Source organism: Lycium ferocissimum, unplaced genomic scaffold, assembly GCF_029784015.1.
Source record: "Lycium ferocissimum isolate CSIRO_LF1 unplaced genomic scaffold, AGI_CSIRO_Lferr_CH_V1 ctg2187, whole genome shotgun sequence".
NCBI classification, from domain to species: domain Eukaryota; kingdom Viridiplantae; phylum Streptophyta; class Magnoliopsida; order Solanales; family Solanaceae; genus Lycium; species Lycium ferocissimum.
Window position 1 is genome coordinate 98269 of NW_026719979.1, and position 144179 is coordinate 242447.

At 34.6% G+C, this 144179-nt stretch overlaps 5 protein-coding genes, 2 long non-coding RNA genes and 1 other non-coding gene across 8 annotated transcripts; 7 read left to right on the forward strand and 1 right to left on the reverse strand.

Annotated features, from left to right (window-relative positions):
* Positions 1-17593: 17593 nt before the first annotated feature.
* Positions 17594-19286, reverse strand: LOC132043186 (protein PYRICULARIA ORYZAE RESISTANCE 21-like). The gene is made up of 3 exons (XM_059433670.1): positions 19177-19286; positions 18099-18180; positions 17594-17985 (listed from the first exon to the last, which is right to left on the reverse strand). The coding sequence occupies exons 1-3, from the start codon at positions 19198-19200 to the stop codon at positions 17594-17596; spliced, it is 498 nt and encodes a 165-aa protein (XP_059289653.1). The 5' UTR covers positions 19201-19286.
* Positions 19287-34268: 14982 nt separating this feature from the next.
* Positions 34269-56869, forward strand: LOC132043196 (uncharacterized). Its single transcript, XR_009411723.1, has 2 exons — positions 34269-34381; positions 56554-56869. It is a non-coding gene; the product is annotated as an uncharacterized LOC132043196 (long non-coding RNA).
* LOC132043195 (defensin-like protein) lies at positions 44428-45398 on the forward strand. Its single transcript, XM_059433678.1, has 2 exons — positions 44428-44530; positions 45047-45398. The coding sequence occupies exons 1-2, from the start codon at positions 44467-44469 to the stop codon at positions 45217-45219; spliced, it is 237 nt and encodes a 78-aa protein (XP_059289661.1). The 5' UTR covers positions 44428-44466; the 3' UTR covers positions 45220-45398.
* Positions 56870-62805: 5936 nt separating the features above from the next.
* On the forward strand, positions 62806-64333 carry LOC132043193 (uncharacterized). Its single transcript, XR_009411722.1, has 2 exons — positions 62806-63162; positions 63960-64333. It is a non-coding gene; the product is annotated as an uncharacterized LOC132043193 (long non-coding RNA).
* A 3010-nt stretch (positions 64334-67343) lies between these two features.
* On the forward strand, positions 67344-68592 carry LOC132043190 (defensin-like protein). Its single transcript, XM_059433674.1, has 2 exons — positions 67344-67502; positions 68306-68592. Exons 1-2 carry the CDS (start codon positions 67439-67441, stop codon positions 68476-68478), a joined length of 237 nt encoding a protein of 78 aa, XP_059289657.1. The 5' UTR covers positions 67344-67438; the 3' UTR covers positions 68479-68592.
* Positions 68593-83458: 14866 nt separating this feature from the next.
* On the forward strand, positions 83459-83561 carry LOC132043198 (small nucleolar RNA R71). Its single transcript, XR_009411724.1, has one exon. It is a non-coding gene; the product is annotated as a small nucleolar RNA R71 (small nucleolar RNA).
* A 6345-nt stretch (positions 83562-89906) lies between these two features.
* On the forward strand, positions 89907-91162 carry LOC132043194 (defensin-like protein). Its single transcript, XM_059433677.1, has 2 exons — positions 89907-90077; positions 90842-91162. The coding sequence occupies exons 1-2, from the start codon at positions 90014-90016 to the stop codon at positions 91012-91014; spliced, it is 237 nt and encodes a 78-aa protein (XP_059289660.1). The 5' UTR covers positions 89907-90013; the 3' UTR covers positions 91015-91162.
* Positions 91163-100063: 8901 nt separating this feature from the next.
* Positions 100064-101506, forward strand: LOC132043188 (defensin-like protein). Its single transcript, XM_059433673.1, has 2 exons — positions 100064-100218; positions 101169-101506. The coding sequence occupies exons 1-2, from the start codon at positions 100155-100157 to the stop codon at positions 101342-101344; spliced, it is 240 nt and encodes a 79-aa protein (XP_059289656.1). The 5' UTR covers positions 100064-100154; the 3' UTR covers positions 101345-101506.
* The last annotated feature ends 42673 nt before the right edge of the window (positions 101507-144179 follow it).

The following is a 144179-nucleotide window of genomic DNA, read 5'->3' on the forward strand; positions in this document are numbered from 1 at the left end:
CTGCCTCCCTTTCAAATTAGAAAAACGTACGTTCTTGTTTTGGAAAGCTCCTTCTATTGTTGTTTTATGACGATAGTGTTCGGGTCATTCCGTATGTACTTCGATTAGATATATGCTATCTATCACTTATCTAAGTATGATGTAATTCTGTCCACCAAGACTCGAGTGTATAGAAAAACATCATTTGCTGCTTTTTAATTTTATTAAGATTTGACCTTGAAACCTCATAATATATTTACCCCATCTCCATTTTAGTTCCCATTGGAAGACCCAAACTTTTAAAGAAAAGGGTTCTTTCTTAGTCTTTTATCGCTCATTATTATTCTAGATTATGGTAGTAGAAGAGATTGAAATTTTGAGGAACAGCTAATGAGTTCCCTTTCCTTTTCCTTCAAACACGTCTGGAGGCAGCAATTACCATATATTCTGGACCACTTCATCATATATGCTAAAAATATATGGGTACATCATACTATTGAAATAGTGGCAGATCCAAATTAGAGCTTACGATTTACGAGAATTCAGTGGCTTTCACCCAAATTGTCCGTATGTATTAAAAGTTCTATTATATATTTATAAATATTTGATTTTAAACCTATTTATTATTGTATAAAAATTTATAAACTTTAAATCTTGAAATCTGCCGCACTATGCTGAAACAAAAACATTGCTAACTACATGTTGACATTATGTCCAATTAATGTGGACATAATGCAAGTATAATTTCTAGCTACAATTCTACTACTCTCTCGTTCAAAATTAGTAGTCATGTTTCACTGTTTTAGAGTCAAATTGACCAACATTTTAAATTTAATTTTTTTCACGAACTTGACATGAAAAACATTGCAACTTATAGTACTGTTTATATAAATTTTTGAATGTCTAAGTTTTAATTATAAAATATTGAATTGATCTAATCAAGTTTTGACCTGCTTTATTATTGCTTTATTTTGAACCGAGAGTTTATCAGATGCAACCTCTCTATCTCCCAATATAGGGGTTAGGTCTGCGTACACTCGATCCTCCCTAGACCCCACTTTGTGGGACTACATTGGATATGTTGTTGATCTACTCCGAAGATAAGTATAATTAACTTTTGAGAATCGAAACATAACAACTAATTCCAGATAAAAAAAGTGTCCACTTAGCCTTTTTTTCTTGGGTCAAAAAAAGTGTCCACTTATCAAATCAAGAAAGAATTAACCGTATTTTTCCAGATTTGCTAATTGTTATATGATCAAATCCCGATGCTTATTTAATTAGGTGTGGTTTAGTCAAATTATCTATTTTTGTTTTGGAGTTAGTATTTTTTTAAGGAGTGTACAAATATAAGTAAAAGTGGACTCTTTTTTTTTATCCGGAGGGAGTAGCAATCTATCAGTAAATCCAATATATACATTACTGTGATGTCTAGGAGTTTGAAACAAAAAACTAAAGCGTCAAAACTGTTGTGTCATTTTCTATCACAAGACTACAAGGAGTTTCTTCCAAAAACTTTCCACGTCCAGCTGTTATCGAATTCATGAACTTTCCTAATCTTTTAGTACTTAGAAATTACGGAAAAGGGCCAAATATACTCCTATACTATTTAAAAAGGGTCAAATATATCCTTCGTCATACTTTGAGTCTAAATATACTTCTATCGTTATATTATTAGTTCAAATATACCCTTCCTCCGTTAAGTTTGTCCAAGGTGGACATCCAATCATACGTGGCACAGCCATATGATGAGGTGGATGCCACGTGGCATGCCACTTCAGCGCCCCTAACCCATTTTACCCCTCCTCCTCTATTTATTCTTCCACCACTAAAATTTCCTTCTCCTCCATCACCATTGCCACCGTTTTCGCTACCAATAATGAATTGGGTCCTCCTGTCTGCATATATCAAAAATGTAAAATTAAAATTAGTCAGTATTAACTAATTCTTTCAATAATGAATTGGTTTTCAATTTCAAGATTGATTAGTTACTCCAACAATGTGTTTGATTGAAATATTGCGAGCTTATGCCAGTCATGGCGGATAATTTTTGAAGAAACTCGGCTGTTGAATCCAGCAATCATAAATTTAATTTCTTTTTTAAGCAATTTATCGACGAAATCTTCAGTAACTTCTCCAATAGTTGCTTCTTCCATTTCTTGTTCATTGTCAATTTCTAGAAGGCCATTAAAAATATCACCCCAATCTTCTTCCATCTTTAGCTTCTTCTTTTCTCTTCTTTGATTCGTGTAGTCAGTTATTTCTATATGTTGCCACCAATTTTTAGGCGAGTTCTTGTCTTTTTATCTCGAAGGGAAACGGTAAAACCAAGAAAGTTAAAGACAGAAAAATGGGTATGGACGCATATTACTCGCTACGAACAGTTTTTTTTTATTTTTTATATCATAGCAGGTTAATTAACACGTTGAAAAGCAGATTTAGAATGAATTTAGGTGTTTGTACGTGAATTGAACGGTTATGGTGGTGGAAGGGAAGAAAATTTTAGTGGTGGAAGAAGAAATAGAGGAGAGGGGTAAAATGGGTTAGAGGCGCTGAGTTGGCATGCCACGTGGCATCCACCTCATCATATGATAGTGTCACGTATGATTGGATGTCCACCTTGGACAAATTTAACGGAGGAGGGGTATATTTGAATCAATATTATAACGGTAGGAATATATTTGGACCCAATGTATAACGAAGGGTATATTTGGCTTTTTCCCAATAGCACAAGGGTATATTTGGCCCTTATCCGTAGAAATTATGATTATGATACAATCTATTAATTGTTGCTATGTACGGATCTGCTACAAGCATGAGATCAAAATTGAAGAATAGGCTTAATATTACAATAAAAGATCAAAACTATGCTCTCTTCTCAAAAAAAAAAAAAAAGGAGAAAAAAGAAGTATTATCGACAACTTAATTAATAACAATGTAACATACATGACAACAAGACAAATTAACTCCTTGCTCTTCATTGCCCCATTTGGTACGTCAACGTGACAATAGAAGAGAATTTTATTAAGTGAAGAAAAGAGAAGGACGTGAGATGAAACGTGAAAGTGATCGACAAAACTGGTACATCAATGGTATGGATAATATAAAGATAATTGTACATATTTATAGATATACAGGATCTGGACAGAAAATAATGGATTCATATAAACCCGCAAGCAATCTGCCCCTAAATTCATCCGTATATTATATACTCATATTTTTAGGAGCGGTTCAATAGAATTAGTGGCCTAAAGTCAAATTTTAATAAGAGGTCTCAAGCATATTTAATAAAACTAGTTTCGGCGCACGCGCTTTGCGCGTGATCATAGCGCGTACCTCATTTGACAATGAACACTATAAGAAAAGGAAAGTTGGACTTAGATATGAACTTGCTAACCCGTCCCTAAATTGGATTAGCGACAAACTTTTCTCTTTCCGTCGATAATTCTTATTTATTTTAAAAGTGGAATAACTTAATGTGTAAAAGAATATTGAGAATAGAAATCGATTATTTATCAACATTCTAGGAAATAAAAATGTAAAATCATACTTGACTTTAAAACTCTAAATGTTATTTATATTTTTAAAAATATTTAAATTTTCTATTATATATAGTTTTGTTTTGGGTGACCGACTTATAGTGCCAAGTGCCGACATCACTTGTCTTTTAGTTTGTTTGCTCTCTATCTATTGGGTAATTAAGAATTCAATGATCTAATCATATGGACTTGCCTTTGAAATTTGATATGAAAAGTATCAAATTTAATTGAAATGCCAAGCGCCAACATCACTTGTCTTTTAGTTTGTTTGCTCTCTATCTATTGGGTAATTAAGAATTCAATGATCTAATCATATGGACTTGCCTTTGAAATTTGCTCTCTTATTCTTCTTCTAGTTGTCTTCATATAAATTTGAATTTTAACTACATAATTTAAATAATAAAAGTTTTAATAATCAAAATTTTAGTTGATTTGATTTTGAAAACATTAGCAAATAATTAAATTGCAATTTTATCTAATGCAAAAAAAAAAAAGTTAAATAAATTATATAAGGACCTGATTTATATAAGGTAAAATTTTAGTCAATCCTAATTGGATTCATGACAAAAGTCTTATTCAAAATTAAATTTTAGGTTGCTCCGTCATTTAGTATAGTTCAATATGTTAATGTGTTTTTTACTTGAACTCCACAAAAAATAAATAAATATATATATATATATATATATATATATATATATGTAGGGATTTGTTTGAGTCTCCCGACGAAGCAAATTGGGTAGGTTATTGTTATTAGCTATAATGTCAATTTAATGTTTGTTTTTTACTTAGATTACACAAAAAAATAAAAAAAAAATACAGCGACCGATTACTTCAAGTGTTTCCGTGGAGAAACTTACCTAAAACAATGGCTAATGATGCCCTCTTGTAAGTCAAGTACGTAATTTGTAAGGAAGGATTTGTACAAGGTAAGCTATTAATATTAGTCCTATTTTTTAATCACTTTTGTAATAAAAATAAAGAAGACATAAATAATTTTATAATTGAATTAATATAACTTAAGTATTATACCGTTCTTATTTTTTTCATTCACCGTTCTACAAAATGCATGCTTTAGATTTGATGTGACGTTTTAAATTGGACTCCACAAATTTTCATTCTAAACCAAAACTAAACTAATATAAAATGAATCATAAATAACTATACACGTAAGAAACTAACCTAAATAAATTACGAAGCAATTAATTGTGAACCAAAAAATTAGGAAAAAAATTGTTTTAGTAAAAATCTTCCTCGATTATGAATTTCTAAATATTAAGAATTCTTGCTTAGTTGAAATAATAAAACATTTAATAATAAAAAATTTAGTTGATTTTAAAGTCTTAATATTGGGGTCATAATTAAAGATGAACATGATAACTCACCTCCTTGATACTTTAACAATTAAGGAGCAAAATCAAATGCAACAAACAAAATTTAGACTATCAGAAGTCAAAATTATATTGATACACAAAGATACAAGGAAAACGAACTACATTATATATGAACATAATAATTTAACACAAGCACTTGCTACAAATTAACAATAACAGGAAGAATATTGTAGGGTAGAAGATGACAACCTAAAATTTTCGATGGGAGAAATTGATAGTTTTGCCATCAACAACACCACAAGTATTTGATTAAGGCCAACATCCATCAGTAGAAGGCGATGATTCCAGTGTACACCTGAAACAAAATTCATAAAAAATAAGTCAATACTCCAACTTATTAAGGTTGACGCAGATGTCAATCAAACAGTTGCAATAAGCATTCCGGACATCTGTAGATTGTAAATTCTCAGCTACTTTCACTAATGAAGCATACCTGAAATCATAAGATTTTCGTTTCAGTTCTGAAGCTCTTGGGCTTTTGGGGTTGACCCAAAGCTTGCTTTTTGTAGAAGAAACATTTTTTATGTGGGGTTGTTCTTAAAGTGAAACTTGGGGGGTGAATATGGATTTAAAGTGAAGTTTGAGGGGGAAAAGTGAATTTGCAAAAGAAGTTGGAGTTTTCATAAAGAGGAGATAGAGTAGAGCTCGGAGTAGAAGCCATTTTCAGTGCTGCCTTATCAACTCTGAAGAGAAATGGGAAAGAGGTGAATTGCTGTATTTGATCAAGAGGATGATGTACATATTGCACCTTCAAAGTTTAGGATTTTGAACATTTTACCCCTAAACTTTTGGAGTATGTATTCCACTTGTTTATTCATTCAAAAGTAAAGAAAAAGAGTCACAAGGTTCATTTATAAGTTAGTGAGAAATTGTTGATCCTAAGAAGTCTCATGTACTACTAAAGTTCTTGAAAAACTAGGTAGAAGGTGACTACACCTATTTTTATTCTGAAAATGAACTACATTGAGGTTGTCTCTACCAATATATTCATGTATGTTTTTTCGCAAAATAGTAATTTGGAAATAATTTCAAGCAAATGCGCATTTCCCATTTTTTCTCGGCAAATTTAGTTCATTTAATATCAATGCCAACTCTTTTGCATATGATAGGGTATGAAATTTTCGACATTCTTTACGAACCGCAATCTGTAATGCATTTCCAATTGTCATAGTTTCAGGAATGATTAACTTCCTAACTGGCTTGATGATAGCCAAAGGTAGGGGTGTTCATGGGCCAATTTGGATCGGTTTTGGCTTAAAATCAAAATCAAACCAATCTACCTGGTTTTTAAAATTATTAATACCAAACCAAATGAAATATAATACATATCCATCGGTTTGGGTCGTTATTTCGGTTTTTAAGAAAATTAACGGTATTTCTCTCTTTCATGTTTTTTTCCTACAATTAGGAGAGAATTTTCTATCTTTTTCCAACTTGTAATCCGTTATTACCTTTTTATTGTGGTAGCTAAAGTTTCTTGCATTATGGATAAAATATCTTAGGATTTAGGATTTTAATTAAGTGAACAAAGTTTATAAGAAATACAAAAAATAAATCTAAGTAAATCTCATATAGTTGTTTATTTAAGTACTAGTTACATAAGGCCCGTGCTTAGCACAGGCCCAAACTCAAGATATAAAAATTGTAATATTTTAATTAAACATATTATTTGTATCATATTTTCTATCTGTATATTTAATATAGTTCACTGACACGTTAAACATGCATTGTTGGTAAGTTTTCATAATTATTAAATAATTTTAAACAAAAAATTATTTATGAGAAAAAGATTTGCAGGAGAATTAGCAAATACCAAATGGACATGTTACACCTCGCACTTTTCAAGGTATGAGCACGCCACGTATTTCACCGTATTAATGGAGTATCGGAGACGTCCTGTGAAGTTTTGAAAGGTACAAGCCATGAAAAGTACGTAACAGTGAAGTAAAGGATGAATTACGACCTCGTAAGTCGTAACCGGGAAGATCAAAATTGGAACCAAAGGACATGACCCTTATCAAGTATAGTTAATGATAAATATCATGTATGGAAAGTTTCGGAAGATTCCGGGATCAAGCAAATCAAAGAAAATAAGTTTGTCGAAAATTTGAAAAAAAATTGACAGAATTTTGGACAGAATTTTGGATCAACTTCAGATAGGTATATCTCCTGGTATATCAGGAGTTTTGAGGTGTTTGAGCCGAAAATGAAGTTCGTCGAGTGTAGTTGCAAACGCAACAAACCGTTCGTTAACACAACACCGGAGTTAGGAGTTATGGGCAAATCAAAACGGACTGCCAGAAGCCCGCGAACGTACGCGGAAATTCTAGAAGCCACTTAAAAAGGCCCACCAATTTCGGCCCATCAGCCCAAACCGAATTGGACTACTATATATACCCTCTTAAGTCATCTAAATCACCTTATTTTTCACCATTTCTCATCTCCACACTTCTGTAGAAGCTCCCACAACATTCATCCAACATTTTTACACCAAGATATAGCAAATTTAGGAATTCCTACATCAAATTAAGCTCGGGTTTGTAAGATTAACAATGAATCTCGACAAATCAAAGAAAGGCCACGACTTTGGGGCTCATATTTTCACAAAAACCGAACCTTCTAGACCCTATGAGCTCTCTCCAACACTCCAAACCATTCCAAATCAAATCAAGAGAAGATCAAGCCATAAAATCCTTAACTAGTTCATCGAAGGCCCTTGTTCGTACTTCTAATTGAAGTTGTGGTGGATAAGCTTTAGGGTGAATGGTGTGAGGTGAAGATCTTCAAGTTATAAGGTATGTTTTTCATCTTGAGTTTGATATTAAGTCGTTTCTTTTGAGGATTTTAATGGTTTAAAGTAAGGGAAAACATGGTATAAAAGTCGTAGATAGATATGTTGATGTTGTTGGCTTATGGATTGATTTTCGAAGGAAGTTTCGGACGGATTTGTATACGTTTGTCATGTAGTATCTTGATTACGTTATGGTTGATATTGTTAATGATGTTTGGGAGTTGTTTTGGAATTTAGAGGAAGTAAATAATACAGGGGAGATGCTGCCCGAATTTTGGCAAATTCTAAGAGGATTTAATTTGAAGGTTTAAGACAAGCATGTGACGATAAGCCTAATAATAGTATGAATTCTTTTGAATGTAGATTTACGAGCTTGGGAGGATAAGCGTTAAGTAGTTAAAGTTAAGGCGACTGAAAAGGTATGTTAAGATTGTTCCTTCTTTTCTTGGCATGATTCCATAAATGGTAGGAGCATAAAGAACCTTATGACTAGATATTTGTCAAAGTAGAGCTTGTCATATTGTGGCATAGTTTCCGAGTGTTATGTTGTTATTTTTTAGGGGCCATATCCGCACCCTATGTCCTTGAGTTTATAGAGAGACAGAAGAAACATGTTACAGTATCAGTGTTTTTCCGCATATGCATGATATACTGCATGATGTACATATATATAATTTTTTAGCCTAGCCACTTGGTCAGTGAGATATTTTCTTTAGCCTGATCACTTGGTCAGTGAGACAGATATACCTAGCCTACAGGTCAGTGAGACAGATATGCCTGGCCTATGGGTCAGTGAGACAGATATGCCTGGCCTACAGGTCAGTGAGACAAAATGCCTGGCCTACGGGTCAGTGAGACATAATGCCCGGCCAATGGGTAAGTGAGACAGATTGCCTGGCCGATGGGTCAGTGAGAATTTTCAGTTTCCTGGCCACTTGGTCAGTGAGATATATAATAGCATTATATTGCATTTCATATGAGACAGGTCAGGTGAGATTTTCAGGAAATTCTTTGGCCTCCAAATTGTACTATTTTCAGTTCAGTTTCAGTTATTCCATTGCCTTACTTACTCAGTACATTGTTTCGTACTGACGTCCTTTTTCGGGGGGCGCCGCGTTCACGTCCGCGAGTTCGGTGTAGCCGCATGTGTGATCCGGCTCGCAGGTCTTCCACTCGGTAGGCCGGTCGGGGGCGCTCCACTTAGTTCCGAGTCGTTAGCCCTTTTGGTATTCTATTTTGACATATATAGATATATATGGGTATGACGGGGCCTTGTCCTGTCTTTTTTACAGCTCGTGTTCCCTAGAGGTCTGTAGACAGTTGTATGTAGTTGGGATGTTATGTAGCCTTGTCGGCTCTCATTTTTGTTGTACAGCATACATAGCAGCCTCGTCATTTTGCTCAATTGTGTTTATATATTTTCGGTGTGTGTGTGGCCAGTTCAGAAGAGATAGTCAGCTTGTTGGTATTTTCTGTGTGTAGGTAGACCTTATCAGAGTTTCAGATTTAAAGTGGTTCGTTCGGGCCTAGTTTGACACCGAGTGCCGGTCATGCCGCTTCAAATTTGGGGCGGGAAAAACTTGGTATCGAGCCGATTCATCCTAGGGTTGTCTACGCGTATCGTGTCCGAGGTCTTGTTTATGGGTGTGAAGCGCGCCACACACACTTATAAACGAGGGACAGTGCAGGCATTTAGGATGGTTTCCTTCTTTGTATTCTGTGATCGTGCCATAGAGCAGAGTCATAGGGTGTAAATCTTCAACCCTGATTTATGTTGTTTTATTATTTGACGACGACTCCTTGTAAAGGACTACGGTGATTCGAAGATTGCAATGATGATCAGGGAAAAGAAAATGAGTAATATTAAAGAAGAAACTAGAGTGAAATCTGTGGTTAGACGATGGGTTAAAATCGTGAATATGTCAATAGCAATATGTTGTGGTAATAAGGCAAAGGTATGATTAATCAGGAAGAGCATATGTGGGGAATATAGTTCGATGAAAAGACTATATCAACAGAATTACGAATAATTGTAACGACCCGTTTGGTCGTTTAGCACCTGTGAACTCGTTTTCGCTAAAATACCCTTTTCGTAGTTTTAAAGGGCATTCTTGACTTGCGGGAATTGGCGGCACGGTGATTTAATTGGCGGGTATTTTTTTTTTAGAAATAGATTTATTTAATATGTGTGAATAGTTTGTTTATAGGAATATGAGTTTTACACATATAAGGTATAAGTTGGTAAATATAGTGGTTGACGCAGTGGTTAATTTTTTTAAATAAAATAAAGCGGTTAATTGAATAAGTGAATTAGGGAGGCTATTCCAGTAAAGAAGTGGGCCAAGCCCACTGCCTATTGTGGCTAAAACCACGTTAGAGTGGTTGTAGAAATAAAATATCTAGGTAATTGGTTTCTTTAATTTGTGAAAGAAAGAAGCAGTTAGTAGAAAACCTCTTTTGGGCATAACAATAGACAGAAAACGAGCGAAGGGAATATATTCTCTTGGATCAATTTTTAGGGGTACATCAGCGTGGGCATCAGGTATGAAAATAATTGATTTAAGTTTTATTTGTTTACTAAAAGAAGGTAGAAGAATCATTGTATAAGGACGAGTAATAATGACAGAAAGAATGGGGATTTGCTAGGAATTGGAAAAAATAATAGAGTGAATGTTGTTTTTGTACAATTTTGCTTCTATTGTTTAGACTTTACGGAGGGAGTAATAAATTTGTTAGGTAGGTAGTAATGATGAGGATAAAGAAAAGTCATAGGTTAAAGTTGGGCTACAATACTATTGTCACTGTTTTGTTCCATTCTTTCTTTCTTTTATCCGGATGTTGACTCAATTTATCATTAAAATTATGGTAGTCATGGCAATTTTTGTACTAAGGATTTGGTCTATGGAGGAGTAAATCACGTGCAGCAGTACACTGCTAACAACAGTGGCTAAAGGACGAGCAGGTGGGAATAATGGCAGCCCACTTTCGCCCTTCTTCCTCTATTCTAAATGAAATCTATGACTTTCTTTATATATATATATATATATATATATATATGAAAATTTCACACGTTTTCCTCCCTACCTTGACTGCACAGTACGTCCTTTTTTTCTTCCTTATAATGAATAGGACAAGTAGGGGACAACTAGTACAATTGGGTGACAACAAAAGGACAAATTGGGTGGGGAAAATATTTCACACTTTCTCTTACTCTTCCTTTGTATGCACTGTGCGTTCTTTTCAATTTGTAGGCACTGTACATTCTTCCAATTTCAAAGTGTCCTTTTATGTTATCTTGCCAATATTTAAATCCTTACATATTAAGTCTTATGTTTAATTCTGTTCGTGTTCTTTTGTTGAAGGTCCTCCGGTTTCATTATTTCACTTCCATTTTTGAATTTTGTCTTTATGTTATTAGTTGCCACTTTAATTTTTAATACATTGGGTGTTGTCTAATTAAATATTATGGTATCTTATTATATGAACACCTTCAAATTCATGGTATTTGAGTGGTGAAAAGTGAGATGTTAATCATACGTGAAGATTTTGGGGTAATTAAAGGTTTTGAGCTCTAGTCTTAAAAGATGAGAATTTATAATTTGAGAGTCCATTTGTGAATGCAATTGACTAATTTTCTAGATATATGACCCTTAGGTTATGGGTAGATTGATATTTAAATAAAATTCCAATCTTGCCCTTGTGGGCCCAAGGCCACTTTTTGGGGTGCGTTTTTGGGTTTCAAATATAAATATAGCAATATGGGTGTCCTTAGATTCGTATTCTAACGTAGATCGCATATTTTATAGATTTTGATCGTTCAGAGGCTCTACGCAAAGAGAAGACATTAGTTTGATTGTTCGTGGCACCGCTCGGCGTTGAGGTAGGTTACGGTCTACTTTAGTTAGACTCTGATTAGAGAATCGTATGTAGTTGTGGAAAGTGACAGGGATAGCATATAGGCCTTCGGGCATGAAGTGGAGGTGGATTCCAATTAGGTTGGCTCTGTCAGTTGTTATGTGGGCTTATCGCCATATGTGTTATTTTCTGTGGTTATCACCTGCTTGTATCTCTGTCATATACTAGCTCCCTCATTATATGAAAAGGAATGATAACATTAATATGACTTGTATTTGTTGATTGTATATTGGTGATATTGATGAGACTGATATCATGTATGACATGCCTTCCATATTATTCTTGTGATGATGGTGGTGAGTGATTGAGAGACTCGAGGTTTTTGCGGAGATTGAGAGTGAGAGAGACTCCGAGGTCCTTGCCCGAGATTGAGAGTGATTGAAAGCCTCCGAGGTTTCACGGAGAGCACGAGTGGTACATGGACTTCGCGGGTCCCCCATGGGTCATGGCTTTGAGGCATTGCCCTTAGCATGTGTGTACGAGAGTGGAGTGAGAGAGGTGACTGTTGCATTGCATTGCATTCATTCACTCATACATTTGACTGATCATTTGGTAAATTATATCTGTCTTGGTTGATTTCATGATTCCTTTACACTTTACGTGTATATATTATATGTGACCATATCTGTTTGCTCTATGTGCTACTTGTTGGATTCCACTTCTTCATGCGTTATCTAATCATTGTCGGCCTATGATGCTTACCGGTACTAGTGTTGTACTGATACTACTCTTGCTGCACTTTTGTTGAGTGCAGAGTACGATCCAGGCTCCAGTTCTACACCCCGTGGCTGATACGCGAGGGTGACGTCGTCTAGTAATTCAGGGTGAGCTACTTGGTCATCCGTGGCCCCTGAAGGACCTCCTCTATTTATTTCTGTTTTTGTATTCGACAGACAATATGTAGCCTTCGGGTATTTTCAGACTTATATTCCGTACTATGTTAGTGCTCTTGTACCCTTTGACCAGATTTTGGGGTTGTCGTGACATTTCTAGTTATGATAACTATTTAAGACTGGATAACTTATTCTTATTAAATTTTCCGCTATTTAACTTGTTTTCAATAATGTGGTTCTCCTACTAGGAGGGATAGTGTAGGTGCCACCACGACTCGCGAATTGGGTCGTGACAATAATGGGCATCAAGAGGAATTCGTAAGATCCGAATAACTTGTAAATAAGAGGAGATAGTACAGTATGAGGAGATGAGTGATAACGCCAGGAACATTTATTGTGGTAACATTACTTATACACCCTTGGGATGGTATTGATATATCACCTGCGATTTTGTTAAGATAATTTCATTAAATGAATCTCAAGAATCAGCTTAGTTTTTATATATGGTTTATACTTAAAAATATTCTCAGTTAAAATTACAATGTACAATACTTTTTGCATACCTTTTAAGTTTTTACATTTTAATTTTAAAATATTAAGTTGATCTAATTTAATATAGCTTTAAAGTTTAGTCAAATTAACTATGAAAACTGAAAAGTGGCACATAAATTAAATAGAGGAGAGTAATTAGTAAGATCTAAAAAATGTTCTATTGGAAACAAAAATGTGCTCCAAAGTTGCCTAAATTTTAGCAAAATGTATAATAACATATAATGTAAAGAGTAATCTAAGACTCCGTCCAATTCATATTATATGGCATTTTTAGCTTGGGCACACCCCTTAAGAAACTACCGACTCCTAGAATGTAAATAATATAATTTTTTTTTATTAGTACGTAAAAATTCACTTATCTCAATAAGGATAAATTTGAAGAAAGAACTATTAATAGCTTCTTAATTATGTAGAAAACTATTTATTTTAAACTAAATGTAATAATTAAAAAAAATCATACTTATAGAATAAATCAGCGAGAGTAATGACACGAAATTGTTAAAATACTCACTCTATCTCAAATTATTCGTCGTGTTTTTGTTTTACACGCCCTTTAAGAAATATTAATTAGCAAGGGCATTTGACTACTTTACCCTTATAGATGTCTAAGTTATAATCTCTCTCTATTAAATGTTTACTTTATCATATATCATACCTATCAATGAAAAAATTATATTAAGGATAACATGGAAAAAATATAATTAATTGTGTCTTGAACTTCTAAAACGATAAATAATTTAAGATAATTATTTTTAATAATCATGATAAATACTTTGAGACGGAGGGAGTATCAATATCCACCAATTATAGAGGTCTACAAAGAAATGGACTTTGAAAAAGAATGGATATCAAAACAAAATTAGGCAAAGAAAAGGGAAGCCACGTGTAGCATCAAAAAATTATAGGCAAAAAAAAAAAAAGGCAGCCACGTGTAGCATTAGGATGGTATTTCATTGCTCCGTGAGGACGACAAATTTTAGAGATCGTGGTTGATATATAGTACTAAAATGAGTTTTAATTCATGAAATTTCTTTTTTAAAAAAAAAAAAATCGGCTTAAGGTATAAAGTTCATTAGCCTATTAGAGATAAATGGAATTTTCATTAAAAAGTATATAAATTATTTAAAAGTATTTATAAAAATTATTATATTGTATATGTATAATTATAAAAATTATGTATAAAATTTGTCGATTTGGTTCGGTTTTTTCTTCGGCTTGCTTTTAGTAAAACCAACACCAAACCAAATATTATCAGTTTTTAAAAAATTTAAACCAAACCAAACATAACCCAAGTAAATATCAGTTTATTTAATCGGATTGATTTTTATTTTTGATTTGGATCGATTTTTAACCAAACCGTGGACACCCCTAGCAAAAGGCGTGAAGCACCAAACCACAAGTTTACTTACAAAATTGTAATTATAATTGTTTTTAATCTATATTATATTAAAAGAGCGAAGGGCCTTAGAAATATTGATTGAACTTTTTGCCCTTCATTAAAAGGCTTTACAATAAACAAAATTGTCATTTACTATTTTTATCGAATTATTATTTAATTTTTTTGTAATATTTCACATAGTTTATTTTTAGATAGAAAAGTAAAAAGCCCACCGTTATTTTTGGAGTTCTTTTTGTCTTTGACAAATATTTTTTGAAAAAGTAAAAACTCACTGTATTTTTGTCAAAATAATAACTGCCATCCAATTTTACCCTTTCTTACGTAGTTTAAAATAAAAAAATGTCTTAGAACTATATTTTGTACAATTTTGTCCTTACTTGAATTAAATAGCATTATAAAAATATCCGTATAACGTGAAATCTTTTCCCTGCAAAAATGGTTCCTTTCTTACAATTTTTCCGAAGTTACTCATGGGAAAAAGCCCTTATATTCTTGACCTTTCCCACGGCTTTTCTTTGTATTTGGACTTCAATCAGACAATTCTCTTTTTAGTCTTATTATTATTATGCTTTTGACTTCTTCCTGCAAATTAATTTTACTTGGTATTTATTTTATGTCAAATAAATTATTATTGTTTTTCTTCAATTCTAATTATGTTTGTTTTACCTTGCAGCCTTACAACATGGAGACAAAGATAAGTAGAATTAATAGTTTTTTTTTTTTTTTGATCTGCGGTAGATAATTCAAATATTAAGTCTTCTGTCGCTTTCTCTTTATTCTTTTCCTAGTTATATAGTCTCTCTCCACTCTTGATTGTGTAGGTTAGTATCCTTATGTAGTTTCTTAGCACTACCAATTGTTTATAGATTTTGCACCTTTATCAGACAACTGGTTCTTTTTTCCTCCCATATTTAATATTGAATGTAAAATTTATAGATATACATATTAATTCAGCATAATTGTATAAATTCTATACAATTTCGATACCAATCAATCTTTCAATTAAAGTTTTAGATACCTTCAAATTCGTGCACCACATTACACACAAAATATCATGTATCTACGGATAATACAACATCCTTTCATTACATGAATTGTCTATCAAAGATTAATTCTATTTATTGTTGGGTAACAACTGTAATTGTGTTTCATGACTTGAGTCTGAAATCTGTGGTTAAGGGTGAAGAGATTCTATCTACCCACTACTCTCTAGGTATGTTATGTCGCATTTATTCTCACCACTTTAAATATTGCATTTATTTTAACGTTAATTACTATTTGTTAATAACTTATTCTTCTTTTATATATTTTTTATTAATTGATGCGATATATACGTGCAACACGTAAGGGCCTTAGAAATGTTGATTGAGCTTTTTGCCCTTCAATAAAAGACTTTACAATAGATAAAATTATCATTTATTATTTCTCACAAATTATTATTTAAATTTTATATATTAAATTTTATGTAGCCACGTTTCCACTTTGAGGTCATTTTAGGTTTAGGAGTCTTCAAGTTAATTCCATTTAAAGAGTATCTATTTGAATGGGAATCAATTTTATATTTTGAACTAATATTTGTACGTTAAATGGAACTAAGAATTATGCAACACGTAATTTGTGATTATACTATTCCTAATCATGTTCAAGAAGTGCAACCTAAAATATAGTAAGCTACAAAAATTTTCTCACTACCTTTGTCCGTCACAATACTATTTTGGGTAAGATTTCAAGTTTTTTATAATTTATTCGAAGTAAGTTGTAATTTGTAAAGTAAGACGTTGCTTTCATGGCTATTTATCTTTCTTTCTGTTCAACTTTGCCGTACAAGACAATATTAGTTGTTTAAGTAAAGAAGTAGCTCATCAAAGTACTTGCTATTTGATTTTCTTGCTTTACCGTTTAAAAGATAAATTACTTCTTCAAAAACTAATTCAATATGGATAGAACGGTATATTTAAAATGTTATGTAACACGAATTTGCAACGCATTCTAATCTTAGTTAAATGCCAACATTTTTGCTATTTGAGAGATTATTAGCCTGTTTGGCCAAGCTTCTAAGATCAGTTTATTTTAAAAAGTGATTTTCAAAAAGTACTTTTTTTTTTTTTGGGAGAAGCGATTTGTATTTGACCAATTAATTTAAACAATTATTTTCTCTCAAAAGCTTGGGCTTACAAAATAAAATAGTTATTGAATTATATAGGGGAGATTTACCAATTGAATACTTAATATCTCTTATAAAAAGATAATGAATATTGGCTAAATGAACTTGTATAGACCTTTACTTCCAAATTCAATTCGAATTCCAATGATTTGTCTTGGAATAATAATTTTTTTTTACATAATATAAGAGTAAATAATTTGTAAAATAAAATAATATTAGTGGTTAAAGAAATTAGAAATAAAGAAAAATTGATTATAGTATAGTCTTAAATGTCAAATTAGTAAAATGCAAATATAAAGTAAAAAGGATAAAATAGTAGAAAATAAAATATATTCTAAATGATTTTTTTGTTACATTCTTCCAACAGAAAACTCTCAATATTCTTTTATATATTAAGTTATTTGACAATTAAATAAACATAAATTATCAACGGAAAGTTAAACAATTTGCATCGGACTAATGAAGAATTATTAAAAAAAAAATTAGCTAAGAGCAATTTAGCCACGGATTAACGACGAAGTTCATAGTTAAGTTCAACATGTTCTACTTTAGTGTTACTTATCAAATGATGTATGCAGTACGGTCATGCGCAAAGCGCGTACGCCGAAACTTGTTTTTTCTAAATATTGAAGACTTACTCTAATTCTAGAACTGTTGGGCTTAATTAGTACAAATTTTGTTTGCTCCAACAAAAGTAACACTTTTATTATCCGGAGACTTAAGTATTTTAATTGACTGATACACAAATTGGAACTAGAAGGATTTTCAGTCGAACTAGTCGAAAATTTTGAGAAATTAGACCTCTAGTAATGTCGAAAAATGGCATTTATTAATCAAAGGTTTACCAACAATATGGTTAACACCTTTTATTCTAGTTGACAACAGAAAAAGCAAAGAAGAAAAAAAGCTACTATACATTGATTTTCACCTATGAAGAAAAAGACAAACCACATTAAGAGGAGCCCAATCAAAAGATGCATTAATAAGCCCAGATAATGACCCATAACAATCAAGCTGCCATTGGGCCGCCTTACATAATTGAGCATCCTGTGGCATTTTCTTCAATGAAGTACCAATCACATGTGCTCACACGACAACCCCTTCCGCAGCCATACGAATGATAACATGGGCACCTTCCGTAGCATTGCCCACAACAACAACAATATCCTGGTGGCGGTGGTGGGTACTTTAATGCCAATTCAACATTGACTTGAATTGGTTCAACATTGACTTGAAGTGGTGGCGGTGGCGGCGGCTGCGGTTTTTTTGGCGGTTGGTCTTTGGGAGGTTCTTTGATTTTAATGCACTTAATCACTCCACATCCTTTACTATACAATTTGTCACGAATTTTCTCAGGATTGCAACATGCCACAGTGATTGTGACTGTATTGGCCTTCTCATCATATACCTGGTCTCTAATTTCTCCAAATTTCAAAAATTTTACATCATAAAAAACGAAAAAAAATCAAATTAATTCCTCTCCATAATAATAGAATTCTTGATCTTGTACTTTCCTTCATGAAATAAAGACTTACGAGGGATTTTACAGAGAATATTTTTAACCTTCTTGTAGCAGCTGCAACATTGAAGATCAACCTCGAACACCATAGTGGTGGTCTGTTATATTAAACAATAAATTAAAGTAAAGTAAGGTTATTAATTAGTACTGATCAAGTAATTATAAGCACACCATAATGAATCAAAGCTCTTATAGAAAGATTTCCTCAACAATGTTGTGCAAGAATGATCTAGTTTTTTGTGTGTAAGTGAAAAGACATAGGAGGGAAAAAAATTGTATATGAAGTTAAGAACTTAAGAAACATGCAGGCACGACTATATGATCAATCATATATGCAATTTGTTGTGTTTTTAGCATTTTAATATTACAAATAGTTATATTAAAGTGATGCTGTCAAGATTCCTGGTTGTGCATTTAGTTTCCCACGTCCATATTTGGATGAATGTGGCCATAAATTGCTTTGTAACTTTTCTCTCTATTATCATAACTAACTTACCCACATTCTTCTTGTAACTCATATAACGCCTAAGTAATAATTCTCTCATTATTTACTCATATTATTATCCTACTACTCATCTAATTCACTCCAAGGATGAACTTCTAACCTATAAATAGAAATCATCCTTAAATTTTGGTGACAGAAAAAATATGAAAGAAAAATATTGGAGAGTTCTTGAAAAAGTGTGAACAAAAGAGAGTAATTTTATGTTAAAGGAAGGTGTTCTTATGGTGGGGCTTTGGATTCTTCAATTAGTCCGGAGTTATTTGAGTCACATTACGTTGACGAGTACGTTTTATCCTGGAGGAGACAAGTTAGAGTTGTACTGCTGGACCGGTGAAAATTATGCCGCAGTGGGCTTGAATCTCCTTAAAAAGAGCGAGATATCCGCGCCTCAGCCTGAAGAATATTCATTTACTTTGTTCTTCATTTTTCATTTTATTTTTCAACCGTAATTTATTGGTATATTCACCAACACAATTTTTTTATCAACTGTCATCTATTTATGATATCTCTATTGAAATCTTTTTCAAATATTTAGTATGTTCTCACGAATTAGACTAGAGAGTTGTATATGAAAGAATCAAGAGCATACCTTCTCAGTCTTCTCACAACCCATGGTTGATGCTCTTGCAGAAAAATGAATTCTATGTGGAGAGAAGAGAGGAGGAAAAGAGAATGGTTTAGTTGATAGTATGAAGAAAAAACATTGTTAAATGGAGGGATTAAATAGGAAGACGTATCAGATGGAAGTTGAAATTAATGATACTCGCTCTGGATCAAAAAAAGAGTCCACTTAGTAAATTCATCCTAACCATAAGATCCCTCCACCCTAGCTAACCATATGTCTCGAGGTCGAATCCTGGAATAAAAGGAATCCCGATAAAGATCACTTCACCCTTAATAGGCCTTACGCAGCGTGAAGTCGAATAGTCGGACAGTGAATTTCAGATACCAAATGATTATTAAAAAAAAAGAGTTATTTTTCAATATTTGATACCAAACACTAAAAAGAGAAATGATTTCTTCGTGAGAGATTTTCTTTTGCTTTGAAGAAGGTAACTACCATCGTACCATTCATGGGCTAAATAATAAGCCGACACAAAAGGACGGTGTAAGGATATATATTTTTTTTTTTTTTACTAGTAGTACTGTTTTGCAGTGACTAATAGCAGTGTATCATTTTCTTTATCAAGTACTCGGGTAACATAATTGTGTTTGTCCCCATCTAAAATTTGTGATTAGGTTTATCTATAACCTTCTCTGAGTTTTATCCTAAATGCCCAAAAAGGCGGCTTCCAATTATATTACTATACTATATTCTTTGGGCTTGGATTGGGCTCCTCTCCATTTTTCTTCTCTTCATTTTTCTCAAGTTCTACCTTAAATTAGAGATACATGGCATGGGTTGAAATTAATGGCTAAGATTTAATTGACTAAAACAAGGCCCTAATCATAGTTTATATAATTAATAACTTATCCATAAATATATTAAAATACTTTCTCTCTCTTCCTATTTTAATATTCCATCTTTTTCAATCATGATAACTCTTTAATAGTGATATTTTTCAGAATATAAACAATTCTCTCAGAAATATACAATCACTAATTAAATAATGGGTCTATTAGGAAAAAAAAATTAAGTAGCAAAAACTAATGGGTAAATCAGAAAGGATTAGGAAAATTAAATAGGAAGAGAGAGAAAGCCTTCTAATATATTTATGAATAAGTTATTAATTATTTAAATTATGGTTAGAGCCTTATTTTATTCAATTAAATCTTAGTCATTAATTTTAACCCCCGTCTCAAATTATTTAACGATTTATTGTTTTACCCGCCTTTTAAAAATACTCCATCCGAATTTAAAAAAAAAAAGTCCACTTAACTTTTTTTTTAATCAAAAAAATGGTCCATTTAGCAAATTAAAAAATAATTAACCTTATTTTTTCATATTTGCCCCTATTAAGTGTTATATATTCAAATCCCAATACCTATTTAATTAGGGGCAGTTTAGTCAAATTACCTATTTTTATCTAGGACTTAGTACTTTCTTAAGGGATGTGCAAATGGCTAAGTGGACTCTTTTTTTGATCCGTAGGGAGTATTATTTGACTAATTTTATCCGTATTTATATTTAAGTTATAATCTTTTCTCATTAAATGCTTACTCTATTTATGCGTAACCTCCATTAATGATATAATTCTATTAAGCATAAAATGAGAAAAAATAATTAATTGTGCCTTGAGCTTCTAAAACGTCAAATAATTAGAGATACCTGATATTAATAACTACGATAAATAATTTGAGACGGAAGGAGTATATATTTGTAAGTAAAACCATCTTTACATTATAATTATAACTATATATAAGAGAAAATCAAAGATTTTTATAGTCCTCATATTGAACTTTGATCCTATGAAGCTTCTATGCGTGGCTTTGGTTGTTTTTTTGTGTTCTCAGTTTTGCCCTCATTTATTTTCTAAGACAATCCACTAGGCCCTTAATAATTGGTGTTGCTATTTTTTTTCCTTATATATTCTCACTTTTACCATCATTCTTTGTTTCACTTGGGCCTTTGTAATTGGTTAATGTTATAGTAGCTTTTTGTGAATTTTTTTGGCTTCTTACTATATTATCTTTTATTCCTTTATCTCAAAATATTTGTTACGGAAAATATATTGTGTGTCTCTGCTTATATGAACAGTTGTTATGTCCTACCAAAAAGAAATGATTGTGATTGTTAAAGCAACTATTCGTGATAGAAAAATTAAGTTGGCAAAGTATTGACGCAACTCTTCGTGAAAGCACCGATTATGGCAGTAAGTTTTTTAGTAGGATATTGTAAGTTATTTTGGAGGATATTTTGGTAATTAAGCCTTCTTAGTATTCAAGTAATCTAACTTTCGAGTAATAGATGGACTTTAATGACATGGCATGTCAACTAAAAGAGAATGAGACTTTTAAGATGTTTAGTATATTTTGAGGAAAATAGTGATAGTTGAGTGATTTTATTGTCCTAAAAAAAACAAAGATAATATTTGAAGGCGATTTCCCAAATTTAAGTGATCATCTAAGAAATTAACTCGTCTCTAATATGTCAGGCAATTAAAAGGGGAAAGAACATTAACCCCCATTACTTTGACGTCACCTAGAAATGCCCCATTTGCTTTCTACCGGCTGCAGTCATGATGATGACGTCATCATGCGCGTGTCAGCTTTTTTGTCTTGTTGTGTTTTGTGCCTTTTTATTTTATTTTGGGAATACTTCCGTGCTTGCTTTCACCTCTTTTTTTTTTTTGGTCTTGTTCTTTTTCTTCTTGTCTCTTTACGTTTCTGTTTTAAAAATTAAAAAAATATCAAAATAAATATAATATGTAACTATTTTTAGATTAATAAAACACAAAAAAAATAAACTATAAAAATAAGTAATTAGGAAAAATGCTAAAATCACTACTTATTTATTAAGAACCTAAATTAATAAAGAAATATTTTATAATTTTTTTATTTTTTTTGCAAATAAAATAATTTATATCTAAAAGATATTTTTATTTTTTTCTTTCTATATGAATTAAAAGATAACTGATATAATACATTTTTTAAATTTTTCTATATCAATTATCAAAAAACAAACTTATTCTTGCATAAAGTATACCAACTCAGTAGCAGTTGAAGTCTACTTTTGCAATTTACTATGACACTCACATAATATATATCATATACTAACAGGGTATCATAGAAGATTGGTTCATTCCTTAAAAATATGGGAAAAGATCACGTATACCCCCCTCAAACCAAAATAATTACCCGCCCATACCCCCAGAAAAAATTAAAAATATATACCCGAGATGCCCCCAGATATGATACTAACATGGTATATAAATATACTGAGATAGTATCATGTGAGATGCTTCAGTCCTTCTCTTAGTCCTTCGTGATACCATCATGGTATATTTATATACCATGATGATATCATGGAAGATGATTCAGTCCTTCTCTTTGTCCTTCATGATACTATCATTGTATATAAATATACTGAGATGGTATTATGGATGATTATGTTCATTTATTCAAAGGGACACACTTTTCAAGAAAAAAAACTATATGATGCCATCGACTTATAAACATATACCCTGATGGTGTCATGAAGGACTGCTTCAGTCCTTCAATGAGACATTTCTCAAGACCTTGGTATCATCATGGTATATAAATATACTGAGATTGTATCATGGAGGACTGTTTCAATCCTTCTCTTAATCCTGCATGATACCATCGTGATATATAAATATACTGCGATGGTATCACCGAGGAAGGGGTTTGGCCAAGGGCTATATCGGGTAAATATTTCCAGTCGGCGGGGTTAGAAGCGAAAATAGTTTGGGAGGGGGCATGTGCGGGTAAATATTTTATATTTTAGGGGTATTCAGTGATGTTAACTCATTCCTCGGGCTATGATACCCACATAGTATATCATATACTGAGAGGGTATCATAGAGGACTAGCAGTTCATTCCTTCAAGGAAAACACTGATCAGTCCTCTATGATACCAATCCGGTATATATCATATATTCATAGGGTATCATAGAGGAATGATAGTTCATTCTTTCAAGAAAAATACTCAGTCCTCTATGACACCAACGTGATATATATCATATATACTGACGAGGTATCATAAATAGCTTGTTCGTTCCTTCAAAAGAAAACACTTCTCGGTTCTATGTGATACTAACATGGTATATTTCACTAATAAAGTATCATAAAGGATTTATTCATTCCTTTCAAGAAAAACACAACTCATTTTCTAAAAAAAAAAAAAAAAAAAAAAAGATACTTCTCGGTCCTTTATAATACCCACATGGTATATATTATATACTGATAAGGTATCATAAAGAACTGGTTCATTTCTTCTAAAAAAATCTCCTCGCTCCTTTACGATACTCACATAGTATATAATATACTGACAGGATATCATAAATGACTTGTTCATTTCTTCAAAAGAAAACATTCATCAATCCTCTGTGATACTCACATGGTATATTCATATACTGACAGAGTATCATAGAGGGCTGGTTCATTCCTTCAAGATAAACTCAGCTCATTTCTTCAAAATTAATAATAATAATTAAAAAAAAAAACACTTCTCAGTCCTCTGATACCCACAGGTATATATATACTGACAGAGTATCAACTAGTCATTCCTCTAAAAAACCTCCTCAATCCTTTATGATACTCATAGTATATATCATATACTGACAAAGTATCACAAATGACTCGTTCATTCCTTTAAAAGAAAACACTCCTCAATACTCTATGATACTCACATGACATATTTCATATACTGACAGAGTATCATAGAAGACTGGCTCATTCCTTCGAGAAAAATACAACTCATTTCTTAAAGTAAAAAAATATATTTCTCAGTCCTCTACGACACTCACATAGTATATACATATACTGACAGAGTATTATAGAGGACTTGTTCATTCCTTCAAAAAAGAGCTTAGCCTCTATGATATCAACATGATATATATTATATACTGATAGGGTATCATAGAGGACTGGTTCATTTTGATATTTTAATTTCTATATCATTTTTAGGAAGTTTTACTTGTGAAAAAATTACAAAAAATAGAGTCATAATTTAGATATAACTTTTTTTTTTTGCATATGCATTTTTTTTTTGTAAAATATGTTTATATTAACTTAAATTTTAATAAATAAGCCAGTGACTTTAGTATTTTTTTAATTACTTTTTGATGTAGTTAGATATTTAATTTTTTATATTTTTATTAGTCTAAAAGTAATTAACTAGTAATTTTATTTTAAAAAGAAAAACAACAAGAGAAAAGGACAAAAAATAAATTAAAAAAAGACAAAGTAACCAAAAAAAAAAAAGGAAAAAGAAATTAAGAGAAAAAAAGAAAGAAAACAAAACAAACAAAACGTGATTGCTATAATTTGAGCTTTTCCTTGCATTGCCCTCATTAATTTCTTAAGAGCAGCCCCGCATAGACCTTGGTAATTGGGTGCCACGTCTAATTCAACCTTTGCAGGTCATTTATTGCCCTTGCTTTCCGTCTTATTGTTTCGATTGTCTTGTACTCCCCATCTCAAATTATTTGACGCATTATTATTTTACACGCTCCTTAAAAAATATTATTTAAAAGGAGTATTTAATTAATTTTATTTATATTTATATTTAAATTATAATCTCTTCTCATTAAATGTTTACTCTATTTATGCATAACCTCCATTAATGATATAATTCTATTAAGGATAAAATGAGAAAAAATAATTAATTGTACCTTGGACTTCGAAAACGTCAAATAATTAGAGATATTTGTTATTAATAACCACAATAAATAATTTGAGACGAAGGAGTATATCTTTGTAAGTAAGACCATCTTTACATTATAATTATAACTATATATAAGAGGAAATCAAATAATTTTGTAATCCTCACATTGAACTTTGATCCTATGAAGTTTCTACACGTGGCTTTGGTTCTTTTTTCGTGTTCTCATTTTTGCTCTCATTTATTTTCTAAGACAATCCACAAGGCCCTTAATAATTGGTGTTGCTATTATTTTTCCCTACATATTCTCACTTTTATCGTCATTCTTTGTTCCACTTGGCCTTTGTAATTGGTTAATACTATAGTAGCTTTTTGTGAATTTTTTTTGCTCCTTACTATATTATTTTTTACTCCTTTATCTCAAAATATTTGTTACGTTTCACTTCTCGGGGGTCAAATTACATAAACTTTAACAAATAATTTAAGAATCTTTTCACTATATTGATAGGAGAAATTTATAGTATTTTTCGTGTATTTTCTAATGTCTAGATTTTAATTTTAAAATATTGAAATAATCTAACTTAATTTAGCTCCGAAAGTAGTCAAATTGCCTTCATATTTTGGGACAGAGAGAATATATTATTTGTCCTTATACGTTTTGGTAAAATTAGGGTAGCTTTGGAGCCAAATTTTCTCTTACAATTGAAGCATTTATTAAGTGTTACAATATCTTTTATCCTTAAAACGTCTAATATTTTGCTTCTTTAGTAATCTCATATAATCTTATTATCCAAAAATTATTATCAAATATAGTTTTAAAATATTTTACTTTATTAATGTACTTTAATTATTATTTACTAATATTCTTGTACTATCATTAGGTTAATTTGTGTTCTAAATTAACGTTATATTTATTGCAGTATAGATTTGAAGTTATTGTAATTCTTTTTGTTGTGTTAGATGATTCTAGAAGATGAAAAAATGGTTTTTGTCAATACATGTGAAATTAAAATGCATTATTAAAATCTTAAATGAGTTTAGGAGCCTGTTTGGCCTAGCGGTTTTCAGGCCAAAAGCGCTTTTTTGGATATTTGAGGTGTTTGATCAATTAATAAAACTGCTTTTAAGTAGAAACAGAACCAGTTTTTCTGCGGTTAGGGAGAAACAGAAAATTTATGCTTCTTGAAAAAAGCAGAAGCAGAAAATTATTTTTATCAAGACAAAAATATTCCTACCATAAATACATATTACCAAGTATAACCCTCATTAATCCATTACTTTTTAATTAATAATTTTCTTATTTTACATAGTTAGATTTCACGTATGTAATAGACTTTTATAATTTGTCGAATGATCTCGTATTTTATTTTGGTTGTAGATTTTAAGTATATTTAAATCATCGTGTTGATATTATATCAATATTTAATATTTTTTATTTATGTATTATATTAATTGAAAATTTTAATATGTACTTTTAAATTTTAATTAAATAAAAGTAAAAAATTAATTAAAATCTATTATAATAAATATTTAAAATAATTTCTCTGTGTAAAATAATCTTGATAGTAAACGTTCATTGACAATTGTCCTTTTTCGTAATTTGACAATAAAAAGCGCTTTTTTAAGAAGATTAGCCAAACACAATCTGTTTATTAAAACCAGTCAATAGCACTTTTCAAATGAATTAGCCAAACACAAACTGTTTCTCATCAAAAGACGTGTTTTTCTAAAAATCACTTTAAAAAAAAACACTTCTCAAAATAAGCAGTTTTTAGTTGCTAAGCCAAACAGGCTCTAAGTTTAGCGCACAATGAGTTAGCAGTAGGGCAGAGCTAGAGTATCGGCGATAGTTTCGATCAAATATGGTAGCTTAGGTTCACAAACTTTGTATTTGTCCATAGATTATTAATTTAATATCGAATAACTTAAAAAATTAGAATTCAGAACTCATAAACTCAAAATCCCAACTCTACATCTGAATTGAAGTAAATAATTTCATTAACAAATAAAAGTTAAACTGTTAAGAGTTTGGGCCCGGGCTTAGCACGGGCCTCGCGAAACTAGTATAATAAATAAGGGAGAATTCCCATTTTTGTAGTCCTCACATGAATTTTTTTATCCCTTTTTACCCCTACTTGAAATATTTATGACTTATAAATTGTCATACATTTTGGTAAATTTTAAGAACTTTTAGTGCTTTTTTTATGCCACTAAAGATGATAATGTCATGGAAAACGTTATAATGGCCCCACAAAGCATACTCATACATATTTGAGTTTTTTTTGTGGAAATCTTATTAAACTTGTTTTAAATTGTATTTTTCCTTAAGAAGTTATTGTAGAGACGACAATAATTGTCTGTCATGCAAATTCAACTTAATATCGGCTTAATTATTATTGTTATGGTATTATTTATTATTTATTGATGTTATATTAAATTTATTCTCCTATAAATTTTTGTCGTACGTGCTGACAAACATAGTAATCAACAAAGATTTCACTTAGAAGAATAAACACAAATAGCTTATATCATTGATAAATATTTTTAAAATGTATCAAAAATGTAAATTATAGTCCTTCCGTCTCAAACAAAAAATGAATTCCGAGGTACGGTAGTTAATTAATCAAATTTTTGCGTGCACACACTTTTAACATAAAATTATCTAATAAATTACTATATTAAAAGAGGAATTATTATATATATATTATAAAAAAAATTGAAAAACATTGTATTTAAAGAAATATAATTTGATCTCGATACATTGCAAAAAATATATTTTCTTACTATTAAAATATTTTGTAAAATACCGGATAATATATTTTATATAGTTTAGGAGTAATAACTTTTTCATGTTGAACTTAACTATTTTGTCCTAAATTATATGAAATATTAATTATCCAGTATTTGGCAAAATATTTTTTGGTGAAAGATTAAGTTAGCCAATATGAGTTCAATTCAAAGAACTCAAATGAAATTAATTTAACATATGAAAAGCTCAAATTGGAGCATCGGGGACTTTAATCTCAAAAAATTTCATTAAATTAGAAGAATTATCAATTATTGATTTTTTTCGAAAAAAAATCTAATATACAAACTAAGAAAAATATTTTCTTTTTAACATACGTTTTTGTACTTTAATATTTTAGAAGTCTTTCGAAAAGGTCAAAGTGATGTTACAAGAATAAAGAACCCAGAGCAGAAAAAATTTAAAAATATCTACAAATTGAATTTTTAACGTCGGTTTGGGCCCGGGCTTACCACGAGCCAAATGACACTAGTTGGTTTCTAGAAGGGACACAGCAATCCCAAACTCTAAATCCATACATCCAATAGTTTGAGTATTTATCTGATAATAATACAAGTTTCGTTTCAATCTTAAAAAGGTTTAACTTATATAAATTGATAGTATAAGTTTCATTTATACTAGGCCAAATACATAAACAGGTCCTTGAAGTTGTCACAAATTTCTATTTAGATACTTTAGCTCAACTTTTTTCCTATTGAGCACTCAAACTATTGGTAAAGTATACCTATTGAACACAAATTTCAACCACCTTCCTCTGGTTTGCCTCATCACCTCCACAACCGGCCACCTCTGCCAACCCTCCCTGCTTCCCTCTTCCACTATTATAACATGATATACCAACAATTACTGTATAAAAAATAATCACAACCTCCTTTTGAAATTTGAACTGAAATTTTTAATAAAGACAATATACCACTCTCAATTGCACTCATTACAAAGAACAAAAAAATCAATCACTAAATTGGTGTTTAGTCCTTAGTTAGAGTTTTGGTTACATTACAACTAAAGGTTGCCAACTAAAGGTTGCCTCTTCCAAATTTAACCCTATATTTGTCTTATATTATTTCATCTATTATATGGTGTTTTAAAAATATCTAGGCACTTTAAAAAAAAAAAAAAATAAGAATAATACAAAACTCTCTAGACTAACTTTTTTTTAAGGTGATGTTAACATGTACTAACTTCTTGATATATTTTATTTTACTCCTACTTTATTTCTTAATTACTTGAGGTGCCACACCTAATTTTGATAAATTTAGAAACTTTTAAAGTCCTCTTAAAACGGTTAAGAAATTGTGAATTGTCATGAAGTCAATTAAAAAGAAACACGTCACTGTGCATAATTTGAATGAGAGAATATACCACACTTGCAATTACCTTAATTAAAACATGCTCTGCACACAAAAATTGAAATTTCTCTAATTAATAGCTCTTTAATTGTTCAGTGTGAAACTGATAAAATTGCTCTTCATTTGGATTAGATATTGTTACCTAAAATATTTATTTTTATCTAATCATTTGTTAACAATATTGAAATTTGAATCTTTTCATTGGCATGTTGTGTTGTGTTGGTTTGATGTTGATTAGCCATATCGGTCATGTTTAACAAAATTAGCTTTCTTTTTTGGATATTATTTGGTGTATTATAATATTTTATTTTTAACATTTTATCATACTTAATAATATTTTCTATGCATAACGAACAATGTAAGTTGTAGTTTATACTCCATCCGTCTTAAAAAAAATAATGCAAGACGTACCACACGGTCAGTTAGTTCAATTTTTGGTATAAATTCATAAATACATTTTTTAATATATTGACACTTAAAAGTACATAAAAAGAAATTATAATCTGAACTTGATGACGTAATTTAAATGTTGAGAACATTTTTGAGAAATATGTAGTTAATGAAACATTTTTTTAGTTTTCCGGGCAGTAATAATGTCAAACAACTTGTGACAAAAGGGAGTAAACTTTTTATGTTTTTTGTGTATCTTTTTTTTTTTTTTTTTTTTTTGGGAGGTAAAAAATGTTAGGCAGTGTTTGTTAGCATAGGGAAACATGATTAAATGAATCATGAAGCATTGATTCTTCATTTGTGTTTAAGAAAATAATTAAAATATACATTAAAAAAAAAACCAGTTAAACTAACAAAAGGAAAAAAATGTATTTTCTCATTCGTAGATTTTTAGAAAGTAAAAGAAAAGTCTAATTATATTAAGGAACGTAATTAATTTTCTTCATCTTTTCGATATACTTTGTATAATTTAATTAATTTTCATCTACAAAGATTAGTAAAGTGTAAAATTTTAGTTTTATTTATTTGAAAGTTATCTTTGTTTATAAGTAACCTCATTAAAATCTCAACGAAAGAATAAATATAGCATATATAATTGATGCCTCTAGAACCATACTACAACAACAACAACAACATGCCCAGTAGAATCCCACAATGTAGTGCAGGAAAGGAAGGGTAGAGTGTCGCAGTACCTTACCCCACCTTAAACGGTAGGGGCATTTCCGAAAGACCCTCGCCTCAAGAGAGAAAACAAGGCAAAAAGTCAGATAAGGACAAGCATATCAAAAACAATATGAAAACGAGGAGCATTAGCTACCAAAGATAAATAAGATAATCAAAGTACAAGGCCCAACAAATATAAGCAGAAATTACGGACCATACTATACTATTTTTCTTATCTCTAGAACCATACTATTTTTCTTATTTTTGGAAGAAAACGTTGTAGTTCATATTAGATGATGTTAGAAATTATGGACTTTATGTCACGTAGTTCTTTGAAGGTAAAAAAATAAATAAAAAATAAAAAAATAAAGGATCTAAAGTAAGGACAAAAAAGAATTTTGTTCAATTTTTAAATATTTTTATGCAATCTAAATATATGGGAAGTCTTTAGTTTTTAAGAGTTTGCAGAAAATCTCGAACTAATCTTTCAATAACTTAATATCATAAAAAGCGGGAAAAAATAAGAAAGAATTACAAATTTAACTTTTAATCTTAGTTTTGGGCCCGTGCTAGAGTTTGCCGAAACTATCAAACTAATCTTTCTATAACTTAATGTCACAAAGAGCAGGGAAAAATAAAAATTAATTATAAATTTAACTTTTTATCTTAGGTTTGGGCCCGGGCTTTTTTATGGCACTAAAAATGATGATGTCATAGAAAATGTTATAGTGGCCCCACAAAGCGTACTCATACATATTTGAGTCTTTTATGTGAAAATATTATTAAATTTATTTCAAATTATATTTTCCTTAAGAATTTATTATAGATATGCAAATAATTATTATCATGTCATTCAAATTCTATCTTAATGTAGGCTTATTTATTGAATTAAAATATTATTCTTATAATCATTTTATTGTCGTACGTGCTAACAAACATAAGTAATTAACGAAGATTTCACTAAAAAGATAAACACAAATAAATTTATATCATCGTTAAATACTTTTAAATTATATCAAAAATGTAAATTATAGTCCTTCCGTCTTAATCAAAAAATGAATTCCAAAGTATGGTAGTTAATTAATCAAATTTTACATGCATGCACTTTTAACACTAAATTACCATATTAAAAAAAAAGGAACTATATGATATTATTTTTATATATATTCTAAAAATGTTTGAAAAACATTATATTTAAAGAAATATAATTTGATCTCGATACAGTAATAATACTAGACAATTGCAAAAAGTTTATATATTTTTTTACTATTAAAATATTTTGTAAAAAACCGGATAATATATTTTATATAATTTAGGGGTAATAATTTTTTTCATGTTGAACTTATATTTTGTCCTAAATTATATACAATATTAATTATCCGGTATTTTGCAAAAAATAAATTTGGTAAAAAATAAATTAGCCAATATGAGTTCAATTCAAAGAACTCAAATGAAATTAATTTAACATATGAAAAGCTCATTTTGAATCATCGGGAACTTTAATCTCCAAAAAATTCATTAAACTAGAAGAGCTTTCAATTATTGATATTTTTCTAAAAAATCTAATATACAAACTAAGAAAAATGTTTTCCTTTAACATGCATTTTATACTTGATAGACTATGTAAATATTGTAAATATTCCCTTCCTTATGTAAATATTCCCTTCCTTATGTATTGTAATTAGGTCCTATAATTTAGCCTAGTATCATTATACCTACTTTGTATATAAGGACTTTCATACATCAATAGTTACGGATTGATTTTAATGGTATCGGACTAGGTTTCCTTCCAAAACCCTAGCCGTCCACCTCTCTCTCTCTCTCTTTAACCCCTAACCTAGCCGTCCCCTTTCCTCCTTCCTCTTCTCCTTCCATGGCCGACAACAAAAACTCACGAATGTGAAATCCTTAATCCCTATCACTCTAGACATGGAAACCGGCCATTATCTTCGCCGGGCGAGTCACGGGCGGAACGGCGGTGGGAGGGGGCTCGGTCCGTGGCCACCGGAGCCGGCGGGTGGGGGGTGGACCGAGGGAACGGGAGGAGTAGGTGGAGACGAAGAAAATGCAAGGTATACGGGGGAAATTCCATGGTCCAAAAATTCATAGGAAGATATATTTGGAGAAGGGAAATTGAGTTTCGTAGGACATGCGTGAGATGATGATTTTGTTGGTAGACAAATCATAACACTTATATCCTCATGATTCAACGGATAGCCCAAAAAAACACACGGGGTGGATCTCGCTTGTAACTTATGAATAGTCGTAGACGGGAGAAAGAGGATAGCATAGACACCCGAAAACCAGGAGATGGGAATAAGAGGGGGGGTTCGTTGATAAAGAACTTGCGTCGGTGATTTTTGCCTAAGGAAAGTATATTGAGGTATGTGGCCATTTGGAGAGTACATGATGCCAAAAAGAGGGGGGACGGAGGAGTGGACAAGAAGAGTGCGCACTATGTTGTTAATGGATTTAATTTTTCGTTCCGCTTTGCCATTTTGAAATGTATGGGGGCAAGAAAAGAAAATTTATACCATTTGCGCAAAAAGATTGAAAATGCCCATTTGCGAATTCCCTCCCATTGTATTGAATGTTTTTAATGTCTCTTTCGAATTATATTAACGCCTTAAAAGATAGAAAAGTGGAATACACTTGAGACTTGTTAGAGATAGGAAAAGTCAAAGAAAATTACTATAATCATCGAAAGAAAACTTATGCCCATTAGAACTTAAAATAGGAGATGTCCATAAATCACTATGAATGATGTCAAACGGCATATAGTACAATCATAAAATGGCAATTTAACATGTTTCCCCGAAAGGACAAGAGGTGCAAAAAGACGGGCCCTATTACATTCAATTAAGGCATTACTACGAAGAGAACTAAGGATAGCTTTCTGGATGGCGGCGGGAAACAAGCTAGGTGATGCGGCGAGGAAGGTGGATGGTATATTGAGAGGATACAATTCCCGGTGCTCTCACATCTCGTTAGGCGGCTCCCGTCGGTAAATCCTTCGGAAAACCCAAGAGGATCAAACTGAAACATTATTATCCTTAGTGAATTTACGTACGGAAACAAGGTTTTTGATGAGTTTTGGAGCATGCAAGACATTTCGGAGACGTAATTGAGCATTAGGTGGGGGAAGGAAGTATGACCATAACCTCGAATTGGAATAGTGCTTTACCAACAATAAAAAATATTCTCAATTAAAATAAGACGTGAGTAGAGCTTTCATGTGTAGTCGCCCGGTGTCCATGTTCTAATTGTCATCGGTTGATGCATGGATTGTGCAAAAAATGTATCCGAGGTAGGAGGAACTAAATGCGGCGCGAGGGCCGCGGCGTGGCGGGTCGCTGCGCCGCTTGTCTCGTCGGATAAAGTAATCCCGTCGGCCAGCGGCCGCTCTTTGGGCGTCCGGCTACCCGCCGGCCTTGCCTCCGCGGTTGGCGTTGTTGTTGTTATTTTTGCCCTTGTTCCGGTTTCGATTATTATCACGACGGTTGGCGGAATTATTACCGCCATGGTCATTTATCAAGTAGAGCGCGGGGTTGGAATCGGAACGTTCCCAGGCACCGCATCTTCGAGCTTGAGTCCGGAGCACTTCGGAGAAAGAAGGCAAAACATCTTTGTTGAATGGTGGTGACAAAGTGTGCATACGTCTCATTAAAGCGGCGAGAAGTCAAGACCAAACGTTGATCGGACACGGCGACCGACGTTGGCAAGCGATCCGTGAGAGACTTGAGCCTATTGTAATAGGCCATAACTGAGCCGAAGTCGGCCATTTTTTTGGTGGTGAATTCAGTTTCAAGGTACGCCGCCCGTGTAAATATTCCCTTCCTTATGTATTGTAATTAGGTCCTATAATTTAGCCTAGTATCATTATACCTACTTTGTATATAAGGACTTTCATACATCAATACAGATTACGGATTGATTTCCTACAATACTTTAATATTTTAGAAGTCTTTCGAAAATGTCAAACTGATGTTATAAGAATAAAGAACCAAGAGCCGATTTTTTTTAAAAATATCTACAAATTGAATTCTTAACATCAATTTGGGCCCCGGCTTAGCAAGGGCCAAATGTATTAGTATATATAAGAGAACTTGTTACTTCCTTCATTCATTTATCTCATTATCAAAAATCCCATCAGAAGATTAACAAAAAAAGAAGATGGAACACTCTTTGCATTCGTTTAAAGTTCTTTTTCTCCTTGTGTTGTTTTCCATGGGCAATGCAGGTATATTATTTTTCCTACTAAACTTCTCATAATAATCAAAAATGAAAAGAGAAAAAAAACATTTTTTGTTAAAAAATGTCATGACGAGTTCGAATTCAGTAACCTTCTACACACTATCTTCATTTAGTTTATAATTTCTTTGTCTCTCTCTAGTCGATCAATGAATCAACTCGATTAAAAAATAGTTGATACCAATTATGAGTCCTCTATATCTATTCTGCTCTAATCGGTTCCATGCGCTACTTAGATGATTCTTCATGCTACGACCTTATTTACCGAGCCATCAATTTATTGCTACTATCTATCTTTATTCGTATCTTCTTCAGATATATGAATTTTACGTATTTTTGTCAGCTATATGAATTTCACATTAAGCAAAGTTTTACAAAGAAAAAGAAATAAACGGAAGTATGTCTCATCTTTGTTTTGATGTTATTTACTTTATTTTATTTTTTATAACAGAGGCAAAGGATTGTTATGAATGGAGCAAAACATGCAAGGGGATGTGTATTTATGACGAAAAGTGTGCTTCGGCCTGCAAAAATGAGGGTTTCACAGACGGAAAGTGCACTTATACTCAACATTATCGACTATGCAAATGCTCGAAGCCATGTCCTTTCAATGATCATCTCCCATAATCAATATTTTTATTTCTTATTTTTCTTCAAAAAGTTATGTGTTTAAGAGGCTTAACTTAAAAAAATAGTTAATTAGTCATTAATCCTATGTATCCTTTGATGGAGTACTACATTCTACCTTTTTTTATCTCTTGGATAATTTTTCTTTTAAGGAAAAAAAATGTATCTTAATGACGGCCTCAATCCTTCGATCTCCGGATTTGAATAAGGAGTTTCATGACTTTTATACAAGAATATTACTCGGTAACAATTTATTCATGCTTTTAAAGTACGTTATAGAACTTATTTGAAAACTAAGGTGAGTCAACTTTGGCAATCAATTCGGATCATGGTACCGACCTTCCCACTATTCCATGCTCGCATTCTTCATAACACCGAAGGACATATATATTGGATGATACCTTTTGGCAACCAATAATATCTGGATGAGGAGTAATAATGTGTGTATACACGTGTATATTAGTGTAGACAACAAATTTTGAGTCGAGAAAAATAATAATCAAGACAGGAAAATTGAGCAACAAAATGTATTATTTGATTTCAAATATGTTGAGTAACACAAAATGTTTTATTTGATTTCAAATATGTTGAGTGTTACAATCTCTATATAATCCTTTGATTCTCCAATAATAATAAAAACTACTCCCTCCGTCCCAAAAAAATTATCCTCTTTTGACTTGGCATAAAGTTTAAGAAATAAAGGAAGACTTTTGAAATGTGTGGTCCAAAAGAAGCCTTAGATATTTGTGTGATTGTAAATCATCTCATAAAGTTAAATTATTTCTAAATATAAAAAGAAAACAATTTTTTTGGGACAGACTAAAAAAGAAAGGAGGACAATCTTTTTGGGACAGAGGGAGTATATTGAACTTGAATTAGATTTAAGAGCCTTAGTAGCTTGATCTTGAATCTTCGTCTTTGAATTTGAATTTGGATTATTTTCCACGAATAAGTAACTTGATCTTGAACGCCTTGATATTTGTCTTCATTCTTAATCTTCAGCTTGAACTTGGACTTGAACTTGATTGCTTGAACTTGTAGCTTATAGAGAAATATGTGATATTTGATCCACTAGCTCTCTTCTTGCTTCTTGTTCTTAATTCCTGCTTCATTGTGAGTTATGGGGACCCCTATTTATACTTTTAGGGATGGAGTAGCTCTGTGATTTGATTGGTCGGTTTGAACTGATCAATCACATTCATCCGGTGACAAGCTTCAATTTGACTAGCCAGAGCATGTCATCCACACACTTGGGCATGATTTCATTGGCTCATTAATTTGACTTGGATTGCCACCTCATTTGAACGTGGCATTGGCCTGGATTTTAAGATGGACTTGGACTTTGGGCTATTAAAGTGGGCTCATTATTTGGAGCCCAATTAAATGGACTAGCCCAGTGCGTTTAAAACTAGATTAACCACATTACTTAGACTATTTTCTTGAATTTAATATAGTCCAATTACTTTATGGATTTAAATCCAATAAAATTTAGATGTTTACAATTAGTACCAAAGTAGCGAGTCATACACAATAACGCCGAATAATAATCACATAAGAAGTGATAAAATTTCACACATTTTCGTTAGGTTACTCAAGAGATCATGCCAAGGTGTCAGACTAGGGGTGCCAAATTCTCAAGCTCATTTGAACATTAAATCAGCCCAGGTTTTAATGGGCTGGACATGAAATACACTATGATGGGCTAAATATACATACAACCCAACTAAACCCGTTCATTTTCAATAGTCCAAATCATCTAAAAAATTTCGCCCAAAATGACCTGCTAATAGCCAAATCAGATCTTCGTTCGCGACTTTTGAACGAGTTCTCAAGGGTTTCTTCACGACTGTGTCTCCATTGGTTTCTAGGTTAAGAAATTTTTTTTTTCCGCTCTATTTGATTCTCAAATCTCTAAACTGTAATGCTCTTCATAAATGTCGAGAAATTTTATGAAGTTACTTAAAAACCATTTTGTGAATTGAACAAGTGTTCTATTTTTTTTAATTTTTTTTTTTGGTAACTAATTTGACCAAGATATTATATATAATTGAGAAAGAATTTTCTATTGTATGTTAATAAGCAATGAAATAATTAAAGATCTGATGCTTCTTGCTTATACGCAGTTAAAGCTTATAAATTAAATTAAAAGGCATGCAATGCACTTTTGATTGTAAAAACTTTCTTTCAATTGAAGTAATTATTTCAAAATAAATACTGAAATGAATTACGACGTGACCACCGTTCATATTTAAAAGCGACTATTCCAAAATGTATCACAATAAGTGTAACCCTGTTTAATCTGACGAATACATAAGACAAAATTAATACAACTTAACAAGCTTATGTCTTTCTTAATTGATCCAATTTTGTAGTGAAGTGAGTAAAGTTTTGTTTATTTTATCTGAAATAGTATCCACAATCTTGTCACTTCCACTTTCATTGACCCTCATTACTTTTTAAGCTTAATTATTTGATGTCCACAATCTACTATCTCGAGGCGGAACGAATTTGTAATACGTTCAAAAGTTTAATTGAGGTAGCAACATATGCATGTTTTTGTAACTATTTAAAATTTAATTTTAATCCATATTTAGCATTTCTTATCAAATATGATTTTGAGAAAAACTACTAGGTTTGATTGAACCAATAAATAATTTTCTAGCTCCTTCCCTATACTGTCCTACTAATTTGGATTAATTGCCCTGTAGAAAGTCTACTAGGGCTGATTGTTTGGTTGACCTCTCTCTTTTCCGGCTCACGCCTTATTAAACTATAGGGAACTCTCAAATCCCAATCCTCACCAATGTAGTGGATTACCCATATCTTCATGTATTGAAATTGGTAGTATATGTAAAATGGAAAAGAAGAGTAATTATTGTACACATAAAAAGGTAAAATGGAGGATATCTTTTTCCTTTTCTTTTCTTTCTAACTTCTTTCTTCACGTATCTAAATAAAGGGGTAAAATCTTCATTAAATAATAAATATGAATCTATATATAACAGACCCCAGTACTTTGTTTATCCATCTCATTATCAGAAATTTCTATACAAGATTAAAAAAGAAGATGAAACATTTGTTTAAAGCTCTGCTTCTAGAGAGTTTGACGTGCATTTGTTAGGATAAACTAGCCCACAAATATTATTGTGTAGTTTAATTCTCTCTGTTCCAGATATATGTGTGTATGATTTTTTCCAAAGACACTATTAAAAGCGTCTCTATAATTTATAAGTAACATCTTTTTCTTATTAACTTTCAATATAGAATTTTGTTTGAAAACCTGCCAATTTTCTTCTTAAACTAAATATCATACGGTCCATTACCGAGATTCATGAACACGGTAAAATACGAATAAGATGTTTTAGAGTGATGGATCAGTATGACTATGAAACTCCTTATTTTAATTCAGGAGTCGAATAATTAGGAATGAGAGAGACATACACACACCTTTTTTTCGTTCGAGCACTTCAAAAGATTCTTCATACTGCAACTTACATTTTTCATAAATCAAATTTGAGACGCTTCATGAAGTCCACAAACAAAGTTTATTAAAAAAAAAAAAAAAAAAAGGAAGTAGGAATTCCTTTTTCTTTTGAGTTATTTGTTTTATTTATTTCTTGGGTATGTAAGATGCATGGAATTCTGTATAGCCAATAAGAATTGTGGTAGAGTGGTACGTACTTCATTCTTAACTAGATGTTTCGAGTTCGAACCCTGGGTATAAATGCCTTTGTTAGGGAGCGTTTCACCCCACAAATGAGATTTTCCCATGCGAATTTGAGTTTCTTTGGGCCTCAATACAATTATTGGGTACTAATTAAATGAAAAACGGCAAAAAAATCTGTATAAATAGGGAAAAAAAATGCCTGTATAAATAGGGCTTCACAGATGGAAGCAATCATTTGTATCATGTCCTTCCAATGATCATCTCCCACATAATTAATCATATTATCTTAAATCCCAAGAGGGATGTTGTTGAATAGACAGATTCTTGACCTTCGGCTTCTTCAGAGGGGGAAGGTCGAAGAACAATCTAATGTTTGTCTTTCTAAAGAATGATTTTTCTTGTCGTAGTTCATATTCATATTTAGAAAAAAAATCTTTTTTTCTTCTTATAGTGGAAACGGAGGGAAGGCAAAGGTCTGTAGAAAGACAACTTCTTCTTTTTTTCATTTTTATTTCTTACATTATTATTATCTTCATGAGTTTTTGCAAAATATATAGATCTAAAGCTTCGAAACTTATGTGTTCTTTGATGGTCAGTTATAGAATACTTATTTGGCATTTTTGATACTATATTCTAAAAACACCATTAATCAAGACTAATAACTTAGTGGTATGGTATCAATAGGACTCTTCTCCATCACATGTGGGCTCGCCTCTCACGATTAATATCTATCTTTCGCTTTCGGGTAATTAAGGTTCATATTCATTCGGGGGGAATTGACACGCTATACCCACTTCCACAAACAATTGGCATTTCTTTGACCCATTTTTTATTTAGCTAAAGCAAGCCTGATAATATTGGCATTAGGTAGCCAAATATGTATTAACCTAGCGCAAGAATAGGCATTCAAATAGTTTTTTTTTCCTTTTTCTTGTTTCGTACAATAATGTATTTTCCTTGTTTACCTCCCGGAGTTACATGCAAACTTTGATTTTTTCTTCCATTTAATAAGCAAAGTTTCATGATAGAGTTTTATATTACTTTACGTTTTTCTTATTAAGTAAAACTTATAACTTCTAAGCAGCCGTAAATGAGTTTGTTATTAAAGAGTATTCAAATAAAAATGATTTGAAAACATTTATTCACAAAATATTTTTCTTCCACGTTGAATTTTGGAATATATACTTGATGGTTATAGTTTTGCAAATTTAATGCATAGTTGATATTTTTATCCTTTTTTATACAAAATAAATATACACATTGTCTAATAGTATAATAATTAGAATGTATACATGGTATTTCACATTATATATCAGAATGTATACATGGTACTTCACAATACATATCGGAATGTATACATGGTATTTCACACTATATATAAGAATGTATACATGATACTTCACAATATATACCAGAATGTATACATGGTACTCTTCTTCTCTATCGAATTCACAAAATGTACACATGATACTCTTCTTCTCTATCGAATTCTTAGAATGTATGCATGGTACTCTTCTTCTCTATCGGATTCCCGTAATGAATACATTACCATGTATACATGGTACTTGATCTTCTTCTATATCGAATTTCCAAAATATCTACATGGTAATGAATACATGGTACTTTACAATATACATCAAAATGTATACATGTTACTTCACAATATATACCAAAATGTATACACGATACCCTTCTTCTATATCGAAATCCCAGAATGTATATATGGTAATGTATACATGGTACTCGATCTTCTTCTATACTAATAAAACAAATGTATATACCAATTTATTAGATGAATAGAGACCAATATATACAAATACATTAGATGAATACAAACCAATGTACACAATTTATTATTCTAGTTATACATCAAACCAGTATGTATACTAATAATATGTATACATATTATCCCAGCCATACATACTAGTATTATCTCATATATTTTTTAAAACTATGTATACTAATTATTGCAAAATATGAAATGTATTTTGATAGAATATCTGTTTTAATTAGAAATATATTAAAACAGAGAGAAACATGGCTACCGATCGATGAAGAACTCGAAAAACATTTATGAAAAAAAGCAAATAGAAAATAAGAAATCCTAGTGGAGGCATCACGAAAGTTTCTATTCTAAAAACTATTGAAGAAAATAGAAAAGAAGACGTGTTCTTTTTTTCCCATAAAAAGTTGAGTTAAAAAGTTAAATATATAGAGTAGATAGGGAAGAACAAGGAGAGAGAATAAATGTATTGAAAAGTATGGAGAAGATTACGAAACAATTTTAGGAGAATATATAATGAAAGAGGGGGAAAATGGTAGGAGAGAGAATTGTATGTTTAGCTATTTTCAAGGGCTGATTTATGGATAATGGGATACAAATTATAATGACCCAAAACGTGTGAAAATGGCTATTCATTACCAACTTCTTAAACCACAGCTATTTTATGCCAAATATTTGTGGAAGTGGGCATGCCGTGTCAATTCCCCCATTCGGCCATCTACGTTATCATATATGGCTCAATTACTCCTTTATTACCATTTAGTCAGGTTTTTGCAAATCCTTAGTCCCAGGCTATATTCCCTTCTATTTATTCTCAATTGTTGTTGTCAGCGCAGACTATCGATCACTTCACCATCATTTGCCGCCTTATCTCTGCTGGCCGGAAATTGCATGCCGCCACTAGCCAGCAACCTTTGTTCACCTTCAAGTTACACCAATCTAATCGTCTCCTTTTCTTCTACCAAGATCCATAACCCAAAATCTTCAAAATTCACTCTACCTCCACAAATTTCAAAATATCATCCCTTTGTTTTCCCGTCTTTAGTCACAAATATAACATAAAGATAAAATAGAACTCTAGAAATCTTGCTAAAAGATTCCACATTGCGGAAGCTAAAAGTAGCCTGAAACAAACTCAATAATTAGACCAGCTCAAATCAAACCCAAATAAGAGATAGATATATTTTATTAACTTATAAATTGGAGTTGCAAAAAAATAACGAACATAGGAAGGGAAAGAACACATAGAAGAATAGGATGAGAAGCAGAACTCAAAAAAAGGGATGACGGAACTTAGACACTTCATAACAATTAGCACAAACCTCTTCTCTTTAACCCCTAGTCCTTTTAAACAATTTTCTCATTGAGCACAAATTTCAAATAAAACTCTCCAACATTTTAGTCGACCCAATAATTTCAGTTGAATCAGTTTCGTCACAGTGAAGTGCACATATATCTGATTTTTAATTTGGGCTGCCATTTAAATTGTACCTGAAGTTTGTTCTTTGAAATGAAACCACTTCAGACATACGAGACTAAATATGTAAAAATTAGTGTCTAAAGTTTGGCAAACTTAGGATATTTTTTGCCTGAAGTTTGGCTTGGCTTGCCAGGGCCAACTTCAATTTTTTTTTCTAAGGTTATGCCTTTGGCAAAACCTAACTTGATACATAAAATGACTTGCCAAGGCCAACTTTATACATTTATTGACTAAAGTTGTGGCCTTGGCAAGCCCTAACTTTAGATATATTTTAATGAAGTTGTGTCATTCACAAGACAAACTTTAGACATTTTGGCATGAGGTCAGGTATATATATGGTTGCATCCAGATATTTCGGCATGAAGTTCATGCTAATAATTTTTTGTATAGAACGAGCAACTCATTCTTCGAATTTCAACAATTTAACACACGAGTTTACATCCAAATCTACCTTAAATGAGCTCAAATTTGAAACATATATAAGTTCCATAATATCATAAAAACAAACTTCAATCATCAATTTGCAAAACAACATATCTAATTAACAAATCCATTTTCCAATAATGGTGATTTGCCATAATTTTCAAGCTTTTTCAACAACACACATTAATTTTAAATTTTATTTTGATATAGGAAATTCAAAATCATTTCTTCAAAATATTATACTTCATTGCTATAAATTTGAAAAATAATGTTGTATTAACAACTAAGGAGGAGAAGGAGGAGGAAGAAGAAAAGTAGAGCAGAAACAATTTAGTCTGAAATAATTACTTGTAATATGGGTACCGTACCGGTTAAATTTTTTGAAAAAATGATCAATACATATTTAATGAGAGTGGTCAAATAAACTACCCTGTGAAATTCTTAACTCATTCACCACTTCCACAGATCTTTACATAATCAGCTTGGTTCACAACACAACCATCGTACAAATATCTTGGGCAAGAAGTGCAAATGTCGTTCTTATTTTGAGGGAAGAAAATTGTGCTTTGGCAAAATGAGTGTTAATTTTATGCACTGACAATCTTATCAAGGTATATTAACCTACAACAAAAAATAACTATTGGGAATGAAGTCTTATAAAAAAATATGATAAACGGACAATAATTAATTAATTACACTGATAACTCAACTAATAACTATTCGGAATAAATTCTTATAAAAAAGATGAATAACCGGCTATAATTAATTAAATTACATTGATAACTTAAAAATTCTTTAATTGCGGCCAATGTTATGCGATGGGCAACTATATACATTACCAGATTCATCCATACTTTAATTAAGTTAAGAGCTGGACAATTATACATTCCTAACTCCAGAATTGGGCAAGACAACTCAAAGCTTTTACATGGACTTTGACTTATAACAATTTTTACAACTTTATAAAGGAAGGGACTCCTCTCAATTCTTCTTTTTGTTAGGCATGACATGTGTAATAGTGTGTGGCAAAGGAGTCGCCTTTCCTTATTCTCACGCTCTAAAAACATATCACTCTCCAGCATTATTCATGGCTGCCATCATATTTGGTGTCCTTAGATTATGAATAATCAGAAAAATAGATTACTAAATTTATGCGATCCGTTGAATGTGGTAAAATATAGTTAACTAGAACGTGAGGTATGTTAAGACTGTGACGTCTAGAAAATGAAAAGGAATTTTAAAAAGTATTTTCCTATTTCCATGGTGCCAAGTCAGCATGTATATAAGCTTAAAATGTGTCCAAATATAACATGGCAGAGAGTTAGCTTCTAAGGGGTCGTTTGGTATGAGGACTAAATTATCCCGGGATTATAATCCTGGGACTAATTTATCCCATATGAGAGGTCGGATAAAATAATCCCAAGGTTAATGGGATAAGGTGGGATATCCCGCCAGTAAGTTTGGACTTCCTTTTTATACTATGTTTGGTAGAAGGTATAAATTTATCTCGGGATAAGTTTTTGCCTCCTACCAAAAAAAGTACAAAATTAATCCCAAACTTAATGCTGGGATACCCCACCTTATCCCGCGTATATAGTTGCCCATTTTTTTAACGCCCGGGGTATATTTGATCCCATTTGCAAATAGAGGGCATAATTGCCTCATTTTCATAGTTGAGGGGCAAATTTGACCCTTTCCCCAAACAAATAAGCATGCTAGCTAGTTAAAAAGTACAATATTATTTCGAGGGTGACTATTTGGATTTGTCTCACAGGTTAGTTGTAGGCCTATAGTTTTTGGACTCAAAAGTGTAAAATAGAAATTCACCAAACTTGTTAGAAGAAAAGAAGCCTCATCCATCTGAAATTAATTGTATAAGTCACAAAATAAATTTTTCCTATAAACTTAAATCATTTTGTGACATCTACTTAGGTGTGAAACTCTTCTGTTTACACTAGTATAGTAAATCAGCATCTATAAATGTCCCCTTGCCTACTGCTATCTTCAACCCATACTCTACTGCTAACTTCTGAAATTGCACTCTCTCTCTCTCTCTCTCTCTCTCTCTCTCTCTCTCTCTCTCTCTCTCTCAAGATGGGAAGCTCCATGCGTTTGTTTGCAACTTTCTTCCTTGTAGCAATGCTGGTTTTGGCCACTGGTTCGTCTTCTTCCTTTATTAATTTTTATTACTATATAGTTTTCTAACGGCTCCATTATATTATTGTTGAAGCATATTCTCTTTAATTTTGTTGCAAGACGAAGGCGCACTAAATATAAAAGCCGGTTGAGTTGAATTTTTAGGTGTTGATAATATAAAAGAATTTACAACATTAGATATCTAAAAAATATTATACTATCAGGTTATCCAAAAGATATTTACAAGTAAGCTTCCTTAAAATGTGAGGTTTGTAATTCAAAGAGTTTGTAATTTATGTACACAGTCAGTATAAGAAAAGTTCTGCACTATCAGATGATCCAAAGAATATCCCTCCTTAAGATGTTGGATTTATAAGATAGTTTACCTGATACAACAGGTAAAACTGAATGCGTATAGGAACTTCTTGTACATATATATGATGACTTGACTCAATATTGAAAATAAAACAAATTAATCAGTGTTTATTATTGGTTTGAATATGTAATTCTTGATTTCTGATGTTTGCCCAATTGATAGTGATGGGACCAATGAGCAGGGCAGAGGCTAGGACATGCGAGTCACAGAGCCACCGTTTCAAGGGGACATGTCTTAGCGATACCAATTGCGCCTCCGTCTGCAAGACCGAAGGCTTCATTGGCGGCGACTGCCATGGCCTTCGCCGCCGCTGTTTCTGCACTAAAAACTGTTAAGAAAATGAAGAAGAAATTTTCTATATATTGAAACATATCTAGAGAAATGATCTTTTCGTTGTCTCTGTAATTGTTTCCTTGTTAAACTATTCATGATAAATAATGTTGCTTATCAATAAAAAGACTAGCTAGCCTCACAGTATATAAGTGGTGCTTTAGTCCTGGCCTACTTCATCTATTGTCCTACTTCATGCAGTTCCCTTTTCTTTTCAAAATATTTGATACTCTGACATTTATCGATTCATTAATTTAGATTCATATATATGTTATGATTTAATTTGCCTAAGCCGCGATAACACCTAATTTCGACTCGTAAGACAACCCCGTTAATATGCGAAGTCCATTTAACTATGAAACACCAGTAATAAGCTAGAAGAGTAGATATTAAATCAAAAGCGAAGTTATAAAGTTAATTGTGCAAAAATATCATAAAATAACCTTCAAGAAATGGCGGCACAGGTCATGAGCGATTAAAAGAGTAAGTACAGTTCTTAAAATGTGTTACTGACTTGAAAATGGAAACAGTAGCAAAGTAACACAAAGAGAAGAAAATTTCAAGGCGTTGTGAAGCAACAACTCACCAGCGTAGTCTCCAAATCATGCACTCCACTAGTACAGGAACTGGTACCTGCACAAAATGTGTAGCAAGTATAGCATGAGTACAATAAATTAAATCACGTGTATCTAGTAAGTATCATTGGTCGTTCGCAATAATGTAGTGTGAGAGTTGGATTGAAATAATGAGTCAACCTTTATAGTTATCATATGATCATGACAGATAAGACGTAATCAACAAGAAATAAGTGTACAGGTGCAACATAATTTGTATGCACAACTCTAGCATAAAATATGATATGCATATAAGATAAGTCAAAATCAAATGCATATGATAAAGATTCAACATTTACTCGCAATAGTTACTCCAAGCACATTTGCCCCCACACTGTCCGGGGTGCCCAGGAAAGTATAGACTCTAGAGGGACGGATTCATTTTCACACAACACGAACAATTCACTTATCATAATCCGTACGGATATCTCACGTGTTTCAACCATAACTATTTGTGAAATATAATAGGCAAGCTAAAGTCAGACCTCTCTATAACACGACATCCTCATATAACACCTCTCTATAATAATCAAGTTTTCTCGGAATCGATTTTTTATGTTATATTTTACCTTTCTATAACAACTTTTTACCTATAACAACAACAACTATTTTTATAACATTACGCTCTTTGTAAAATTACCTCTCCGTAACAGTATCTTCTTTTTTTGGTGCTATAATGATTAATCGTCTTTATAAAAATAGAATCTCTAAGATTATCAAAAAAAGGTCTATAGATTTTCGCCAAATATTTTGATAGTTTAATACACTATTTATGACAAAGAATATTACATGAATATATGTATTTCCATCATTAAAAGATTTTACTTTGTTATAAAAGGTGTGAAATTAGATTTTATGCATCTTTTTTGCCTATCACAATAAAATATTATTTAAATGGTAATGTTGTTATGAATGTATAAAAGTCATTCGCTATAACAACCAAAATATTTCGGACACAACAATAATGTTATAAAAAGGTTGAAATATGATATTTAGCTACGAAAATACTGGTTTGCTACGGCTACGAAAATTCGTCACTAAATGTTCACTTTTCGTGACAAAAGTTCCATTTCGTCCTTAAATATATGAGGCACATATTTTTAGTGATGAAACACAAAAATTCGTAGCAATGTTTTGTCCCCTAAAGTTTCCCTCCAAAAAAAAAAAGGTTGTCGCCATTTATTGAGTACTATTAGCCACGAATTTAAAGTTATTAGTGACACATCATTTTGTCATTAATGATGTACCCAATTTGTGACAAACTAATTTCCGTCCTAAAATAAGTTAAATTTTTTAGACGAAAAACTTTTGTCACAAAAACTATGTTGAAACATTAGTGACAAATTAAAATTTGTAGTTAACCATTGTAAACTTTAGCCTCACATAAATTTATATTTAATTGTGACTTTAATTTTTGTCACTAATAGTTCGAACAATTAGTGACAATTGTATTATTTGTCTCTGTTCAACTAACAATTTAGTCACAATGCCAATTTGTCACAAAAAATATAAATTTGAAATGGCTACGACTTAAATTTCGTAGTTGAATAGTACAATTATTGGCTACAAATTTTTTTGTAGTTATAAAGAAAAAGATTCAGACACATCTCGATCTAAACAAAAATAAAATTAGAGTTTTATCCGTCAATAGATATACCCCACAAGCATAATTTCTTTGAAATACTAGACTATACTACTGACAAGCGACATAGACCATATTACATAATAAAAGAGATAAAATGCCTATACACATATTTTTAACTAATATACCACTAAAATTTGGAGACGAAAAACTTTTGTTGCAAAAACTATGTTGATACATTAGCGACAAATTAGAATTTGTAGTTAATCATTGCAAACTTTAGCTGCAAAATTTTATATTTAATTGTGACTTTAATTTTTGTTACTAATAGTTCGAACAATTAGTGACAATTGTAATATTTATCTCTACTCAACCTACAATTTAGTCACAACGAAATTGTCACAACAATAGTAGTCAGTGTTAAGGGTGATTCCGAGTCTAGCCACTTTTGCATCAGTGGCTAGCCTATTGTGGGTGGCTCTCCAAGTTAAAAAACTCATTTTGAAAGGTATATCTTTGTAAACAATTTACTCTCAAAGAGTTGGGCTCTCTCGTTTCCATCAAAAAATACAACACACAACATAGAATTTCCTAGAACAAGTAGAAGTCCAAACTTGACTTGGTTAGGTTTAGAATCTTCTAAGATTAAAAGAGATCAAAATGAATTTTGATCTCATTGGAAGGTTGGTTTTGAAGTAAGTTATCCCAATTCCCATTTGTGTATATATCCTTTAGACTAATCTTGTTATTAATAACGACATCTTCATTACAAATGAAAGTGATTGGACCATTATCAGACCAAGTGTCAAACCAAAAATCAATGTACCCTTTGCCAATAATCCATTTGATGTTGATTTCAACTTCATTTCTAATACCACAAAGAGCTTTCCAAGAATAAGAACCCCCTTTTAACCATTGCACATTAACACGATGTTTCCCATTCAGATATATTAGCCGATGTGATGATTAATTATTGTTTTAATATAAAAGGGATTTTGATTGTTTGTGTGTTTCTTCTTAACATTCCATTTTTTAGGAGAAGTTTGAAATTGATTTGGACGAGCATTACGTGAAAGATAGTTGTGAGGATATTTTGAAAAATAGAAGCTTCGACAATGGCGTTACAAGTTAATACATTTATTTGAAAGTGATTCTCGAGGAAGAAGCTCGTAAAATTGAATTGTAGAGTTGAATGAGAAAATTGGAATAAGCTTTGTGACATGTGGGGCGATCCGCTAGCATAACGTAATTTATATTCATGTTATTATCCTTGTTGATTAAGTTACATATATTTATATGTTCTTTGTAGAAACGATGCGACATAAATAGGGCCAATCGAACTAAGCTTAAAATTAATCATTTCATGGGGTCAAAAGCATTTGTACCGGCTCGTGCTGAACTTGTAAGTTATACCATTTTTGTTCTTTTTACTAACAATATTTTAGTTCTACATCATATTAATATTTTATTTTATGAGCTGAAAATGGAGAAAAAACAAACATTATGTCAGTTCTACAAGAGTACTCATTACTCGACCGAAAAAGGATGGTCATCTCTAGGCCGAGACATAGTGTTATGCTAGAAAATTATTATTTTAGTACTATAGCCATTGCATTTGAAGAGTAAATATTCTTTGAAGTTGTGTCTTCCTTCTTTTTGGCTTAGAAATCGAGATTAGCCTTGAATAATTCATAATAAACTTTTTCTTGTGATTAAACTTTAAAATAATGAAAATTCTACTTTACCTATATACAACTACTCAAATCAATTCTATATAGCGAGTTTGGTGAATTCCATTTTACCAAGGAATATTGATTTTGTTATAGTCTTCCTAAAGAATAGAAAAATAATTTCAATCTATATGTTGTGTTAGCTAAAAGAATTTGTGTCTTGTGCTGCCATTTGGTAACGTGATTTTCAAGCAATATAGTTGTATTTCTTGCTAGATTTATAATTAATTTAAATAATATTAATATTCTTATGTAGAACAACATGAAAGATTTGAAAGATATATATACTTCGGGAGGCGGGAGAGCCTTGCATGACTATTGATCAAATTATATACCGTACTTGGTACAAAATCGAGGTACGTAAAAGGTCTCGGTTATGCTCCGAAACCATTTTTGGTGCTAGATAGCCACACAAAGAAGTTCCTCACAGTAGTTAGAAGACTTCTTGATTGAAAGACGAAAGAGGAAGGTGCTAGTGCAATCTTTAGAAATGATTAAATTCATGTGATAATTGTGGTAGAAATTTATGGTCCAAGATAGAATGCTAGGTGCCAAATAGAACTTTTTAAAGCACCTAGATACATAATCATTAGATTCTCAAAAGATGAAAGGAAGACGCCAAAAGGAAATGTTTAAAAAAATGCAACATTTTGTTTCTCATCGCCATCAAGGTTAGAAGTTACACAACTTTACATGATAAGTTCTATTTTAGTTCTTTTATTATATATACCTCTTATACAACTGTACTTATCAAAACCGGAATAAGCATGAAGGAAAGAGTAATACTCCTCATAAATCTAGCTAGACACTTGAAACATAAAAAAACTACCCATATTAGGAGAAGATATTAGAATTTGCGCATTATTGAATCCACTGCTTTAAACTTTGAGATATTTATTTATCCAGGATAATACTCATTAATTGGTGGTCTAAAACTTTCATATACTAAACTAGACTTGAAGTTAGGAATAGTTGATTGTTTTCATGATTGCGCATTTGCGACTAAATGTTTATATGTTCCAGTTAAGCTCCGCAAACTCTTATTGTTTTTTTTTTTGGTAACTAACATTGTATTATTTACCTAGTAAATCGGCATAACTCAAAGAAAAAAAAAACAATCACTCTTTGGGCCCGGACATTCCCCGGACTTCCGGTGCACACTCTCCTCATCTACGAAGCCTCTATACCACTCATACCGGGTTTGGATAGCGGTCTAATCTACTAAGCGGCTAGTTAACTTTGGAAATAAGCTAGCTCCATAGTAAACTTCTGGATTATCAATCACGCTATTGCCTCCCGAGATCTTTTGCTCGCTTAAAGACTCTCCCATTACGTTCGAGCCTTTATTACGTTTCGTTTTTGCCATTATTAATTGGTCTCTTAATCATATTCATTTATTTTCATTCTTTAGACATGACTTTTCTTTTGTCCAATTTTCCACAGTTAATAAAAAAAACATGTGGAAGACATAAAAAGTGTACGAAAAGAAAATCATAGGTTGAGTGGAATTATGGTTGTGAAAGGCAATGAGTTGTGGCCAAAGTGTTCTTAGGTAAATACTAGACAGCCTCATGTAGAATAAGCATTTTGGCAGTAGTGCTGGAAAAATTTCAGAACTAATTCGTTTTTTTCTTAGTGAAGAATAACATTGTTGTGTAATCTGATTGAGGGAAAAGAAACTGATGGACTTTAAATAGCATCATGATAGGCTACTGAGTTATATCTAAAGTGTTCCCAAGTAAATTCGCTCAATCTCATGGCACGGAAAGGTTTTTAGTCTTAATTGTTAGCTTTAGTGTCGTGACCAAAACTGCATATAGCTCAAAAGTTTACCTTTCTGCTTGAACATAGTTAAGCTCAAGATTCAATGATGTTGTGAGGCAAAGGAGAAGAATAAATGACTGCAAGCTGAAATAGCTAGTTGATAATACTTTTTTCCCATTCCGTGATCGAGACGTGATATTCTTGGTGTGTTCCTTCATACTCTTTTTTTTAAATTAATTAACCACCCAAGCAGGGGGTTGCTTTCACTAACCAACGAAGGATACCAAAAGCAGAGTAACATTCACACCCCCTAGGCCAAGATATTACAACAAAGAGTAGTTATCTTGGCCCTGAACAATAGAAAAACAACTATATATGTTCAACTTACAAAAAAAATTAGATTTGTCATATCTACGTCTAAAACTTGGCAACGCCAATGATCAAGCTGAAAAGGGCCTTTGCAGCTATTAGACAATTGATGGTAGGAGTTGTAGTACTTGGACTAATCCAGTGTAGTAGCATTTTTGGCTAAACCATCCGCGACTTGGTTTGCTTCCCTGTAGCAATGATTTATTTGCACCTCTGCTTGGCCCAAGATCTATAGTGTGTCTTCAATAATTTGTGTGAGCTTCCTGTTATCAGTCTTGTGTTCTTCAAGAAATTGGCAATCAACATATAATCAACTTCTAAAGTGAATTTCCTTACATTGTAAAAAAAAAAAAAGTGAATTTCCTTATACCCAAACTTATGCACCAATGAACACCAAACTTGGCTGCAATAGCTTCAGCTTGGTTATTCTTTGCTACAATCAATAGGCACGAAAAGGCACCGATCATGTTGGAGGAATCTCTAATGATGCCCCCCCAATACCTGCAAGACCTTTAGCTTCCATGTAACTACCATAAGTATTAATCCTGAATTGTCCCGCCAAAGGCTTACTCCACATAACCTGTTTAGTGTTAAGAACATGTCTCAAAGACCACAAATCTACACATCTTGAACCGAGATAGTGTAGTATCACATTTTGGAAAAGCAATACCAATAGCAGCTTTCATGTTCCAAAAATTGTTTTGTACCTCTATTCCAATACTATTTATTCTTTCTAATGAAAGCAGCAGAGTTGTTCAATGTTTTCATACCCATAATGTTGCTTATGTATTGATGATGTTGTTCCAAATTGATAAACCGTTTTGATGAACTCAATTTAGCTTTGGATTGTGCACTCATAACCATTGAGCTTTGAATTCTTCAACTTCTACACTTTAAATCTAATCTTAATTTTCTTCTCTCTTTTCCGTAGGTATTAAATGTGGGAATTGAATCAAGACTGATTGCAAGCTAAGTGTCACCACATTATTAGTATTTTGGAAGAAACCTGCACTATCTGTCTTAGTTTAGGAGAATTATTTCGTATATTTCAGTTGGATTGGTACTTTGGAAGAAACTGCATTGTTTGTCTTAGTTTAGGAGTAATATTTAGTATATTTCAGTTGGATTTTCTTGTTAGTAGACATATTTTACTTTTATTTAGGAGTTTGTAATGAGATATGATCTCAGTACAATTTTAGTTCTTAATTGTATGATCATGGGTGGAGTATTATTATCTGGCATGTTTTATTATTTTATTTTCAATTTATGCAATTCTAATTTTAAAAATTATTACCTACAAAATTATTAAATGTCATTGAATGTCTATAATTAGTGACAAATTTTGTCATTAAAGGATTAATTTTTGGCGACGACTAAACTAAATTTTTCTAGACAAATATATTTTCGTCAAGAAACAAATTAGTTCGTCATAAGTTGACTACATTTAGCGACAAAAATATATTTGTCCCTGTATCGTCCTCCTTGTTGGGTACGAATTAATGCTTTATGTTATGACAATTGTAATTGTCACTAATCATGACAATTTATAGTGACAATTTTTTTTTTTTGTCAGCGAAAACAATACTATTAGTGACGAGATGATAGATTTAACCACAAAATTGTTAACTTTGTTTATAGCAACAAATTTGTCACTAATCTCTATACATTTAGGGACAAAATATTTTTTTGTGTATAAAAGGTAGTCTTTAGTGATGAAATTACATTATTTCAGCTACAAAATACATATAACTTTTGAGACAACTGATATCTTCACTGAACAAACTCAATAGTCAGTGACAAGGTAGTTCGGTATTAATAGCCTCTTTAGTGACAAAAACACACTATCAACTACGATAATCTATCCTTTTTATGACAAATATGTTCGTCACAAATACTATGCATTTGGGGACAAAAGGAAGATTTCGTAGTTAATAAATTTTATTTAGCGACGAAACACTAAGTTGTCTTTGTATACTTTTAGCGACCCGCTTTTAGGGACGAATGATTGACGAAATTTTTTTCGTCACACAAGATTTTTGGTGACGAAATATGACTTATAAGTGACGAAATTATTTGTCCCTGATAATCGAATTTGTTGTAGTGTCTATTATTCATGTTTTGTTATATATTTCTCTAACAGCCCCCATTAACATTGGTGAAACATATTCTCTTTTAACTTTGTTGCAAGACGAAGATGCAATAAATATAGTTGCTGATTGAATTTAATTTCCGTGTATCGATCATGTGAAAGAATTTTACAATTGATATCTAAAAAATAACTATACTATCAGCTCATCCAGAAAATATCTATAAGTAAGCTTCCTTAAAATGTGGAATATTTAATTTAAAGAGTTTTTTATTAAATAAATATCATCAATGTAAGAGATGTTCTGCACTACCAGATCATCCAAAGAATATCCCTCCTTAAAATATTGGATTTGCACAAGATAACTTACCTGACACAACCAGTAAAACTGCCTACTCGTATAAAAAAAATTATATTAACAATGTATATAACTTGAATTTATCTTGAAAATAAAATAAGTTAATTACAATTATAATAAAAGCAACTAACTTGATAGTATAAAAATATTTTATACTAACGATGTATAATCTGAATGGATTTTAGTGTTTATTATTGGTAGTATGGTATTTTTTATTTTTGATGTTTGCCTACAATTGATAGAAATGGTACCACTGAGGGTACATATGCAAGGACCTGCGAGTCACAGAGCCACAAGTAAACAAGCTCATGTTTTTCTTAATTAATTCAGTTTATATAGTACAATTATTACCACAGGTTTTTGTTCGTAAATTCAAATTTTGTTAGTATAATGATATCCACAATCTCGTCATTTTCACTTCATTGTCTGTCATCCTCTTACTTATGAGTCATTTTCACTTTTGCCCTATTTTGCGCTGGTTTTTAAAGTTTGCTCCTCAAGGCAAAAACTTTTAAGTTTATATTTTTGTATTATAACAGCTCACAAGTTATGTCCTCTCCTTAAAGAACTTATGCCCCATTAGGCAGGAGCAATTTTAGATACTAAAATTGGGGCACGTGAATATATGGTCTCTCCATAAAACTAGATATGTTATGTATATATTTTTTAAAATTAGTATAATACTATTTGCCGGAACCCAAAGGTACAAAAAGGTTAAATGGTGCACTTGGTTGAAGGTTGAGTTATTTACTTAGGCTAGAGGACTAGGGATCAAGTCTCACTTAATACATTTTTTTCCTTCTTTTTTTAGTGGTAAACCCATGTTCCAAAAATCCTAGATTCGCCTCAGCCACTAGGCATAGTTTCGATTTTGAAGGGCAAAAATTAAAAACTAGCCTCATTTTAAAGGCAAAAAAATTAAAGACCAGTCCATTTGAAGGAAAACCGTGCAAATTCTTCTTCACCTATCTCATGACATTATAATAAAAATTATTTGCATGAAATTTGTTCTTTTTTTGCTAAATCATTCGATGTTCGGAATTTATTATTTCAGAGCGGAGCCAGAATTTTATGGATTCTAAATTTTACAATAGGAATACAGGTTCTAGTAACTATCGGTTTTAAATTTAATTTCTATACATATTTAATTAATTTTTAATATAAATACATAATTTTGACTAAAGCTATAGAATTTGGTTGAGCCCATAGGTAACTTTTTACCTCCGCCCCTATAATGTCTTACTAATCTGGATTAATTGTGTTGTCCTAACCATTATCAACTTTTTGCACGGATTGCCTTCATACGGTCTGGTCTTTAATTTTTGTCCCTCAAATGGCTGGTCTTTAATTTTTGCTCATGCTTCTCATTTAATGAAAATTTGTGTGCCAAAATACCCTTTTCGCTGGCTACAAAACCAGAGATTTTGGGTTCAATCCCCAATAGAGTCAGGAAAAAAATTCGCAAGGCAAAAACTTTGCCTTGTCTGGCATAAGTTCTGTAGAAATGAAGTTATCCATCATAAGTTGTGTAGTAATTAATTCGCTCGGCGTAATATTAAAGAAACTTTGCCTTGTCGACATAAGTTCTGTAGAAATGAAGTTGTACCGGACAACTTAACTCCTGAAACTTTGCCTTCCGAAACTAGGTCATAAATCAAGGTAGGCCGAATTTCTTTTTTTGTTTTTACGATGTCAGGGATACATAAGTTCTGTTGAAATGAAGTTGTACCGGACAACATAACTCCTGAAACTTTGCCTTCTGAAATTAGGTCATAAATAAGGGTAGGCGGAATTTCTATTTTTGTTTTTACGATGTTAGGGATACTTACGGCCACTTTTTCGTTACTTAAAATGCTGAAGGGAAAATATTAAAGACCAAGAGGGTCAAAAATTAAAGACCATACCAAGAGAGGGTCAATCGTGCGAATTGGCCGATCTGAATTAATCGCACTGTAGAAAGTCTATACTATGGGCTAATTATTTGGATTTCTCTTTTCTGATCCATATCTAATCGAACTCAAGGCCCCATCCCCCTCACCAATGTAGTGGATTATCCTAATCTTTGTGTATTTACTTTCATCTCATCTCCATTTAATTTATGATCTGAATGAAATTGGTAGTGTATCTAAAATGGAAAAAAGGAGTAATTATTGTACACATAAAAAGGCAAAATGCAATAAATTGCTGAATGTTGCGTCCTTTTCTTTTCTTTCTAGTTGTCTTTGTCCAAAATATCTAGATGAAGGGGAAAAATCTCATTAAATAATACGGGATGTATTAATCTACTATATAAGAGAGCCTATTGCTTCCTTCATTCATCCATCTCATAGTCAAAAATCCCTTCAGAAGTTAATTAAAAAATAGATGGAACACTCTTTGCATTTGTTGAAAGTTCTGTTTCTCCTTGTGTTGTTTCTCATGGGCAATGTAGGTATAATTTCTTTCCCATTAGACTTTTTAAAATAATCAAAAATGGAAAAGAAAAAAGAACTTTTGTTAAAAAATGTTACAAGTTCAAAGTCAGTAACCTTCTAGACACCTATGCTCATTTAGATTTATAATTTTGTTTCTCAATCAATTATGTCTCGATTCATAACTAGTTGAGATCAGCTGTGAATCTTCTATATTCATTCTGCTCTTTTCGATTTCATGCACTACATAGATGATCCTTATTCATTCAGTCTTCAATTTACTTCTACTCCCTTTTTCTATCCGTATTTTTTCCTGCTATATGAATTAGACATCAAACAAAGTTTTAAGAAGAAAAAAATAAAGTATATTTTCTTCTTTCTATGTTATTTATTTATCTTATTCTTACTTTTATTTTTTATAACAGAGGCAAAGGATTGTTATGAAAGGAGCAAAAAATTCCCTGAGATCATGTGTCTTGATTGGCCACAAAGGTGTCCCGGAGCTTGCAGGCGTGAAGGTTTCACTAATGGAAAGTGCACTACAATTAACGATGTCATAGCTTGCTACTGTACAAAGCCGTGTCCTTTCAATGATCATCTCCCATAATCAATATTTTCTTTTCTAATTATTATTTTAATATTATGTCTGTATGGGGCTTAAGTAAAAAAAAAATCCAATTAACTAGCTTCTAACCCAATGTATCCTTTGATGATATATGATGAAATATCATTTTGGATAAATCTTGTACTAAAAATAGTTAGTATAGGCAAATAAATCCATAACAAATCCTAACGTTTAAAATATACAAAGACATATGCCATTAATCTAAGGGTGTATTGAATATTACTTAAGCCAAAAATAAAGGAGCAGGGCCGCTCCCTTCAAAGAATTATCTATCCTAAAAATGTTAGATTTTTATAAAATAGTTTACCTAATACCACAGTTAAAATTGACTAACGGTATAAAAATTTCTTACACTAATAATAAAAATTACTTTAATTCATCTTGTAAATAAAATAAATTGATTAGTGTTTATTATTGGTAGTATATATAATTCTTGATTTTTGGTGTTTGCCTACAATTGATAGAAATGGGACCAATGACACATGCAGAGGCAAGGACCTGCGAGCCGCAGAGCCACCTTTTTTTTTTTTTTTTTTTTTCGAGATTTCCCATCAGTGTCCGATATTGCATTACTGCCCGATTAAATTCGGATTCGTGTCAGATAGTCCCACATTGGGGGCAAATCACTCCCTAACAATGTTGATTCTGTACCCAAGGGGGCTTGAACTCTAGACCTCTTGATTAAGGATGGAATAATACCAGCCATTACACCACAACACTCGTTGCTGCAGAGCCACAGTTTCAAATGAACATGCACTAGAAATGATCTTCTCACTGTCTCTGTAAATGTTTCCTTGTTAAAGTATCCATGATAAATAATGCTGCTTTGTCAATAAAAAGACTAGATAGTCTCGGTATGTATAGCACTTTAGTCTTTAGTCCTTGTCTACTTCATTTATTGTTCTAATTCATGCATTTCTGTATTTTTTTAAAAATGTTTGGAAATTGAAATTTATTGGCTTGGTTTATTTAAATTTATATCTGGTATGATTTAATTTGTCAAAAATTGTAATGACACCTAATTCCCATCCCTTGGGCAAATTCGTTAACTATGTAATTCTATCTTTAATTATAAAAACACAATAATAAGCATTAAGAGTATATATTGACCCAAAAGAGAAGTTATGAAGTCAACTATGCGAAAATATCATTAAAAAATCCCGACGATCCGAGTCACGAGCGTCTAAAAGAATAAATAAAAAATTTCTCAAAATAAATTATTGTTTGGAAAACAAAAGTAGTAGCAAAGTAATAAAAAGAGAAGGAAACTCCAAGGCACTATGAAATACCAGCTTACCACGACGGTCTTCAAATCGGCTTTTAGGGCTGGCTACACATTCTAGTAGTACAGAGACTTGCACAAAAGTACTTTTGAGAAAAAAAAATTTTAAACTTTTTAAAATAACCTTTGCTATATTGCATAAACGACTATTTTTTTTTAAAAACTTGGCCAAACACCTCATTTTATTAAATAAGTATTCTTTAGAGAAAAAATAAACAATTTTGACCTCCTAAAAACTTAGCCTAATTAGGGTATTGTAAAACATCTCAAAAGTGTTTTTCCTTAATTATCAAATCATGTGATGACAACTAAGTAATATTGAACTAAATAAGGATAACAAGTCAACAACACATGGCACTTTGTAAAGAAAACTAACACTAGTAAATTAACAAAAGTAACTCGGTGAGGACTACAAAAACTTCTTATTCTTGCGTTAGTAATATGTTACTCCCTCCAGATCAAAAAGAGTATCTACTTAGCCATTTGCACACTCTTAAGAAAATACTAACTCCTAGACAAAAATAGATAATTGGACTAAACTGCCTCTAATTAACTAGGTATTGAGATTTGATCACATATCACTTAATAGGAGTAAATCTAGGAAAATAAAGTTAACTCTTTCTTGATTTGATAAGTGGACACTCTTTTTGACTCAAGAAAAAAAGGCTAAGTGGACACTCTTTTTTATCCAGGGGGAGGATAATGCTAAAACAGTTAGAGTGTGTAATCTTCTATATCTATATATAATATAAAAGTTTAGCAAAGATGACAATGTGGCACCTCTCTGCCATGATTCTATTTTTTTTTATTTTTTATTTTTTGGTGAAATAGATACTACTGATATATTAATATCTACAGAAAATTACATAGTTGTAATGACATTTCAGCCATCAGATTTTTCTTTTTTCTCCTTTTTTTGATTTTTTTTCTTCCTTATTCGTCTACATAAAAATGCCTAAATATTAATTTCCCATGAACTTTAAGTTACAAATCCTTCATTATAAGCTTTAAATAACACTAAATTCTATACACATAATGACTTGAGTCTCTTGAGTTTTTCTAGCTTTATTATAATCTTAAAGTCCAATTAAACTTTCATGCGTGATGCTATTTATTCATTCCCAAAGTTCATTTGGAAGCATGGACAGATCAAATTTTGTTGACATTTTCGTGGGTGTTGGCATTTTCGTGTGTTCTACAATTAGTTGCCAAGCAGATCGCATTTATTTGGCATCCACGTATGTATATACAGTTAGTTTGCCAAGTAATTCTACTTTTTTATCTTGATGTTTTTTTTTTTTTTTTTTAAATCAAATTGATAGTTAAATTTAATTTGGAATATCGTTGTAGAAATCACGTGGTTTTTTTGGGATTTCAATGTATCTATACAGTTAATTTCCAAGTAAAAGTCATCTTTTATCATTGATCGATGTTTTTAACGTGCCTTTTATATTTTCTCTTCCAGCAAATGCCAATCAGAAGGATTTACCTCAGCTTAAAAAAGTTAAAAGAGTTGAAAAGATTAGAAGAGAGTATATATCTGCCGCATCAAAAGTAAATTTATAGCGATAATTTTTTCTAAGTCATACATACATGAGGACATAATTTAACGTGCTTGGAGGCCATGCTATATTTTTGGAACCAAATAATAGAGTTAAGCAGGAAGAAACTCGTAATATTGCTCGTGTTCTGCCTCAGCATAATGATATTACCATGGCTAGAATTAATATGTATATATTAAAAAACAAAAAATCACTTTTATTTCTGTAATTACATAGATTAATTTCTTAACTACACCTCTTAATTCTCTTAAATTCACCTTTTTCAATTTCTCTAAACCGTTTCAGAGAGAAGTTCTTATAAATTTGAGTAGAGGAGAAACTGCGACTTACATGAAAAACTTAATTTCTATTAAAAAGAGGAAGAGGTTTGGAATGCAAGAGGAATGACGAGAGAGATGCGAGCTTCAATAGGTGATATGACTAATGTTCTGGCTATTTTTCCCTAGAATTTATGTTGCATTATATTTTGTTGAAAGGATGTCGGCAAGAAATGAATTCTTATTAGCCAATTATTGTATAAGTTCAATGACTGAATGTTATATTTCCTGTCTTGAAAGTTTTAATTCCTTTCTTTTTTCGTTATTTAAGTCTTGGATCGTAATCACCCGAATGACTGCTTGAATGAAAAATCGAGGAAAGAGAGTGTGTGTTTCATTGTAAGAAGTTAGAGCACAAATCATATACAGTAGCAGTAATATTGTTCAACAACACAAAAAGAGATTTTGTGTTTTATCTTGTAATTGTGGTACTGCAACCTATCTATCTATATATTATATAATTTGTGGTTGATAACATGATATGACATAATTTTCTGATAAGGATTCTTTTCATTTGGCCTTTTTTCCTCACATTCTTCTTTCTGCTCAAGTTACTCCAGTTTATTGTTCTCCCTCTTTTTTATGGTGTTAATATTTTCTCATTTCTCTTACTACATTAAATTTAAAAATTAAAAACTGTAAGAAAATTAAATTGCCACCATTACTTATTTGAAGAAACCCAAAGCTCAAAATTTGCAACGTTTGAAGAAATAGGTACAACGTCTCTCATTTAGGAAGAGCAAGTTGATTGCTGTTTATATATAGACTAGTGAACCTATCCGCGCTTCGCGCAGATTAGACATCCGAATATTAATTTTATAAATTTATTATTTTTTAAATTCAAATATTTCAAATTTTAACCAATTATATTGTTAACTCTAGTTTATATATTTACTATGATTTTTCATTACGTGAGAGTTTTATTTGTCTTCAATAAATACTTGTACAATCTCCGTGAGTGAAACAATATTTTCATCTTTCTTAATGGGGTGTAAAGACGGTGTTTCAATAAATATTTATATAATCTATGTGAGTAAATTAATATTTCATTTTTCTTAAAGGAATATAAAGACAAAATTTCAAGAGAAATCGATCTCTTTCTGTGCATATGTAACCTTCTCCTTCCCCCCTTTAACCCTTTTATCTTTAACTTTTTTCTTTTTTCTTGTTTCCTTTCTTACTTGTTTTCACTTCCTAATAATAAAGATAAAGTAATAAGAATATAAGGTTCTCAAATCTCAACATAAAATATAGAATAATATATTAAAATAATGCATAACATATTATAGGATATGAGTAAGCATAGATATTATTACACATTAATTATAGTTTAATTAGATAATACGAAAAGTACCAATATAGTAAGGAACAGGAAAAAACAAACTATCTTAATTGGAGAACAAAATTATTAGGACTAAAAAAGAACTAATAAAACATTATAAATATATTTTTTAAATTTTTTTATCATTAAATATTTTAATTTAACAAATTTGATTAAAATCCTAAAATTGATATGGAGAATGATTCGGTAGCCATTTCCTTCTTTCTCAATTTTTGTTTCACCATAGTTTTTTGGTCATTTTAATTATTATGCATATCCCCATGTTGAAGGTGGCAGCTAGTTTTTAATATTTGAAAATCATTTAAAACAACAACAACAACAACAACAAAAGCATCAATATATGTCACAAGACTATAGAGCATAGGTAGAGATATGCCTAACCAGATTTTAAAATTCATGAATTCAGAGAGTGAATATAGCTATCTTGAAAGAAATATATTCAATGTTGAGATGAATATCACCGAGTGTCTAGGCTTTTCGATGCAAATGGCATAGGACGGATTATCAAAATTCAACAAATACTGAGTAAGAAGTAATTCTTGAATTCGAAAGGGTAAACTTTTCAATCAAAACATTAGCATATACCTTTACCTGTAAAGAAATTGATTCGTTGAGTGTCCAGGCTCCATTATGCAGATGGCATGACACACATTACCAAATTTCGATAAATAATGGGTAATAAGTAATTATTGAATTCAAAAGAGTACACTTCTCAGTGAAAACATTTGCATATATCTTTACCTGTAAAGAAATTGATCCATTTGAATATGCTTGGAAGATGACACATACAAATAAATTCTAGCAAGATATTAAATATTCACTCACACATAAATTTCACAAGATAAGCTGTGACCATGCAAAGTAAAATTAAAAGCTAAAAAGGCAGTTTACCTCTTTCGGAAGAATTCCCAAATGCAATGTTGGAGACTTCTTCTTTCATAGGTAACAACTGTTGAAGCTAAAATAGATGGAAGATATAGCCAACATAAGGCTTAGGTTCATTCTTGTCTTTTAACCTCCCCTCAAATATATTAATACACATTAAATAAAATTAATTTAAGAGAAGGGTACAAGAATCATAACGTTTAGAGCACTAATTAATAGAGATTTTTAGGCTTTTCAGTATTAGCTAAACTAATAAAATGGAGGAGAAAAAAGCCAAAATAAAAGAGAAACAAAAGATGATTAGTATTCTTGTGTTGCAAGATGAATTCACCGTTAGTTATCAGTTAATACATATATTTATTGTCTTTATAATTTATTCATTTCTTAAGTAACGTTGCTATGCTATGCCTCTTCATTTTTTTTTTTCCATTTATTACTACAATTCTTTATTCTTTATTGTCTTTATATATGGGTCTTTAAATGTAGTTAAAGGAAAAATGAAGGGAAAAATATCAAAAAGATGAGATAAAAGATAAATACATTTGGTGGCCACAGAGAGATGCCACATAGAATTAGCTATTCCTAGCTTTATTATATATATTGATTGATTGCCTAGCTTTATATATATATATATATGAGAAAAGGTAAAGGTTTTAGCAAATGAAAAGATTTAGGCCCCATTTGTTTGCACTTAATGGGGGTCTGAATCTGAATGGTTCAGATTTCAGCCCATTAAGTGCATTTTTTTTTTTAAAAATAGTCTCTTAATACATCTGAAAACATCTGACTCGGTCAGATTTCAAAAAGAATCTTAATGGGATTCAGACTCTCAAAAATGCCAAATTTAAAAAGCTCACACGTCTGTTTTTTTTTTCTCTTTATAATTTACGCTTCTCTCTCTCTCTCTCTCTCTCTCTCTCTCTTTATAATTTACCCTTCTCTCTTTATCTCCAAGCATCAACGATGCTCTATCTCCCTCTTTATTAGTAAGCTATTCATCAAATTCTTTCTTCTTGAACAGGTAAGATGTTGGATTTTTTACAAGTATTCACCTATCTAACAAACATTAGTTCGTTAATTAATACATGAATGGAGTGTTCTTTTTCCTCTCTTAAGTTTTGAATTCGATTGTTTTGGTGTTGTTTTTCCTATCCTCATAAGCCAATTGCTAATTTTTGTATTAGAGTTGTGCATTATTTAGTTTCAACCAAGAAAACCTATATTATCTATTTTTATTTTTTTATTTTCAAGATTATTATCTGTACACATTTTGGGTGATATACATGTTCTTCCTGGTGCTATTGAATCTTGTGTAGTGTTAGCTGCGTTAAAATTGGGAAACAAGTCCATGGGTATGGTTTAACAACTGGGTTAGCGTTAGATTCATTTGTTGAAGCTGTGAAAGGTAATAAGTTGGGATGTGCATGTAAGGTGTTTGATAAAATGCTTGAACTAGATGTGATTTCTTGGAGTGCTTTGGTTTCTATCACCTAGCGAAAAACCAAATTCTAACTGAGAAAGAAAACCTATCTTATCTATATATGTCCATATATGGTATCCTGTTCATCTTCCTCTATATCTATTCAATGTTTTGGTTTCTTTTAAACTTCCTTAGAATTGTTCTTCAACTTCGTATACCGGCCATTTTATGTTTTGGTGGTCTTTTCAACTACTATCTCTAAGCTTTTGAAATCCTATAATTGCCAAACTATTAACCATTGCAGATTCATTGATGTTCTCTTTTGGGAGTACATTCTCCATGCGTCTCTTCCTCCTCTGTTCACTAATTGCATGTTTTGCCGTTAATAATTTTATCAGGAAGGAGCGCATCAATGATGACTTGTTTAATCATTTTGATACGCCTCAAGTGATATTTGATGAAGAAGGACAACAAGAAGAAGCATTAGATGAAACAAATGGACCTAGTTGGACAGTTGAAGATTCTCAGATAATGACCGATATGAGGGAGCAACTTGCACTCCAACTAATGCAAAGAAGATGAAATACTTGAGAGTTCTATATTTTAGTTATTTGAATTTTTTTCCAAGTGTTGGAGTGTTACAATTTGATGATTGTTAGTTAATTATTCAAATACTCTAATATTTATGTGTCTAAATCAGAATTGTATTTGAGATATTGTTTTACTTTGTTGGATAGGTTTGATTTATAGATTAATTTATGTTAAATTTAAATTTTTTGATTGCATTTTATAAACAATTTATTTTTAAGGATATATCATTTTTTGAATAATTCAGATAGTTCAATAATTGTATCAAACATAAAATATTCATTTATATCTTTAAATACTTTAATTTATCTCTCAAATAATATTTTTTTTGCTTACCTTAATATTTGTTTGATATAATTTTTAATTTGAATTATTTATTTATTATGCTTAAATATTGATATATTATACAGATTCAGATGATGAAAAACAAACAGTCTTAATCATTCAGTGTTCAGATCTACATACCACATCTTAATATTCAGATGTGTATTCAGATTCAGACGTCTTAATAAAAAAAAAACAAATGCAGCCTTGGAATATGATAATAACAATAAAAAGTGTTTTGGGCTGATTCAACCAAAAACGTTATCTGGGCATTGATTGAATCATAAAGATCATCATTTACTACTACTACTACTACTACTACATGGGTTTATTGCTACATTTACTTGGAAGCCATTTTTTTAATTCATTAGTTAGTAGAAAAAACTCATAAAAATCTAAAAAAGGAGAAAAAAGATAAATGTCAATGGAGGCCATAGAGAGGTGCCACGTATGATTGTCTATGCCTAGCTTTATATTATATTTTTTTAATTCATTAGTTAGTAGAAAAAACTCATAAAAATCTAAAAAGGGAGAAAAAAGATAAATGTCAATGGAGGCCATAGAGAGGTGCCACATAGGATTGTCCATGCCTAGCTTTATATTATATATAGATTTTTCTATATTTCAAGTTTTATAATAATAGGGGCCTGCCATAATTAATTCTACTATACGATTGACAATATTACCTAGCTATGAAATCATGAGCCACAATGAAATTAATTACTGGCTAGCTAACCAAGTTATAATATAATTCTCATCAAAGTTCTAATTATATATATATATATAGGTGAAAATTTTCATCACCAAATCCATGTATAGAAGTATTATTTCTAAATTTACTAATTAATATCTTTCATAACCGCGCAAAGCGCAGATACATATTCACTAGTCGTATTTAATTGCAGGATTATGTTAATTGTTAAGAGCTGAATTAATGGCTTAATTGATCATCTCAAAATAAAGTTCAATACATTGATGGCTTAATTGACCATCTCAAAATAGAGTTAAATACTCCCTCCGTTCACTTTGGAATTTTCACGCTGTTTAAGAAATAATAAATGTAGTACATAATTTACCAATGTACCCATATTAATTGATGCATATTTTTATTGGATTTGAAAAATAATTTGAAGTGAGTAATTAATACTATGGGTAAAACAGTAAAAAAAAATATTGTTTTATCTTGATATGTGAAAAATGACGAGTAAAAATGAAAATCTATTTTAGAAATAGTGAATAAGTAAAAGTGAACGGAAAGAGTCCATTGATGGCTAATTGACCATCTCAGAATAGAGTAAAATACTTTAATGGCATAATTGAGCATCTCAAAATAGATTTAAATACATTAATGGCTAATTGGCCATCTCAGAATAGAGCAAAATACTTTAATAGCATAATTGACTATCATAGAGTAGAGTTGACTCACATTAAGACACTTGAAGACTTTTGTGGGGCATGGTTACTTTTTTAATAAATGTTTCACGGTTTTGGTTAAAACCAAAACCAAATCGAAAATTTAACCAAACCGAATAAAAAAACCGACATTTGGTATGGTTTGGTTTGATTTGGTTTTAAATTTTAAAAACCGATAATATTTGGTTTGGTTATGGTTATATTAAAAAATAACCGAATAAATAACCGAACCAAACCGATAAATTATATACATAAATTTTTTAATTATTTATATGTACAATATTAGTTTTTCATAAATAATTATAAATATTTTATACCTTTTAATCACTAATTTGATTTCTGGTTTACTTATTTCACATGATTGTTTAAGGCCCCTGTTTTTAAGAATATGTTCAAGCCCATGTCTTTAAGTCTTTTAACTCTTTAAGTGTTAAGTGTAAACCTACTAATCTCACGTTAGAATCTAATGTCTTTAACTTAAATTTTTAGCCTTTCTTTGTCAGCCATTTGATTTTAGGTTGTTTCTTCTTCTTTTTTCGAATTTATACCTTTCTTTTTTTCTTGTCTGAATGGGTCCTAAACTTCTAATATTTTTCATATGAAAAGGACAGAGATTGTAGACTTGGAGGTTCCTATAGAAGATACTTCGGTAACATCAGCATTTGCTGCAACTCAAGCACATGATAATGTCCTAATACTTCTTTTGTGGATAATCCTCCTAAAAAGCGAGTAAAAGAACAACTCCTGAATCGCTTTAGCCTTGGGGATAATGATAGAAAAACATCCGAAGTTTGGGATCATTACGTAAAGTTTTTTTTTAATAAAATGGGAGAATTTAGGGCAAAATGCAAAATCGCCCCAAAGTTTGGGATCATTATACAAAGTTTTTTTATTTCATATATTTTAATTTTAATTTTAGGTAGTCTTTATGTTTAATTAATATGTATGTTTGTAATAACAACTAAAAGCTCCTATGCTCTACTTTATTTCCAGGTACGTATATTAAGATGACAAAAATGGTGCAGCCACTACTTAGTTAGTTTTTAGCTTTATATATAATAGTTTATTAACTTTGGGTAACTTGAGTATGACACTATCACTAATAGTGAAAATGTTTCTATGATGTATGTTCCACCTTAAACTATAAATAAAAGATATCGTTTGAACAAAAAAAAAAAGACATGTCTTTTTCAACTTTTTAATATTTACTGATAAGTCTCATGGCTGCTAGTCATAAACCGAAAATCCAACCAAACCGAACCAAACCGACAATAACTAAACCGGTGGTTATTATTTTATTTGGTTTGGTTATGGTTTTAGACATTTAAAAACCGACTAAATTGGTTTGGTTATGGTTTTAATCAATAACCGACCCAAACCGAACCATGAACACCCCTACTTCTTTTATTGAGCTAACTAAATAAATAAGATTAACATGCATCATATTTTAGGATTTTAAAAGCATCTATAAAGCCGCTCCTAGTCTCAACCAGTACTTAACTTCTCTAATCACATTCCCTCTCTCTCTAGTTATATCTCTCTCTGTGTGAAGATGGGACACTCCAAGCGTTTGTTGGCGACTTGCTTCCTTGTAGCAATGCTGCTTTTGGCCACTGGTTTGTCTTCTTTCTTCATAAATTTTTATTATATAGTTTTCTAACAGCCTCATTATTGTTGAAACATTTTCTCTTTAACTTTGTTGCACGAAGATGCACTAAATATAATTAGCCGATGTAATTTCTATGTGTTGGTAATGTGAAAGAATTTTACAATATTAGATATCTAAAAGATAATTACGATACTATTAGGTCATCTAAATAATATTTACAAATAAGCTTTTTTACAAAGTGAAATTTGTAATTTTAGAAGAGTTTTTAAGCTAGCGCTTGGCCATAAATTTTTGTGCAAAAAAAAAAAAAAAAAAAAGTTGTTGCAGTTGTGTTAAAAAAAAAAAAAAAGTTTTTAGAAGTTGAGTTATGGTGTTTGGACATGCATTTCACTTGAAAAAAAAATTTGAAGTATTGTGAGTGCGAGAAAAATTTTACCCAAGCTTGACTAGTTTTTGAAACTTGATTTTTTTTTTTTTTTTAAAAAAACTGATCAAATTTCATGGACAAACAATTAACGTTTTCAATTTTTTTTTTCTTTTTATAGAGAAAAAGCTTCCAAAAATCTATGGCTAAACGGGATTTAAATTTATATGCGATCGACTATCTGATTAAGAAATACTATATACTATCAAATCATCCAAAGAATATTCTCTTTAAAATGTATTCGCATAAGATGGTTTACCTAATTATACAACAGGTAAAACTGACTGATGGAATAAAAACCTCTTACACTGACAACGTATATAACTTGATTTCATCTTGACAATGTTTATAATTGATGATGATTGATGTTTGCCTACAATTGATAGAGATGGGACCAACGAGCAGTGTAGAGGCAAGGACTTGCGAGTCACAGAGCAAACGTTTCAAGGGGCTGTGTGTTAGCGACACCAATTGTGCCACCGTTTGCCTGACCGAAGGCTTCACCGGCGGACACTGCCGTGGCCTCCGCCACCGCTGTTTCTGCACCAGAGACTGTTAAAAAATAAAAGAGAAATGATCTTTTCATTGTCTCTATAATTGTTGCTTGTTAAAGTATCCACGATAATAGTGTTGTTTGTCAATAAAAAGATTAGATAGCCTCTTCAAAGTTATATATCTGGTGCTTTAGTCCTTGCCTGGTTCATCTATTGTTCTACTTCATGCACTGCTGTTTTCTTTTTAAAAATTTGGTAATCCGAATATTATCAATTTGATTAACTTAGGTTCACATTTAATTTGTTATGATTCAATTTGTCTAAATCGTGATGGCACCTAAATTAATCTGTTTGGAGAACCCTTTAATACGCATAGTCCATGCATTTTAATTATGAAAACACAATAGTAATAAACTTTAGATATTAAATCAAAAGAGAAGTCCACTGTGCGGAGATATCATAAATAACCCCCAAGAAATGACGATAAGAGTCATGAGCGGCTAAAAAATATAAATACAATTTTTCTCAAAATAAATTATTGTTCGGAAAATAAAAGCAGTTGCAAAGTAATAAAAAGAGAAGGAAGCTCCAAGCGCTATGAAACAACAGCTTACCACGCCAGTCCCCAAATCGCCTTTTTAAGGCGGGCTATACACTCTACTAGAACATGGATCGGTACCTGCACAAAATGTGCGGTAAGTGTAACATGAGTACAATAAACTACATGCACCCAGTAAGTATCACCAGTTGTCCCCGACAAAGTAGTGGTGAGGGTTGGCTCAAAATACTTGCTTAGCCAAATTGTACAATTATCGTATGATCTTGACTAATAGGCATAATCAACACGAAATAATATGCGTGCACATATATAACATGATCTGTATGCACAAATGTTGAATTAGTTTGTAATATTTGGAGGTTTTAAATTGAACAGACACATCTATTCATGAAAGAGCAAGACTATTCTGAAAACTCATCTCTCATGTTTTACAAATATAAGGACCCTCCTGAAGTAGTGTAAGAAAAATCTGTAGTATACTAGGACTTTGTTGGATGCTGAAAGGAATTTGTTGTAACCCCCTAAAAGAATACCAACAATATATCTTTAAGGACAGTTGTTCTTTTATTTCGATTCCTTTTTTTTTTTTTCTAACAATCTTAAAGAGATACTACTGCATTGTGAAGTAGATATTGATTGCCATTGAAAAAAGAAAAGGATATAGCAACAAAAATTAAATGATGTCGTACTTTATTGCGTTGTTTGCTGTTGTGAATCTAATACCACAATTTGCTTGAAGTAACGAGGGGATATTGACAATAGCGACCTTCGTAACCCAATAATCTGTTTGACCGTTTGGTTCCCAATTGATTCATTTTTGAATTGCAACTTTATCTCATGGCTTTATTGATCCAAATGATTGAAGTGAAATTCTCTTCTGATTATTAGTGTTGTGTAATCACTTGCCACATATGGCTAAGGCACGAGAAAAAAAAGGGAACTCCTATTCATAATTGTGTGAAAAGGTGCAAACGAAAAGCGATTTCGTCAAATTTAATTAAATGGATCAAGAAAAGGTGATAAAAATCGCGTTATAATCACTTTCTCTATTTATTATTTGGTTTTGAATTTCTACCCTTTGTGTGATTTGTGTGAAATCTATCTTCATAAATATTTGGGTAGATGATCTATTTGTGATGCTCTTGATATGCATGCTATCTATATTTGAGATGCTCATTAATTTGTTGTTCATGCCAAAGAAAAATATGATGGCATAAATCTATTACATAAAGATCATGTACATTTACTTTCGAGTATATGAATCAATTTATTTGAATGGATAACATATATACTTGAAAGTAACTGTGATAATTTGAGATCATGATAAAATATATATTTTATCATTTTGATGTTCTCTAGTGAAAAGATGACATATTAATGTTTTAATTGTGCTTTATACTTGACAATAATTAAAAAAAAAAAAAAAAAAAGAGTATTTGGAATTATCTGACAAAGATACTTAAATTATATAAAGTGGGGGTGTTTGACTTACGATTAAAAGTCAAATATTGAACTTACTAATAATAACATACCCAATGTAATCTCATAAATGGTGTCTGGGAGGGTAGGATGACGCAGACCTTACCCCTATCTTTATGGGATAGAGGTTGTCTCGCCCGGCTAAAAAAAGGAGACATCAAAATATCAAGATACAAAATAAATGCGACAAAAGATAGGCATACACATCAAATCATAGGAGACTACGCGATAATTGAATACTACTACTAAAAGGAAAAGATGAGAGGAGGCGGATATCCCCCCCCCCCTCCCCACATAGGGTGAGACAACACACAACTACCTACTAGCCTTCTACCCTAATCCTCGACCTCCATACTTTTCTGTCTATGGTAATGTCCAAAGTCAGTTGGAGTATAGCCATGTATTGTATAATCGTCTCCCCCAGTACTTCTTCGGCCTACCTCTACCTCTCTTACCCCCTGTAACGACCAACTTCTCGCACCTCCTCTTCATATGCCCGGACCATCTCAGTCGCGCTTCCCACATCTTGTCCTCCGCTGATGCCACTCCCACCTTGTTCTGTATAATTTCGCTGCTAATCATATCTTTCTGGGTATGCCTGCACATCCGTCTAAGTATCTTCATCTCCACTGTCTTCATCTTGTGAATGTGAACATCCTTGACTGGCCAGCACGCTGCCTCATATATTAATGCTGGTCTAACCACCACTTTATAAAACTTACCTATAAGCCTAGGTGACATATTCTTATCGCATATTACCCCGAATGTGAACCTCCACTTACCCATCCCGCTCCAATATGATGTGCGACATCATCTTCAATCTCTCCATCTTCTTGGATGATGGACCCAAGATACTTGAAGCTTCCTTTCTTAGGTATGACTAGTTCCCCAATCTATACTTCCACCTCTACCTCCTACATTACATCACAGAACTTGCACTCCATGTACCCTATTTTAGTCCTGCTTAGCCTGAAACCTTTAGACTCAATGGTCTCTCACCAAACTGCCAGCCTATTATTAACTCCATTGCGTGTCTCTTCAATAAATACTATGTCATCTATAAATAACTTACACCATGATACCTCATTTTGCATATGTCGTGTCAGTTCATCCATCACCAAGGCAAATAAGAACGGGCTAAGGGCTGATCCCTGGTGCAACCCCATCATGATCGAAAAATGGTCTGAGTTCCCTCCCAGTGTCCTAACTTGGGTCTTGGCTCCATCACGCATATCCTTAATAGCCTTAATGTACGCCATATGTACACCCCTAGATGAATGACTTCTGTAGTCGATCGCCTCGGCATGAATCCGAATTGGTTCTGAGAGATAGAGACACTCCTCCTCATCTCGACTATGCTCTCCCAGACATTCATAGTGTGACTCAGTAGCCTGATACCCTATAGTTATTGCAGTTTTGGATATCACCCTTGTTCTTGTACAACTAAATCAGTACACTGCACCTCCATTCCTCTAGCATTCTAGCCGTCCTAAATATGACATTAGTCAGCCACTTCATACCCGCATCATCTAAGTTCTTCCAAAAATCCACCAGGATGTCGTATGGCCCGGTCGCTCTAACCCTTCTCTTCTTTCGATTGACCCCCTTAAACTTCAACCTTAATGCACCTGCAATATCCAAAATCACGATGGCTCTCGGAATGTTCTAACTCCCTCAACACAATATTCTTATTCCCTACTTCATTCACGAGCTTATGAAAATATGTTTGTCATCTCCGTCTAATGTGCGCTTTTTCTACCAACCCTTCACCGCTCTCATCCTTGATGCACTTTACTTGATCCAATACACAGACTGTCCTCTCTCTCGCCTTGGCGAGTCTATACAACTTTTTATCCCTTTCTTTGCACTCGAGCTTTTCATACAAGTGCGCAAAAGCTGCCGTGAACGCAAGCTTCACTGCCTTCTTCTCCATTTTATACCTCTCCCAGTTCCTTCTTTTATCCTTCTCATCTAAGCTTTCTACTAATGTTGTATACGCCACCTTCTCAGCTTTTACTTTTTCTTAAACCTATCCATTCCACCACCAACTCCCTTTATGTCCACATGGGTTACCTCTCGTGACCCCTAACACCTCTCTAGTTGCCTTTCCGATGCAGTCCACTGTCCTAGCCTACCTACTCTCAACGTCTCCACTACTCCCCTAAGCCCCCACAACCACTAACTTCTCTTAATCTTCTGAGCTTTAGCCTCAATCAGGCCTCCCCATCTTATCTTCAGCTGGACATATGCCACCCTCTTCTTCTTCTCATATGCCACCCTCTTCTTCTTCTTCTTTCTCTGGACAACGAAGACCATAACCACAGCTTATGTTGTGTTGTAAGATTCTCGCTCGGGATCACCTTACAGTCCTTACATAAACCTCGAATACAATTTTGAAGAGTACGAAAGATAAAATTAATTCGAATTTGTACATCTTTAACTCCCACAGAAATCCATTTTGAATATTAATATGGTGATTAGTAACGTCATAAGTTGTTCGGTCTTGGTGACAACTAGCTGATGAAACTACTAATTTAATGGTTGGTCATGTGTCTTTTTAGGAAGGTTGTTTTTTTTCATGAAATTATGTCACTTTAAACCTTATGTTCTTTCATGTAGAACTGCTACTTGAAAGTTTGTGACTTTTCATGAATTTTTTTTTTATTGAAAGATAAATCCTATGTAAAGACATGATTGTTCACGCGCATATTCCTTCATGATTTATGATGCGATGAACCAACTCATAATAATATTGATTAAAAAAATCATAGAAATTGAATTTGTAACATGAATTAACGAAAATGCTATAGTTGGGCACTAAAATAGACTTGTGTTTCGTAAAGGAATAAGAATATGTAGCATGAAAATGCTAGAAAAGTGGTTGAATAGTTGAGAAATACAATGTTAAAATATAGCGGCCACACAATCATTCTAAGCTATTTACATAGTGATACAGTAGACAATAATTAGATATGCAATGAAAAGTCTAGGCATGTGTTTGTGACATGCCTATATAAAAGACTTGTTTTCAGTATGTCATGAAAATATTTTGTGTTGATCATGCAAGATTTATTTAGAAGAAATGTAGTACCAGTAAATTGTGAGAGAATAAGGTTAAAACCTGAAATTAACACTAGTAATAGGAACCCAACATTGAGTTAGTATACACTCTAACAACACAAGGTCAAGAGGTAATAACATGTTACTTTGTATTGCTAAAACACGAGTATCCTTTTTTAAAGCCTTGATACTAATATATTGCATATTATTATCCGAGGAGTTAAGAAGTTGTTAAATGTCTAAAATAGCAGGGGCATAGTGATAAACTCCATATTGCAAACTATCACGAGAAAGGTTGACTTTGTTCGTAATGGAATAAGTAAATGTCACATCTATGTGACAGAGGCGGAGCAAGGATTTGAAACTTATGCATTTTGGATATTTTTTTGAGTTACTGAATTTTAAATTAATAATATATACTCCCCCAGTTCCAATTTATGTGTTACTTTTCGTTTTTCAAAAGTCAATGTGACTAAACTTTGAAACTAAATTAGATTATATTAACTCAATAATTTAAGATTAAAATTTATATATTTGAAGACTACATGAAAATTTACTATAAGTTGCAACGTTTCTCATATCAATTTGGTGAAAAAATTCATCTTAAAATGTTTGTCAAAGTTCATGTAGTTTGAATATCGAGAAGCGAAAAGTATCACATAAATTGAGACAGACAGAATACATATTTAATGGTTTTAAGACAAATACAAATTTAAACAAAAATTTAATGGTTTTAAGACAAATACAAATTTAAAAATCAAATATGTGTTCACATATACGTGCATAGGTTTACTCTAGCATGAATACGACACCCTAAAAAAAATACACTCACACAAGTAGAACACGGAAATAGGCACGATATAACATAATACACCACATGTACCCCAGATATCCGCATATATATTTGCACCTCGCTCATGTTAAAACTGTGCTCGTAGCAGTAAACTTTGAAAAGTAGAAGAAATAGAAAAATATTTTGAGCCCATAATTTTTTTCTTGCCTGTTTACCCTTAAAATGGATAACAATTAAATTTGTATGTGGTGTAAATGATATGTGATTTGATTCAATATGAATGACTACAAAGTAATAAATAATAATGCAACTGCGAGTAAAAACAATCAAACCATGGTAAAGCAGCGACTGGTCCTGGGAAGCGACCGATCGGTTGGCTTGGGTCCTAAGAACTCGTGCTACAGTGGTTAAGTAATGAACAATGATAGAACTCTTAGAGAGATGAATAAACACTTAGAATCAAATTGTATTGCTTTAGTGTGTTTGTGCGTGTGAAGAACTAGCCTAAAGTGAAAGGGGTCCTCCTCTTTATATAGTAGAGGAGTCCTCACCCTAGTACAAGTCTAAATAAGGTATAAAATCTTCAGTTATTGACAAGCAAGATCGGCGCCGCCATATCTGATTGATGGCGGATATTTCGGTCCCTCATTTATCATTGTTAACCGCCTTCTCGTCCTATCTCGATATTCAGTCCCAACCGAACACAGTGACCCGGGATCAGATGTGCTCGATCTTGCTTCGATCCAACGCTTGACCTTGACCTCGATTGGGATTAGTCCGATCCAGCAACGACCATCACGATCTTGAGTTTCTTGTCGGGAAACCGAGGATACCATTGCCCTCAGTTTTGCCCGTATACATTCTTGTCCCCCCATTTTTTGGAGGGAAGTATTAACTTCAGGAAATGGGTCCAGATAAAGCCAAGTAAGCCGTACCTCGCCGCCTTGGAAAAGACATTCCCATCAAATCCTTGCACTCTGCCCGATGTAAGTTCATAATTACTATAACCGCCTAATCACTCTTGAGAATCCGCCCCTTGTCAGAATTCTTAAATCCTTCAAAACTTATTGTACTCCCCACTATATAAAGCCCATATACTTCCTTCTTGCCATGCACTTCGAACCTAAACCCTAAACCTCATCTTTTTCAAAAACCTTTGCTTGTAACTGTTTGGGTCTTGAACCTTTCTTAAACTGTCACGCCCCGAACCATGGCCTGAGTGTGACACAGCACTCGATGTCTGACTGTCTATGACCGAGCGAACCCATGGCTGCTGAGTATAACAGTTGTATCATGAAAGCATGCAAGATATAAAATGAACCAAGAGAATATTCTAACTCAAATATAATAGAGGATGTGGAAATAAATGTTGTGAGGCAAAACCAACATAACTGACTAAAGACGGTGTCTATGAAACCTCTATGATGAAAATACCATAAGAATAACTAGGTAAATACTAATGAACTAACTAATACTCGAAAGCCGGAAATAGATGGGAAGCCCCGAATGAGAGGGGCTCACCAACTAGGCCGATGTACTCAAATTCGGAAGCTAAGCGCTACCGTATCCTCCTCTGAAAGTCGATCGCATCGTGAAGTGCGTGAGGCCCATGCATAAGGACGTTAGTACATTTAAATTGTACAAGTATGATAAGCAACTGAAGCAATGATAAGGGATATATGAACAATAAAGTATAATGAAACTGAATACTCATATCATGAGTTGATCTGTAAAGAAACCACCTGTGCAAATATCATGTAACTATGGCCTCGGGCCTAATAAATAATGAGTCTCAAAGCTATGGCCTCAGGCCCAAAATAATTACGTATGCATATGAATCATAACTATGGCCTTGGGCCCAATCAAACATGAAGCAACAGGGGTAAAACTGACTACTGACTCTTTATCATGACTGATGACTTAAACTGCATTCTGAGACTCGTCAAGTCTTTTAGATTAAGCTAGGGTCCATAGCATGCAAAAACAAGTATGAACATAATCAGAAAACTGAACTCTAACCCTAAATTATGAAAATCAAGAACTAGTGCAAAATCATGAACTTGCTGGATTACTGGGAATTATGATTATTGAGGTATGAGGATGATTAAACAATGTTCCTCATGTAAATAGTATGCTTAACATACCTGGAATTGCTCCCAAACTTGGATAATAATCTGGTCTTAGAAAAGAGTTTCAAGATTTTGCTCCCTATGCTCTTTAATTGGGTTTTCTTGAAAACCCTATGTTAAGAACATGGTTTCATGATTAGATTAAGAGCATATATGATAGAATTGATTTGGAAGAGCTTGAAATGACTTACCTTGCTGTTTTGGTTTGTTGGGAGAAGAACACTTCGTTTCCAGGGCTTGGAATTATAAAAAATGAAATAAAATCACTAAAGGCTGGTATTTATAGGTTCTGGTGCGGGTTGGGAAATACAGACCAAAATACGGTCCGTATATTGAATTACGATTCTTAAACCTGGACCGTAATTCAACATATTTCAAACAAAATCACTGCTTTATGATTCCTTCTTAAATACGATCACAATTTACGGGCCATATTTCAAAATACGGTCCGTATTTAACAATATAAAATTTCACAAGCCAAATTCTAGAATGCACAGTGATTTTGGGTGTCACTTTATGACTTGAAATACGGTCCGTATTCTGGGGCATAAATCCCCATCTGACAGCTGAAGAGAAATTTTCAATTCCCACATTCTTTATCTGGTGTTGCTAAGTCTGGAATCATGATCAAAACTTAAGTTAAAGGACTGAGGTGTTACAAAAACCATTATTTTTAATCGCTTGTCACTACTCTTTCTTCTTGGTCATGACTTTTCTACCGTTTCTAACTCAAAGTGCAGACCATTCTTCGTCGCCACCACATTCACCGCTCTTGTCAGCGATGGAAGTGATGATAAGTTGATATTTTATCAACTTATCTCTTCTTTAATCTTATAATTTTGCTATGTTTGATTGAGAAAATAGTGCATTTAATATCGTTTACATCTATTTTACAGGTTTTATGTGATTTAGAAGTGATTGGAAGAAACCAAGTGAAAATAAAGTCAATAAGAGGCTAAATTGGACAAAATTGTCAAAACTGGACAGTTTTGGAAAAAGGGACAGATTTGCAAAAAATGAAAATTAGGGACTGTTTTGGTCTAATTTTAAGTGGGAAAATTTTGGGACTACAAAAGGAAGCTTGAAGACATTATTTCTCATCTTTGGCCATTTACAAGACTTGGAGAGCTAGGGTTCCAACACCCACACTTGGGGATTGAAGATTTGATGAGAAATTTCTTACCTCTTTACTCATTTCTTCAATTCCTTGCTATGTATTGAATATCTAAGTGTGTAGTATTTCATTTCTATACTTGAACCTTGTTTATGGAAGTATACATTGTTAAAGTTTGGATTGAAGCTCTTGTTTTGCTTATGTATTGAATGATTTTTATTCCTAATGTAGTGAGTTAATGTTGTTTTAATTATTCTTGTTCTTTAATGTTTCTTAAGGGAATTTCTAACCTTAGGACTTGCCCATTTATTTCGGTTTAAACTCGGAAGAGGCAAACTCAGGATTGGGAAAGAATAATTAACAAGAATTTGGGGCGTTAACCCTCATCTAATGGAAATCGACCTAGGGATAGGCGACACCACTTGTAGCCATATTCGGGTGTTCTTAATTCTCCTAATTGCTTTAGGGATATTCAATTAGGTAGTCTAGTTAGTTTTCGGAAGAAGTTAATTTAGAGTCATTATCCGAGGCTAAGTAATATAAACTCACCATTAGTTGTAAATCATGAAATACATTGGATCGTTACTTGAGCGTAGTTTCCTTTGTATCCATTCTTGTGGCCATTGATCATTTTACTTGCTTTCTAGGTTAGTTTACGTTTTCACAATTAGTTATAATTTTCTCTCTAAATAACCTTTAAGTGTTTGACATAGCTATTGTTAGTGATAATTCCTACTTTCATAATCACCTATATATTGTTCTCTGTGGGATCGACCCCGACTCATAGTTGGGTAAATTATATTTGCATACGACCGTGCTCATTCTAATTAATAGGGTGGATTTGGACGTTATCAAGCGACCAGCCCTGAGGAGGAGTTGGAGTTCCTTCTTTGCGGATATTTTTCCTGCCGGTTTCAAATATGCGAATGACCGTAAAATATCTTCTCACCTTAATTCTGTGGAGAAATTCGATTCCTTATCGACGACGCCACCATCCCCGTAGTTCAGAATGATTGCAACCTCGATATTCACCCTGTTGAAAGTGGGATGAGGATCAACCACCATGTTGTTGGTTATTTGATGATCTATACCTATCCCTTCGCTATTGGGTTTACTCTTCATATTCCCCAAGTAATCGAGGACTTCTGTCGTTTATACTATGTTTACGTTGGTCAACTTGCTTCACAAATTTGGAAACTTGTGTATTGCCTCGAAATTTTGGCCAACGTAGCTGGGGTTTCTTTTACCCTCGACCATCTGATACATATATATGTTTCCCGGGTATTCCGAGGGGGCATAGTTCATTTGCTTCCTTGTGGGACTCGAGGCCTCATAGATCCAGAAGATGACTATGACAGGGGATGGCTACATCGGTTCGTAATGATTCATACGGTACAACTCTACCGTTCCTTATCTGCAGACTTCCTGGAGACGTGGAACCCCATCCCGAATCAGGTCAAACCTGGGCTTGTAATCACCATCTTTAGATGGGTAGTTGCACTTTTAGGCGCCTCTCGTGACATGGGCCATTCTTGGAGGAGCATGGCACCCGAAGGGTGGAAAGGCAAGAACAATGGTAATTTCCAATCTGTTTGTGGAATCCCTTAGTTTTTCCCATTTTATACTCTAACCCTGACTCTTTGGTTTTCAGGATTCCCGATAAAAAGGTCTTCAAAAGAAAAGTGTATTGTCGAAGAGGGTGCCGAGAGTGCCGTTGGGGGAAGAAAGACTAAGGCTGCATCGGTGAAAGCATCCAGACGTAGAGTCCCTTCGAGCACCTCGATTGTTCCCTCGGAGATAAGCTATTGGGTCAGATCCCGCCGTCTCTTGGAGGCTCGACGGGAAATTTCTCGTGATTGACCGCCCTCGGTGATTGTTCTTGATGAGGGCGAGATCTACCGAAACTAAATAGTCCTAGTTTGGCCACTCCCAAGGATAATTCCGAAAGCTCCCTTCTCTAGCCTCTATGAGGACAGGGACCGAGGCTGCAGGGAAGGTTTTTCCAAGTGAGGACCGAGGATTTGATCCCTGCTGATAAGTTGCCGTTCCCCGAGAAGTAGAACCCGAATCATAAGGGAATTTTCTTTCCAAGTAGCTAAGTGACTCCTCTGATGTTCTATTCGTGATTTCAATCTTCGTTTTTAACAACGAACCCTACGCGGTTCCGATTTGGAGGAATGGATCGGGTTTGCAGTCGCTCACTTACGCCGAGCATAACTGGCGTTCACTTTCGAAGGACATATGAGAGGCCGAGAATCACGGTGAGTGTCTGTTCGAGGTACTACTTTTACCTTCTCGTATTTTACGCCCTACTTCGTTTAACATTTTGTTCTCTCCTCTTTGCAGGTCTCTCGAAGGCCACCAAGATCCGAGGGTAGGATGAAGAAGAGGCTTCGAAAGATGAGGTTGATTCTCTCTCGGTTCTACTATGTCGAGGCCACCGAGAAAAAGGAGAAATGAGGAAGAAACGGTCCTCCGAATCCTCCAAAATTGTTCCTTCCGCGAGTAAAAGCCGAAGCTTACCCTCAAGGAGTTTCAAAAATATCAAAGATACATGGACCCCGAGGCCGTTGATCGACTCAGGAATCACTCCGATGATGAGGACCTCATGCTAGTCAAGCATCGGTCCTCTAAGAAAAACACCAACCAAAAGCTGAAAAGCTCAGAGAACCATTTTGTTATACAAACCAAGAGCCGTTAGGCTTGCAAAATAATGCCCCGACACCGGTGGGTTTGGAAACCATCGGGTCGGGATCGAGGGGTCCCCGAAGATGCTGCCACCGTGCCTTTTTCCATTCGAGGAACGGAGAAGGAGACAGCCACACAGCCCAACTCGAGGGCGACCTACCTTCCGGCTCGAAGGTACCTTATATTCCACCTTTATATGGTATAGGTTCCATCCTTCCCGTACAAAGGGTGGCTTCACCGAGACCGTTAGACCATTAAGGACTCACCACCTCGATCAACGGCCGCCCCGATCCGAGAGCCCAGTTTAAAGGCAAAATGACCGAGGATGCAGAAGGTTGAAAGAATCCGCCGTTGGTCATTTGCCTAATAAAAATGCTATCATGGTCAAAGGCCACTCAGGGTTCGGCCATCTACCCATCCCTGTAGCCGATCGATTTGGGGTTAACTCTGATCCCCGATTGGAGAAAAATTTTTCGGTCCCGAGCATAGACCCGAATCGAAAAAAGCTGGTCTTGTTATGGTGTCGGCTGATACGCTCAAATTACACCTATTAATGGTATAACGCGGACGTTGTCAAATATAGTAACTCAACAAGGTTCAGGTCGAATCCCACGGAATAGGGTGTGAAAATGGTACTAAACTCGTAGAATGCTATGTTTAGGTCTAATGTCTTAATCCGATGATTTTGGTAAAAGTTGAGTTTTTAGTAACTAATTGCTAAATATTACTTTGGTTGTGAATTTATGGTAAAAGAAACTAAGGTTGTGTCCCCTTTAGATAGAGTGTATGATCATGGGTATTGATCTGATTGTAGCCCGAATAACCATCAAGGAAACAATGGTAGGAACACCCCGTTAGCCTATCAAGCATTTGATCAATATTCAACTTCGAATCTTGAGTTTGCGATAATCCATGCAAACTCTCCATCCGGTCACGGTTCTAGTTGGATCAACTCATTCTTTGCATTTGGCACCACGGTGATGCCGCCCTTTTTAGGAACACATTGTCGGGCTCTCCCCATTTACTATCGATCGGGTAAACCACTCAAAGATCCAACCATTTGATGATCTCCTTCGCTACCTCGCATATTCTCGTTCAACTCCGATGCTCTACACTCGGTTTGCTCCCTTCCTCCAACCGGATTTTGTGCTCACATCCCGCATAAAATACCTCGAATGTCCACATGTGGTCCAACCAATAGCACGCCTATACTCCTTCAACACCTCCAAAAGTCAAAACCTCGCTCAAGTCGCCCGCAGAGCCGACAATCACCGGCAATGTATTGTCCCTAGAACTCATACTTCGTATGTGAGGGAACTCGAGTTTAAGCTCCAATTTAGGTGGCTCAATGATCGAAGGCTTTGCCGGAGGAGTTGTTCTATTTTCCGCATCAAGATTCACTTTCTTTGGTTGGTAAGTGAGTATACGATCCCAACCCAACAAGCGAATTTACCGTCTCCACATAACCTTCCATGTCCTCGCATCAAAATTAACGAGAATACCGAGCTTCACCCAAACTTTCTTCTTCCATCTTAAACTCCACTGCTTCATTAATAACATCAACGGAATCAATCACCGAAATTCTCCGTAGACTTGGTAACTTCATCCCTTTGCTACTCAAAGGTCACTTCTTCATCGTTGACTTAACTTGATTTCATTTTTCTCCGAATCCATGAGCTCTCTCAGAAAGCAAGGAAAGGTCTTCCGCATAATAGGAATGTCCCGATCTCCGTTTTTACCAAGAATCACAAAAATCGAAGGCAACATAAAATCACCAACCCGCACAAATACATCATCAATCACCCCAACAGTCTTTTTATAGACCCGCCCATTTGTAACCTCATATAGTGCCTTGGCATCCCAAACCTAATTGTTTGTAAATAGAAGGGGCATCAAATTAATACTCGCCCCATTATCACACAAAGCGCGAGCAAAATCGCGGTGCCCTACAGAATGCGGAATGGTGAACGCCCAGATCTTTTTTTTTTTTTTTTTTTTCGAACAAGAATGTTGAGATGATGGAACCGCAGAGTCAAACTTACGATCTCATGTTGAACCGTTTTTGTCAGCAAGTCCTTCAAATATTTAGCGAAACCGCATCTCTCGATGCCTTTCCAAGAAGTGGGGAAATTAAGAGATAACTGTCAAATTGACAGCGAAACTTCTCGAACTTAGCATCTTCCTTTTTCTTTACCAACCTCGAGGAAAGGTGGTGTAGATTTGAAAAGCCGAGTCAAAGGGTGGAGAGCCTTTTACAAGGCCGCTTGCTCGTGTTCTCACCGCCTTCGCAATCTCGGATACGAACTTTTGCAGCATTCTCATCAACAATAATAGGTGCTTTGATCGTGCCTCATCCTCTTCATCTATCGGCTCAAGATCAATCACCTTTTCCATCGCCTCCAGTGTTTTACCACTACCCTAGTGATGATGGCAAACACACGGTCTACACCGCCTCCCCCATTCTTGGATTTGGAATAGTGTCACTCCGGAAGGCCTCCTTGGATGTTGCTCTCAGAAATATCCCTCATCCGTGACTCGAAAGAATACGTATGGGAACCCAGGCCGGATAAAAGTTCTCTCGGACTTAGACCGATTTGCCGTAATCAAGCATTGCTTCAACCTTCGAACTACCTTGCTTTTACCCCTTCGGTGGTATATAAAGATTGGAACTCTTGTTCCCAAAATTGTTCTTGTTGTTGTAGCTCCTCGGTTCGCACCACCATAATTATTGTTGTAGTTCCCGGAGTTGTTATAAGCACCTTGACCTTGTCGAGGTCTCCATCGATTCGACTCGATAACCACCCCGGTAATTTCCGCCTCCGATAACCCCCTTGAGAGTTATTTACATAATTAGAAGCATAGGGGCCCTTCAGGAACCACCATAACGAGCATGGTATATCCTTTTGGTAAAACTGCCTCTTCCTCACAAACATTTACCTTCTTGATCTCGGGATTCATCGAACTTCTTCGTCACGGGGAAATATTTGTTGCAAGTTCGCCTAAGGTTTTGCCGGGTATCTTGATTCTCCTTCACTATATTTTGGATCATAGCACTACCGAACGGACATTGTTTGAGTGCCAAGCGATTATGAGTTGTCACTTGTTAAGTATGGTGGTCACCCGTCGATAAGATTTGGTGAAACAACCATTCCGCATTATTCGCAGAATCCGCGACATCAGATCTAACCCTCGGTAGAACTTCTCCATTAATATGTTATCCGGAAAACCATGATTTGGGCTCATCCGCAAATAATCCTTGAATCTCTCCCATGCTTCATATAATTGTTCCCGTCAGCCGCTTAAATTCATAGATCTTGTCCGATTTCAACGCCTTTCTTCTGGTGGGAACTATTTTGTGAGAAACGCAACACCATCTCCGCCTATGGTAATCGAATTCGGGCGGCTTCGACCATGTTCTTGCCTCTCTAGCTAAGGAATATTTGAATAACCTCAACCGAATAGCATTTTGTGAAACGTTGTTTTGAATGTGATTAGCACACATATCCACAAAATCGCAAATGACGTTGAGGTCAGCAGATCAAAGTATCCCTCCGGGAGAGAGAGGAATCAATTTTCCAACCAACTCGAGGTCAACAATGGCAGATGCATAATCCTCCTCCGGAACGAGCTCAAATAAAACATTCTCACCATAATCATTCCGATTGTTCAACCGATTCCCCGGTTACCAAAGACGTTGATCGCCGATTCGTATTCCGGTTTACAAAGTAGCAAACAAGGTATGATGGAATAAGCAAAAGACTTCAATAAAGCAAACAAAGATTTAGTAATTTCAAACCGTATTCCCAAGCAACGGCGCCAAAATTTGATACGCTCAAATTACACCTATTAATGGTATAACGCGGACGTTGTCAAATATAGTAACCCAACAAGGTTGGGGTTGAATCCCCGCCAGGGTGTGAAAAGTGGTACTAAACTCGTAGAATGCTATATTTAGGTCTAATGTCTTAATCCGATGATTTTGGTAAAAGTTGGGTTTTTAGTAACTAATTGCTAAATATTGCTTTGGTTGTGAATTTATGGTAAAAGAAACTAAGGTTGTGTCCCCTTTAGATAGAGTGTATGATCATGGGTATTGATCTTGATATACTTCTAAGGGATCATTATATGAATCACTTAATCCCTATATGAATCTCTACTATTTCCCAATAAATAAAGATTATTTCTTCTATGATTTTTCCAAATATAAGAAATTAGCTATGAAGAACGATTAATCATGCCAAGTAAATTCTTCTTATTCCTAAGTGAATTTATTAAACAAAGTTTAAAGCTTTGAGTTCTTGTTGTTTATTCTTACCAACCCTAATTATTTTTTCAAACAAATCAAGGTTTATGGCTTTAATCAATGTTTGCAACCATTAATTATGAATGAAGAATGAAGAATAAACAAACCCTAATAATTCATTATGTATACCAATCACAAACCAATCACAAAACACCCATCAATTGGGTTCACAACCCTAGTAGGGAAAATTAGCTACTCATGATAAAGAACAAGAAACAAGAAATTGAAGAATTCATAATTGCTTACTTTGGAAGAAAAGAGGAATTGAGAATACTTGAATTGATGTTTGAACCTTCAAAAACTAGAGAGTATTTTATGTTCTAAATCAAAAGCTAAAAATATGAGAACCGATAATAATTGAAACCCTACAATGACTATTTATAGGTTCTGAAAACGTGAAAGTTGCAAATTTGCACTTTGGTCCCCGTCGATACTGAAATACGATCCGTAAAGTGGTTTACGGAAAATGACTTGCTTCCCGTTTAGAGCAACTTTGATCTTCGAAATACGGACCGTAAATTGGTTTACGGTCCGTAAACCTTCAGTCGTCTTTCAACTTCGTAACTTCAACTTTTTACCCATGCCCACATGGTTGAATACGCTGGAAATACGAACCGTAAAGTGGAATAGTCAAAAGTTGTTCGTAAATCACCAAATCTCGGCGACTTTCTGTTTTCCTTATTCCTTAATACAACCATGGAATCCGTATTTGAGAATACGGAAATTTTACGACCATTTCGCAGACTTCCAACTCGTTATCAATCCAAAGCATAGACCCGAAAAACATAAAAACACATTAAATAGACACGACTTGCTTAAAAACAAGTAAAACTTTCGTAAAAAGGCCTCGAATGTGCCATAAATGCCGCACATCATGCCGATATTAACATCTTGTCCGGCTGGTCGGGTGGCCAGTTATCTGTATCCTCTAGTAACCGCAGAGGATCAGAGGAATATCAATGAGGTCAATGGCCTCTGCCTTTTTAACGAGGCTCAGCATGCCTTAAACTGGGTACACTCCCTTATTCTGTTTTTATACTTAGTTTTATTTTCCTTTCTCATTCTAACTATCGCTCCTTTTTTGTTTCAGGCCTCTGTGCTTTACCACGAAAGCTTCCACCAACTGAGGATGGAAGTGGACCGTCTTACGGATCAGCTCGAGAAGCAAACCCGACAGACGAAATTGCTCAGGATGCCCTACGAGCAGAACCAAGATTTTATCTCGAGCTTACCCGACCCCTCCACTCTTCAGTCCGATTTGGAGAAGGCTCGGAATGAGGTCATCGACGCCAGACGGGAACATGACCTCCTAGCGGGGAAGGTAAGGGCTTTTGAAGTTCATAATAAGCGGTTAATAGCCGACACTAACGCTACCCCTTCTCAGGCCCAGGAGTATGTGACCCTGATCGACCAGCTTCGGTTGGAGCTCAATGAGATTAAGCCCGAGCTCGAGGGCTTCAAGGGAAAAATGGATGGTGTTGCTTCCAAGCGAGATGCTCTCAAGGAAGACTTGGCATCGGCTAAGAATCAGCTCCGTATGATGACGGAGAAGACTGATGAGAGCTCAAAGCTTATTGCAGAAATTCGATTGAAACTTGCCTAGGCCGAGTTGGAGCGGGACAATCTTGGCCGCGATAACATCGATTTGCAAGCTAAATACAATAAAGCTTTGGGCTGAATCTCGAGTTTTAGTGGGATGTTGGCTCAATATAAAGCCGATGTAACCGCAGCCGAGAAAAAGAGCGACACTAGGGCCAAGTACATGCGGTGTCTATTCCGAAGGGAGATTTTAGAAGATATTTATGCCACCGGGTTAGACTTATCGGACCAGATCGAAGAGGCCAAGGGGCTCGAGGAAAAGACGAAGGCCAAGTATGATCCCGAACGATCAGACGAGGGTGATGCCGAGAGCTCGGGTGAAGATTAGGCTCAGGAGCCTTAGATTTCTTTTTGCCTTTTGCAATTTTCTATGTAATTTTTTATGTTTTGGAACCCAAGGCCGTTTTCAGGGCCTTTGTGAATATTTGACATATATATAAAAGCTTTTGCTTGGTTTTATTCACCGTTTTTCATTGCATAATATTCCTTTATCCTTTGTGTTTAAGGATTAGAATAATCATTGGCTTGGTTTTGAACTTGTCTGATATGCACTATTGCCTTAGTATGCATTATTGCCTTAGCAAAAATAAAATTTGAAGTAGTGGTGACTCGGTCTCGAGTTTCACCGACATATGATATTACCTTAGTACCGAATTTCAGAGACGATATCGAGGCTAATTGTTAACCGTTAACAAGTTAATGAAAATGTAATATGCAAAGGCCTTATTTTTTTGTTTGCGAACTTGGACGTCTCCGAGTTGCGTTGTGTGATCGGGTCGAAATTCCAATGACTTCGGATCTCATTTTGACCTTAGTCTACAAACAAGTTGAGTTGTAGTTTTTGGGTTTTTAGACCGTAGTCTTTAACAATTTAGACCGTAGTCCTTTATATTTTAGACCGTAGTCTTTTAACAACTTAGGCTTTTAGCCTTTAGTTTGCACATTTCGGATATTTGAGGGTCCGATAAAATGTAATATTAATGCAAAAGGAATAGTAACGGCTAAAATGATACTTCGAGAAATTTCCAAGTTTATTGATTGAACCGGAGACAAGATTACAATAGTAGCCGTGGCAAAAATAAACTAACCGGGCACGATTCAATCGATCGTTTGACCCTTACAAAAAATCCTATTGTTTAAGCCTTGGCTTTGAAAAGGTATCGATTTGCCCCGGGTATGATAGTCCCCTAGTACTGGAGTCCGAAGTACTAGGGCTCGAGTGCTATAGATCCCACATGGGCAGTCCCCAGTCCCCGGTTCTTGACCGGTCTTCTTAGTTTTAGCAGCATATTGATGGCGTTGCAATGTGGCTCCGTTGCCTCCATCTGCATGCGCGTTACGCACCGACGACTAGTCGGTGTTCACAGCCTTCTGAGAGTGAGGATCTGCTTCGTTTGGATCAACTGGGGGCACGTCGTCATTAGGTACCCCGTTGTCATTTCACTCGTGGTGGCTCGATTCAGCATAAAAATTAACAGAGTGAGAGTCTGACATATTGGATAGACCTGAAATCAAACTCCAAAGAACAAGTGTAAAATATCGTGTGTTATCAAAACTCGTATTAAACCACCACTATTATCCTAGACCCCACGGTGGGCGCCAAACTGTTTACCCTTAAAATGGATAACAATTAAATTTGTACGCGGTGCAAAGGATATGTGATTTGATTCAATACGAATGACAACAAAGTAATAAATAATAATGCAAGTGCGAGTAAAAACAATCAAACCACGGTAATGTAGCGACTGGTCCTGGGAAGCGACCGATCGGTTGGCTCGGGCCCTAGGAACCGGGCTCGTGCTACAGTGGTTAAGTAATAAACAATGATAAAACACTTAGAAAGATGAATAAACACTTAGAATCAAATTGTATTGCTTTAGCGTGTTTGTGCATGTGAAGAACTAGCCTAAAGTGAAAGGGGTCCTCCTCTTTATATAGTAGAAGAGTCCTAATTCTTAGAATCAAATTGTATTGCTTTTGTGTGTTTGTGCGTGTGAAGAACTAGCCTAAAGTGAAAGGGGTCCTCCTCTTTATATAGTAGAAGAGTCCTAATCCTAGAACAAGTCTAAATAAGGTACAAATTCTTCAGTTATTGGCAAGCGAGATCGGCACCGCCATATCCGACTGATGGCGGATATTTCGGTCCCTCATTTATCATTGTTAGCCGCCTTCTCGTCCTATCTCGATATTCAGTCGCAACCGAACACAGTGACTCGGGATCAGATATGCTCGATCTTGCTTCGATCCAACGCTTGACCTTGACCTCGATTGGGATTCGTCCGATCCAGCAACGACCATCACGATCTTGAGTTTCTTGTCGGGAAACCGAGGATACCATTGCCCTTGGTTTTGCCCGTATACATTGTCCTTAAGGAATTTAATTCTCTTACTGTTGCACAAGGTTTAGGGTTAATTCCTTTGAGGATAGAACCGAATAAACTATTCTGCAATAGCGGCAATTCAAATAACAAAACTTCGATGAACTCAACAAACGGAACAAATCATACGACTCTACAATTTAATTTTGAAAACAAATGTGGAGAGCAATTTAGAGGGGGGAAAATTTCAGATTTTATTGTACTGTTAGCATAAATTATTTAACTGCGCCAGTGTTGTAAGATGGCCAATTAAATTACCAGATACTTTCAAACTTATATTTTCAAGAAAGAAGACATGTCAAAGATGTTAAGAGGGGCCGTTCATGGCTGGACAATAATACATGCCTAACCTCAGAATTGGGCAAGACAACGCAAAGCTTTTACATGGACTTTAACTTAATAACAAATTTTTACAACTTTATAAGGGATAGAACTACACTCAATTATTCTTCATTTTTGGTAGGCATAACATGTGTAATAGAGTGTGGCAGAGGAGTCCCCTTTCCTTATTCTCACTCTGTAAAAACATATCACCTTCCAACATTACATGCTCATTACATTTGGAATTTGATTGAGAAAATTAACATACATTTAGTGTCCTTAGATTATGAGTAATTAGAAAATATAATTGCTTACGAGTCGACCCGGTCCGTTGAATGTGGTAAAATAGTTTTGGAGTATTTAGTTAGCGAGAACTTGAGGTATGTTGAGATTGTGACCTCTAGAAGTGTTTTTTCTAAGAAAAATAGGCATAATACATAGATAGACACCTTAAGTTAATCTCAAGCGCAAGCAATCGAAAACTCAAACTTTGAGAGAATGATACATTTAAACTTTACACCTTTTAACATTCGCATATAAATCATTTTATTTAAAAGTTATGGAGGTTCATGTCTCTATTATACAATTTTGATAAATTTTTGGATTTATCTCCGTGTCGAAAGTTTGGGGTTCAATTGATCATTTTGTGCTATATAGCCCCGAATGTACGTAGACACCTAAACTCGTACTCACTGTGTCTCGTGGACATATAAATTTGGAGATGTCTAGATGATCATTTTGTAAAGTTGGAGTGTTCAACTGACACAGTGGAGACAAGTTGAGGTGTCAAGATAATCATTTTGTAAGTTGGAGCGTTCAACTGACAGTAGAGGTCAAGCTTAAGTGTCTATCTATGTATTATGCCAAAAAAAATATGCTAACTAAAGTTTGTCATCTCAAAAGTGTAGAATGTAATTTCACCAACTTATGAGATGAAAAGAAGCCTCACATACCCACTTGAGATTAATTGTATAAGTCACAAATAACTTTTTCCTATAAACTTAGATCATTTTGTGACATCTACTTAGGTGGAGAACTCTTCTTTTTACACTAGTATAGTAAATCAGCATCTATAAAAGTCCCCTTGCCACTGCTAGTCTCAACCAGTACTCAATTAATTCCCAAATTGCATTCCCTTTCTCTCTCTATCTCTAGTTCCCTCTTTCTCTCTCTGAAGATGGGACATTCCATGAGTTTGTTTGCAACTTTCTTCCTTGTAGCAATGCTGGTTTTGGCCACTGGTTCGTCTTCTTCCTTTATTAATTTATTACTATATAGCTTTCTAACCGCTCTGTTATATTATTGTTGAAACATCTTCTCTTCGATTTTGTGGCAAGACGAAGATGCACTAAATATAACAGCGAATTGAGTTTAATTTTTATCTGCTGATAATGTAAAAAAATACAATATTAAATATCTAAAAAAATGTTATAATATCAGGTTATTCAAAAGATATATACAAGTAATTAAGCTACCTCAAAATATGAGGTTTAATTCAAAGAGCTTGTAATTTATGTCCACCATTAGTCACTATCAGATCATCCAAAGAATATCCCTCCTTAAGATGTTGGATTTACAAGATAGCTTACTTGATACTACAGCAGGTAAAATTGACTGGGTATTAGAACTTCTTACACTGACGATATATATGATGCACTATAAAAAAAAAATTTTTTTTATTATTTTCCTACTGGATTTTCCTACTAAAAATAAATGAGTGTTGGTGGAAAAAATCTAAATAATAGTGTTTTCGCACGTATAAATTAGAAAGTTTCCAGCGTTTCAGTGAAAACTTGTTTCTCATCATGCGTTTTTTCAGTGAGTTGGCTCAGTAGGAATGAGATGGAAAAATCATATTCTATAGCACAAATTTCCCACTAAATGCCTGTGGCAAAAATCTCTAACTGTATTAAGGTTTGAAAATAAAATAAATTAATCAATTAATCAGTGTGTATTATTGGTTGTATATGTAATTCTTGATTTCTGATATTTGCCCAATTGACAGATATGGGACCAATGAGCAGTGCAGAGGCAAGGACCTGCGAGTCACAGAGCCACCATTTCAAGGGGACATGTCTTAGTGATACCAACTGCGCCTCCATCTGCAAGACTGAAGGCTTCATTGGCGGCGACTGCCATGGCCTTCGCCGCCGTTGTTTCTGCACCAGAAACTGTTAAAAAAAATTAAAGAAGAATATTTCTACGTGTCTGTGAGAAATGATATTTTCATTGTCTTTGTGATTGTTTCCTTGTTAAAACATCCATGATAACTAAAGTTGTTTATCAATAAAAAGACATAGATAGTCTTGGTACGTTCTGTGCTTTAGTCCTTGTCTGCTTCATTTATTGTTCTACATGCATTTTTTTTTTTCCAAATGTTTGGTACTTGAAATTTATTGGCTTGGTTTATTTAATTTTACATTTGGTATGATTAAATTTTTCAAAAACTGTGATGAAACCTAATTCCCATCTGTTAGGCGAATTCATTAATATGCAAGTCTATATATTTTTAATTATAAAAACACAATAATAAGCATAAAGAGTAGATATTAAACCAAAAGAGAAGTTATAATGAAGTCAACTATGCTAGAATATCGTAAACAATCCCAAGAAATGACGATCCGAGTCATGAGCAACTAAAAAAATAAATAATTTTTTTGTCAAAATAAATTATTGTTTGGAATATAAAAGTAGTAGCAAAGCAATAAAAAGAAAGGAAACTCCAAGGCGCTATGAAATAAGACCTTACCTCGAGAGTCTCCAAATCAGCAGCCTACACACTCTACTAGTACAGGGATCTACAAAGGTATTTTTAAGAAAAAAGTTATATTTTTAGCTTTCCAAAAATAGTCTCTGCTACTTCCTATAGTCTCTGCTACTTCCTATAAACACTTATTTTCTTCTAAAAATTTGATCAAATATTTCATTTTTAAAAGAAAAAATAAGCACTTTTAACCTCCAAAAACTTAATCTAATTATGATCGTATAAAACATCTCAAAAGTGCTTTCTCTTAATTACAAAATTAAGTGATGGCAACTAAAGTAATATTGAACTAAATTAAGGGCAACATAAAAGAAGGACAACAAGCCAACTATGCACGATACTTCTTAAGAAAAAATTAGCTCTAGTAAATTGACAAAAATGACCTTGTGAGGACCACAAAAGTTCCTCATTCATGCTTATATATGATGCAACATCTCAAAAGTGCTTTTTCTTAATTACAAAATTATGTGATGGCAACTAAAGTGATATTGAACTAAATTAGGGGCAACATAAAAGAGGGATAACAAGTCAACAATACACGTCACTTCTTTAAAAAAAAATATCTCTACTAAATTGACAAAAATGGCCCTATGAGAACTACAAAAATTCTTCATTCGTGCTTATATATACAGTCAGACCTCTCTATAACAGCATCCTTGTATAACAACACCTCTCTATAACAGCTAGGTATTTCTCGAAACTGATTTTTTATGTTATAGTTTACCTCTCTATAATAGTTTTTTACCTACAACAACAATAGCCATTTTTAAAACAGTACGCTCTTTGTGAAATTATCTCTCTATAACCTCTATCTTCTTTTTTGATAATAAAATTATTAATCATCTTTCTAGAAAATAGAATCTTCAAAATTACCAATAACATGTCTAGAGATTTTGACCAAATATTTTGATATTTTAAATGCAATATTTATGGCAAAGAATATTATATGAATACAAATTTCCATCATTAAAAGATTTTCCGTCTTCATACAAAGTGTGATTAAACTTATGATTTGACAATTAAAAATGAAATATTAGATAGTATGCATCTTTTTGCCTAACGGTACAATATTATTTAAATGTCAATGTTGTTACAGGTGCATAACAACCATTCGCTATAGCAACAAAAAAACTTCGGACTCAACGATGTTGTTATAGAGAGGTTTGACTATAGTAGTAATATGCTCCTCCCTCCGTACCATATTACTTGTTCACAGTACTAAAAATATATGTCCCAAATTACTTGTCAATTTACAAATCAAGATAGAATTAATTAAATCTTTCCCATCTTACATTTAATATTAAGTTTTCTTAAAAATAATAAATATTGATTAGAGTCAATTTATTGGAGAGAAACAAGGGTAGATAGTAAAAATATACTCCTTCCGGATAAAAAAAAGAGTCCACTTAGCCTTTTTTTCTTAGATAAAAAAAAGAGTCCACTCAACAAATCAAGAAAGAATTAACCTTGTTTTTTCATATTTGCCCATATTAAGTGTTATATGATCAAATCTCAATGTCTATTTAATTAGGGGTAGTTTAGTCAAATTATCTATTTTTATCTAGGAGTTAGTATTTTTTTAAGGGGTGTGTAAATGGCTAAGTGGACTATTTTTGATCCGGAGGGCCGGAGGAAGTACCTTTTATTTATAATTTTTTAAGAAGTGTGTAAAGGAAAAAGTCTATAAGTAATATGGAACGGAGGAAATATAATGCTAAAACAGTTAAAGAGTATGTAATCATATTTAAAGGCGCGGTTATGTTAAGAGTTGAATTGATGGCTTAATTGACCATCTCAAAGTCGAGTTAAATACATTTATGGCTTAGTTGACCATCTCAGAATAGAGTTAAATACTTTAATGGCATGATTGACTATCATAGAGTAGAGTTCAATCACAATAAGACACGTAAGGACCTTTGTGGGGCATGATTACTTCTTTTTATGAGCTAACTAAATCGGATTAACATTCAGAATTTACATATTTTTTTCTTTAATTTGGGACCAAAGAAGTAAATAATAAGCATCTATAAAAGCCCCCTTCCACTCCTAGTCTCAACCAGTATTCAACTTCTCAAATCACGTTCATCTCTCTAGTTCTCTCTTGGTGTGTAGATGGGACACTCCATGCGTTTGTTTGCAACTCTCTTCCTTGTAGCAATGCTGCTTTTGGCCATTGGTTTGTCTTCTTCCTTCATAAAATGTTATTACTCCTTTCTAATAGCCCCATTATTGTTGAAATTATTTTCTCTTTAATTTCGTTGCAAGAAAAAGATGCTGAAAATATAATAGCCGATTGATTTTAACTATTATGTGCTGATAACAGTAAAATATTTTTTACAATATTAGATATCTAAAAAATAACTATACTATCAAGTCATCCAAAGATTCCCTAAAATGTGAGATTTATAATTTAAAGAGTTTTTAATTTATATATACCGTCAACAACAACATCCCCACTGTAATCTCACAAATAGGGTCTGGAAAGAGTAGTGTGTACGCGGATCTTATCCTTACCTTGGGAGGTAGAGAGATATTTTTCGATAAACTCTCGGCTCAAAAAAGCATAATTTATATATACCGTCAGTATAAGAAATGTTATTCACTATCATATCATCCAAAGAATATTCCTCCTTAAATTGTTAGATTTGTATAAGATAGCTTACCAGATACGGCAGGTAAAACCGACCTATGGTTTAAAAAATTTCTTACACTTTACTATACATATAACTCGAATTCATCTGAAAAATAAAAATTATTTAATTTTATTATTGGTAGTATATATAGTTCTTGTTTTTTTGATGTTTTCATTTTGATAGAAATGGGACCAATGAGCAGTGCAGAGGCGGCAAAGACCTGCCAGTTTCAGAGCCGCTATTTCAAGGGGCCATGTCTTAGCGACAGCAAGTGCGCCTCCGTCTGCAAGATCGACTACGAATTCTCCACCGGCGGACACTGCCTTGGCCTTCGCCCCACCTGTATCTGCACCAGAGACTATTAAAAAAAAAAAGAGGAGAAATGATCTTTTCATTGTCTCTGTAATTGTTTCTTTTTAAAGTATCCATGAGAAATAGTGTTGTTCAATAAAAAGACTAGCTAGCATCATAAATATTGGTGCTTAAATTAGTCCTTGCCTGGTTCATCTATTGTTCTATTTCATGCACTTCTGTTTTCATTTGATAAATTTAGATTCATATTTTAATTTGTCACGATCCAATTTATCTAAATTGTGATGGAACATAACTCAATCCGTTAGGTGAATCCATTAATATGAAAAGTGCATTTTAATTATGAAAGGACAATAAAGAACCTTAAAAGTAGATATTAAACCAAAAGAGAAGTTGTAGAGTCAACGATGCGGAGATATCATAACCCACAACATCCCCCCTTCCCCCGGCCACCCCCGACTCCCAAAAAAATGACGATACGAATGATAAGCGGCTAAAAGAGTAAATACAAATGGTCTCAAATAAATTACCATTCAAAAAATAAAAAAGAGTAGCAAAGTAATAAAACGAGAAGGAAACTCCAAGACGTTATGAAGCAACAATTCACCACGACAATTTTCAAATCAACTTCCAAGGTTGTTCACACACTCCACTAGTACAGGGATCAATACCCGCACAAAATGTGCAGCATGAGTACAATAAATCATGTGTACCCAATGAGTATCACTTGGCGTCCCTAAAGTGGCGAGGATTTGCTCGAAATACTTACTTAACTAACATGTACAGTTATCATATGATCTTGACTGATAAGGCATGATCGGCACGACATAAGATGTACAGATACAGCATAATTTGTATGCATGAATTTAGCATATAATATGATATGCATGTAACACGAGTCAGAATCAAATACACATGATAAAGACTCTTACCTTTTCGTACCTGGTGCTCCCAGCACATTTGTGTGCATACTATTTGGTTTCCCAGGGAAGTACAACGACTCTAGAGGGACGGATCCATATCCACACATCAGACAGACAACTCACGCGTTATAATTTCGCACAGACAACTCATGTGGCTCAACCAAATCTATGTAAATCTAATATGCATATGAACAGTGCATGACAACATTTAAGTCATCTACATATATGTGCATAGCTTATAATGTTACTCTAGCATGATCTAGCGTGAAAGAGTGCTCAAATAGTCATGCAAACAAGTCACAAGACAGAAAACTAGGCATGATATAAAATTATATCCCAATATGTACCCCTGTTATCTGCATTTGCGTTTGTCACCTCGCACATATGTTACACCCACATACATAGTATAACCAAATCAAGACAGTTTTGAAATTTTTTTCTCATTGAGGTTAAGGCCTTAATTAACTTACCTTAGTTCGGAGTGACTCTAGCCTTCTTGAACCATTTTTCTTTACCCTGAGTTGATCATATGAGCTCAATCTATGTGATTAAACAAGTTCAAAGATACTCGTATTGCAATTTGAGCCTAAGCTAAAGTTAAAATCTAACAAAAAGTCAAATTCAAATTCTGGGTCAAGATTCAAAATTGGTTACGTTTCTGCAATACCCATAATCCTACGAGTCGAAAATCTATTACTTAATTTTCAAATTTGATAACAAATCGATGATAAAAAAATCCCTAATTTCACCATCTTAATTATAGGGCAAAAGTCCCCAAATTTCTACTTCAAATTCATAATTTAGGGGTTATATCTAGCATAAATTCATGAACAATTACTAAGATAGGTGTAAATAAAAATTATTTCTTCATTGGTGTGAAATTGTTCCGTTGGTGATATATATGTCGAACCCAAGTCAAAACTCTCCTCAACCCGTGACTTAGCTCATCCAAATATGTAGTTAAAATGCCGAAACCTCGAATTATCCTTTTTTATGTATACACTATAGGCAGTGGTGGAGCCAGGATTTTCTCCTAGGGGGTTCAAAAATATGAATAAGTAAATACACTAAGAAACCAAGGGGGTTCAACATCTACTATATATATATATACATAAAAAAAATAATTTTAATCTTGTATATACAATGTAATTTTTTGCCGAGGGGGTTCGGATACCCCCTGGAGCCTACCTAGCTCCGCCCCTGACTATAGGGGTCCATAGTAATTGCACACTTTGGTCGCAAAAGCGGTTTTGCAATTGCAACACACCCATTGCCAAAACGGACCTTCACCCCATCTTGATCTGTTGCAAAAGCGACCCTTTTTAGTCGTAAATGCAATCAGCCCTCTGCAACTACAATAGTTGAAATGTGATTTTTTGTCCAAAACCACCGAGCCCGAAGGGTCCTAACCCAAATTCCTCAAACAAGTTTCGAATGGTTATATTAACTCGTTCATAGTCTCAAATTCTGAAATTGAGCGTTAAAACTTGGAATTAAGGTCCAGGTTGTTACAACATTCCATTGAATTTATTTGTGGTAGAAAAATTATGAAGAACAGAAATTAACTTGAGACGTATCAAATTATTATCCTTAAGAATATTGCGCTCAAACAATAGCTCTTCCATAATTAGGAGCAAAAATATTATTCAGAGGAGAAACAATCTAGCAGAAGAGATAGAAGCATGTTTTGAAAAATACGTTTAGCTCTCCAAAAAAAAAAAAAAAAAAAGTTAATATAGGTATTAGACAAACGGCTAATTAACGAATAGTGAATTAAGAATTAATAACAACAAGTATTAAGAAATTACTAACCATAATAATCTTCTAACTAAATCTGTACCGGCTAGTCGAAAGAATTAAATGTATACCGGCCAAAAGATACTATAACGATATAATTGATCATCATAGAGTCGAGTTAAATCACAAGTTACTTGAAGACTTCTGCTGAGCATGATTACTTACATTTATTTAGCTAACTAAAAAAATCTGGTCAGAATCTTTTATTTTAAAAAAGTATAGTTTAAACATTTTCGTTTATAATTAAAAACATTATGTGATTAAAATACGCCAATATAACCAGAGGCGGATCCAAGATTTTGAGGTTCCGGGTGCCACACTATTTTAGACTTTAAATTAATTTATTTTGAGCTTTGATTCGGGTTATTCATGTTTTCAGTATATGTAGAAAAACCGATTACCACACCAGTGCTTTGACTTGATTTTTTTTTTTTTTTTTTTTTTTTTTTTTTAGCTTCAACTCGGGTTATTGGTATTTTCGATTTACATAGACAAGTCGACTAAACGAAATAAGTTACTCCGTCCGTCACAATTTATATGAGGGTGTTCGACTGGACATGAAGTTTAAGATAGAACGAAAGACTTTTGAATCTTGTTATCTAAAACAACCCAAAGAATTTTTTATGTGGCTAGAAATCATCTCATTAAGAGTAATATGAGAATTTTAGAGTTAAATTGTTGTCAAATATAGAAAGATGTCATACTTTTTGGTACTGACTAACGAAAAAAGAGTGTCATATAAATTGGAGCTAGTGTCATATAAATTGGAGCTATCGTCTGACTCAATCAAGAACAGATAATGAAAACTAGAGCTAGAATCATTGTAGATGCTTATTTAAATACTCAAAACAAAAACTTAGTAAAAACTATGAACTATAAAAACAGAAGCAAGAGTTAATTAAATTTAAAAAGTCATAGTTGCTCAAAAAAAAAAAAAAAGTGTCAGCAAATAAAAGAAAAAGAAAAAGAAACAAAAGAAGAAGTAAAACAGAAAGGTAAAGAAGAAAAAATGGAGAGAAAATATCGTGTAATTTTTAAATGTAGAAAATGTAGTATGTTAGGCGATCCCGTGCGCTGTGCAGAGAAAATTAGGGCCTTTGCCAGTGGCACCAGGCAACTATTTATTTACTTGGGTGCCAATTTGTGTATTTATACGATTTCCTATATATATAAACATATATATACACAACGTTTCGATCGAGGTGTGCGGGTGGTGTGACACTCCCTCCACTTAATAGATCTACCCAGAATATAACGTAAGAATTATTTACACTAGTATTCAAGGGGTGTAAGTTAAATTATTTCATGACATCTATTTAGGCAAACCTCTTCTTTTTGCACTAATATATATAGTAAATCAGCATATATAACTTCGGACCAAAAAAAAAAAACGTTTTTAATGATAGATCATACTATCACCAGGATGTGGTGCAGTTACTAAGGTTGTTCCTCCCTTAATCAGAGGTTCCGGGTTCAAGCTTTGAGTATGAAAAATTCTTGGTAGGGAGCGCTTTTCTCAAATAATCCCTACGCGGCGTGAACCTAGTTATAGTCGAACTCCAATGCGAATATGGTCAACGGATCGAAAACCAAAGAAAAGGTAGATCATACCCGATGTTTAGATTAAACCATATATATCTATTTTAATTAAGTAAATTAATCAGGTGAAAATGTATGTGAGTTAATCATGATTAATTAAGTACTAGTCGCTGTGTTTTATTTTATGTGAACCTATTTCTTTATTAATCCGTTCCTAGAGGTGTTCACGGGTTGGTTAAAAACCGAACTAAACCGATTAAATAAACCGATATTTACTTGGATTGGGTTTGGTTTGGTTTTAAATTTTTAAAAACCGATAATATATGGTTTGGTTCTGGTTTTACTAAAAGCAAACCGAAGAAAAAACCGAACCGAACTGACAAATTTTATACATAATTTTTATAATTATATATATATATATATATATATATATATATATATATATATATATAATATTAAATTTTATAAATACTTTTAAATAATTTGTATACTTTTTAAGTAAAATTTTATTTATCTCTAATAGACTAATGAACTTTATACCTAAGCCCATCTTTAAAAAGAAATCCATGAATTCAAACTTATTAATTCAAAGAAAGAATTATGAGATTTACCTAGATTTATTTTTTGTATTTCTTATAAATTTTATTCACTTAATTAAACTTAAAAATTCTAAGACATTTTCTCCATATTCCAAGAAAACTATAGCTACCACAATAAAAGGGAAATAACGAAATATAAGTTGGAAAAGGATAGAAAATTCTCTCCTAATTGTAGGGAAAATAACATGAAAGAGAGAAATATCGTTAGTTTTCTTATAAACCGAAAAACCGTCCCAAACCGAACCAAACCAACTACAACCAAACCGATGGATATGCATTATATTTGGTATGGTTTGATTTTAATAAATTTAAAAACCGATTAGATTGGTTTGGTTTTAGTTTTATCCCAAAACCGACCCAAACCCACCCATGAACACCCCTGTCCGTGTAAAAAAGAATGACTCCTTTTAATATTTGAAAATAATTTACTTTTATACAGTGATATATACCCAAATAAAATAGTGACTCATTTAACACCACAAATTTAAAAATCTTCTCTTTTTTTTTTTTTTTTTTAAAAAATTTTTTTTGTGCTCAATCAAATAGGTTTCACATAAATTGCAACAGTGAGAGTAAATTTTATGTACAAATAGATACAATGTACTTATTCATTAACTTAATATAAATATAGAGTGCGGGTAAACATTTTCCTTCTATAAAACCCCCTTGCTATTGCTAGTCTCAACCGGTACTCAACCTCTCAAATTGCATTCTCTCTCTAGTTTTTTTTTTTTTCTCTCTCTCTCTCAAGATGGGAAGCTCCCTGCGTTTCTTTGCAACTTTCTTCCTTGTAACAATGCTGCTTTTGGCCACTGGTTTGTCTTCTACCTTTATATAACAGAGCACATAGATTTTCAAACACATCATTTATATTGTTTGAAACATCTTCTCATTAATTTTTGTTGCAAGATGAAGATGCACTAAATATAATGGCCGATTGAGTTTAAATTTTATACATAGTAATATAAAAGAAATTTTATAACATTAGATTACCCAAAAGAATAACTACAAATATAATTACAGTAAAAAGTATTTTATATACTATCAGGTCATCATTCAAAAGGTATCTGCAATTTTAAAAGAGTATATTAAGTTATATGCGTTACAATATCAATTCATCCCAAAGCCTCCTTAAAATGTCTTATGCGTTAGTGCTATAAGATATCAGATACAACAGGTAAACCTAATCTGATGCTATAATTTTTGTCACTGATGTTATATTATATATCTTAAATTCATCTAGAAAATAAGATAAATTATCTGTTATATAATTGATAAAAATGACGTGAAAGTATAATTTTATATTTTAACGGTGTATGAATTTAAATGGAGCTGTGAGAATTCTGTACTACTTTTCTCCACTGCCGTGTTTTCTTTTCCATAACTGCTTTGATTTGTTACATTTGAGACATTCTGAGTAATAGTCTTTCAAAAATAGTCTTTTTACTTCATTAGAGTAAAGTCTGTATACACCCTATTCTTTCCGGACCCCACTGGTATTTCGAAAAAGTCTCCTTACTTTGTTGGAGTAAGGCCTCCTATTTCAAAAACAGTCTCTTACTTCGTTCGAGTAAGGCCTCCTACACTTTCCAGATCCTAATATTATTTCAATAACAGTCTGTCTACCTAATTGGAGTAAGGCCTGCATACGCTCTACTCTTTTCAGACTTCACTTATAAAATTACACTACATATACTATTTTTGTTATATAAATTTAAATGGAGATTTAATGTTATTACTGATATTAAATTATTTTATTTTACAGAGATGGGACCACCAATGAGGAGTGTAGAGGCAAGGCTTTGTGAGTCAAAGAGCCACCGTTTCAAAGGGAAATGTCTTAGCGATACCAATTGCGGTTCCGTTTGCCAGACTGAAGGCTTCACAGGTGGCAACTGTCGTGGCTTCCGCCAACGTTGTTTCTGCACCAGAAATTGTTAAAAATAATAAAGCAGAAATGATATTGTCACTGTATCTGTAATAGTGTCCTTGTTATAAGTATCTTATGATAAATAATGTAGTTTTATCAATAAAAAGACTAGATAGTCTATATCTATTTGGTGCTTAATATAGTTATGGCATGCTTCATCTGTTGTTCTACTTCATGCGGTTCCGATTTCTTTTTAGTGATCATTTGGTACTTTGTAATTCACCGATTTGATTAATGTAGATTTAGTTGGTGAAGTGAAATTTTTTGTTAAGGGTGTTTCAAAATATATGAGTAGATAGTAATTTTTTATTTTTCGTCCTAATTATGTGATATTTTTTATTCGATAATTACATATTTTTTGAAGCTAAACTGAGTTAGGTTAATAATATTTTAAAATTAAATTAGTTATCTCAAGCTATATGGAAAAAATGCTTTTCATGAAATATGATGAGAATATATTTAAAATATTAGATAAAGCTAATTTAATTATTCGAAAAGCTCAAAAAAATATAGTAACATTAATTGAGACAAAATTATTTATATAATTAATATAATATTTTGTATATACGATGATATTTTTTGATGAAAAATATTCTAACCATCCTCTTTTCATGTAAGGAAGAGTGATCTCTACTAAGAACTTTTCACTACTACTTTCTTTACGTTCATCACTATAATCTCTCCTCGATTTATTAGAAGAGTGGATTTGCAGAAAAAATAATTCTTGCTTATTTTAAAAAAAGGTGACAAGTATTACTTTTAGTAAAGACGAGCAAAACGGATACAGGAAATATTAATTGTGCATGCATTCTATCCCCTCGCCAAATGTTGACTGTGTCCAACATTTTTAACACCTGTAGTCAAGACAAACACGTGTTAATTCAGGAAAGATCCTAGAGTTTATAATAATTTTAAAATTTATTTCTAATATACTGAATAATATAAATAATTGAGAAATTGTTATTATTTAACCAATCAAACATGAAAAGAAGATAAAATTCATATAAACGTCTAGGAACGTATATATATCAATACAAACTCATTCTCATATACAAATTATAAAAATATATTAAAGATCGCAAAGACGTTTGAAAATGTCAATCCATTTTTAACTTGGGAAATTTAACCCTCCATCTCTAAATTTCGAGCCTAGATTACTTCGAAATTTCGAATTCACTTCACTTTCATAACAGCACACTCTTGGTTTTGTTTGTCGAGTATCAACACGTGGAAGAAGATTCATGCATAGTCAAAACCATCTCAGCTTTAGACGTTTGAGCCAAGAATTCTATAACCAAAAAAAGTTTTAAAATGCAAGAATAATTTAAAAATTGGAACTTGCAACCTAAAGCTTTTTTAGTCACTTTTGATGATATTGTAGAAATATATCTTATGTTATTCAAGAAAATTTAACTATATGCATAAATTATTTTTATTTACACATTAGTTTTGACGATCCAGAAAGAACCGTTAAAACCTCTCTTTTAAAGATGTATCATCCAGTGGCCATCTTTTGATAAAATCTTTGAAAAAATAATCACTGGATGTTTAAATTTCATAAGTGAGACTCCTTGTTAATGTCCTTGAGTTTTACATGTGCATTTTGAAATTTCATGACATTTCAGAATTAGAATTTAAAATTTTATAATAGTGATTATTTTTCAATTAAAAACTGAAAAACAATTATAGTATTTGTTAATCTACCCGTTTTCTGTGCATTTCATCTTTTTTACCCATGTTAACACTTGTCAGCTAGCTGTCATGTTTCACACCTGTAAGCTTCTTACTTGAAGTCTCATGTGATGTAAACTCATGGGAAATGTGAGGCATGCATTTTCCAGCTCTCTGTGTAGTGGATGTATTGAACCGAATGCCTTGCATGTAAGAAGAGGTTGCACGAAAACCATACTAGACTACAAACTTTGAGTACTGCCAATTAATCTTCTTGGATAGTACGTCAAGTAAGTGATTGCTTCATTTCCCATCAATTATCTATTCTATAAAGGAGCAAATTAATGCATGGATAAGGTCATATTTTACTCCTCCTGTGTCATATTGAGTGGTGTTTTAATTTTGATACATCAATGACAATAGCATATACATCCAGTGTAATTCCACAAGTAAGGTTTGAGAAAATTACGTAGAGTGTATGCAGATCTTACCCTACCTAGAGGTAGAGAATTTGTTTCCGATAGACCCTCTGATAAGTTATGTTACATCCTATGTTTTGATGATTTGTCAAACGGCTGAAAAATGGAGAGGGACCTGTACACCATACGATTGCCGGCAACTGTAGCGCACACAAGTACAACGAGAGGCTTTGCGATTCGGCTTTAAGTCAAACGTGAGGAGTGGTCTCTATTCTACCCATATGTTCCCTAATATATATACAACTTTCTCCAACATATTGGGTATCACTTGGAAAACCTAGATTCACTTAAGAGTGCAGCCGTCACGAGATTCTCCAAGCGTTCAAAACAAAGCTGACCACAGATTGAAGGACCAGATCCTAACAACTGAAGATGCAAATGTCCCTTAGTTTGTTTTGAGCTTTGTTTATGTTCTCTATCTTGTAAACCTACTCTTCTCCAAAGAAGCTGTTGTAGGTACTCTGAATTCTCAGTAGTTGTACACCTGTTTGTAAGCTATTGAGTGGTACCCTTGGCTAGAGTTAGTTAAGGTGTATTAGCTGGGTTTGGCTAGAGTTAGTTCAGGTGTATTAGCTAGGTTTGGCTAGAGTTAGTCAAACATGGTTGAGTGCGTGGCTAGAGTTTTTTTTTTTTTAAATAAACTCATCCATCATATATTTATTCATAAAACTTACACAGAGGGGGACTTAATGCTGGGACTTAATGCTAATACCTCCTGTAAATTATGTGCTATACATGATAGAAGCATGAAGGGGTTTCCCTCCTCTAATCCGCTCGGAAAAAGGGTCATACATCCTTCGAAAGGATTAAACGAGAATCATAGAAGCTCAAAAACCTTAGCCTATTCCTTTCTTATTAGTCCTGATCCTGAAATTAAACATGCCAGCTTTCTCCATAGAGTAATTTCCCCTAGCGGAGGTAAGGAGTTGAGAAGGATGTACAAAAATTAGAGAAGAGTCTGCGATGGCCCCAAACTTAACCAAGGAATCTAAAGTGGTATTGGCCTCTCTATAGCAGTGGATCACCTTAACTTTGAGAGCTTTTACTTTGTCCTGAATCTTGGCAATCCAGTGTTGAAGCTTCCATGTTGGTTTGCTTGTACTATTGATCATATCCACCACTATCTTGGAGTCCATCTTAAGAACAAGAGGATGAATATTGTTACGGTGACACCATTGACCCCTGATTAATTGCTTGAGTTTCAGCCGTACATTTTGAGGCAGAAATTCATAGAAGCATGAGAAGCCATAATCGGTTCCCATGGTGATATCTGAGAATGCCCCCTCCCGCAGCTAGAATTAGTCATAGCGTTTAGCTTATAATAGGGTCATTGTATGGGTGAGGGATTAAGGGTTTAATTCCTAGATTACGAGGGGGTGTAATCTGAAGTTGCTCGGTGTAGAGTAGTTGAAATCCTACGTGGTAGGTTGTGATTTTTAATCCCTTGAGCAAAGAATTTTCCATGGTAAAATCCTGTCTTAATTACCTATTGCACTGCATAAGGGAACTGGTAGACAACCAGGTCCCTTCATATTTCATTTAGTGAACACATAGCCTAATCAATTGGTATCAGAGCGGGTTCTTTCTAAAAGGTTAACAACTAGAAAGAGGCGTTCAAATGACTGCTCCACTAAACTTAGAGGGAGGACAATCAAATACAAAACCATCAGGGGCTAGTGAAAAGCACTACAGATAGTGTGCTTCAAGCAATGATGAATCTGACATGGAATGCTTCACTCGCAGACTCCGAAGGATGATTGAAAAACTCGAAAATTCCAATAGAAAATCAGGTTGCCCCAGTAAAGGGAGTCCTCCCCACAAGCAAGCTCACGATGAATATGAGTCAATTCCTGCACTCATGGCCAAGTTAGATGCAGATGGTAACAATGAACAAGATAAGAATGAGGTGAACGGAGGCGGTCATAGATGGTACATGGATAGTGGCTTCTCAAAGCACATGACCGGGAAAAAGGATGATTTTCTTTCACTCAAAGTCTTTCAAGGTAGAAGTGTATCTTTTGGAAATGGCAAAAAAGGGTACATTCTTGGAGTGGGTAAAGTAGGAAGGACACTCTCTCATGCTATTGAAAGTGTGTACTATGTAAATGGTCTGAAATATAGCCTGCTAAGTGTGTCCCAAATCTGTGATAAAGCGAATGAAGTAAAGTTCCTGTCATGCTCCTGCATTGTCATAAATCTCACAACTGGTGAAGTGGTGCTAATGGCTAAAAGATTCAAGAATGTATATGTTGCAGATTTTGGTCCTCAAAGTGAAAATGATCTCACCTGTCTAAGGGCAATAGAGGATGACCCTGAGCTTTGGCACAGAAGACTGGGGCATGCAAGCTATTCGTTACTAAACAAACTTGCTGTGAAGGACCTAGTTCGTGGACTACCAAAAGCAAAATTTAAGGATCACAAGACTTGTGATCCTTGTATAAAAGGGAAATAAGTAAGATTCTTCTTCAAACCAAAAAGGGAAGTAAGTACCTCAAGACCACTTGAACTTCTTCACATGGATCTATGTGGACCGATGAGAATTCCAAGCGGAGGAGGAAAGAAATACATTTTTGTGATTGTGGATGACTATTCCAGATTTACCTGGACTCTGTTTTTAAAAAAGCAAGGATGAAACATTCCCCGTATTTTATGCCTTTGTAAAACAGATCCAAGTAAAACTTGGTGTGCATATTGTGAGCATTAGATCTGATCATGGTATTGAATTTGAAAATGCAAAGTTTGACGAGTTCTGTGCTGAAAATGGTATCACCAACAACTTTTCTGCCCCTAGAACACCTCAACAAAATGGAGTTATGGAGCGAAAAAACAGAACTCTTGAAGATATGGTCAGAACGATGTTGATAGCAAATGACGTGTCTAAAATTTTCTGGGCTGAAGCTGTCAACACAGCCTATCATATAATAAATAGATGTATGATCAGGTCTCTGCTTGAAAAGACTCCCTATGAGTTGTTAAATGGAAGAAAGCTGACATACTTACGAGCCTTTGGCTGCAAATGTTTTGTCCTAAACAACAGTAGGAAAGCCCTGGGAAGTTTGACGCTAAAAGTGATGAAGGGATCTTTCTAGGTTACTTATCTGACAGTAAGGCATACAAGGTCTACAATAAAAGGATGCAATGTGTAGAGGAAAGTGTGCACGTGATCTTTGATGAGTCAAACTCCCAAGGAAATGACAAGGCTCCGAATGATGAGGATAAAGATGGACCCTTTCCAAAGGTACCAAATGAAGCAATCGAGATATCAAATGGAAAGACAGAGTTGATGAATCAAATCAAACAAGTTGATGAAACAGATCTTTGATAGCCTCTCAAAAAGTGTGGAGGAACCTGATTCTCAGATTACTACACTTGAAGTAGAACATAGGGTGGTAGATGCAGTCTTAGGAACTCCTGAAGCTGATCAAGGAAGTGAAAGCCACATATCAATCAATGCAAATGATGAATCCAACACTGAGGAAACTTGTCCGTCCACTTCGATGGTTCAAGCCTTAAAATGGAAGCACAGAGGATCTCATCCTCTACTTTTCTAACCCAAAGTGAGCCCAAAACCATCAAAGAAGCCTTGAAGGATGCTGACTGGATAGCTGCTATGCAAGAAGAGCTTCACCAATTTGAAAAAAATAAAGTGTGGTACTTGGTCCCCAGACCATCAAGAAGAGCCCACCTTGGTTTCCTTGATTTCGATTATGTCTTCCTGCCATGTTCATCTGGTTCACCAAAACAGCAAACAAGGTGTGATGGAATAGAAAAAGTTTTAAAGAAAAGTACACAACAATCGGTAATTTCAAAACTGTATTCCCCGGCAATGGCGCCAAAATTTGATACGCTCAAATTACACCTATGAGTGGCGTAAAGCGGTCGTTGTCAAATATAATAACCCAAACAAGGTTGGGGTTGTATCCCACAGGGAATATGGAGAGAAAAGGGTACTAATTATATGCGATACTAGTCTTTAAAGGCTTTAATCCTATTCCGAATAGTTTGAAATATTTGTTGTGTAATGTAAACGAATACTTTGACTTGAATTGTAATTAATGCGAGAGAGAGACTAAGGTTGTGTTCCCAGCTTTGATTAGATATTATGCTTTAGGTTTCAATGTGATATACTTCTAATGGTTGTTCTAAAAGTATGCACTCGATCTCTTGAGATTTTCCTAATGTTTCCCAACGATTTAGGCCGTATTTCCTCTTTATGATTTTTCCAAATGCAAAAGAGTTGAACTCGAAGAGCGACCAATAATGCCAATTAGACTTGTTCTTATTCCTAAGTTAGTCTATTAAAGGAGGGTTAACGCCCCGAGTCATTGTTATTCAATCTTACCAATGCTAACTCTCTTTCCCAAGAAAAGTTAGTATAATGGCTTATTACACTTGCAATCATTACCTAACGCTAAAGCACAAAGATAGAATAAATACAACAACCATTATGCATATATCAATAGTAGAAACCCATTCACATAATACCCATCATGGGGTCCACAACCTTAGAACTAAAATTAGCTACTCATCATTTTGTTTAACAAAGAAAGCTTAAAAGTTAACATAATGTACTTACAATACCAATACAATGTGGAATGAGGGTGAAGTTGATGCTTTAAATGCTCCAATAACTTCACAAATATCCAAGGCTTAAAGTTAATGCTCCCAAAAGATCTGAATAATGTTAAAAACCTAACTTTAAGTATTTATATGGCCAAAAATCGCGCCAAAGTTCGGGACAAAAACACCTTTCGCGACATCATTATGGACCGTAACACAAGTTACGGTCCGTCCTTTGTTAGCTTGATATTAGGTCAACCGTTACGGCTTCTTGCGATGGACCGTAACACAGGTTACGGTCCGTACCTTCCAGCGGATCATGTCTTCAGTGCTCAGTGGCTAATGCATTACGCTATGACGTTACGCCCCGTAACCTGAGTTAGGGACCATCCTTCTGGGCGTAACATGTGACATTACTCAGGATTTTTACTGGAAATTTCCTTCAGATTACGGTACACGTTACGGCCCGTAACATGAGTTACGGACCGTCCTTTTGAGCGGCACATATCTGGAACTTCCTCTCAGGGTACGGATCACGTTACGGTCCGTAACTCGAGTTACGGACCGTCCTTTTGCTCCAAGTTGTCCGTCTTTCAGTATTTCTTATCATTTCCGTTCCTTAGTCAACCAACCCTACAAAACACCAAAATAACATAAGAAACGATGTAAAAACACTTAAAAACAAGCAACACTTCTAGTGAAAAAGACATAAAATGTGCCGAAATTCACGGCGCATCAACACCCCCAACTTAAGCTTTTGCTTGTCCTCAAGTAACTACAACAAGACTCACTACTAACACACTACATCTAGCAAAATAAGAATGCCTACGGTGGTTTTGGCATGTATTTCTATACGAACTCTTCAATCCAAGAAAAATATTGGGCTCTTATCCACGTCCTATTTGTGACACAAGACACACATGTTAGAACAATTGCAATTCACTATGCAACCTCAATTAATGACACAATCATAGGATAGGAGTCTCTATGCACATGAACTTCAACTTCCGAAAAGTCTGTTGCTTCGCATCTACAATCCTTATGCCCTCACATAGACCAAAGAATGTCCCAACACACATATTTACAAAATAAATGGGACAAGAGACTAAAGAGATAGAAGGACACTCACACTCACAAATAAATTTGCATACCATACTTGCACATACCATAGGCTTGCCTTTATTTTCAATGCCTTCAACTTTGAATAGTTCGACTGTGATCACATTAGGACTTTTGCGGCTTGTAACGTTAGCTTAGGGACGGGTAGGATAAATATTTGAAAAGTGGTGACTCACCCTCCTTGACATTACATTTTGACTTCATTCACCTTTCTTCCTTTTGTTGTTGACCCTACAGCTCCGGCGTAGATTTATTTAGGACTTATATATATCTATATACATATATATCTATATATATACACTATATTTTTTTTTATATCTATTCTAACCACACTGAATCATGCTCCGCAATACTCACGATTACCCCCAACAGGCCTTTGGCCTCATTTTCCGCATCTTCCACTTATCATCCCCAACTTAGGCTTTTAGCCTCATTTTTCGCATCTTTCGCTTATCACCCCCAACTTAGGCTTTTAGCCTCTTTTGTCATTCTTTAGTGTCAAGGAGGGACTTGGTGCCAAATGAGTTTATTCACAGAAGGGGTGGAGGTTAGTTAACGGCTAATCAAAGAAAAAGTCTATGAAAGCTCAAATGGGAGACTAGGGATCATTTTTGTACGAGCTAAAGCTCATTTAAGATAAACGAGCTCGGAGTCAATACAAAGAAAGCCTAAGATCACTTCACAATCAAACTCTCCTTAGAATTCACGCACGACCAACCGAGGCAAGTTCTAGATTACAAGCATCATACACAAATAGAAACTAAGAACTCACAACACAATGGCATAAGGATCGTTTTAATACTCTGACTTGACTTCCGTTTGATTTCACACACAAGGACACCCTTTATTTGCAATGTCATTAAAAGAATTATACATGTCAATATCAACAACCCATTCTTGATGTACATCACAAATTATTTTTTGGAGGGATATCATTGACTCATAAAACACTTTTAGATATGCTAGAAAACACGGACCACCATCACTTAAGTCATCCTTACTTTACTTTTAACTAAACAGCCTAAACATGCCAGGTTCAACATAAAATAACACTCCTCGGGAAAAGAACACATGGCAAAGAACAGCCGAGGAGGGTCCTAAACACAAACTTAATATCACAATTTAAGACAAAACAATACCGACAACAACAAAAACAATATCCGGTACCAAAACAATACCAACAATACCCGCAATTACCCTACACCCCCAACTTAGAAACATGCATTGCCCTCAAGGCATCTACATAATCCGTCAATAGAATGTAGGGCCACCCTGGAGTGCACTAGGCGCTTGGATCTGCTGCAGCATCATGAGGTTGGATAACCTCGGAGGTAGGGGCAATGGTGGTATTAGGCTAGCCAATACTAGCAATCCCAGTCTCAGTGGGTGGAGCATAAGTATGGTGAGCCAGCTCAATGGGATGGGCTGAGCTAGAAGTCACTCCACTGGGGTCAGAACTCAGCCTGGACTCATGACGGATCTTCTTCAATGTTCGCCGCTCCTCCTCCTCATTCTGTGGGCGCATGCATCAAACGGATCAAGACCCTTGAGAATGGGATCAAGGTTTTCATCATCTAGCGCGACTCTCTTGCGCTTCCCTTTAGCCGAAGAGTGGGTATCCTCTTCCAACTCCTTCTCATGCTCCTCATCGACCATTTTCTCAATCTCATCATCCCCAAGTAGACTCTGAATCAGCTGATACAAGCTCTGTACCAACTCTGTGTGTACTTTCAGAATCTGGTCCGTCACAACAGCCACTTCCTGTGCCTTCAATTTCTGCACATCATCCTTTAGTGTCCGCAACTCACTCCGAACAGTCCCCAATTCCACAGCGGGGTGTGTCTTAGTCAGCTCCGTCATTCTGTTCTCAATACCATCTATCCGAGAGTGGATCTGTAGGTGGTCATCAGCCATCTGCTCTTTTATCGGCCTTAAAGCTGCATCAATAGCCTTTTTTGTGTACAACTTCAACTCGGTCATGATCTGCTTGACCTGCCTGTCTATTCTATCTGCTTGCAGGACCACTGCCCTAAAATTTTCTCGGTTGAAAACCATCTTCCTGGCAAGTTCTGGTGGGACTCCCGGTATGGGCTGAGCCGGTGCTGGGCTCGCTCCAGTGGAAGAGGTGGGATCACCCAAAGTAGGCGAAACTGGAGTTGGCATGGGCTATGGAGCATAGTCAGTCTGTAGAGCCTCAGAATCTGTGGGCTGACCCGCATCAGTTGCCTCAGCACCCATAATAGCTAAAGGTAGAACATCGATCCCGGCCCTCCGACGTCGGAAGCAGGGCGAGATGACATTATACCTTGGTCCAATATATCATCTCTGCCCTTTGTGATGTCATAAATACTCCTGGCGATCACACCGTGGTCGATAAAGCGGAGGGGTTCTGGTCCCTCTCGCAAGTATAAGAACGTGAGAAAACATGGATGAATTAGGGAGGTGGCTGGTTGTGTGGCTCTCTCCCGGAGATCTGCGGCTACCAGTCTTCTGATATTGATCTTATACCTTGACATAAGGGCAGCCACAAGAACAGCTCTGTCCGAGATCAAATAATTATCTGCCTGGGTAGGACGAATTCGGAACAGAACAATCTGCCACCAAAACTTTACCTTAGGTGTGAGGGTGTTTTTCCAAATCCTCATAGTGGCTGTCAACTTTGGCACTATTGCCTATTCGGGATCTACCGACCGTGCAATCACTGAGGCCACCCATTTTCTGACCGGGACTGTATCTTTCTGTGAAATTTTGTAGACAAAATCTCCTTCTTCCGCCGCTGTAGGCGCATTATAATCATCCCCGAATAGTACTTTATTGATGGCCATCGGAGAAACGTCAATCTTCTTTGCGCACTACTACCTCATTCATGGCGGCACTTGAGTTGTGCGCTGCCCTTTTTTCTGTGCTTTGAATACAGCAGCCCCATAAGAAGCGTAGAATTCTCGAACAAGTGTCGGGATGTAGGACCCCACAGGGTTTTTTAAAAACTCTAACTTGTGGAAGCGGAGAGTGTCACGTATGCCCAGATACCCAACGAGACGATCGAAGCTGACGTTTCGTTCCTCAAAAATACTTCTCTTTGGGCTCTGACCCTCATGCTTGCTAGCTCACACCCTTTGTTATACAATTCTTCAGACCCCTCCACAGAAAACTGGAGGTCCTGCTCATATACAACCCTCATCCGGATGTCAGTCTCTCTTCTTTCCTGTTCGCGCTCCTGTTCACGCTCCTCCGCAGTTGGTTGTCTAATGGGTGGTTGTGGCCGGTGTGGTGGTGTGACAGCCTCACTGAGGTCTACTATGGCTCGACGAACTAGAAGAACTCTCCTCATCAGACGAGGAGGAACTTTCGGATGGTGAGGTTGGCCTGCTAGGTGCAGCGGGCTTCTTTGTAACCCTTGTGCCTTTGAGTTGATCTTCATCGCGCAACCTTGAGGTTACATTGCTTGCACCGTGGCCTTTTCCTCTGCCGGCAATTTTGGGTGCAACTTTCTTTCCTTGCCTTGGGTTACCCATACCTGGTCAAGGCAAAGTTAGCTATGATACACAAGAAGCTTTTCAATTATACAACTTAATGGTTTAAGTTCAGGACTCCAATTAGCTTATGTACCGTAACACGGTCGACGGATCGTCGATAGTATTACGGGCCATATCTTCAAACGTAACTCACTTTAGTCATTTATAACACCGAGACAGTAACACGTTCGACGGACCGTCAATCGTGTTACGGTCCGTAACATCTTACCGTAACGTGACCCAAATTTCTAGAAAGTTTTAGGGAAATCATAGGTGTTACGGTATAATGTTACGGTCCGTGAACCATGTTACGGTCCGTCACACCTTACCGTAACGTCACCCAAATTTCCAGAAAGTTTTCATAGAAATCATAAGTGTTACGATAGGGTGTTACGGTCCGTAACACGTGTTATGGTCCGAAACACTGAACGTCGGGCAACATTACACAGATTCTCAGCGTAGCCAAACTTTCCCGTTTAAGCACGAGGCCAAGATTTTCAACTTTATGCTCCTTGGGGTATAGTATAAAATACCAGTTGATCCCCTCACATACCTCGGGTTACTCAGGCTTCACCTGGTTTTATCCAAGTTTTCTTTGAAACCTTTTATCGAACAGTTGGCAGGCAAACCAATTTAGTAGTTTCACGAATGAAACTTTCAATCGGGATGCCCTCCGACTCAGTGGGAGATAATGTCCTTGTGCCCATGAGTCTCTCAAACAGCAATCATACCAAACCTAACCCCCACCATTATTAAATCCCGCGTAATTATTCAATGGGGATTCAAAATCATTCAAAATCATAAGTACATGGCATGTATACAAATTTAATCATGGAAGATCATACCAAACCTATCGATAGATGAAAGACTAGAGAGAGTCAACACATTGTCATACCTGATCGTGGACGATGCTTGGATGAAAACTTGAGACTAAACCAAAACAACGATGGACTTTGACGAGAAAAATCAACAGCTATGGTAAGGTAATGGTGGAGAGATGGTGAGGGGGAGATGAAGAGAGGATGAGGGAGGTTATGAGGGAGAGGGGGAGTTAAAAAGTAGGAAAGGTGCCGTTTGAATGGGAGTGTAACCGTCGGGTGATGTATTTAAACATGCTCGACCGTTACACTTCGAATTACAGACCGTAACCCAAGGTACGATCCGTAACTCGTGTTACGGTCTACCCAAACGACCCCATTTTCATGATTCGTTAATGACATGGCAATACAGCCGACGGACCGTAACTCGTGTTACGGTCCATAATATCTGGCGTAAGGGGTGTAAATTTTCCAGTGGTTGCTCAGATTTCTATCAATATTACGCTCATGCGTTACGGTCCGTAATGCGAATCGACAGTCCGCTACTTAGACCGTAACACTTGTCCCTCATCCTTCAGTGATTTCTGCCTTTTTTCATCTTGTTACACTCCATTATACAAACTGTAACATGAGTTACGGGGCGTAACGTGGGGCGTTCTTTCATTGCAAACTTCAGTACTTACTTTCTTATGTCATCAGAATCCTAACACATCAGCAAACACCAAAAACATAAAAGAAAACAAAGGAAATACGATATTTAAAGTACTCATAAAGCAGTAAATGTGGGTTGCCTCCCACACAGTGCTTGGTTTAACATCACGGCTCGACGTGTGATGTGCCGGGAAATTATGGCATAATTGATACTCTTTTACGAGAAGTTTTACTTGTTTTTAGGCAAGTATGTGTTGTTTTGATGTGTTTTTGACATGTTTCAGGTAAATCGGGAAGTTCGGGTTCAAGGCGTAGAAGTTACAGAAAAATTGCACTGAAGCTTGAGTTTCACGGTCCGTAGAAAGTTTCACGGACCGTATTTCTGGTCGTACAAAAGGTGGCAACATAACAGAATGTCACAGTGGACAGATCTTTGAGCCACGGACACTTATATGGACCGTACAATACTGTGTGGACCGTATAAGTAGAGGCAACGATGTTGGAAGATGCTTCACGAGCAGGATTGTACGAGCCGTATAACATTATACGGACTGTGGAAGGCTAGTTCGTATTATTATCTGAAGACACTGGATGCAGGCCGTAGAAGTCTTGTACGGTCCGTGGAAAGTTGTACGGACCGTATAAGTACTGCCTGGGACTTAAGTGCAAATTCTATAATTTTACTTTTTTGAAACCTATAAATAGTCCATTGTAGGGTTTTAATTATTATCAGTTATCATATTTTGTCTCTTGACTTAGAACATTAAATACTCTCTAGTTTTTGAAGGTTCAAACATCAATTCAAGTATTATCAATTCCTCTTTTCTTCCAAAGTAAGCAATTATGAATTCTTCAATTTCTTGCTTTCTTGTTCTTTGTCATGAGTAGCTAATTTCCCTTACTAGGGTTGTGAACCCAATTGATGGGTGTCTTGTGATTGGGTTTGTGATTGATATACATATAATGAATTATTAGGGTTTATTTATTCTTCATTCTTCATTCATAATTAATGGCTGCAAACATTGATTAAAGCCATAAACCTTGATTTATTTAGGAAAATAATTAGGGTTGGTAAGAATAAATAACAAGGACTCAAAGCTTTAAACTTTATTTAATAAATTCACTTAGGAATAAGAAGAATTTACTTGGCATGACTAATCGTTCTTTATAGTTACTTTCTTATATTTGGGAAAATCATAGAAAGAGATAATCTTTATTTATTGGGAAATAGTAGAGATTCATATAGAGATTAGGTGCATTCATATAATGATCCATTAGAAGTATATCAAGATCAATACCCATGATCATACACTTTATCTAAAGGGAACACAACCTTAGTTTCTTTTACGATAAATTCACAACCAAAGCACTAGTTAGCAATTAGTCACTAAAAACCCAACTTTTACCAAAATCATCGGATTAAGACATTAGACCTAAACATAGCATCCTACGATTTTAGTAACCTTTTCACACCATATTCCCTGTGGATTCGACTGACCTTGTTGGGTTACTATATTTGACAACGTCCGCGTTATACCATTAATAGGTGTAATTTGAGCGTATCAACGTGATACCTCAATTTTCAGTTCAGGAATCGTATTTCAAATGATACCGATCAACCACTTTACCATCATCAATGCACCAATGATAGTGTTTCACTCTTTGTGCATTCACTTTGAAAGTCCGAGTGCCATCCTCGGTTTTCACCTCAATGACACTTCCATTTGGGGAAACACTTACAATTTCAAATGGACAGGACTATTGAGACTTTAGCTTGCCCGGAAAGAACTTTAGGCGCGAATTGTACAACAGGATCAAGTCCTTTGGCTGAAAATCCCTTTTGAGAATCATATTTTCTTTGTACAACGTTACACTTTTATAGGCGTTGTACCTAAATTCATCCATCTCATTGATTTGAAACAACCTCAGCTTGGTTGCTTCATGCCAATCCATGTTCACCTTTTTCAATGCCCAAAGGGCCTTATGCTCCAGCTCAATAGGCAAACGACATGCCTTCCCAAATACCAACTTATACGGTGAAGTCCCAATAGGCGTTTTGAACACTGTGCGATACGCCCATAGAGCATCATCCAACTTTTTGGACCAGTCAGTGCGATTCACATTGATCGTCTTTGCCAAGATGCTCTTTATCTCTCTGTTGGAGACTTCAACCCGACCACTCGTTACGAGGATGATATGGAGTGGCAACCCCCGTGATACACTCATATTTTTCAAGAAGATCGGCGAATGGTTTGTACCAAAGAAATGAGAACCACCATCACTAATAATGGCTCTAGGAGTGCCAAATCTAGTAAAGATGTTCTTCTTTAGAAAGGCGATGACTCTCCTTCCATCATTGTTAGGCAAGGCCATTTGCTCCATTATTGGAGACATAATCCACCGCAACAAGAATATATTTAAGGCCATATGAACTCACAAAGGGCCCTATGAAATCAATACCCCACACATCAAAGAGATCCACCTCAAGCACAAAATTCATCGGTGTTTCATGCTTCCGACCTATTGTGCATTGGCGCTGGCATTTATCACAAGAACGTGCCAATATATCGCATCACGATAGATGGCTGGCCAAGAGTAGCCACGCTCTAGCACCTTGGCTGCGCTCTATTTCCACCGTGATGCCCACCAACCGAGAATCATGACAAGCCTTCAAAATATCCATCACCTCGTATTCAGCCATACATCTTCGATCATATTGTATGCACAAGTCTGAACAAGTAGGCTCATCCCATAAAACTATGCCTATGATCTCTCAAGAATTTCTTCTTTTGATATGCCTTCAAATCTTTAGGAACAATGCCGGTTACCAAATAATTGGCAATGTCGGTATACCATGGTGCCACACTATTGAGACGCAACACTCTTTCATCGGAAAAGTGTCATCAATATCCGACATCAATAGGTCTCCAATTGCCTAAGTACGGAGAGATGGCTAGCGACTTGATTTTCTCCACTTTTCGGTCTTTGACTTCAAAATCAAATTCTTGTAGCAACACCCATCTTATCAACCGTGGCTTAGCATCCTTTTTAGCCATTAAGTACCGCAGGGCAGCATGGTCAGTGTGAACCACTACCTTGGCACCCAATAAATAAGCCCGGAACTTTTCAAAGGCATAAACAATAGCAAGTAGCTCTGTTACTGTATAGTTCATTTGAGCTCCATTTAGTGTTTTGCTTGCATAATAAATTGGGTGCAAGATTTTGTTGAGCCGCTGACCAAGCACAGCGCCAATTGCAAGACCACTGGCATCACACATCAATTCAAAAGGTAAAGACCAATCCGGGGACACAACAATAGGGGTTGAGGTCAATTTTAACTTCAACTCATCAAACGCCTTGATGCACTTCTCATCAAAATTGAATTTGGAATCCTTTTCCAAAAGTTTGCACATTGAATTTGCAATTTTGGAGAAGTCTTTGATAAATCTTCTATAGAATCCGGCGTGCCCCAAGAAGCTCCGAACCCCTTTTACTGAGATGGGTGAAGGGAGTTTTGAAATCACATCGATTTTGGCTTGGTCAACTTCAATCCCCCTTTCGGAAATCTTATGGCCAAGGACAATTCCCTACTTTACCATAAAATGATACTTTTCCCAGTTGAGAATAAGGTTTGTCTCCTCACACCTTTGTAGCACCCGATCAAGATGGTCTAAACATTCATTGAATGAATATCCCACCACAGAGAAATCATCCATGAAGACTTTAAGAAAGTTTTCAACCATGTCAGAGAATATGGACATCTCATGCATGGGGGTGGAAAGGCCCCCTGGGGCATTGCAAAGAACAAATGGCATTCGGCTGAAAGGAAATGTCCCATAGGGACAAGTGAAAGTAGTCTTTTCTTGATCTTCCAATGCAATGTTGACTTGGTTATAACCTGAGTACCCATCCAAGAAACAATAATAAGACCTTCCAGCTAGCCAATCAAGCATTTGATCAATAAAACGCATAGGGAAATGATCCTTGCAAGATGCAGTGTTCAGTTTTCTGTAGTCCATACAAACCCTCCAACCGGTGACAGTTCTTGTAGGAATCAACTCATTTTTAGAATTAGGGACAACAGTGATGCCCCCCTTCTTTGGCACACATTGGACTGGACTTACCCATGGACTATTGGCAATCGGGTAAACCACCCCAGCATCTAGCCACTTAATAATCTCTTTCTTTACCACCTCTTGCATCGGTGGATTCAATCTTCTCTGATGCTCAACACTTGGTGAACTTTCCTCTTCCAACTGAATTCGGTGCTTACAAATTTCGAAGGGAATCCCCCGGATGTCTGCAATAGTCCAACCCAAAGCTCTCAAATGTTTTCTCAAAACTGCGTTGAGTCTTTGAGTTTGCCCCTCATTCAGAAGTGATGACATAATGACTGGGAGAGTAGTATTTGCTTCAAAAAAACTCATATCTAAGATGGGATGTAAGTTGCTTGAGCTCCAACTTCAGCGGCTCAATAATTAAAGGTTTTGCTGGAGGAGTTGTTCGCTTCTCTAGATCAAGAGACAATTTCTTGGGCTCATAAAAGTAAGACCTCAGAGCGGTGAGTGAGTTCAAGGTCTCAATATATCCCTCCATTTCTTCGTATCAAAATTGACCAAGACGGCCGATAATGCTTCACCCAAGCATTCTTCTTCCATCTTGAATTCTACCGCTTCATCCACCACATCAAAAGAATTAATTTTGAAATACTTTGATAAAGACTAGGCAATTTCATAGGATGGATGTGGCGTGAAAAGTCACCTCCTCATCGTTAACCGGAACTTGATTTCATTCTTTCGACGAATCCATAAGAGCCCTCCTTGTAGCAAGGAAAGGTCTCCCAGAATAATAGGAATTTCTTGATCGACAAGACGTCAAGAATCATAAAATCTGCCGGCGGTAGGAATTCCCAATCGAACAAGAACATCATAAACTACCCCAACCGGCCTTTTTGATTGATCGTCAAGAAATATCCGCAACCTCGTGGTAGTGGGCTTTGGCATCCCAATCCCGATCTTTTGAAAATCTCGAGGGCATAAGATTTATGCTAGCCCCGTTATCACACAACGCCTTGGCAAAATCCTGCTGCCCTATGGTGCATGGTATGGTGAATGCTCCAGGATCTTCCCTTTTTAGTGCGGTCTTAGAAATAATAGCACTGACGCGATGAGTGATACCCACAGTGTCGTGTTTCAATGGCTTCTTCTTCTTTGTTAAGAGATCCTTCAAATACTTAGCAAACCCAGGCATTTCTTGGACAGCATCCATGAAAGGAATGTTTATCGTCAATTGCTTAAGTAGATCATAAAATCGCAAACATTTGTCACCTTCTATTTTTCTCACTAGCCTTTGAGGAAAAGGCGGCGAAGATTTGAACAATTGAGTCAAAGGGCGTAGAGCATCAGAAAGTTTTGCCTTCCCCTTTTCATGTTTTTCTCCTTGTGCCTTAAGATTTTCAAGATTTTGTTCCTCTTCAGCTATAATAGGGACTTCCTCCTTAATAACATCAGACGCATTAGGCTGTTCCTCTTCTTCAACAATTGGCTCAAGATCAATCACCTTTTTATCAGCACCTTGAAGTATTTTTCCGCTTCGGGTGCTAATAGTAGCTACATGCTCCATAGAGTTCACCCCACTACCTTTCGGATTTGAAATTGTATCACTTGGTAGTTGTCCACGTTGAGGAGTATGCACTTCTCTGGAAAGGTCTCCGAATTGCGATTCAAGCTTTTGAATGGCAGCTGAATGAGATAGTTGAACATGAGACATTCCCTTTACTGTACTTTCAGTTCTGTCCTGGTTCATTAGCATTTTCTGCATCATACTTTTCAACTCTGTAGAGTCATTAGCAGCATTGCTAGCAGGGTTGCTAGCTGAATTGTCTCTCCACTGTTGGGAATTTGATGCTTGCCCCCTCGGTGGAATGTAAGGGTTAGAGCTCTTGTTGCCGTGTTATTGTAATTCCCCTGATTTGGATTTCCCCGATCATTTATACTATAATTATTCCCTTGCAATTGGTGTTGAGGCTTTTGCCATGGGTGATGGCCCGGACCTTAATAATTTTGCCTTTAATAACCCCCTTGGGAGTTATTGACATAATTGGCATCTTCATAATGTTGTTATCCATCTTGGTACATCCCCTTAGGGACTTGATATATCCCCTGTGGATGAGGTGGTAATTCCTCAACAGCATTTACCCCCAGTGCATCCTTTTCTGCCAACTTCTTTGATAATAAATCCACCATGGTTTACAATTGAGCAAAGGCATGATCCCTCTCGTGGTTTTCTTTTGCAACAGCGGCTAGTGACGGACTGCCATAAGAGAGACTCTCATTATCAGTTGAATGCCAATCTTGATTGTGGGTGGTGAGTTTATCAAGCAAACGGGTGATGTTGTCGATGAAGCATCCTCCCGCGGCAGTATTGACAGCAATCTGATTCATTGTATCTAAGCCCTTGTAGAATTTCTCGGTGAGAATAGCATCCGGAAACCCGTGAGTTGGAGATTAAGCTAGATAGTACTTGAACCGCTCCCATGCCAAATATAATTGTTCCCGGAGCCACATTTGAACTCAAAGATCTTATCTTGAAGTTCAACCTTTTGCTCGGTGGAAATCATTTCTTCGAAATGTATTGGCTAGCTCGCTGTGTGAATAGAATTGCTAGGAAGCTTTTCCCATTCCCTTGCTTGGCCGCCAAGAAATATTTGAAGACAAATCAAGTGCATCGGCGGGAAATAGCACCTTGAGATTGTTGAGCACATACGTGCAGGAAGTTCTTCAAATGTCGGAGTGGACAGTCCTCCGGAGAATTTCAAAAATAACCTTCAAGTTTTAGCAGTTGATAGATAGAACTATCAGTTTTGAAGGTAGCATTTCCAGTCCTAGAAGGGACCACAGCAAAAGCATAATCAGCTTCATTGATGAATTCCGCAAATATATTCTCATCTTCCTCCTCCTCCTGTGCAGGTGGGTTCACTTGGATCCCACCTTGGTTTTCTTGATTTCGATTATGTCTTCTTGCCATGTTCACCTGGTTCACCAAAACAGCAAACAAGGTGTGATGGAACAGAAAAAGTTTTAAAGAAAAGTACACAAGAATCAGTAATTTCAAAACCGTATTCCCCAGCAACGGCCCCAAAATTTGATACGCTCAAATTACAAATATGAGTGGCGTAAAGCGGTCATTGTTTAATATAATAACCCAAATAAGGTTGGGGTCAAATCCCACAGCGAATATGGAGAGAAAAGGGTACTAATTGTATGCGATACTAGTTTTTAAAGGCTTTAATCCTATTCCGAATAGTTTGAAATATTTGTTGTGTAATGTAAATGAATACTTTGACTTGAATTGTAATTAATGCGAGAGAGAGACTAAGGTTGTGTTCCCAGCTTTGATTAGATATTATGCTTCAGGGTTCAATGTGATATACTTCTAATGGTTGTTCTAACAGTATGCACTCGATCTCTTAAGGACTTCCTAATGTTTCCCAACAATTAGGCCGTATTTCCTCTTTATGATTTTTCCAAATGCAAAAGAGTTGAACTTGAAGAGCGACCAATAATGCCAATTAGACTTGTTTTTATTCCTAAGTTAGTCTATCAAAGGAGGGTTAACGCCCCGAGTCATTGTTATTCAATCTCACCAATGCTAACTCTCTTTCCCAAGAAAAGTTAGTATAATGGCTTAGGCTAATGCTTGCAATCATTACCCAACGCTAAAGCACAAAGATAGAATAAATACCAACAACCATTATGCATATATCAATAGTAGAAACCCATTCACATAATACCCATCATGGGGTCCACAACCTTAGAACTAAAATTAGCTACTCATTATTTTGGTTAACAAAGAAAGCTTAAAAGTTAACATAATGTACTTACAATATATATATATATATATATATGTGGAATGAGGGTAAAGTTGATGCTTTAAATGCTCCAATAACTTCACAAATATCCAAGGCTTAAAGTTAATTCTCCCAAAGGATCTGAATAATGTTAAAAACCTAACTTTAAGTATTTATAGGGTCAAAAATCGCGCCAAAGTTCTGGACAAAAACACCCTTCGCGGCATCGTACGGACCGTAACACAAGTTACGGTTTGTCCTTCGGTTCCGTCCTTTGTCAGCTTGATATTAGGTCAACCATTACGGCTTATTGCGATGGACCTAACACAGGTTACGGTCCGTACCTTCCAGTGGATCATGTCTTCAATGCTCAGTGGCCAATGCGTTATGCCATGACGTTACGCCCCGTAACCTGAGTTACGGACTGTCCTTTTGGGCGGTACATGTGACATTACTCAGGCTTCGTACTGGAAATTTCCTTTAGATTACGGTACACGTTACGGCCTGTAACATGAGTTACAGATTGTCTTTTTGAGCGGCACGTATCTAGAACTTCCTCTCAGGGTACGGATCACGTTACGGTCCGTAACTCGAGTTACGGACCGTCCTTTTGCTCCAAGTTGTCCGTTTTTCAGCATTTCTTATCATTTCCGTTCCTTAGTCAAGAAACCCTACAAAACACCAAAATAACATAAGAAACGATGTAAAAACACTTAAAAACAAGCAACACTTCTAGTGAAAAAAACATAAAATATGCCGAAATTCACGGCGCATCAGTAGTTCAAGGATACAATCAAGAAGAAGGAATAGATTATGATGAAACATTTGCTCGTGTGGCTAGAATTGAGGCAATCAGGATTCTCATAGCCTTTGTATCTCATATGGAATTCAAATTGTTCCAAATGGACTTCAAAAGTGCTTTTTTGAATCTATATCTCAAGGAGGAAGTCTTTGTCAAGCAACCCCCTGGCTTTGAAAATTATGAACATCCAGAGCATGTGTTCAAGCTTGAAAATACATTATATGGTCTCAAAGCAAGCTCTATATCGAGCATGGTATGAAAGATTGTCAAAATTTACCTTTTTTTGAAAATGGCTTTTACTTTTGGAAAGATCCACCACCCCATTTCGAAGAAAAGAGGACGAAACTTGTTAATTGTACAAGTCTATATAGATGATATCATTTTTGGTGCTACAAATAATTCATTGTGTGAAGTATTTGCAAAGCTCATAGGGAGTGAGTTCGAGATCAGCATGATGGGAGAATTAAACTTCTTTCTTGAAGCGTATGTAAACAAACCTCGAAAGGACTATGATCCAACAAAGTACATCAAGGAGCTACTCAAGAGATTTGACATGGAAAATGCTAAGCCTATCGATACTCCTATAGCTACCGCCAAGCCCAAACTTAACATGAATGAACTTGGTGCTCATTGTAAATGAGATGATGTATAGGGCATCATAGGATCTCTGTTATTGGGTTAACGATATAGTGTTTAGTGTGAGACCCCGTGCGAGATTTCAATCTTGTCCCAAAGAATCTCATCTGAAGGCTGCAAAAAGAATTTTGAGATATCTCAAGGGAACTCCAGACTTAGTCCTTTATTATCCATTAGGAGACAGCTTTGAATTGTTTTGGTATGTCGATGCTGACTATCTTTGGTTATTTGGTAGATAGGAAGAGCACATCTAGCATGGCACATTTTCTGGGATCATGTTTGATATCTTGGCAAACAAAGAAATAAAACTCAGTGGCTCTCTCGACTGCCGAAGCTGAATATGTTGCCGTTGCATCCTATTGCTCTCAATTGTTGTGGATCAAGCAAAAACTCGAAGACCTCGGTGTTCTAACTGAATGTGTGCCTCTGCTATGTAATAATACAAGTTCACTCATGTAACGACCCATTTGGTCGTTATAGTTCTTTTAGCGTATTCGTCAGTTCCCGAGCATTGATTAGCTTGTTTTTGACCCTAGGGGACTGTTGATATGCTTCCCGAGGTGCCTAGACTGAATTCAGGCAACTTTGGTGAAAATATAGGCTTAAAGTGAAAAATGATTGACCCAAAGTTGAATTTTGGGAAAACAGACCTTTTTTGAAATTCCATCGATTTTGAGAGGTCCGAACGGTCATTTAGAACCTATATGTGTATTTGGTTTAGTTCCCAATGCATTCGGATGCATTTCGGGACTTGGGAAGGGAAATTGGAATTAAGGCATCGGGGGTTGACTCGGTCAACGAGGCCTCCATTGGAAATTTTGAGACCACGAGCGCATTTGCAATGTATTTTTGTGTGGGTCTATGTGGGCGGTGTGTGTGCAGATGGCCTCGGGAATAACCCGGGATTTCAATTAGAGACTTAGGAATTTTGGGGATTTTAAGTATTTGGTGCTACGTTCGGTGGCACCGAGCGCCCTCGCTATGCGGCGGTGTGATAATTCTTTGGGCGGTAACTTAGCTGCCGTAGCGGCATTCCAACTGATGTGGCAGTGATGGGCAGTTACATTTCATTAAATGTGTCTTAAATAAGTCTTAGACCCTCATTATTTCATATCTCGATATTGGAGCTTAGAGAAACTGTTTTTGGAGATAAATTGAAGAAATTCTTGGAGGTAAACTTTGCCTAATCCTTTACTCTTCCTTAATCACAATCATTCTAGATTCTTCCCTTCCCTTTAACATTTCCCTAGAGATGGAATTTGAAGGCGGGTTTTGGGAAACTTTTCCTTAGGGTCATGTATGATAAATTGCTGATGTTAATGCTAAAATTTGATGAATCTAAGCTTATTAATCACATATATTTCACTTTTAACGTTGAATTTCGGATTGGGAGACTTAGGGTTTATACCCAATTTCGGGGTTTTTAATTGAAATCAGATTTAGGCCAATTCTTGAGTTAAATCAACAATTAGTGGTTGGGTTATCATCACCTAGTACTTAATTTGGTATTTTTCCAGGTAGGTTATGGCTTACTTTTAGTGAGACTTTGTATAGTGAATCACATATTTAGATTATAATGTCAGAGATAGCATGCGAAACTTCAGCTATGAATTTGGGATGGATATTGCCTCAGGTTGGGCCCTGATGTGTATTGGGACCAGCCACCCCGTTATGTGTGCTTGATTGTTCTATTTTGATGGTTGATGCCATGTGTAGTTGGTAGATATCAAGTTCTGCCCTGTCGTCTTGATTTGGGTAGAATTGACATACCCGTGGTTGGTATTTGTACTTGGATATATGGTTGGCGTACCCACTGTTGGTACTTGACTTAGTGATATATGTTGGCCTACCTACTGTTGGTATTGTGATGTGATGCTATTGGCGTAACCCGTTGAGGTGCTTGTGATATTGAACTTGATCGATTTATATATGCATTGCACACATTCTCTTATATTCATGCATGGCCGATACCCAGTGATGATCCGATATCGTTGATTAAGCGAAACTGATATTTGATAAACTCTTTTACCTGAGTGATTGTAAAAAGGTCGATGTCCGAAGATCCATTTCGGAATCGTTAATTATATGATACTGATATTTTGATGAACTCTTTTACTTGAGTTATTATGAGAAGGACGATGTTGGAGGTTCAATTCCGGAATCGTTGATTGTGTGAAACTAATATTTGACAGACTCTTTTACTTAAGTGACTGTGAGATGGCCGATGTCCGATGAGCTATTCCGGCATCATTATTGCATGGCCGATTCCGATGTTATTCCGGAATCGTTGTTAGTGCATAGACTCCGCGGGTCCCCCAGGGTGGTGCCGGTGAGACTCCACCTGTGAGCAATTATCCGGGGTCCCATCTGTCCGTTAGAAAAGATCCGAGTCGAATGGTACTTATACTTCGCGAGTCATGTTGGGTTGTGCTACCGAGACGTCGATATTTTCGTCCGGAGTACATGTGTACACCTCATTTGTATGGCATAACATCACATTCATATCATTATTGCACTGCATTGCATTATGACTTGATTGAGATGTTGTGATGATTGGATTGTGATGATTCTGTTATGATGATGAATCGTGATGATTCTATTGTGGTGATTGGATTGGACCGGATACATTCGGACTTGACAAATTTGGATTTAGATGCTTTACGTAGGCGATGATAGATATCTGGTTGTGATTATATTGTCTTATACTTGCTAGATTCATTGCTTATCTGCTTTATTTTTTGAATTGTGTTAACTATGCTTAGTCGGCCGATGATGCCTACCCGTACTATTGATTGTACTAACCTGCACTTGCTGCATTCCTTTATGAATGCAGAGTACCAGGTCGGATCTACTTCTCTGACCCGTGGCTGAGTGACTCTTCAGCTTTCACTCGAGTTTCTAGGGTGAGCATGGTGTTTGCTGACCTTGAAGACTTTTCTATTTTATGTCTTACTTTTATTCCAGAGACATAGACATTATGTAGTAGTACTTCCAGACTGCATTTTTCTTCTTAGATGCTTTTGTATTATTCAGACTAGACTCTGGGGGTATTTACTGTCTTCCGCACTTATTTTACTACTATCTATCTATATATATCGTGAGACTTACGTAATTGTTCTATTCCGCTGTTTTAAATTCATTCTTCATGTATTTATTCGTTGTTGGGATGAGGGTTCGCTTACCGAAGTGCGAAGGTAAGTGCCCGCACGACCTAAGCAAAGTGGATCGTGACAACTCAACATGGCGAAAAATCTTGTACATCAAAAACGAACAAAACACATTGATGTCAGACACCATTTCCTGAGAGATAATGTTGAAAAATGTCTAATATGCATGAAGTTTTGCCAGACAAAAGACCAGGTTGCTGATATTTTCACAAAGGCCTTGAGCAGGGAGCATTTTGAAAGAAACCGTCTTAAGTTGGGCTTGATCAAGCCTAACTGATTTTCCTTATTTTTTGGATATGATAGGAGAAGAGTTACACTACAATAAAGTGTTTTTCGATGGTATCTAACTCACTCTTATATTGTTACAGGTATATGTTACGGTTCACTTTTACGCTGGTTAACGCATAAAAGCTACTACGAGATTGTTGGTGCTCTAATTGGATTTTTAGTAGTTTTAGAGTCACTAGCTAATTTATTAAGAGAAATTAGGAAAAACCGGGTAAAAGGATTTTTCAAGCAAGAGAGAAATCCTTTGGTACCAAAATTCGAGGTAAGGGTTCTGGTGATCCCTAGGGAAGGTTTTACGAACCCTAGTAATAAAGATCCGTAGAATACGGTTGGCTTACAAGCTTCAATTGTGATTAATCTATTATTTGCTTAGAAATGTTTAGTTTTCCGCAAAAACGTCATTCATCTCTTATCAAAAACTCAAGAATTTTTTTTGGCAAAAAGTCCCCTTAGAACAGGGTTTTGGGGTTTAAAATCCGCGCAAGTGTTCAACTCACTTTATTGCCTGACTAGGACACACTCGGGATTTCTCCCGAGTAGAACCACTACTATTCTAGTCCTAATAAAATGAGTTTAGTTCTTACGGGTTTTATTATATATATAGAAAAATATGGAGTATATCTCCGATTTTTGTACATACATACATACATATATATATATCATTGAAGTCCAATTTTATCATTGAAGCTCATACAATCAGTCCATATTCTAAGTCCAAAGCCATCTTATTCTCGAATCTGCCCAAGTATGATTCTCCTTGTTTTGAACCGTTTAAGTTAGGCTTATGCCCCAAAATGCTTTGGTTTATACTCTGAAATTTTTTTCCCGAAATTTAGCCAAGTGAGAGTCCAGAAAATTTTCAGTTTTTTGTCCTTTTGAATCATAATCCAACCCAAATCCTGGAAAAAATATTTTTTTCATTTTTTGCAGTCCAAAGCACTTTTGAATCCATTCTTTCCTTCGTCCAAATTCATTAAGGTCCAAAATATACGTCCTCATCCTTTGAGGTTTTAAAAGAGGTTAGTTGTGGGCTTAGGGCCCAAAAATGAGATTTTATTCCAGTTTTAACAATTGCATAATCTTACCCATCATAAAATTTGTTCACACTTAAGGGAAAAATCCAAGTTTTAATACTGTTTTCATGCAAAGTTAGGATTTAGTCAAATTGGAAATAGTTTAGGCGACTTACCTAATAATACTACCATATTTTTCCTAAGTTCTAGCATACATAAGGGGTTTCAATATTTTTTCATGTCTTTAAATATACACATATAAATAAAAATAAAAGAAAAAGTTAGGCTGGTGGGCCTACCTAAGCCCATCAGTTGGCTATTTTTACCGATAGCTGGCCTTCAACCGTTTTCACCCATGATTGGGCCTTCAAACAATATTAGCTTCCCTTTCATTTATCGGACTCGATCAAAGAGGAGTGGTTGGGCCTTAGGCCCAACAGGTTTGAAATGAAAAAAGGTGGCCCAAGTGGCCCGATAATTATGTACACGAAACACATAAAAAAGATAAGGATTAGGACACGCTTAAGGCTGGTATACTAAACTATAAGTAGAACTAATCAATGCTGATCACACACATATATGCAGTTCAATATTTAGTAAATTAAATCAACACGACATGAAAGCTGGCCCAAAACACAGATGGTCCAAATGTATACATACTCACACTTAGCATTTAAACAAATAGGATATAGGTTAGTCAAAATAGAGGATACACACACACACATATAAATATATATAGTACACAAACTCATATACAGTTGAGGTGTACAGAATTTTGGGTATACTTAGTATACTTTTAGATACACCCCCCTGTATACAGTCATTATACTTAAACTGACTACTATACATCCTTATGAAAGATTTATTCATGGCATAAGTCATCTAAAAGGAACATGAAGGCAATTCAAGAGTCATGGCAGAGATGATATACCCCATGATATACGTTCACCATAAGCCTAAGGTTACTAATACTTCACATGGTGCACACACAAATCCCTTTAATTAATCTTAAAAGGTCACATAATGAGTAGGTTCACATGAAGAACCCAAGCAGCCCAGATTCAAAGTGATTGAGCTGAGTTAGACTGGTAACTCAAATCCTCATCATTCCTTCTTGGCCCTAGGTGAGTCATTCATGATCTTTTACACAGTAAGTGACCAAACTCTAAGGCAAATTTCTCAAAATAAGTCAGCCCTTAGAAGGACACAAGATGCAGAGAACAATAAGCATGCTATACTTTAAAACCAGTCATGTACAATTATCAAGGATGGTAGTGCTTCAAAGTTAAGCAGATCAGTGATTCATACATGATTCAAACACATGCTGTGGATGGCAATAAGTAGACAAGGTATGCATGAGCTTTTTAGGAAACTGCCTCTTTAAAACATCTAAACAAGTTTTCTTTTGAGTCAACTCCTATATGCATCTCTAAGTCTCAATTCAAATCTCCCAATAATCATTCTGTAACACTAGTATGCAGTGAAGATAATTGGAAGACCAATAGAGGTGCCATCAAGTTTCAGACAAACATAAAACATGGCATTTAGCATGGAAACATGAGTATACACTTAATGACAAACAGGACAGTAGGCTCAAAGGCAAATATTGGATCATTTCTCAATCATAAGGCCTTATATATCACAGGTTTATAGACATAAATACCAGTTTATCAGTCAGACATAGATAGAGTGCACATACTGAGGTATCTAGATCAGATTTGAAACAACATGCAAGATACTAAACCTGACCTCCTTTGGCTAATGCATAGATTCAAAACAACATATAGAGTGACATTTAGACTAACTCTAGGTGATCTAAAATCTATAAACATAGGAGTATATAGGGTCCCATTCTCATTTTAGCATACTACATACCACTGTCAACTTAATAGAGTTCAAATTGAGTTCAAACTAAATAAAAGTACATAATTGACTTCTTCTAATCAAATGAACCTCTCAGCAGAGAAACAATCCACACTTTGGTCACATGATGACTTACAACCCTCTTTTAATCAATACTGATGCATCCCACACAAGCTATCATCCATGTATGTACTGTTATTAATCCCTAGGAATGCCACACAGCTTGTAGTCATGTATTTGACAAGGTAAATAGAGTATAAGCAGGCAAGACGTTAGCAGAATGGGGTTCTGAAACTATAATTATTACATTCTGACATGATAAAGACTGATTCATTAAGCACATAGCAACTATACAGGGTTTAGGCTAATTAACATGTTAAACCAGGTCTAAAGCAAGCATAATAACCTTTAAGCATGTTGAGTCTTAGATCAAATAAGAGCTTGAACCAACTAGTGACACATAAACAGTGATTTAAACACCTTTAGACTCATCAAACATCTCAAATGAAGCATAAAAATCACAGCAGGACTAGTATTTTAACATATATGCAGCTAAACTAGGCTAGCAGTGCCATTAGCAGATTACATAATCAAGCTTAAAGCAGGAAACTCAATCTAACAGGGGTGTACCTAAGGCAAGATAACGTGCCAAGATACACTTAATCACATACAAACTAACTACAAGATCCTAACAATACCTTAAGCTAAACATGATCAACTAGCACATAAATAATCTAATTACAACAAGATAACCTACTAACTACAAACTGAATATACAACTAGCATTTAAAACAGCTCGAAAAACTAAAGTAAAAGAGAATAAGAAATTTTACCTTTGTGAGTGCAGCCGTTTGTCGAGACTCAAACTTGAAAGATTTTTGCTTCCTCAAACCCGAATGCTCAAACCAAACCCACACAAGAACAAAGAAAAATATTTAAAATTTTTAACTTAACTCAAACAGTCAAAGTTCAAAGCAAAATTGCCAAAAACTTAAGTATTTCGAGTTTTTTGGTGAATATGCAATATTCGGTCCCCCTTGAAGTGTGATAGAACCCCAAAATCCCAAACCCTAGGGTTTCTTTGATGTGGGATTTTTACAAAAAAAAAATGGGAATCTTTCCCTTAATTCAACATGCAACGGCTAAGATTCAAGCAAAAGAACACATAAAAGGTCAGATTTGACCTAAATTGATCAATCCTCTTGGTTCCATATGGACCAATCAAAATCGAGGATTTGAATCCGAATACAACAAAACCCATTAAGAAATTCAGTCCATTTGACCGTTGTAGAGTAGAAAAAATGAAGAAATGGAGAAGATTATACTTTGTTTGGTTGAAATCGGGTGGAAAGAGGGAAGAGCATTAAATGCTCTGCCTCTATGGGGAATACAATCTATGTAAAGGAGGTTGTACACTGCATACTTGCCGTTTCCGGCAAAGAACGAGGAAAGAGAAATGCACCAACCCTGCGGCGCTTAGTGTTTCCTCAAGAGGAAGCCCTTTTGCATTTAAGGGTCGTTTGGTTATGCTGAGAAAAAATGAAAAGGAAAGGGGGTCCTACCCCCTTAAGGCTTGATCTTTAGGCCGGGTCAGGTCTATGTTGGACTGGGCTTGGTTGATTAAAAGAGGAAAGGGTCTTAAAGCTTTGTATACATGATATACACATGTATACATGCATATGCATGTATATGTGTGTATACGTGTATGCCGTGATAGAAATCACAAAAATGGTTGTACTTGCAAATGTCTATTAATTAAACACCTTAATTATGACCAAGATTTACGTAATTAACCCGCTTAGTTAAATTAGGGCATAATTATTTATACAGACGACTTAAATTACAATTACGGCCTTAATTGACTTAAACCATGAAATTGGTCATTTCAATTATGGCCACATCTAATCCAATCAAGCAGTTTACAACTAATTTTGCACAAATGGCCTTAATTGATTTAAACCATAAAATTGGTTATTTCAATCGTGGCCAGAATAAAACTAATCAAGCAATTTAAAGGCTAATCTTGCAATAATGACCTCAATTGACTTAAACCATGAAAATTGATTGTTTCGATTAGGCCAGAATTGCCCAACAAATTGATTATTTCAATTGTAGCCTCAATTAATCATAAAATAAGCGGTTTATAAATTTAACCACAATTAAACACTTGATTAATCATGATTAACTTCAAAACAATTGCACAAATGCAGATTGAATATGCACAATTAAGAATTGAGGAGTAAAAGGATTAATTCATTTAATTAATCAGATTTCTTGAATTTAATGGAGTAAAATGCTTGCTAATTGATTTTTCTGCCAATTAGATAAGTAATTGTTTTGAATTATCTTTTTTTTTTATTATTATTATTATTAATATTTGAAAAATGCTCCACATTAATTATAAAAAATGTAAATTATTTCCTAAAATGATTTAATAATATAATAAAGGTTATTTTGCCAAATGAAATGGCAAAATATTATCTAAATAATTTTATAAATCATTTTGACTTGTAGAAAACACACATTTTACTTCGTTTGATATCCAAGAACTCTGAGTATTTAAAATAAATCATGGAAGGTCAAAAATTAGGTGTCAATAGTACACACGCATGATAGTCTCAAAACCAACGCAAGCTTATGTGACAGTGCACACCCCAGAGTCTCTCTTAAATCTATCATAAACCAGTCAAGGGACCTGCTCCTTGTGACTCAGGTTAGTAATCCTTTCAATGCGTGTATAAATTTTGCATCTGTTATAGTGCCATCTCATCTGTAAATTGATCCACTCAATTCCACTCAACTACCTTCTCTCTCCTCACTCAAGTCCACAACCCTACTTTACTCCTCCTTCTCCATCGTTCTGGATTCGCCTTCAATATTGTTTTTTCCTTAACCAATTTATCATCAAGTATTGGTATTATCCTTTTTTCAATATGTCCACCTTAGATAAAACTGTTTCTACTTCCTCCCCCTTCAAATTCGCCTCCTTTGCCTCTGTAACCAAATCTCCAAGCTCCTTAGACAACAATCTACCATCCTTTCCAAGATCCAAAATTTCTGGCCTCTCTCAGACTCGCAAGAATCTATCTCTTAGAAAATTTGTAGCATTCCTTCCCTGTTCTGACCAAGCTGACCAGCTTGACTTGACCAAAGAGACTGAAATACAAGGTCAGGAAACTGCAAATAAAGCTGTTGCCAATACGCCAGAAGGTAAGTCAATAAGAATTGAATTGAATAAACCAGTGAACAAAGATGGGTTTGTCCTTCCTGCACCCGAAGGCAACTTACCTTCCTCTGAAAGAAACAAGGGAATAGCTGAATTGTCCATGGAGCTAGATGGGAGAACTACAACAAGGGAAAAAGGTGGATCCAATTTCCCTCACAGCGACGCTGCGATGTTGGCGTTCTTGCACAAACCTTGCGAGCCATGAAAAGCGATGAGGGTGTTATTGGTAATTTGTCGTCTGGGTCTGCAAAACTAACAAGGGACTCCAAAGAAGGACCTGCTCTCTCGGCCCAATGGGAATTTGGGTTTTCTGCGCTCTAAGCAAAAGAACATGGGTATACGCATGACTTACCCAAGGATAGGGATATCGTGCTGGATGAAGATGTTGCGATTTTTGATGGTATGAAAAGTGTGATCCAAAAAGGAAAGTCGCAGAAAACAAAACCCTCCGAGCAACAAATCATCAAGTCACGAGTCACCTGTTACGCCCTATTTTGAACGGGTCCAAGATAGTTTGCAACTTCTCGGTTCTTCTAACTGGTTTAAAAAGGGTTAGAGTCGCCACATTATTTTTAAGGAAAAATAGGAAACCTATATGTATTTGTGTGTCTACTCCATTTTTAGTCCACGAAACATATGAGATTCTAGATAAGGGTTTTATTTACCCCGAGGGGAAGGTATTAAGCATCCCTCAGGCATGTCCGAAGACAGTCCTTAGACTTAGTTTAACTGAACACTAGAGGGGGATTATCTATCTGTTTTATCATTATTATTACATGTTTTCAAAAGGCTATGACTTCATGAAAAGCTACACTAGGTGATAATACACTAAGTATATGCAGTGTATAAAAACATATTTATATCAAATATCAAGTATTCACAAAGAATATATATTAAAAAAAGAATATATAAAAGAGTATACAGAGAATGTACCTCGTAAGTATAAAAGTGTATCTGTTAGTATAAAGAGTGTATATATGTTACTGTAAAGAATGTATAAAAAAAGGAAAGAGTATGTAAAATAAATATATCAAGTATATAAAGAATGTATGTCTGTGTATATAAAGAAATGTAGGTATGTGAAACATATAAAGAATGTATTTCAAATATAAAAGAATGTATATCAATAAAAAAAAAATGCATAAAAATTGTATAACTAGATATATATCAATGCATAAAGAATGTAAGAAGACTTTAAGAATATTCATTAGTGTAGAGATCTTATATAACAAAAGAATTCAGAAAAAAAGTGAAGTCGATTTGACTTGTTTCTACCGTTTCGTAAAAAAAGTGTTTGTTTAATGAATATTCCATCAAAAGAATAAGGAATAAAAGAATTGTAAAAAATATTGGTAAAAAATAAGTATAAGGAATTGTAGATAAAAAATGAGTGAAAATGTGTAATGTCTCTAAAGAATAAAAGATTTGTAAATGGGCGACTTAATATTTACCTAGCGTCAAAATGTGGATTTAACTTAACTAAAATATGTATTCGTGTACACGAAACAATATAAAATGTAAGTTGTATTAAAAGTGTATAAAGAATATAAAATAAAGGATGGACTAGTATTTTTGCTTAAACGTCAAAAGTGTGAATTTAATTAACGAAGCATTTATACCAAGTCAATTTAATCTATTTATGAAAGTATTGACGGCCTAAGTCTTGCCTAGAGCGAATGACAAATTTTAAGTTAAACAAACAAGGCGACAAGTAAATAAATATATCAACCCGTTTTCCAAAAATAAAGTTTTCACTATACTACGAGTTTATGTTTTGTACAATTTTAAATAACGCGCGCGAAAGTAAATACAAACAAGGATTCGATGAAGTCTTCGGGTTCCTTTCGAGTGTCGTCTTCGAGATGTGTCTCCGGGTACCTGTATAAACACTTAGTAAGAGTGTTAGTAAGAGAATAAATAACTATCAAATGAATTAAAGAAATAATGAATAAACTTAAAATAAAAACGCTTCTTTTGTACATGAGAGGCCTTGGAAATCGAAAATATAGTATTTGTAATAAATTGCAAGATGAAAGAAAAATGTATTAGTTAAAATAATTTGAAAAAGTCAAAAAGTAAGTGGCATGACATAAAGTCTTTAAAAGAGTGATTTGATAAAAAAAAAAAAAAGAGGATGAAACTTGATTTGACTCTAGTATTAGTGTAGTATATGTAATGTAAAAATGTATATGTGAATGATGTAGGTAAAAAGAACATAAGAATTAAAATGAAAATATATGTAAATATAAATATGATGTAGAGAAAAAATTAAATAGGCATGTAGTGTGATGGTACAAAAAAATGTAAAAGAAAATGCTAGAAAATTTATACATATATAAAAATAAATAAAATTATAGAGATAACATAACAAAAAATATAAAGATATTGAATGAAAAATGTAAATATAATGTAGAGACAATAAAGTGCGTTCCCTTTAAGGAAAAATTTCTCCGTTCTTCACTAAGTGGTTAAGTAATGTAAGTATGTACATGTATGTGTATATAATGTATGCTATAAACATATGTCAAAGAATATGGAGACGTAAAATGATGTAAAGGAAAAAGTGTGGGTTAAAGTGGGAGAAAGGTGTAAGGAAAATGTAAAGAAAAATGTAGAGAAAATATATGATGAAAATGTAGAGACAATATAAACAAAATGCATGAATAAATGTAAAGACAATTCATGAATAAATGTAGAGACGAATGCATGAGTAATGTAAAGACAAATGCATGAGTAAATGTAAAGACAATATATGAATAAAGACAAATGTGTGAATGAATGTAAACACAAATGCATGAATAAATATTAAGACAATGTATGTAATGTATAAAAAATATAAAGACAATGCATATAATAAATTTAAAGGCAATGTATATAAAAAATATAAAGACAATGGATGAAAAAAGAAGAGAGAAAAAAAAAATATAAAGAGAAGAGGAAGATGCTAGCCTTGCTAGTCTTCCTATGAAAAGAAAAAATATGGAGAGTGAAGAGAGAAGAAAAAATATATGTGAAGTAGTGTGAAGTGGTGAAAAAATATGAAGACCCATCTCCTCTATTTATAATACAAAATGACCCCTCGTTTTGTCCAAAAAATAAAGAACCACACCACACTGTCCCCTTAATGCCACATTTGGTCTTTAGGTTATTGTTCAATGGGGATTTCACCCTTTTAACCAATGTATAAAAATCTATTAACCAATGGATGAAGAACTCAACCCATCACTTCAAATGTCACCTTTTTAAAAAGTGACAAGACCTTGACTTGATCGAATTCTTGCTCTTCGTTTAAAAATTAATTGCTCGGATTTTCTCTACACTGACGGACTATATTAAAATATAGTTAACTAATACATGTATAAATAATAATGTAAGTATAAAATATAAATATTAATGTATAAGATACAAAAATGTACTGCTATAAAATAAAGAAACAATTATTAATTGCACAAAATGGTAGTATTACGCTGTACATGTGCAAAAATAATGATTCTTAAAAATGACAATAAATTGATAAAATTTCTAAAATAAGAATAATTATCGATATAAAGTGTCAAAAAATGCAAAAATATGTAAAAAATGGTATTTCGTGCTCTTTAACGAATCAGGGCCTCCAAAACGTTAATTTAAGCCTTTGCGAGCCAAAATTAGGTGTCAACATCACCAGACCTCATTCCTCCCTAAAGAGCATAAGTAGAAGTCGAAGGGAATCTGGTTTCTCCGTACACCAGCAGAGTGGTAGAAGTGCTCCTCAACTCGAAAGAGAACGCACAGAAAATTCGAAGGGAACTAAGAGGTGTATGTCCAAGACAGACGGTGTCATCGGAGTCTCTACCATCACTACGCTTCTTGTAGCTCAGAAGGTTGCAAATGCTGATATTTATAGGGTTACTGCTAACAATAATCTTTTCAAAGCTGAGCTATCTGGAATGACACAGGAGTCTGGCTCCTCTTGTGCCTTGGAGGCTGCCAATGCTGAAATCGTGCGTCTATAGGTTGCAAACGAACGACTTAAGCAAAGGGTCGCTGTCTTTCGCTGCAAGATCAGTGCATCAGTAATGCTCGTTTTGATAAACTTTTGACTGCCCTTCTCCCTCAGTTTCATCTCCCTTTCCCTTACCAGTTCTTCCTCCTCCGTAAGTCAGCATGTATGTTTCTTTCTTTCTCTTCGCTGTATGATTTGGCACTATGACAGGTAACTTCTTATACACTATTAATCTGATTGCTATCTCCTGCTTGCCATCTCTTCTATTTTGGGAGTCCCTCTTTCTTTTGCACTGTTACTCGCTTGCTCGTTCATAAACTGTTTATGTCGTGTTGCCTCAGTGGCTCTGAGTTAATGCTATTGAATTTCTTTGTGCTCGATTAACTTTGTCTCTTTTTGATGATGCCAAAAAGGGAAAAAAAATTAGATGCATGTTCGAAGATGGAGGGAAGAAAGAAGAAAATAGCGCTTCAGGGGGAACTGGTTCTCAGGGGGAACACGATAACATGCGTTTTGCTTTAAAATGAATATCCGGGGGAACATCATCTCGGCGTTTGTCATTATCAAAAAGGGAGAAATTGATAAGTTGTGTTACATCCTATGTTTTGATGGTTTGTCAAACGGCTAAAAAATGGAGAGGGGCCTGATCTATTATATGTTCTCTCTGTACACCGTATAGTGCACATCAATAGCTATAAAGCTGCACACAAGTACAGTAGAGCTGCTGAGGTTCGGCTTTAAGTCAAACATGAGGAGTGGTCTCTATTCTACCCATATGTTCCCTAATATATATACAACTTGCTCCAACATATTAGGTATCACTTGAAAAACCTAGAATCACTTAAAAGTGCACTCCAAATGTTCAAAACAAAGCTGACCACAGACTGAAGGACCAGATTCCAACAACTGAAGATGCAAATGTCCCTTAGTTTGTTTTGAGCTTTGTTTATGTTCTCTATCTTGTAAACCTACTCTTCTCCAAAGAAGTTGTTGTAGGTATTTTGAATTCTCAGTAGTTGTACACTTGTTTGTAAGCTATTGAGTGGTACCCTTGGCTAGAGTTAGTTAAGGTGTATTAGTTGGGTTTGGCTAGAGTTAGTCAAACATGGTTGAGTGCGTGGCTAGAGTTAGTCATAGCGTGTAACTTACAATAGGGTTATTGTAAGGGTGAGGGATTAAGGCTTTAATTCCTCTATTACAAGAGGGTGTAATATGAAGTTGCTCAGTGTAGTGGAGTTGAAATCCACGTGGTAGGTCATGATTTTGAATCCCTTGAGCAAGGAGTTTTCCACGGTAAAATTCTGTCTTAATTACCTACTATACTGCATCAGGAAACTGGTAGACAGACAAGTCCCTTCATATTTCGTTTAGTGAACACATAACGAACACATAGCCTACATCAGCCTCATCTCAAGAAAAAGTATTTCAAAAAAGATCGGACAAGAATTAATGGAAGTTATAAAGAAGCCATGCATGACAAAATATTATAAAAAGCATGACAAAGCATTATGAAGAAAAGAAATAGTAACTACAACAAACTAATACGATAATCGAAGTACTAGAAACAAGATATAGTAACAGAAATTGAAAGACAAGAAACTACAAGGGTAATGCTACGTCTACTAGTACGGAAGAATACGCAAGACAACGCTCTACTACCTATATAACCTTCTATCCTAATCTGTGTCCTTCACAACCTCCTATCTAAGATCATACGGTAAGATATAACTGTGTCATGTCCTGACTAATCACCTCACCCCAATACTTCTTCGGCCCACCTCTACCTCTCCTGAAAACATCCATAGTCAACTTCTCACACTTCTGCACCGCGGCATCCGTGTATCTCCTCTGCATATGCCCGAACCATCTTAATCTCGCTTCCGTTTTCACCTAGGCCACTCACGTTGTCGCGAACAACTTCATTTCTAATGTGATCTCTCCTAGCATAAGCACACATCCATTCTAATATTCTCATTTCCGCGGCCTTCATCTTCTGAACGTGAGATTTCTTCACTTTCCAAAATTCCGCCTCATAAAACATATAGTTGGTCTTAAGAAATGTATTCACTCCTAAAATGTAAGAAGTGTTTTTTACTAGCTAATTAAATGAGTGTAATGGTTCGCTTTTCACGCGGCAGTTAAGGTGTAAAAGGCTACTACGAACTCGTTGGTGCTCTTTCAGACTTTGTTTTAAAATAGTCGCCACCTAATTTTTAGGAAATTAGGAAAACCAATTTTGAAGGGTTTATTCAAATACCGTGAAAAAACCTTCGTAATCTAGAGTTCTAGGTAAGGATTCTGATGATCCCGTGGGGAAGGTATTAAGCACCCTAGTATTAAGGATCCGTAGGTAAGGATTCTGATGATCCCGTGGGGAAGGTGTTAGGCACCCCAGTATTAAGGATTCGTAGAATACGGTTGGCCTTCGAGCTTTAATGTGTGATTATGTATAAATTGCTTATGTTTTGTTTAGTTTCTTGTATAAAAATACTGTCATGGCATATTATTTTGGTTTTAAAAGAGTTAAACAAATTCCCTTTAAGTAAGGGTACTTTGAGTTCGGATTTAAAATATCCAGATACAAATAGTTTATCCTTTTACCTATAAGGCTAGTATGTTGGGTATATCCCATCTAAAACCAAATGCCATGTGTTTGTATGTAAGAAAAATATATATGTATATGTATATGTACAACCTTTATACAATTCATACATTATTCACATTTTATCTCTTCAGTCGACCGTATCCTCAAAACTATTCTCCCAAACTCGGGTGTTGAAGGAAATTCCATTCATTAAGTCAGGTCTAGCCCAAATGTTTCTTTTACTTCGGTTTCTCTGATTTCTCAAATTAAAACACACTTTTAAAGAAGTACTTAAAAATAATCAACTTTTGCAAGAGAAAATATACTTTCACTTTTATTTATTTTAATCAAGTGGAATACAACTCTTTTATCATTTGGATACAGTTTTTAAAACATTGTCTACCCAAATCCTAGGTTCTAACCTGTAGGGGTTTCAATACCTATACAAATGCATTTGCACATTCGCACGGAAAATAATGTAAAACTATACTACAAGAAGGGGAAGGAAAGTTTAGCTTTTTACGACCTTGGGCCTAAATCATTTAGCAGCCTTGTTCTCGTTCTTCTATGCTCTTCCAGTCCTTCATCCGAGCTGTTGGGCCTTCAACTTTACTTCACTTCCGTCTTTGGTAGAATATCATCTCGCGGACCCATATTGGTTGGATGCACCTCGCAAGAATGAAATGAAAATAGTTAGTCACATGATACGCTACCCCATAGGGTGACGTTTATGAATATAAATAATAATATCCCTCGGACTCGTATCAAACTTTGGGAGTTTTGATTACGCAGCTCAGACTCACAGTTCCAAATATGGCAAAGGAACCTGAATCATGTCGTGGCTGCAAACTAGTGACCATTCTAGTTTCCTTGCTAGGCGCATGTCGGTTCCTACCTCGTGATATCAATGTGAGATCATCCTTGCCCAAACCGAGGGATAACCTTTCCGGACTAGGCGTGTCCTCAAGTTAAGTATCTATTCAAATCAGTAATTTTCACCAAGTATAGAAATCTGCTTTTTAATATGCGACCTCAAGTTAAACAACTCTTCATCAGCCCAAGTGTAAAGTCAGGTTCAAATCAGTATACTTTTCAAGTGTAGCAATCTGTTTATCATAGCAGCAGCAGCTGTTTTTGGCTTTTGCCAAATATGGTATCTGTTCACTGCTTAGTAAATATCAAAGAGTAGTAGCAATTGTTTCAACAACTTAAAAGCAGCAACTTTTACCAAGCATAGCAGCAATCAAGAGAACAAAAAGAGCTTGCCCCAGAATGCAACACTTTGCATAGCATAAACAATGAGTAATAGCAGGGAAGTTCAGTCCAAAACACACTGATGATACATCCAATATAACAACTTCAAGCAACTTCAAGTGTGGTATTTGTTTCTCAGAAAAAAAAAACACACATCAATGGCCAGCATTCTAGTCATGTTGTCACAACCAAGACAGTCACAACAGAGAGCTGTAAACAACAGTTTTAGGAAAAGGATTTGTTTCAAAATGGTAGTGACACACAATGGAACAACAGCAACTCAATATGGCCAGATGTAGTAACAGTAAACTTGGTTCAAGTACAGCCCCCTTAAAGTGATGTGTAGGGTCTGTTCCTCTTAAAAAGTCATGATGCAGCAACCAATTTCCTCAGGATATGGCATGTGTTCAGATCAATCATGTTATATAGGGTTATTTAAAGTGCAGTAACTACATAGCAATAACTCAAGGGTAGTCAAAGAGTGCACCAGAAATTGGCTAGGACAAAACAGCAATGCAGCAGCCTATCTCTCAAAATACTTCAGGAACCAAGGTTAACACAATGGCAAGCTGGTAACACCAGCCATTCATCAACAGGTCAGGATGTGTGTCAAGAGGGGAACAACATGCCATTCATCAGCAACAGAACAGAAGCAAAATAGGTGTCAAGGTACATCAGAAGCAGAAGCTGTCTTTGAGCCTACAGCAGGAGCAGTTGCCCCAGGAAGGATACCATAAAGTAGCAATAAACATTTCAAATAGAATGGTGATTCAGTCACCCAATATAGCATCTTGAAATGCAACATTTGTCCTTTAAAAATAGAAAACAACAGAATCCCGAGCCTGAAAGAAGACTAGGCCACAAAGGGGTTTCCACCTTCATGTTTTCTATGCCGCAACAAGATCCAAAGGTTTTAGAACCTCGGCATGGCAGGCTATCAAAGAAGGCTGAAACTAACTGCTGCCTTGGTTTAAGTTCAGAAAGGGCAGCAATGGTTTAATTCAAAGGTGTCAAATATAGCATTCTCAAGTGCAGTAGCTTAAATGAAGCAAAGAGCATTCCAAACTTCTGGCAGCAGCTCAGCTGAAATGTAGCAGTAGCAAGGCTGTTCATAGAAGCTATTTTTAAAACTCCATATGTGTTTCAAAAGGGTGCATATTCAGCCTTCTCAAATGTAGCATTAGTGTAACATCATGTTCAGTCTTGAAACAACAATTCAGTCACAATAACCTGGCTGCAGCTCAATCACAAGGAATGTGAGAGTCAGCTCAGTTCTAGTTCTGTGTTTTTCTCAGGCCAAAACAACAAATCACACCATGGTTTTCAATAGTTCATCCTCTAGCAACCCATAATAGCATCATAGTGCAGATAAAGTGCAACTCTAGCACCAAAATCATCTCAGAGTAGCAACAATAGGGAGATCTAAGTTAAGCATATCAAGAAGCAGCACAACAACTTACCAAGATTCAGTAGCTCAAGTGTAGTGTCACCTCTTATCAAAGTAACACACCATAGCAAAGAAGCAATGAAAGGACTACTTGATCATGGCAGCAAAATGAAGCAACTAAAATAAGAGACTACTTACCTCAATTTCATCCATTTGCTTTACCTTTAAAATGTGGAAGCAAGCTCATCTAGGTGTGTTTTCAAATATAGCAGCAAAGCAGCAGCCTCAAAGAAACAGCATAAGATAGCAGCTCATTGAATATTTTAGGATTTGAAAACCCCAATTCATGCAAAGAAAAGAGGAGTGCAGGATAAGCATCCAAAGCTTCATATTTTTTATCACATAAGACAACTCAAAAGAACCCTTAGTAATTATTCATAACAAGAGCTATCAGAGAAGCCAAGATATCAAAGCAAATTATTATGTAAAACAGCAAGCTTGAAAGGACAACATAGTGCATGGGCAGGTAGACTACAGAACTGGCCATTATTAGACTCTTCTCATATTATTCATCCAATGATTTGTCATTTTTCTGGTATAATCAACATGGCATGGGTATCACACGCTTTAACATATTTAGGTGGATGGTGACACACAACAAGCGAACATCAGGTTCTTCTTTTAACTAAATGCAAATCATTGACAAAGATCAAGGTCCTCTATCTTCTAGCACAATCTTGCTTTTACTGGTTTATACATAAGAAAATAGGGACATATGCTCATGTATTGAACATCCTGGGAAGGAAGAACAGAATCAGATGGGGGTTTAGAACATCATTAAAGTTATTCTTTACCCCAACATGATCTCAAACTGATCACAAGCAAATTGAAGTTGGTGATGAACACATTTATCGTGTTTTATTACTTCTGGCTAGACAAACTTAGGGAGGACACTGTTTGAAAGTAGCACAGTTCCAAAAATTTGTGTTCCAAAGAAAAGAGTCACTATTTTACCATTTTAACATCAAATGCACTGCACCGTCAAACTAACATAGAGAACCACCCATGATCTTCCACATTATTCGCCAAAGTAAGAGGTAGCTGGGACTAAGCTTCAGAAGAAAGAAAAACTTGAGTGAAACTAGTGACTACTTATTTCTTTGAAATAAACTGAAGTTTAATCCAGTCAACACTTGTACTGAATTAAGAGTTGTTAATCCATAAGGTCATTTAGCTAAGCATGAGCTCATTATGAGGGAACTTTAAAGGACAATTAACTGATTAAACTCATCATAGATCTTAACGTTTCCACTAGATTGGTACTAAGTTAATCCTCCAAGCATATAATATCCATGATTAATTAAACTTATCCCTACAGATGGACCTTGGTCCTTATTTACACTAGGTGAATACACTTAGCAGGTCTCAAGACACACAAGACTAAGTTATTCAAATTTGAAATAGATCACCATATGGAAATTAACAAATTGGCTACACTATCCCAGCAAGTGATCATTCAACAGCAGAGACAAAACCAACAAGGGCAACGAACTGACAGTAAGAATATTATTAATAGTAGCAGCAGTCATCGCAATCTTCATTAAATTGTTGCACAGCTAATTACAGCTAACTGAGCTCATTCAGAACCAAGATAGAAAAAACAATACTCTAGAGCTGGAAGGGATTTTGGAATGGACATGAAGGCATACAACATAATAAAACATTGACAAACCCAAACAAACTGGAAGCTAAGTACCAAACAAACAAGCCATATTACACAGCTAAGTGACAATGTGAGGGGAGGAATTACACCATGTTATTGACTACAGATCCTAACAGATTCACAATACCACCTTTAAACACATGAACTTGTAATCACATGATAAGGAAGAAATGAAACCAAGTTCTAAACTTTTATAATTAAAGGCAAGTTATTCAATCAGATAAATCCTGCTATTTTTAAACTAAAATCCTTATAA

What these genes read in the sequence shown, in the direction of transcription:
- LOC132043186 (XM_059433670.1), bottom strand. Translation starts at nt 19,200, where the DNA reads ATGGGTTGTGAGAAGACTGAGAAG. An exon ending in GTTGTGAGAAGACTGAGAAG is followed by an intron (nt 18,181 to 19,176) that starts GTATGCTCTTGA and finishes TTAATATAACAG; the next exon opens with ACCACCACTATGGTGTTCGA. An exon ending in TATTCTCTGTAAAATCCCTC is followed by an intron (nt 17,986 to 18,098) that starts GTAAGTCTTTAT and finishes TGAAATTTGGAG; the next exon opens with AAATTAGAGACCAGGTATAT.
- LOC132043195 (XM_059433678.1), top strand. Translation starts at nt 44,467, where the DNA reads ATGGGAAGCTCCATGCGTTTGTTTGCAACTTTCTTCCTTGTAGCAATG. An exon ending in AATGCTGGTTTTGGCCACTG is followed by an intron (nt 44,531 to 45,046) that starts GTTCGTCTTCTT and finishes CCCAATTGATAG; the next exon opens with TGATGGGACCAATGAGCAGG.
- LOC132043190 (XM_059433674.1), top strand. Translation starts at nt 67,439, where the DNA reads ATGGGACACTCCAAGCGTTTGTTGGCGACTTGCTTCCTTGTAGCAATG. An exon ending in AATGCTGCTTTTGGCCACTG is followed by an intron (nt 67,503 to 68,305) that starts GTTTGTCTTCTT and finishes TACAATTGATAG; the next exon opens with AGATGGGACCAACGAGCAGT.
- LOC132043194 (XM_059433677.1), top strand. Translation starts at nt 90,014, where the DNA reads ATGGGACATTCCATGAGTTTGTTTGCAACTTTCTTCCTTGTAGCAATG. An exon ending in AATGCTGGTTTTGGCCACTG is followed by an intron (nt 90,078 to 90,841) that starts GTTCGTCTTCTT and finishes CCCAATTGACAG; the next exon opens with ATATGGGACCAATGAGCAGT.
- LOC132043188 (XM_059433673.1), top strand. Translation starts at nt 100,155, where the DNA reads ATGGGAAGCTCCCTGCGTTTCTTTGCAACTTTCTTCCTTGTAACAATG. An exon ending in AATGCTGCTTTTGGCCACTG is followed by an intron (nt 100,219 to 101,168) that starts GTTTGTCTTCTA and finishes TTTATTTTACAG; the next exon opens with AGATGGGACCACCAATGAGG.